Raw genomic sequence first — 122,274 nt, forward strand, 5'->3', positions numbered from 1 at the left:
TTTTTTCCCCTCAAACTGAAAACATAGTAGTGTAGATGTAGCCATAGTGACAGCCGATTCCGCTGTCAGCGCTCACACATGCAGCTCCTCAGGGTGACGCTCATGTGTGAAAGTATAAAAACAGACTTGTTGCCGTTCCTCCTGGTCGTTTACAGCGGCCTGAAAGCGCTGGTGTCAGCGGTGCTTGAAAGCATGTGTCTGAAAACACACGTGGCCCTCAGCGCCGCCCTGCTGTTCCCACCGGTGCCAAACCTGCTCCTGCGTGTCCTGAGGAGCAGGTCGCAGCACAGACTGGCACAGACACGGTCTGACATTTGTTTGAAGTCGACCAGTTTAGTGAGTAGATGAAGGAACTTGAATATTACAACAACACTGCGATATACATGCGTGTGTACTGTACACAGCGCGTAGTTAAATTGCTGTTTCACATACGCAGTGTATAATCTGCTCACACCTGGTATTACTGTCTGTCTGTCTCCACTGCAAAAGCATCAACCTCCAACTGTGTCACAAATATCAGAACATGACTCATTTTATTTTCATTTTGTGTTTAGTGAAGTATTTACGTCACATTTACTTTTTTTTTTATTACGTTGGATTTGGACTATTTTCTTTTTCCAATATCAGGTAAAGTGATTTTGTCCAGGATTATTGTTCTATCCCTAATAGACATTACAACAATTAAACACACAGTACAAATACAGAACAGCTTCAGTGTTTTAAGCTCAAATTGTTCAAAATGCTGTGATGATTCGTGGAATTGCTGCCGTTACACCAAAGTGCATTGAGAAAAGTGCTGCGTCCATCAGTAAGTCCAAATGTGTTGTTCTGTGACTTCAGTGTTTGAAATCCTTTTATTGATTTTACCTCAGTGACACAAACAAACACAACTTGGCAGCAGTAGACCAGCAGCTCCTGTGTCCCTCACACTAAAAAACACTGACTTTCTCTATATGGACTTTGGTGTGGGTGAGTGCGTGGTCGAGGTTTGCAAATATTGCTGTAAATCTGATTAAATGTGACTTAAATAGACTTAAACCACTGTATTTTGTTGCTGTTAATCAACACATTTCACCCTCAGTGGAAACAGTGGAAAGTCATTTTAAAGGAATGTGAAGCTGTGGATACTTGATTTACTGAACCATTTTTGGCAACCTTCCTCTGACACGATGGTGTCACTAAAATAAATGAGAGTGCACTATTTTTCACGCATTACTGACTTTGGTCTGAGCTGAGCTCTGTGCAAGCATCAAGCCCGTAACACTATAGCGTCTGAGAACAAACAAATTGCCTTCCCGCCAGGGAGGGAAATAAAAGAAAAATGTCCCCACTATCCTCCAGATAAACATGTCTCTGAACATCTTTCTGGGCTGAACGTGACGATCCACAGCCGAGCTCAACATAACACAATAATCACCGTGTGCTTTGTGTTGCAGGAATGTTGGAGGTTTTCACTGTTGTCACAACAAGGTCACGGAGGTGAGAGCCGGAGCCGATCAACGCGGTAACAACGTCCCACAAGACGGACGTAAATGTCTCATATACACACTGACCTCTTTATATAACTTAATATAACTACATTTGTATTTGAGCAGATTACTCGTGTGCTTTTGTAGCTGGTGTTTCCCACTCTATATGAGTAAGGGTGGGAATCCCACAACATCACCATTTTTACTTCTGTTTCAGCCAACTAACCATTTTCACGTCAGTCGTCAAGCCCACCCACAAAAGCTCAAGTGGTGTGTGACACAACGACTTTTCTCGGCCTCCCACCCAACGTGCCAGTATGAACCAAACTTAAGTCCTCAATCAGGTCTTCCCCGGTCTCAAACTTCATATTTTCAGGGAGAGCACATGAGCTCCTACGTGACTTGCTGCTGTGGGTTCCCTCTCCTCCACCTCCTTCATGTCTGTCCTCGTAAACTACATCAGTGCAAAGTGCACTGAATGTGCACATGTTGATTCAGGAAATAAACACATATCCCTCAGAACAGGAAACAGGTGACAACCAGACTGCTGAAGTAGACTCCGTGTAGATATACAGTAAACAACAAATAGCAGCTGGTGTGGCAATCACATTTAGACAAACAGTATCATTTAGTTTGATCAAGATGACTTCATTATGCTTTCTTTTAGATGTCATTTAGCATTTGTTTTCCATAATTTCTGAGTGTACTTAACCCTTTAATGTTAAAGTTGCACTAAAATAGTAAAAAGTACAATATTTGTGAGTGTATTTTACCCTTTAAATAGTAAGGTTACACTGAAAGATTCAAATTTACATTATTTTCGACTGTATTTTACCCTTTTAATGTTATAGTTACACTTAAAGGGTCACATTTACACTCTTTTTTTAAGTGTATTTAACTCTTTTAATGTTAAAGTTACACTAAAAGAGACAAATTTACACTATTTTTAAGTGTATTTAACTCTTTTAATGTTACATTTACATTAAAAAAGTAAGATTAAACACTTTACTAGAGTATTTTGGTCATAATGGGAGTTGGCATGAAATGTACTCTTTTAGTGTTACTTTATAAAAAAAAGATACCAATATTGATCTGTGAAGTGAATTTTTTATTTATTAATTTTTTTTAAATAAATGAAGTATTAAATAATAATGAATGAGATTAGTGGTGACAGTGCAGGGTTAACTTCTCCCTCTGAGTGACTCACTGCCGTCTGCTCCGTTGCTCTGCTGCATCTTTTCATTTTCAAAGATCCAGTGCAAACAACTCGAGGACAAAAACGTTGACTTGATGAGTTGACGACACGTGGAGCAGCACGTGGAACTCAGCTCTCCTGAAATGGCTTTACTGCACAGCTAATTTGAATTTTAATTAGATTTATTTTACTTTAGCTTCAAAATGGCTCACTGTTTTTTTTTTTGGTTTGTTTTTTATTACACTCTTGTTACTCTGTTTAATCAACTTTGAAACGTTCTTATTATGTGGTATAATCCAGAGTGAACCATAAAAAATAAACCTTTGTGTTGACACAGTGCTGACTCACCACTTTGACTACTAGGATATGCTGTTTGTACTTTGCTCCCGTGTTTGCTGATCGCTTTTTGTGGAGAAAACCAGCAGGAGAAAAAAACACCTCTGGCAAATAAGACAAATCAAAAAGAAACTGCAACGTGGTTCTCAAACCTTTGAGACCATGAACCCCCGAGGAAATACTGAGCTCTCCAAGTAACACAATGATCGCCAACGTTAAAAAACGGTTGCGTAAATAGGCCGAGCAAAGTCACAATATAGGGGAAAAACTCTCTAATTTGTGGCCACAAAAGATTCATTATATTATTAATATCATTTCTTTATCTGAACAGCCTGGCATTGCAAGGAAACCTTGTTACTGACGTTATAGTAAAGTGAGGAAAAGATATTCACAGATTCAAATTTCTGCGATCAATAACATTAAACAAAACATTGTCCATTACTTCACTATAATACAGTGGTAGTGCACGTGATGCTAGTTTTGTGAATATTTATTATTAAAAATTGACAATAACTTCCCTACAATACAGTGCAGTGTCATAATTGTTGTTGTCATCACTGTGATTCAAAATATGTCAATGTTATAAATCGCCGAATTTTGCTAACTTTACTTTAGTGTCACAGTTTCGGTGTCCATTTAATGTCCATTTGCTCACTCAGCTGTCCAAGGTGTTGATGGGTATGATACTTGGACCACAAATAAGTATTTTGTACCAAAGAATTAGCATTTTGTACCCACAAATTATGAACTCATAACCCCAATTTAGTATTTCGTACCCATGAATTTGCATTTCATACCCACAAATTAGTATTTCGTACCCAGTAATGAGAGTAATAAGAATATGTCATGTCTGGGGCTTAATAACTATGAACTTTTCACAGGAGGCAGATTTATTCCCAATAAGATAATTTGCTCTCTCATCATTCCCCTCTTCTTCACATGTACTTCACACACTGGTATAGTGAAATTAGATTAAGATGGAGTGAGAGATAAGGCATACAAAAAAATACATACATACAAAATGATTTCTTTAAATAAATATTTTATTTGAAAATAAATACATTTTCTTAAAATAGAATCAATAACATTACAAAAGCTTTGGGGGAAAATGGGAAAAATGGTGGTGGTGGTGGGGGGCGGGGTTTACCCAAATAAACAACGTGTCATTTTGGAACAGGGATTACAATCTCACAAGTTTATCTACCATTTTAAGACAAGTTCCCACAGAGTGTTTGTACTGTACATTCTCAGCTGCTCTGTGGGAAAGTGGTGTGGCGGCATCATCATCATCATCATCATCATCGTCCCTCACACTTGCGTTAACATGAAGTCTAACTTGGTCTTTGAGCTTCAGGCTCCTGCACCCACTGCAACACACTGGATCACTGGATCTACACACTTGTTAGTGAAAAGTGATTAGGATTATAATCTCTTGTCAATACATCAAAAACCAGCCACTGATTTACATGTATATCCGACACTCAGTACGTTAACATCTTAACAGTTTAGTTGTAAACAGTGAAGCATAGATTTGTTTGATTAAACGGTATCTGACTCCACTACACTAGAAGACAATGTTCCCCTTTTCAGCTAGTAAATCATTTGTTTTTTGTTTCTTAGCTCAAAACTTTAGCTAGCAGCTAGCATGTTGTTCCACCATATGTGACAGTTGAAAATGGTTGACAAATCTTGAAAATATTACTTAAATTACTAAAAATTACACTAAGATAAACTAAGTCATATGAAGACAACTTGCTTACTTTAGTTTAAATGAACTTGAATCATTTAGGTTTTAACAGCTGAAGCCATATTTTTTGAGTTTCTTTGTCAGTGTTTCTTTCCACGTCTAAGCTAGTTTGGTCCAGGCGAACATACATGCTACTCTAAGAGATTATCTGGGCGTGTTGGTCCAAAATAGTACAATTGACACAGTCAATAATCCAGCCAGACTGTTTCTGGTAAATTGTCAGCCAGCAATGCAGAGATGTTTTACAGTCGAGCGATGTTGAATCATTCAGGGCTAATGATAAAAACAACTACTAAAAGACGATGTAAACGTTTTCTATCTATTAATCGCTAACTGTACCTCAAGAAGTCCAAGTTTCCCCTTCACATCAACTATAGTCATAACATGTTAACGTACTGAGTGTTTCTTTTTTTATTTATTTTTTTATTTGAAAGTACCTTTAAAAGTATCTAGATCAACTTCACCTCTAGTCTACAGTACAAAGATACAACACACGAGAAGGCTGCGCTTCATGTTCTAGCAGAAATCAGAGGCCACTGTCTCGCTAAGGCCAAAAGTGTTTCCATTTCTTTCTTCTCTTCCCCCCCCCCCACAGTGTGGCTGCTGCAGTTCGCCAGGCAAAGAGCAAAATGGAACGCAAACTCGCCGGCACTTATCTGCCTCTGTCGCAGCTTTTCAGTCACAGATGTTTGACTCGAGAGCTGGCTGAGAATGGCACGCGTCCAGAGAGACGCGGGACTGCAGCAGGACAGATTAACACCCGTGCACCAGCACAGGCAGTTCTGACCCGTCAGGACTACGCCACAAATAGAACTCAGAGTGCACAAAGTTCTCCCTCCGCTGGTCTGCAGTGACACAAGCAGCAACCTTGACTTATATAAAAAAATCAAACAGTCTGTACCGATTGTGCTCAAAGAAACAGGGGGAAAAAAAATGTGTCCACTTTTGTAATTATTGACTTGTTGGTGAACGTGCAAGTTGACCTTCATTAAGACAAGCGTGTGAGAACGCGTCATTTCAATCTAATCAGTAGAAAAGCAGCAGAGTAAGCTAATCTATGACAAAAAAAAAACAACAACTTTGCACACACTGTGCTCCTGGCTAATGTAATCAATGCCACAGGTAGCGACAGCTTTAAATAATGATTAAACTAAGTGCTGCCGGGGAGCGCTGTGTCCACACACACACACACACACACACACACACCAAACAGCCAGTGGTACAGGCCAGTGTAGGGAGGAGGACGCCAGGGCTGCAACCCTTCATCGATTACAAAATTATTCGTCAACTAAGTTTAGAATCGATTGGTTTGAATGTTTTTTTTTTCCATTATTAAAACACGATTTCTGATTTTTCCACGGACGCCATACGGTGGGGTCTTAATGCCACACAAGGAGGCGCACAAAAACGACACAAATGCATAATCTGCAATCACACACCACTTTGTTTTTCTTTGTGTCTCCATCTTAAAAATAAAAGCCTCGTCAGACCTGTGACCAGCAGCCTCTCACAGCTACTGTGTTGTTTTTGTTTCGATTTTTTCACGATTGCTTACGACAAACCACTGGAATGTTGCTGATGATAACTGCCTACATTCCCAGCTCTTCTACTAATTACTAACCCAAGACTTTCTCGCAAGTGAGCACCGTAAATGTCAGAGCCATCTACTGCCAACACATTTAAGCAACAGGCTACTTTGCCAATGATTCAATCACAGTTAAATAACAGGGAACAGATGCGATACATTTAATGACAGCATTATAATTTGTTTTATATATATATATTTATATCTAAGTCAGGTAAAAGAAACAGAGAGCAGAAAATAATCCAAGTGGCACTTTTCAACCCAACTAATCCGAGGTTGCTCTCCTGCACCAAAGTATATGGAGAAAATCAGCATTTTTAGCACAAAGGGACACAGGAAGTGCTGGTCTACTGTCGCCTCATTTGCTAAGTTTGTGTCATTTAAATAAATCCCAAAAAAAGGTTTTAAAACACCAAAGTTACAAACTAACACATCTGAACATACTGTTGGAGGCAGCAGTGGATCAACAACTCCTGTGTGCAGTGACCCTAAAATCGCTATTTTTTCTATAGGATTTGGTGTAGGGAAATGAGTGGTTTACAAACTAAACCCCAGCATGTTGCTGCACAAACTCACTCTTCTGCTCTTCAAGGAAATGTGTAAGAAGTCAGTTTTGAAGAGCCAGCCTTCAATATGCAAAAAAAAAAAAAAATGGACAGAAAAACAACATTCTACACTCGAAATCCTGTCATCCTTGTACGGAGGACAAACTCAGAGGACAAACTCTTATAAATGTTTGTAAAACATCTGCTACTAGTTGAAGATGTCATGAGAAATAAAATGCATTTAGTGATGCCACAGAACCTAGCAGACCCAGATGGACAGTCTTCCCAGGTTGTCTTCGCCCCCTGGTGATAGTTAAGCTTTCAATTATCCCAAAGCCTTGGCACAGCAGGCACGAGTGCTGAGGGCCAGATGGGTCCAGAAAGAGCCCGCTGCATCAGGATGCGACAACACGGGCCAAACACAACAGATCTTACTGGCACCAGCTCAAAGAGGAGGAACCTCGTGCTTTTTCTCTGTGTTTTCTCTCATTACGACTCTTCATTAACTCGCAGGCAGGTCAGTGTGAAGACAGACACGGATTCACCCAAACAGAACCGAGAGATTGTCAACTCTCGCTGTGCTACTGCTCCCGCTCAGTCATTCTTTGGGTCTGAACAAACCGCGCAAACGTCGCTCAGCAGCTCACCGTGCTCGGCTGCTGTTTGCACACAAAGTCCGATATGAAGTCAAACTCGTTCTGTCCCAGGAAGAGCTCGGGAAGCTCCTGAATACGGTCTAAGCCCAGCTCCAGCACCAGAGAAGTCAGAACCTCCTCATCGATCAGATCCATGTCCATGCTGTTCTGGCCCAACGGGCCGCCGAGGTGCTGCATGCCTGACAGCTGGGCCGGGCCCATGCGGTACTGAGCACCGTTGGGCAGGTGGTGTCCGTTGGCCATGCTCAGTGGGTGTCCGTGATACTGAGTGTTGAGTTTCTGCAGGTGCATGCTGGCCATGAGCTGCTGAGAGGTGAGGTTACCAGGGTGATACTGCTGCGGGTGGCCACCCTGCTGCTGCTGCTGCTGTTGCTGCTGTTGCTGCTGCTGCTGCTGCTGCTGCTGCTGCTGCTGCTGCTGAGGGTGCATGTGGTGGTGGTGCTGCTGCTGCTGCTGGTGCTGAGGAGCTTGCCCATTGTACATCATGTTCCCAGACATCATCTGGTGGTGGTGGTGGTTGGCCATGGGAGAGCCGTTCATGGGACCACCCATCCCTCCGGGACCCACCATGCCCGACCTCTGTCTCATGGCAGCCTCCATGTTGTTTTGAGGGTTCCTGCCATAGTGCATGACCTGGCCGTTGGGCAGGGTGCGCAGGCCGGGCTGCCCGTTGTGCTGTGGAGGTCCATTCATACCCATCCTGAAGCTGTGGCTCATGGGCATCATCATGTGTTCAGCCATGTCTCTTCTGTCACTACAAAGAAGACATTTGTATGAATAACAGATGATTTTTAATACATCCAGTTACGCTTGGGTAACACTTAAATGCATTAATACAAATGAATGTCGGACTGTCTGCTTGATATATCAACCAAGTCTCTGAAAGCTGGCAATAGCAGGCTACACTTTGAAGGAACAACCTAAATATCCAAGCTACTCTTGACCGTCCTCTGGTCATAGCCACGTTCTCAGAACACATGGACTGGACATCTGCTAGAAGCCTCAGGTTTTCAGATAATCTCCATAGAGAAAAGCAGCCTTTTTAGCTCACAGGGACACAGGAGCTGCTGGTCTACTGCTGCTTCATTTGGTAAGTTTGTGTCACTTAATTAAATCCAAACGATGGATTTAAAAAGACCAACGTCACAAAATAACACATTTATACTTACCGATGAAAGCAGCTGTGGATCAACAACGTCTGTGTACAGTGACACTAAAAAATGTTTTTTCTATGAGATTTGGTGAGTGGTTTTCAGTGGGAAAACACTGTCTCATGGTGAGATTGCTCTACAAAAATATTCTTATGACAAAGCAGGTGAGTCTTTTGTTAAGCGGCTAAAATCTGACCTTTAGAAACAAATCATGACTCATTAGCACAAATGACTTTGTCTAACATTGTCTGCGTTTTGCTTGACAGAGGATTAACCCGATATTTGCAGACAGCTGCATAGTTAGCCAGCACTCCAATTATTATTATTATCATAAAATCATAGCCGATCACAAACATGGGCAGATCAGTGTATCACGTCAAGGATTGTGGTCATACTCGTGACAACATCAAGACCCCTTCACTGTTCACACCGACTGTTACAACACAACAGACACACAGTTGTTCCTAATACACGTCTGGAAGCACACACACAGTTGATGCCCTTGTGGCCATGTGGAGTATGGCAATCGGGTATGTATCGACCTTAAAATGTAAGAAAATGTCCTTTACGCTGGTGGACCAACTTATGGTATATGAACAACATGCAAACCAATGTTAGGGTTAGTGACAGTTGTATTTGTTTTCGTTGGATTTGAATAAAAATGTCCAAAATTTTAAGTATGCTCCTGGAAAATCTCCATGAACTATCACAACTGCACATTTTCTATATTTTCCTCTATTAGTTATACAGTTGTTGTTTTTTTGCTTATGTTTTTTTGCCCCAACGACCAAAACAACTTCCTTGCCCTGATTCTGAAAAACACAAAACAGAGAGGTCGGGGCTGAGGTGTGAAGGCGAAAAGGGTGAAATGAAACTGAACCTTAGACTTTCAATCCAAACAAACCCCAGAATCATAAATTCACATCTTGTTTCATACATTCACATCACAAAGACACATCATATAGAGCAGCTGATAGTGAAACATATGTCAAACAGACCCGAGAATACTCGAGGATGCAGAAACTATGTTTCAATTTCTATTCTTTTGACAATTTGAAAACGAATAAAAATAAAGATCAATAACTTGACATTGTTCCTACAAAGAACTGTTATCAGGATTCTTTTAGACCTTTGTTTTCAGGAGACTTTAAACAACAACTGCATTACAGGACATGTAGGATCTGGTGGGGATTTTTTTTTTTGAGTATAAATGTCATGTTATGTCATGCTCTGATTTGCACTGCTCTTTCTTTAATCTGTTTCTGGTGAGTCTGTCCCCTTTTATGTAAGGGTTTAACAACGTTTGCTCGCTTTAAAACAACAAAATTAAAGCACGGACTTCCAGCAGCGACAGGAAGAAACCTCCAAACAGACACCATCAGTGAATTACCACAGAATAACACGCTAACAAGGGAGGGCAGCAATACCCTTGCAGCCAAAAGGACACAGAGGAATGTCTCCTAAGACCACACACACACACACACACACTCATCAACCCACCACTGTCTTCACACAGTCATTACTAAAGAATCTTATTATGACGTTGTAAATATGCCATTTACATATATGTATGTATGTATTGGACATTCATAGACATAGGCTGCACTATACGCTGATGCTGTAATGTGCTGCAATGGTTATTGGCCTGTTAAAAACTGATGACAAGGTTTTAAACAAAGGCTGAATATTATTAAAAAATAATAATCATCAGTTTAAAAAAGGACAGAGAGATTCAGCTAATTCATCTGATACAGTTGTTGCAGACTATTGACACCACCTGGCTGCTTTCAGAGCAAAAGTGTCCTCATTAAACAGAAAAACACTTTAATTTTCCCCCCTTATTTAAATGACCTAAACATTCTGCTGTGTGTGTGTGTGTGTTCTTCACATGTACACCAGAATTATCATTCAGCCAAAATGCCACTGCTGTGTTCACAGATTTGAGGACATAGTATAATAATTAGTGCTCGCATTATAGCATGCCATACTGTGTATAACGATGTACATGTACGTGTGTGTGTGTGTGTGTGTTAAAGACTATAGAATAAAACTAAATCTAAATGATCATCGATGATAATAATAAAAAACAAATGTGGTGCTCCGGCTGTGCGCGTGTATGTGTGTGTCGGCAGTGGAGCAGGAGGAGACACGTACCCGATGCTTTGATGCAGAATCCGGATACGGTGAGAAGTTGGATCGGTGCTGGGGCTGCTTGTTCCTCCAGCTGATGCTCCGACTACATGCAGCGCTGCCGCGGATTGTAACTCTGCTGCGCCTCGGCCAGTGAGAGGAGTTTCTTTTCTGGGTCAAATGAGGGATTATATACATCTATAAAGCACACACCGAGTGAGAGAGTGAGGGAGGGAGGGAGGGAGAGAGAGGGAGAGGGAGGAGGAGAGAGAGAGAAGAGGGGGAGGAGCTACCGTGCTCTCCGTCTCCTTTGTTGCCATTGGTCCTTCCTTCTTAATCACCGTGTAAAGAAACGAACTACCTCCACTGATCCAGCGGAGCCGCGGCTCGAGCTGCTCAGCTGGGACGTGCGCGCGCGCATACGTGAGATTTCAGTGCCTTCATTAGCCTTGAACTGTTATGACTAATGATCCCCACTCTTTACAACTGAGAGGATCAATCAGTCATTCAGCAGATGGTTTAAAGTTAACCGGAAGTCTCTAGAATATAAAATATAACAAGACATTTTCACTTTATTGTGACGTACAACTTTACCACTCTTTAAAAAGAAACCTTAAATGATCACGTTGTTGCAAATGTCCTAACGATAAATGATCTCATTGTGACGTCAAATGTCTCACGTTATAACAAGAAAGTATAAAGTATCTAGCTGTAAATGTTTCATGTTACGGGTCAGACCAACCACTGGCAATGGATACGGTGATAATTGCCCCCCTTTTTTTCCAGTGGGTTCACCTTAGTTCAGAAATCCCAGGCTTTACTTTCCTGACTGTTTGTCTTGAGTTGACATCAGCAGCGTCAGTTCAGTGTTTACCTGTAATATAACTAATTCATCTATTTATTTTTCTTTAACCTCATTTGCATTGGTCAAATATGCCGACTTGTCTTCAGTTGGTATGATTCACTCCACTGGAGGGGTTTGTGAAAGTCATGATACTTTTTTTCCTTGCAGCACAAATGGAAATCTAACCACCTCCATCCAGATCCAGAGTGAACACACACACCAGCCCGTCCTTTTGTTTCGTCCCCCCTCCCTCCCTCCGTCCCTGCCTCTCTGTGTGGACAGAGTCAGGCCCCTCAGCAGGAGCTTGGTATGTATTCCTGTTGACATACACACACCCTCTACTGCAGAGGAATGTGTCCTATTTTTGGGCCCCTAAAGTCAGCCACACTTCCAGCCTCTCTCTTATGCTTGTTTCACTTGACCATTGTTGTTGTTGTTGTTGTTGTTGTTGTTTTCTCTCTCTCTGTCACTTGTGTTTGTAAGGAGCTGTTTTTCTCAGCTGTTGTTTTGAGTGACGCTGCTTTTTTCTGCCAAACGAACAACAGTAACACTTGAGAACCTGGTGATTTTTACTGGATTTAGGGCTTCAGTGGTGAAAGGGAACGTCAGCCTTCCAAAACAAGAGAGATAAATGAAGAATGGTTATTTATCGCAGATTCTACAAGGTTAATGTCATGATAAAGGTTTTATAATGTCGCTCAGTGTTCTAAAATAACTGCTCAATCATTCATTTTGCATCACAGCACACAGGAGTTGTCGATCCACCGCTGCCTCCATTAGCGAATTCAAATCGGTTATTTTGTCTGTTGAAATCCTTCGTGTGGATTATTTTCCTTTGGAGGAGTTTGAGTATCTCGGGGTCTTGTTCACGAGTGAGGGGAGAGTGGAGCAAAAGAGATTGACAGGTGGATCGGGAGCTGAGTCGACAGGCAAAGCTCTCAATTTACCGGTTCCAACCCTCACCATGGGTAATGACCGCAAGAACAAGATTGCAGATACAAGTGCTCTAGAGGAGCCAGTTGAGGTGGTTCAGGCATCTCGTCAGGATGTCTGCTGGACGCCTTCCTGGGGAGGTGTTTCAGGCAATGCCCAACCGGAAGGAGGCTCCGGGGTAGACCCAGGACACACTGCAGAGATTACTGCTGCCCCCGCGACCCAGACCCGGATAAGCGGTACAAGACGGCAACGACAGTGGCCTCATCCACACAACTTTCTCTTCAGGAAACAGTGCAGAAATGATGTTTTCTTTATCCACATAGAACAGGTGTTTGGGAGCTCTAAAACACTTTATTTTTAAAAAAATAAAAAATAAATACAGGCAGAGTAGTACGTATATCAGTACGTATAGAGTCGTTTTAGGGCGTTTAGTGTGTATGAAGACATTTCTTGAAAACAATGCCAAGTTTACGGAAAAACTTCTTAAAAATGAAAAGTATCAGGAAAGTTCTGTTTCCGTGTGGATAAAGCCTTAGTGGATGGATACAATGTGGCTCATTATCTAAATCTCTTTGCAGGAAATTAAAGTGGTTTGTCCGTACCACATGGTTGAGTCTATTCTCGCCTTAAGAAAGAAGATTGGTCTTAAACCCGGAGCATTAAAGGAAGAAAGTTACACTTCTAAACTGTTTTGACACTCAGTGCTAAACTAATTGACCTTTGCACATTGTTTTATTGTGTCATCGAGCGTTTATCCAAGTATTTAATGCCTTTTCCTCGACGTCATTGGACGACGCATCATTCACTGCTGCCCCACTTTGTTGAAAACCCCGGCTGCGTATTAGTTGCACAGCGACAGCCCGTCACACTCCGCTGTCCGTTTGACATCATCTGGCAGTCGGAGATTTACTTGCCGGTGAGAGTGAGACAGAAAATGTGATGTGACATTTAACCAATGAAACAGTTGCTCTTGGTTATCGATCACCGCTCTCGCGCCGGCTGCTCTCCATGTTGCTTATACCACGAGTCAGTGGTACAACTTATTAATCTTCCTTGGGCTTTAGTAAAAATTGTGAGTGCATATTATTGCACCTCAGACTGTGTAATAACCGCAGCCTTATATGCAAACGTGGGAGGACAGATTGGATGTAATTAGCTTACGAGCTGCAGCGATGACAAACACACCCATAGCTCTCGTTCTCCTTTTCTCTTCTGTTTGTTTGTGTCTTTACCAAGCACTGTATACATACAGGTTTCATATTACTCACTGCTTCTTGTTCCTGTTGCTCCCACCCCCGCAGCAGCAACCCTTCTTTTCCCCTTCCCCCACCCTTGTCCATTCACACAAACCCTCTCTCGCTCTCGCTCTCGTTTCTGTGCTTATTTCCAATAAAGGCTTTTATGTATTGTCACAACATGATGAATGCCGTTTATGCAGAAAGGTAATTATTGCCAGCAGAAGAGCAGAAACCACACATGAGGTAATCACAACAGACGATTGCTCTGCCACTTGCCCTCATCCAACCACAGAACACTGCGAAATAGATTTGGGAAAAGGTCATTGGAATAAATTGTCTCTTGGGTACAGCTAAGTGTGTTTCTGTGTCTCCACACTGTGGAGGATTATGGGTGTATTTCCCCTCTCTGTTTCAAGAGTAAAAACACTGAAGAAATATTTTATTTCATAGGCAACACACAGTGGAAGACATACACAAACGCCATAGCTTTAGTGCTGGGCTTCTTATCTCCTTGTGGCCTTTAAATGCTGCGTTTGCATCGGAAATTGAAAGCTGGAGCTGATAGTGACGTCACTGCGTACCATTTGAGAGGACTGAAACTAGCCATTGTTAGCAATACCAGTTTATAACAACACTGTCGTACTATAACACACGACAGAAAGGCTAATAATGGTCAAAGTAGCCGTGATTGAATGGTGGAAGCGATCTTGGAATCCCATGTAAGGGTTGGTGAGGTTGCTCTGATTAGGAAATTCTGAGTTCAGACCTCAGAAAGTCAGTTCTGACTATAAATGGAACGTAACTAAAACAACTTCTCAGCTCAGGCTCAGAGCAACATAGAAGTGTGGAATCTGTCATCAATCAGCAGTGGTTTGTGAAAACAGAACTTCCTCGATACCATCTTTTTCTTTTCATTGGTTTTTAAGTGTTCCCGTAAACACAGAATTGTCTTCATACACATGAAATGCCCCCCAAAAAACGCTGCAGTATACATGCCATGCCTGTATGTGACGCTGCAACACCGCTACAGAAATACACCAAAAATGTCAAAGAAGACGTAGAGCGTGTGCGTGACACTGTTTACAAACTCAAAACACTAGAGGAAGAAGATGACAACAACGAGGACTGGCGACAGCGAATGAAAGAGCAAGAGGTGGGGCTATGACATTGTGATTGACTCTTAAAAACCACAGACAAGATTGTTCATTATATAAAACTCAGGCTCTAATACAACAAACTGGTGCATGACAATTACGAGCCAAAGTCCAAACCCACTCCTGTAAAATAAAAAAACAAACAAAGATCACAGGTGCATGGTTTAAAAAAAGGGAACATACTTTGTCTCTTAATTAATCATTTGTGTTTAACATAAGAATGCAATTTCCATTTCTCTGAAAGTCAGATGAGCTTGCACCTTGGCAGATCGGCCAGGTGGTAAGAGAGAAAGCTTTGCACAAGGAAGTGTGTGTGTGTGTGTGTGTGTGTGTGTGTGTGTGTGTGTCCTTAAAATTCATGGTCAGGCACTGTATGTACAACCTTCATGGTTGAACACCCACTAACATAGTTCTGCTGCCACTAGTTTACTTTAGTTGAAACCAGTTTGACACATATTCTGTTTTATGCATGACAGTGTTGGCTCGAAGGGAGAACTTGACAACATACAAGAGGTTATTTTGACACTAACTTTAAAACATCTGCGATTAGTCACAATTAATGAAACAATAATCATTTGATAGCTCTCATTTATACATAGTAATACATATAACATGTTATAGAGTTCAGTATTTGTATTAAACTGAGAGAATATTGTTCTTTCTTGTTGTTTATATCACTGCAGTCCACACACACACACACACACCACCCCTCACCTGTTTGTCCCTCCCCTCCCACCTGTGTGCACCGTGTGCACTGCACTTGAACCAGATGGGCAAAACAAATTCAGGAAATGGTGGAGCTCTTGTCTCCTTTGGCCTTTATAATAATCAGTTTGTAATCAGTAACTATAGGTGTGTGTCTCTCCCATCTGCTCTCTCTCTCTCTCTCTCTCACACACACACAAAATAATAGCCACTGCATCCAAATCAGCAAGTCACATAACTCGCATACATTTACATGATGATTTTTGGGTAGGCTCAGTTGCAATGTCATTTTTGTCTATCTACAGTATCTATGAGAGATCACTGACGACATCCATCCAATTACACCATAAAAATACTATAAATAATCAGTATTTCAAAATACCATGTTAAGTTTCACATTCTAACAATTAAAACAATATAAGTTTGGTTGACAGACCTATTAAAAAATAAATAAATAAAAGACTTTAACAAGTTATTTTCATATATCCTGTTCCCAACTCTAGTAATTGTTCATGTTTGTCAACCATTTTAATTAGCTAAGTATGTAGCTAGCTTAGCTAGTAGGATAGTTACAATGACATTATTTGTCCCATTACATGTTGTATGTCACAATAAAGTCAAAATGTCTTGTTGTAATGTGAAACTTTACATGTTTTTTGTGGTACTGAATCGTTTTAGTATTTTTCCAGGATAGAATTTCCATAATAGACAGCTAAAAGTTAGCTAAAATGCAACATCTAACAAGATAGATTCGGATGGATGGATAGATGGTATGGTTGCATTACACATCTCGTAAAATAGTGGACTAAAATTAAAATATGAGTCCGTTGTGTGTGTCTAATGACGGTTTACACTCCCCTGTGTGTCCAACAAAGGCAGAGGTGTGCTCGCTCTCTTCTTCCTTCTCCCTCCTCCTGTTCAGCCCAGTAAGGAGGGAGCGTCCCACCTGCTGCTCCAGGTTGTAGAAACAGGAGCATATGTTGTTTTATGAGTCTGTGTTCATGTGAGTGAGCGTCCGTTGATGCATGCGTGCTCGACTTTCTGTTTCTACGCTAATATGTCAGTGTTTGCATGTGGGCTGGCGGTGGGGGGTCTCGAATTCCCGGGTCTCTTGGTGTGAGCTGTGTTGTGCTCCAGTGGTTCCATTTGGCCACTAACATCACTCCAACCCCCATTAGGCAACATTTACAAGTCCCGCCTGCTAAGATCCGATCCGAGCTTTCGCTTATTTTCCTCTCAATGCTGAAGCTGCAGTTTGTTGCTCATGCTCGTAATGGCTGAAACACAACTGATCATAAAGCTGCAACAGGAAACTTGTGTAACGGCGTTTACACCGTCAAATGACTTCCCTTTTCACAGCAAGTCACAGCAGTGGCAAATCTTCATTTTCAGTTATTTCATCAGATTCTGAGGACAACATTTCTTCATTCTCTGTTGAAATGTTCATAAACGTGGGTGTGTACGAGAATAGCACAAACAGACATGTTAAGAGCTGGTCGACATGCAAGAACTCTCAAGTCTCATGAGATTTCAGGGTGAGACTTGAGTGAGAGTTAGTTGCAGGTCACAACAATTATTTGAGCCATCGCTTTGTGAAAACAAGCACCTTTTAGCCATGTTTTCACCGAGTCGAACGGTTTTGTTCGCACAGCAGAAAAATCGGTACGTATTTGTTTGCGTTTCCATAAGGAATAGTACCAAAATAACCACCCCCAGCCATTCCATTCTTTGGCACCCTTCCCTTGGGGTACAAGAGTAAAACGGTATCATATGGTCAGGGTGGAGCTAGACCATATCAGAGCAGCCCATAACAGTCGGCTGATTGGGCCACAGAAAATCACTTTCTTGTTATTTCTATTTATGGAACCCAATTTAATAGAATTTACTGGTTGAATCTTAATTTTGATACATGTGTACATCTACTTACGTTTGTGGGAAACCTTCCAAAGCAAGTGGATTATCAAGATAAACTGGGACACTTACATTTACATGCTCTTACGCAAACAAGGTGCTAACTGTTGGATTTTTGCACAGCCTCAGGGCAGATTAACAAATGTAGTTTTCACAATTAAGGATCACCACAAACATTAATGCTTACACTGATGCTAACATAGCTGGCAAAAATAAAGCAGAGGAAGAAGCTGTTGTGTTACGCTGGAAACAAAACCTTTTCAAATGAATCACGTGCAAATGGTTTGTCAGCCATTTTCTTTTTACAGTACGTTTCCACTGATCCTGATCAAAGCTGAAGCCAATACAAATTGGTAGACTTTGGAAAGTTATTGGACCAGGGAGTGAATGCCAATTCAACACATTCCCACTAATGAAAACCCATTTAAACCCAAGATTAAACTGTTAGAAGTTTATGGGGGGACAGATTTGCTGCAGACGTGGGATAAAAAGGTTAGGTCTGGCACCAGGGACTCGGAGGACACTTAAGTGGAAAAAAAACGGACATTTTGCGTCTCCTCTGCGATGTGTAGTGCAAAGCAAGGAAAGCGACTGAAGAATTTTTTCACCAATCACTGCTGATTGAGGCAACGTAACACACACACAAGCCTCTGGTCTTGACAGATTCCACACTGAGGTGTTGCTCTGAGCTGAGAAGTTGCTTGAGTGTGTCACAGAAAGGGAAGGTCAAGGATGGGTTACTGAATGGGCCTACCGGGCCTACCAGGCCCAAGGGCTCAGGGGTCCTGAAGTCTAAGCCTCTGCACTACTGTACCAAGATTAATTACTTCATTATTAATCCTTATATTTTGGACCCTGAAGGCATATAACACTGGTTACCACTGGTGACCAGGTACCAAGGACTATGACTAATGGAAAAGCAAAAAAAAGTTGAGTTGAGTCGAGTCAAGTAGTGCTATAACTGTATAATGGAAAACGGGTCTTGCCCGTTAATTGGAGCTAGGCTAGACCAGTGTGTTAGCCTACTGAAGGAACAGTTGGTTTAATGAGTACAGATTTGTCAATAAAGGACTAGTTTGAAAACTCCTCACAAGAAATTGGACAGTTTTACGTTGCACCTTTAAGCAAGTCTAGTAATTGCAGCCGTTCCTTTGGAAAGAATAGAAATGTGCCTTTATTTAATGCTGGAACAACCAGCCTTGGCTTGAGATGTTTTTATGGAAATACGTCATGGCTGAGTGTAATGAGTAATAGCGACATAATGAGCCTGTTTGTACATAACTATCAAGACTGTCTGTGCATACAAGGTTGTGCTCATACCCTATGAGTCATCGCTGAATGTTCCCCTTTGTGGACATATTTGTGTCCATGAGAGACGCACAAATAATGAGGACGTAGCGCACACTTGTATGATGTTTTTGTAACGCGAGACGGGCACAACGTGTGACGCACGTCTCACAAACACTGGTGCGGCTCATGACCTGCCAATATGGCTGCTGCTGTCACAGGTTCAACGCCTGTTGTCGGCGTTCACAGCCACAAGTGCAGAGTCATTATGTTACTGCAAAGCCACATAATAACACCCCCGGTGTCTGGTGCATCAGCTGATGCTTGTTTAACTCTCCAAGCGGAAGCGACCCATCACAGGTGCGAGTCCATCATACCATTTTTATTCATTCTTCTTTGTCAGATGACCTGCCTCCCTCTTGTCCTTGTGTCCTCTTCTGTTGCACTAACTGTCCTCATGCCCTTCTTCACCACATCCATGAACCTTCTCTGTGGTCTTCCTCTTTTCCTCCTGCTACATCTTCAACATCCTTTGTCCAATGTAATAACTACACTGTATCTCCTCAGACATGCTCATTTCTAATCCTGTCCATCCTGCTCACTCACCCGTCACGGGGAGAACGTGCAAATGTGCATAAATAGTTTATCTATCTAACAATTCATTTTCAAAATGACTGCACCACTACTGCTACAAAAACCTTGTTATGTGTGGACGAATTGAAACAGCTCTGATCAGTAATGCGTTTTACTATTCAAATCTGGCTCCAGGCGTTATTTGTCTCTTTAAATGAACTCTCATATCAACCTGGCAACGTTTTGCCAGTGCACTCAGCGTCACACTGCCCGTTGCCTAAGACTAGAGATGAACTTAGTGCAGGGAGCACAGGGTCCACTTTGCTATTCTTAGCACTCTTGGAATGCTGTTTCTCCGCCCTGTTATTTTGTTTGCGCTCTCTTCACTTTCAGTCGTGTTAGGAAACTTGTGTTTGGCCTGGCTGCCCTTAGTCGGGATAACAACCAACCCCCGAGGCCTGTGACGTGCTGTGTAACTGCTGTGCGGAGGAAGAGTCATGATAGGGTGAATAACAAGCAGCCTAGTGCTGATTTTAAAGGAAATCCCTGGACCCTGTGAAGACTGTACATTGGATTGTGACATTATTCAAACATTGACACACAAATAAGTCCTGTTTGAAAGGTCCACAAATGATTACAAAAGGTAAAAACGCAGGTGCAGTTAAAAAGCTGCTGTGATGCTCAGAAATTAGGAGAAACAGTATGTGCGAGCAGGTCGTTACGTGTTCAAATATAGAGTTAGGAGAAAAAGGTGTGTGGGAAAGAGAATGAGTAACACACTTGACGTGGCCCGAAGCAAAACACTTTTAACCTCAGAGTTATTCAGTAGAAGAGAGTTTTTTAAGTCGGGAAGCTGTTAGGTGTGAATATTCGCAGCTGAATTAGAGTTCATTTTCCCTGGATAGATGAAGGTTGTGAGAAAAATAATAACGTGCTCTCCTTGTAGTTGTCACTTTTAATTAGAATTTGTGAACAGGTGAAGTGTTTAAATAGTTAGTTCTCGGAATAAAACTCAATTGGATTTTTTTCTAACAAATATTTTCGCTCTAGAAAGGCCTTCTTTAGGAAGTGTGCCACCATTTCAGGAGTTTCAATCATGCTACGGTTCGGTTTGGTACAGTACGGTACGGTTTGGAATGGTAAAGCCCTGGATCAGGCTTGCATTTCCACTGAGAACACTACCTTTACTTGGTAGGCGGACAACGACACAACAGAAAACAATGGAGGACATCCAGCAGCACTTTTTTTCCTGCTCGGTTTGTTTCAACAAGACATCGAGCTTTGTATGAGAAGAAGAAACACTGGTCGCAAGTGACGTTGTACCATACCATTAACTCTGGTAGCCCAAGGGAAGGGTGCTAAAGAACGGAATGGTTAAGGCTGTTTATTTTAGTACTATTCCTAATAGAAATGCAAAAACAAAATACATACTGTATTGTTACCTGAACTGAACCATTCCACTCCAGAATACACCGTTCAACTGCACTGTGCTTGTCCCTGTGTTTCCAGCACCAGTGGGGAATTGATTTACTGAATGAGGTGTGTCTAACTCGGCTACGCTACCTCCGTCTAGCCCCCATTCAGCTTGTTAGTATTAGGAACTCTCTGGTTTAGCTGGCAGCTAGTTGTGTGATCTATATCTATGTAATAAGTTCTAGTTTTAAATGCAAACTAAACTGTGTTAGGGCTAGGGTTACTTTCAAGGCCTTGGGAAATTAAGTGTCATACTTTATTCACTTTTTAAAACGTTATCAGTGTGTTTTAGTAGGAATCTACAAGTCGTCAGGTCGAACAGAATGTCCTGATAGTTGGTTGTGTCAGACTGTTTTCCTTGTTCCTTCTCGTCCTCCTCCTTCAAAAACATTGGCTGCCTAGAGTTCTTGGTATCCAGCAGAGTGATCACATGTCTCTCAGGCCTGAGTAAATCACACAGCTCAGAGCAAGATGGTCAGGACAAAGGGGAAACAGGCTGATAGTGGGAGAGAGGGAGGGAGAGACAGAGAGAGAGAGAGAGAGAGAGGGATAAAAAAGAGAGAGAGACGGTGGAGGGAGGGGGCAGGGTGGCAGAGAGCACGTGTTTGAAGTGGCCCTGCTCGTATCCATCCAGATGAGCGAGAGCACGTGGACAAGGGAGGAGGGAGTGAAGAGAAGCCTGGGTGGAGGGAGGGAGGGAGGGAGGCTGTTCAAGGGAAAAACAAGCACCTCAAACAGGAGGCAACAACGGGACATTTGGGGCACGTACACATGAGAATCAGTCCACAAAAACAGCCTTTTGGGAGCCCTTAAGCATTATTTTTGGAAAAACGCCACCGTTCCGTTTTTGCACATTTAACCAATACACAACTCTGGGAAAATGATCATGCATACCAGCGATGACATCTTTGGTATGAGTTCACCGTGTTCCCGTTGCAAATTTGGAAACGCAAACATATCTCAGGTAGGGGTGTGAATCACAGGGTTCCTCACGATACGATACGCGATACATGGTCCACAATACCAATAATAGCACCATACAACCATTCTGTGACAATCATATAGCAGTACATGACGATATCTGTCTCACTGAAGAAAATAAAAAACACCTGTGAAAAGTTAAAAGGGAGGAGACATGAAGTAGTGACGCTCAGTAAGTGAAACTTACTTGAGAGCGTCTTAATTTGTTCATTATAATATCGATATTTGCCCTGGTGTACGATTATTGTATTGCACAGGGATAGTATGACGATATGTCACAGAATCAATATTTTGACTCACTCCTTATCTCTGGGGTGGGTACTACGTGTATGACTGTGAAACACAAATGACAGACGTGCTATTAACTGCAAATGTAGCAGTGTTTGGTATGGTGGCAGCCAACTTGGAATCCATTGTTGGAGTTGGTGAGGTTGTGCCAAGTTTCTAGGTTGGAAATCCTAACACAGGAACACCCCATGACCATGAAATTCCAATTTCCGACTACAAAAGGAAAGAACCAGTAGTTCTTAAGAATGTTGTTGCAAAGAGTTCCTCTGCACACTCCCAAAACATTTTTCATTTCAGTGAAGGTTGACCAGTTAAAACATGGTTAGAAACTCTGGCCATGAGAAAAGAGCAAAAGAGGAAAAGCAACATTACGGATGCCAACTGCTGGAAATGCAATGTCATCTGGATTAGAATATTCACTTTTTGGCAATAAACTACATTTAGGACAGTTTGTTGTGTAACATTTAGGACGGCTTATTGGCAGGAAGTGTGTACGTGTTTAGCTGATTTGTAGCCTACGGTGTTTACCAAACGTTCCATCTGGGGAACCACTTTTTAAAGATGGCAGACAATTGCGAGTTGTCAAAAAGTCATTTCCAGCCATATCTGTAAAAACTAATATTTTTAATTAGTCGATGAATCCTTTCCAAGAGATGTTTGGTAAATGAGTTATTACAACTTATACACATACACATTTTAACTAAAAGGTTGGAAAAGCTCTGCAAACTTGTTTGGGAGCCCAAAATAAACCTCCCATGATCCAGTCACTGCTTTAATGCATCTGTTATTCATAGAATATTCTTGTATTTCCCCAAACATTCAATAAAAGGAACTTTATAGAATAGAGGGAATTGGAGAACACTGAACTGAAGCAAACATATTAAGAGCATGATGACCTCATTAATCATTACTCAAAAAAACAGCTACTGCAAGTCCAGTTGACCGTTTCTGTAAATACCATCATCTAGACTGAGAAACCTCAACAAATCTGGCCCAGTTTTGTACCTGAGAAATACTGGAGACATGTGGGAGAATGAGACTTTAACAACCTTTAGTTGATGGACAGTTTTGAACTGTGCGAGGGAGCTTTGAGTAACGATGAAGGCGGACAAGAGGATGGGACTGAGGAGATGAAAGGAGGAGAGGAACTGTTTTAAAGAACTTCAAGCAGTGATTAAAGAACTCTGGTTCAGGGCTTGTTGGAGATTCCTGCATGATGAAGAAGAAGTAAAGACAAAACAGTGGAGGGCCAGAGTTTATAAGATGCTACATGGGTGGTAGGTGTTTGAGATTATTTTTGCCCAGGTCTTTGCCTCCAGTCTTCTACTTCTTACTGTTCTCCTGCAAGACCTTCGTCAAATCCATGTTCCTCAGTTTCTCTTCCAAGTACAACGCGTTGGTGTCTCTTATTTGGTCAGCCAGTTTCTCGTTGTGCTGCTTGTACTTCTCAGCGGTTTCTTGGTACATGACAATAAACGCTTTCAAAGACTTCATTTCTTCTCCTTGCTCTCTGACGGTCCACATGACCTCAGAGTTCTGCGACAAACGCTGCTTCATCTCCTTGCACTGCTTCTCCTTGTCGCGTATTATGGGATCCTTCTTCTCCAGTTGCCTGGCAGTGCAGGTCAACTGCTTGTCCGTTGTGTTCCTCAACTCCACCGTCTTCATCATTGCCAAGTTGTCTTTCTGTTTCTTTTTCTCTTTCTTCGCCATTTGTCTCTTCTGAAACTTCTCTATCCTGTCCTCGATGAAAAGGGTTTTATCGTACATGAATTTAATCAGCCACCTCAGATTTGTCTCCAGGTCCCCACTCTTCCGTCTCAACTCGGAGTATTTATGATTATAGTTTGGCATATTCTTCGTCAGTGGGTCTTGCTTTATATACAACTGCCGCAGCTGCTCCTCAAACTGGTTGAGGAAATCCTGCGTTTGTTTCCAGCCGTTAGCGGTGTCGTGCGTTTTCTGTCGCATTCTCCTCAGCTCAAGCAGTTCTTTCCTGAGATAAATGATTTCTTCCTCGTCGGCATCGAACGATTTAACTTTATAAGAATCGTTTTGCACTTCTATATTTTGCAAGACACCGGAAAGCCCGTTATGCAAATGTGCTAGCTGTTCATATTCGGTCAGGGCCAAAAATTTAGCTAAATTCACCTCATTGACCTTTGAGGAACTTGTGCTTTCTGTTTTATTATCCGTCATAATGTTATTAATGAATTGCTCCTTTAAACTAGGGTGTTACAGGATGCTATTGTCATCGACGTAACCTGGCATGAAAATGTGATGATTTGCCTCCATCATCATTTCATTTCCTTTGATGCATCACAATAATGTAGCTTTGATTTTACAGCAGTTAGCACGAGGTTACTTCCTCATTCTTGTTCCTTATTATGTCGGGATCTTTCCCAATGGTCATCATGTCAGACTATTGATCGCAGTGGCGCGAATTCTTGCCGTGTGTCACATAGAAACACTTCCAAAATCTTGGGGAAAGAAGCTGTTGTAGCTGCAAAAGGGACCGACTCCATATTAAAGTACTGTATATGAATGTGAATATGCCATTATACCTCTGTCCATATAGTGTATATACTGTACTGATGCGTGCGTGTCAGAGAACATGGCTCGTTCTGCACACGTGTGTTCTCGCACCTTGCTCTTAAACACGACAACAGTGCTGAGAAAATTCCCCTTGTTCTCTTTGTTCACTGGCTTTGTTCCCCAATTAGTGTGTGAGTGAATCATCCTGAAGGACTTATTTTTATGACGCTGTTGCTGCTCTTGTTTTCGCTGTGGTGATAATCATGAGGAACAGGAGTTATTAATACACACATTTCCTTTGGGGGGGGGGACTCAGTCTCACACTGTTGAAACGGAACTTGACAGAGCTGTTGGATTTTTTTGTTTTTTTTTGTTTTTTCAACACAAGCTGCCCACGACTGCTTTGACGTTGCTCACTCACTGTTGAGGATAAATGTTTGTAACCTTATTTAGAGTGTTGTTTAAAACATCATTTAAACCATGAATGATTTGTACTTCATACTTGGTAAACATCTGTTCCCCCCCACACACATTAAGAGTTTAGAAGCATTTGTTAAATTATCCTGGCAGGGTTTCATTCTTCGGCTCCACAGAAGCCACTGAAGAAAAGCTATTTATATGTTTCATGTTGTCCTCGTTACTGTGACTGATAAGGAAACATCCCAAAGTAAACACATGTCCATTTGGCTGAAGGATCCCTGCTGTTCTCCCAAACAACCCCCTCCCCCTTTTCTATTTCCCATTGCATTGTGGGAGGACAAACAAACAAGCTGAGGCAGAGGAGGAGTCCGGTCGTCAGCCGCTTCACCACCAAACTGTGGCCGAGTGTTTCTCACAGTGGAGCTGAGTCACTCGAGACTGTGAATCAGCCGCTGCACTTAAGGAGACTACATGTTACTCTGAACACATCATTGTGTCCAGACAGTGTGCGTCAAAGGCACACGTCCACGCTTACACTTAAAAGACAATCTGAATGTGTTAGATCTAGTCTGAGGGAAGCAGGTATATCGGGGGGGAAATCATGATGTTAGAGAATTGAAATGAATTGAGTGTTTAAAGTGTACTAACACAGTTTCTTCTATTTGTATAGGTGAACCTTTATCTAACCAGGAAAGCCTCTTTGAGATTAAAATTTTTTTTTATAAGATAGATAACGAAACTGAAACTAGTGATTGAGACCAATAACTCTTCAGGAAAATGTTTAGACTAGAGTCCTTATTGTTTTATTTTTTATTGTGTTTTTCCTGTTTACCTGTTTTTACCCTGTCAGTAATTTTATGTATTTTACTTGTTTTGCCCTGTGAAGCAGGTGCTATACAAATAACATTTTCCTACTTACTTATAAATCAAGTAAAAAAGTAAAAGTACATTGTACCATTGACTTCCAAGTTATTTTTGCAACCAGTAAAGGCCATATTAGGATAGTCTTACTTTCTAATTGGCCTTGCTGAGCAAACCGAAAGATGTGTACTATTTTTATAAACGTTTTATGAAGGATTATTGGCTAAATTTTTATAAATGATGCCTCAGGTCAGTTTTACACCATTTAAAGGGGTGGATTGAGGGTTGTTGTTTTTTTGCCATGTACCAGCCTTGTTCTAGCTTTATCCAGGTGCCTCTTTGTGCCAAAACCTTATTATTAAGTTATAGGTTATTACAAGACACAAGGTAGGTCCCTCACATATCGTGCTTGGAGATTCTCAAACTGTGGTACATGTACCACCAGTGCTACGCAAGCTTCTTTTGGTGGTACCTGGAGGACAATCAAAAATACTGTTCTACTTTATTTCACTAATAAATTGTCTGTAAACAAGCATTTGGACCCTTTTAGATACACATTGATACTTCTATGACAAAAGCTAGAACACTATCACATTACAATATGTTGTTGTTTTGGTTCAGAAATATGAGCTCACGCGTACTTTTGTTTTTGCAAAAATGTACAAAAGTAACAAATGATCTTGGACAGTCTTTCATCACGCACTTAAGTGGAACAAACCTCCGCCAGGGTTAAACAGCAGATTATTAAGAATGAGAAGCTTGCTGTTATAATTGATTAGAGCAGCGTCGGGCTGTCTTCATTATCCACAGGCAAAGTCTCTGCTCACCGTTTGTGTTATGACCCACTTCTACCTACAATTTCAAAGCACTTAGGGAATGTAGGGCAACAGATCTGCTGCTCCAAACCACTCAGCCAGCCAAACAATGACACGCGGTTACATTATGTAGTCGGGCACTGCTCTATCAAAGCAGGATCATTTGTTCCAGCAGGTACTGAGCCTGCGGGGACTGAAACAGATGGAGATCAGTTGGTGTGGAAGTAGCAGAACGGTGTTTGTCGGTGTGGAGGTGAGAAAGATCGCGAGCCGGAATGAAAAAAAGAACATTTTTCAGTTTGATTAACGGTTTAGTCGAAGAGCATTTGTTGTTGTTGCCTTTATTTTTATTTTATTTTTTAAAGTCTAAATTCAGTACCATGATGGAGTGACTGTCTGTGCCTTAAAGGGAGAGTTCTGTTTTTTTAGTGTAGTGACTTTGTGGCACCAGACACCAGCCTGAGACACAAAAGCTCAAAATTAACAGATTAACAATATAAACAAGGAAAACCTGTTTTTAGCTACTTAACAAACGTCTTAGCTAATAAAAAATCAGCTTAAGTCTACAATATCTTAAGAACATATTTATGTCTTTATTTTACAGATTAGACAGCCTTTTTGCAACTGGAAATTGACGCTCACTCCCCACACCAAATTCCACAGAGAAAATGAGTCATTTTACATCATAGCACATACGAGGTGTTGGTCCACTGTTGCCTCCATCAGTTTTTTTCAATTCAGTGTTTGAAAACTTCTATTTGGATTAACAAGAGTGACAGAAAATGGCAGAAACCAAACGGTGTCCCCCGCAAGCTAAAAATGCTGTTTTTCTCTATGGGCTTTGGTGCAGGGGTGTGAACGGTTTGCAAACTTAAGTTTCCAGTCAGAAAAGCAGGTACAACCTGTGTGTGTTTGTGTGTGTGTGTGTGTGTGTGTGTGTGTGTGCGCGCGGGTGTGTGTGTGGAAGAGGGGTCAACCCTTTGTCTTTTAAATTGGAAGTAGCTGAGGAATGTGTGCTGTGAAGAGCCGTTGAACAGAACAGTTGGATTCACGGGGATTACACACAAACACTGAATAGTTTTAACTCATTCATTCATTCACTGGCGCTCATGTTTTATTCACCCCACCACCACCCCCCTTAATTAGGCAGTTAACTGAAATCAAGATGTCTTGTTTTTTTTGAAGGAGGGTTCCGAGCATTTGGGTGTTATTTTGGCAATGAAGTCGAAATGGCTCGACAGTTGAAAGATAACGTTGGATCTTCGTCGACATTACTGAGGCATCTATGTTGTTGTGCTCTGGTGAGAAATGACATAAACACTATGGATACGTGGTCACACAAGGATTGACATATGCCAGAGTGTCAGAGTAAGTGAGGCAGCTCTGCTGGGTTTGTTCAAGGCCTTAATCAATGGGAGGATTAGCTGGTGACACAAATGATCATGGCGGCAGCAGAAGCAGCAGCAGCAGAAGCTACAGACTGTAGCAAATCCCAGCTCATCTCATTACCACAGATGCATGAGAGGAGCCATATTACCATTTCTGCCAGATCTGTCACCGTGAATATTCAGACGAACGAAAGGCGGTGGGAGGGAAGATAACATTTAAAAAATAAATTAAGCTGTATACATGTAAACATCTGCCTGCGTGTGACTGTACAGGAGCTAATCAAGTGCAGTGTGTGTGCAGGTTGTGTCTGACATATGTTGTCACCCTCAGTCGTGCTCAACCCACACACACACAGTGCAGGTGTGACAGTGTGTCTGTAGCATCTTAACACTGACAATATTATCACCATGTTAATTCTAAAGCATTTGTAGAATTACCATAAACAGCTGTGGTTGAATACTATTTTACGCACTGTCGTGTTTATGCTTCATTATACGGAGAAGTGTAGTTTGTTTACTGGGACGCTGCCGCAACTGTGATAACACTGAAAGTAGTAGGCGGCATGAATCACAGGGTACCGCACGATACGCGATACATGGTCCACGACACCAATAATATCACGATACGACGATTCTGTGATAATCGGTATATTGCGAGACAATCGTACAGCGATGCGTCATGATATCTGTGTAACCGAAGAAAACTAAATGTTAATGTTTCCCACATTCATTTCAGCAACGAGACATGAAGTAGTGACGCTCAGCAAGTGAAACTGGCAGGGACTGTTTACTTTAGAACGTCTGAATTTGTTAATTAAGATATCAATACTTGCCCTGGCATATTGATTACTATATTGTGCGAGGAAGGACGACGATATATCACCAAATGGATATTTTGACCCACCACTAGTAAATAGCGAATTTTCAGTTTATGACACACAATAGATATTTATCATACATGAAATTATGCCTGCAACTAATTGCAACTTTCATGATTGATTGAAAACGTTCTGTTCTTTTTTTTCTCAATTTATCGATTAAACTTCCAATCCTTTTCTCTCAAACTGATTTGATGAATGAATTTGTTGCAGCTTTAAATGACCTTATTTACTTTGTAATAGTTATTATGCACTTTGCTTCGTTTGATCACTTTCTGAAGACTGAAGACTTTCTGACTAAACTATTTTGTGCTATATTCTTTAGGTTATTGTAATTACGACGTTCCAACCTCTGAATAACACTGAAAATAGTCTGAGAGCTACAATTAGCATCTTAAAACACACCTATTTGTAAAACAGTGTGGGATGTTATACGGTGTATTGTTTTATATATTATAGTTTTAAATGTTACTTCTGAAAGGTTCCACATTAAAATGAAACTAAATTTTAAAAAACTTGGTCAAAACAAACATGGTCAAACGTGCTACTCTGGCAGAATGCTAATGTTGCCACATGTCAGTTAGATGTATGAGTCTGTCGTACGTACATTCATCACACGTGACACGGCTCGTCAGGCGGTCGACACACTGATTTGAATTCCCAGTGTCTGCTTCAGTTCTACAGACGGCTGTTGTAATATTAGAATAGATGTAAAAATATTAGAAGGATGAAAAATGTGTGTAAATGTTGATGTTAGCAGGACAACATAGCACAAAGAAGGATGGAACCACGTGTAAATAGAAAACTATGTAAATTAAGTTGTATTGGAATGGATTTAAAAGTATTTACACCCAATCTTATGATTATTCTATAAAATTAAAATTATTAAAATAAAAACATTTAGAGCAAATGTATCCATAATGTAATTTACATTCACATCTCTTAATACACTTAATATCACTACTAATAATAAATCTTTGTTTTCCATGTTATTTTAACACAATAAATATACATCTTAACAAAAATTTGGTTGCAAATTTGTTCGTGGACCCCAAACTGACCCAGTCTTTGGGAATCCCTGCTATAGATCATCTTCATGTTTTCAGGCCGTGCAGCTGCTGCTTGTAGTTTTCATTTATTAACTTGCTTCAAAGATAAAGCTCTTTTTTTATTCGGCCGTGTAAAAACAGAAGGTTTGTCACATTGGAGCCAGTTCTGTCTTGTCGCTCTGAATCAAACTGATATATTTAGACCTGCTGGTTTGTACCGTTCAAACCGAGCGGTATTCCCCTCTCCCTGATCTGTACGGCTGTGTTCCGCCGCCACCACACCACAGCCAGGGGTCTTCCACACTGTCAAAGGCTTTGTTGAAAGAATAGCCTCACTGAATCAATCCCTTATGTAGTGGACACAGGAGTCGATTCACAGCGGAAAAGGTTCCTCATAAGTGGTCAATGTTTTTTTGTACAAAGCCGGCCGTTGTGTAGACAGGAGTCAAGCTGTCTTCCCATGACCAGCAAGACTGGACATGTCTGAGGCAGTTTCACAGATAACAGGATGCATGAGTGTCCAAAAGGATGAGGGAGAGCACGGGGATTTCTGTATATTGCGGATTCACGAGGAAGAATCCAACTCAGATTTCACAAGGAAAATGAAAGTCATTCAAAACATGGTACCTGTACCAGCTGGTCCATCCCAGTCACACAGCAAGTGTGAGCAGAGAAAGAAAATGTGTCATGCCCCTTCAATGTGTCTATGAAGACACCAAGACACTATTAGGAAACTGTCATTTGTAAACCGCTCACTCCCCCGAACCAAACTCCATAGAGAAAATCAGCATTTTTATCTCATGGGGACAAAGAAGACATTGAGCAGAAACTGACAGACTGAATATCCAAGCCTTGTAATAACCTCAGGGTGATTTTGACGAGTATAGAAACAGCCGGCGTGGACATTATCTGCAGTATCAGGTAAACTTGCCATCAACGTACAAAGATATTGCAATAAACTAAGAGTGTTGATCACTACACAAGTGGAATCTGTTGCCTGTGGATTCCCGGCGCAACCCAACCTATGCTCAGTCTGAGCATGTATCTCAGGATCTGGTGATCCGGTACCCAACCAAAAGAGACAGGTTGCTTTGCTACTTTCTTTCAGGATTTAGGCACTTGTTCCTAAGCTCCTCCCACCAGACGAGCAGGGACAGATGACCCAAGGTGTCATCTCTTAAACACATAGCATATTTTGCTAAATGCAGGGGATTCGTAAAGCAGCCAATAGAAGCACCCTCACTCTTTCAACAGCCATGTGATTGGTTGTTTTCCATGAAGGAGAAGAGAAGTCTCATCATGATTATTATGGAATTACTGGAGCTTTTGTTAGCTTTAAGTTAAGCATTCACTGCTAAAAACCTGGAATGATGTAATTTGCATGTTTATTCTTTAGCATGTATCTCAAAACCCTTCCAGGTAAAAGCCTGGAGAACAGATAGTCTTAGCCAAATTGGGTCCAGTTAAATGTATATATGCTAAAGTAACTTCTGAATCACAATATCTGGGTGCATATTTCTGATTTTGAGAAATTAGATCTAGTGAATTTTCAGCTTTTTATGTCACGTTCCATTTGCAGCGAAACCCGGAAGTCAGAGATTTGGAGTGTCGTCACGTCCGAGTTTAAGAAGTCCGAAAAAAACACGGACACAAACGTGTCCCTTGCTAGCCACTGTAAGAAAAACCAGGCACTAACTATAACTCCTTGGAAATTCCGAGTTCCGACTACAAATGGAACACACCATTAGCACGCGCACACGCATGCACACACACAAACAGAGACAGAGGGTCTCTTCAACACACACAGTTCACACTTCAAGTCTTTACAGAACACAAAGAGGGATTGAGATGATGGGTGCGGCTGAGAGGAGGAGGACAGAGGCAGAAGTGTAACAGAGGGGACAAAGACAACACCACGGGACTGCAGATGATTGTTTCAGTCATTAGCATGGGTTTAGTGGCTCCACAGATGTCTCAGCAGGGCTTTTCTCTGCTGACACAGGCAAAGCTTTGATTGACCGAAGGATGATGTTGAAGAGGAGCTAATATGACACACTTCCTCTCCTGCTTGTTGTCAAGATGACCTCTTACACAAGATTCTGACTATGATTTGAGAATATGGACCTGTAGGTCTGTAGTTTGACAGCAGTAAAGTGGCACAAGACCGGTTTCCACCGGTGTAATAAAACCCTTTGTAAACATGTCACACTAACAAAAGTCCATACAAACACTGTCAGGGATGATTGTTGGCTGCTGTCAGGAGCTCACAGTGACCTTTGACACACGGAATATTCTGGAGTGAAGAGATAAAACTTGTTCCTTGACCACATGGTTTTACCAGGAGTCAGTCTGACAAACTTGTATTTTATCAGATTAATGCTATATGCAAGTTTTTAACTGGAACAAAATCCAAGTGTCATTACCCGATGTGTTCTGCACACACTACTTCCTGTCGCCGCTAATGTATCACGACATTTGTAGAATGACATCAAACACAAATTTGATTTCATATAATTAAGTAATACAATGACAGATTCTATAAAAACATGTTTATTTAATGAGAATCTACTAAGAACTAAAAAAAAAAGGTTTCAGATTTTTCAGCTTCTTAAGTGTGAATATTTCCTGGTTTCTTTGCTCTATATAACAAAGAAATCAGTAAAACTTTAATCTGTTTGGTTGGTGGACAAAACAAGACGTTTGAGAACGTCATCATTTGCAGGTTTGACAAACACTGATCAACGTTTTTCATCATTTTCTGACATTTCATGGACCAAACGATTACTTGATTAATCCCACAACCCTCATGTGGAGAATAATATGGCAGAAGATGAATGGATGGATTATTATTAGAGATGTTTTCAGGAAACGGCACTAGGACTAGAGAATGTATGGAATCCAACAGTCACTCACTAATGCTGCTTTTCTGAAACTGCCTGACAAAAGGCCACATGGTGAAGTAGTGGTAAGCACTGTTGCCTTGCAGCAAAAAGACCTGGGTTCGTGACCTGGTCTGACCGTGGGGCCTTTCTGCATGGGGTTTGCATGTTCTCCGATTACCTCCCATAGTCCATAAACATACAGAGGTAAATGGGGAAACTCTAAACTGACAGTGGAGATGAGAATGAATAGTTGTTGTCTATGTGAGATGGGATTGGCTCCAGCGACCCTGCATTGTCTGACAGTAATAAAAATAATTAAAATACCCATTTATAACACATTGTCAACACTTTTAGTAATTTGAGGTGAAGCTATGAGTTGCTGGAATATATAGAGGCAGTTTACTTATCTTTACTGAGCTCCTGGATAAACTTCAGTCTGGGATTACAATTTGCATCAGAGTTTGCATGCTGGGACTTATGTCTGTGTAAGGTTTCACTTTGCATTGTTTTTTAAGTGGCTGCAGGAGCAGGAAACAGGCTCGGAGCAAATATGCAGGTCATGATTTTAAAAACAAGGAACTGGTAGCGGCTTGAATAAATGCAACACTCCTGTTGTTGCTTTCCTGTTGACAGCACATTTTAACCTGGCTGTCAACACTCTGTATCATTGTCTAATCCATATCTTTGTTGGGAGGTGTCTCTTATCAAAGAGAGCATTGTGAAATTGTCACAATGGGAGGCAGGTTCTTAAGAGAAACAATAACCTGCAACAGCAGTGTTTGGTACACAAGATGTAACATGAGCTGTCACCATGTAGCGGGCTGAATCTTTCCTGAAATACTAGTTCCCTAAGCAGCTCATTGGTATGACACAGGCTGTCTTTGCCTCATGCCCTCTGCTGTGCTCTTCCCAGGCAGTCTGATTATGTAAGCTGTTATCCAATCGAAGCCTGTCTGGATCGCACAGTCCTCTGTGTGCCTGTTTGTTTGCATAGTGTATAGCTGAGAGCAGTACAAAGAAACCTCGATATTTGAAAGAGCTTTATGTAACTAAAAGCCACACAGTGTGTCGTCACAATACCTTCACACACACCGAGCGCTGCTGCAAAGTGAGAGACACCTCAGCCACAGATGTGACAGTTTAGAAATACAAATGATCCACGTGGGTGTTACTGACTGAGCTTTATTGAGAAAACCGCCCGCTGCTGTTCTTCATGAACGCCTGAGTGTCCTGTACTTGTGGAGATGATCGAACTGGGATGAAAGCCAGGGAGTAGGTAGAGAATGAGTGGCAGGTTCCCACTCAGGGAAAATAATGTCCACCCACCTTCAGAGACGCATCAGAGAGTAGATACGAACCATGACGACTGGCAAACATGTAAATACTCAAGGAAAGACATATGGCGCTTTTTCATTACACAGTCCTAGCACGACTCGGCTCAACTCTACTTGGTTTGTTTGCTATTCCATTAGGGAACCTGGTACCTGGTGCTTTTTTTGGTACCTATGATGATGAGGTTCCAAACAAGCTGAGCCAATACTAAAAATGTGACATCAACAGACTGCCGGCCACTAATTGGTCATTACTGGAAGAGTCACACCCACAAGAGAACAAGTTCAGGAGATGATTTTTATCCAAGTTTGGGAGCCCTGATAATAAAGGGAGCCCAGATAATAAAAAAAACGCCACATCATAGTCCCACCAATTCTTAGGCATTCATTCACTCTCTTGCCACCAAAAAGCAGCGGTACCTAAGCAGAAGATTGGCATGTTGTTCAGTTGTTATGGTTCAAGCACATTTGTTCAACTACTCAAAAGTCAACAAAGTCCAAGGCTAGAAAAAGAGTTTCATTTATAAAATGCATTTCAGGCAGCTGCCAGCTAGTTCATCTTTTTGGATAATGTCCAGCAAGTAACTGGCGGCCCATGGACCAAAACTGGACTGCCGGCATTAATGTCCGGCCCAGTCGATTAATTCAAAAATCTAACTTTTTTATTATTTTTTTTTTATATATATTATTAATTGCTCATCTTTACTGACGTATATTCTGACAAAAGGTGAACAGAGTCAAAGAGCAGTTTTAAGACACGAGTAACAGCCTGTGGCAAATTCAACTCTTTTTTTTTTAAACCACACATCTCTTAAATTCCAATTTTGTACAAGATTGAATAGTTTAGATTAGAAGAAAATATGTTATAAGATGTGATGTTTTTGTCCACTTCTCAATTGCTTAGAAAATAAAATTGGCCCCAAACCACATTTACTTGCCGACCCCTGCCCTAAATGTTCCACATGTTGTCAACACATCTGACCCAGACAATCTCCTGCTGCATACTATATATGTGAACGCCAAACAAAGACATAATATATCTTGAAGTTAATAATAGCCGATAACTATTATTAAAAAAATGGCAAATATCGGCTTGATTATTTGGTCGACTGATTGATACAATTGAAGAAGGGTAACAGGAAATTAAGTAAAACTGAAACCAGGTACACACACTGGAAAGATCAACAGAATAAAACCATAAAACAACAAAGTCCAAACTCAATAAATGTCAAATGAACAAAAAGCTCCAGGAGTGACCCAGGGTTCATGACGAGAGAATGTTCTGACCAGTTAGAATTGCAGCGTCTGTATTACTTTAACCACGAGGTGTGAAAAGGAACAGCTGATTCTGTTATCACAGTCACAGACTGACGGATCAATATTATGTGTTAGCTGCTCTGCTAACTCCAACATCTTTTGCTGAGGCCACGCTTCATAATCAAGTGCTCAAATCCAAAGATGTTGGTTTTCTTTCTGCCCCGTCCTCCTCTACGACCAGCAATCATTTTTAAAGTCACAGTTTCCTGTGTGAAATGGACACAAAGTGAAGACGAGCAGCTGCAGCTGCATCAAAAGGTATCAGTCAAATGGAGCAGAGGGGAAAATAAAAGGACGGTGGCTCTTTGCTGCCTTTCTCTCTGGTCTCTGTCACTTCAGTCAGCTGTGATTTCCATATCAATATTTGAGTGACACTGAATAATTTAGAAGCGTGCAGTGACACAACGGGATGCAAGGCTGAGTGGCGCCCCGCCACCGCTCTTATTGTGTGTGTGCGTGTGTTGTGCTGCTTGCAGTCAGAATATATATTTGGAAGTGAGGTGACAGTCAATCATGTCTGTGTGTGCCAGTATTGGTAGAATAGGATTTGAAATGGCCTTTCAAAGAGCCATTTGGTTCAATGAGAGCAGCTCTGACTCCGGCACGTTCAGGTTGAGGAACACGGGTAATATTTATAAACCAAACAAACATTCATGGGATGACTGATGGCATCTGAGCACAATTCATTTTCCATCGCTCCGCATTGAATATTTATAGAGACGGAAAACAAGACAAGGAAAACACGGCAGAGAAGAACCGGTCTGACGATACGTGACGGGCGTGTGTGATGTGGTCGGCTTGTGGAGGAAGATCTACAAAGGTGGATCGTCTTTCAACTGGAAGGTTGAGGGTTCAATTCCCAGCTACGCTAGCCGACATGCTGATGTAGGCAACACACTTAACCCCACATTGTGTAAATTGGTATGAAAGACACACTATATGGACAAAAGTGTTTGAATTCAGGTGTTTCTATCAGGCTTTGGTCTAGGCCCCTTATCGCCAACGAAGGACCATCTTAACACATTAACAGAAGGACATTTTGGACAATGCTATGCTTCCAACTTTGTGGCAACAGTTTGTGCCAACATGACTGTGTCCCAGTGCACAAAGCAAGGACTATAAAGAAATGGTTTGACTTTGAGTTTGGTGTTGAAGTCTGACGTCATCAATGCTCTACAGAATGCTGCAAAAGGGACCAACTCCATATTAAAGTACTGTATATGTATTTGAGAATATCTCAAATACGTATTTACAAATACAAATTTTATCCATATAGTGTATGTGGTAGGAAAAATGCTGCACATTGTCGTGCTGTGTGAATGGGTGAATGAAAAAACTGCAGTGTAAAGCAGCTTTGAGTGTTTGTCAAGACTAGAAAAGCTCTATGTCAGGAGTTTCTCGTTTAAAAACATAAAGTCACATTTTTTGGGTGGAAAAAGCAACAGGTAGGTTTGTTTTGAAATGGTTTGATATATAGTTTGTGATGCAAAACTAATCTGTACATTAAAAAACAAAAACAGTATGGGGGGCACATGTGGCCTGTGTGCCGCAAGATTGACACCTCTGCACTGTAGAACAGCATATAAAAAGTAGAGTCCAGCTCCCAAACAAGCCCAAGAGAACATGGAACAAACCCTGACACGAACCAGACATGTGTTAAGATGACTCGTACTCTGACAACAAACGACAAAAGCTAGCATAATTACATCCAGCCGGATGCTAGCAGCTACTAGCTCCATGAACACACACCTTACGAGTTATCACAAGCACTTCGGAGTACAATAAAATGTCAGACTCACCGTTAACGACCATCAGTTCTTCTTAGTTAACTCTTGTTGAACTGTAACCACTGGTAACATAATCCAAACATGGTGGTTTATTCAGCTTCATTAGCCTGTGTGTTGCGTTCACTGTCCTGTTGTAAATAGTGAACTTCATTGTCAAACTCCCATCACTTTCTACTTATTATCACTTATTTTCACACTTTATATGTCTATTTGCTTAATGTTTACTCCTGAAGTTTGAGTCCTTCTTCCTGGTTTGGCCAAAAGATTTGGCTATGGGCGGAGCCTAGCTAAATACAGAGGCCCAGTCATTGGACCGAACCAAAAGCTGAATTAGCATGGGGGGATTTGTGTTGTCTTTGAATTGGGTTGTAGTTATTGTGTGCTTAGTTACCCCTCTCATTTAAAAATGGTCTGATCAGCCAGTTTATATGTTTGTCTCATTTGTTAGGTCAGTTAATTGAGTTTGTGTCATTTCTTTGTAAAGCAGTACTTTTGGGTGAAGTTCTCTTTTATTAGGAATAGAAATCTATTTAAGTTGAACATTTTTCACTGTTTTGTAATTTTGACATTATCACATTATCCCGTGCTGTGGTCCATGACACACTCCTCTCTGCCAATAACCTTGTAAAACCTCTCTCACACTAAAATTAACAGAAATACACACTTAAAAAAGGAGGTGATAAACATCACTTCCATTGCCAGCGATGGTTTCTTTTTCACTCATGTGTGAATTGTGACGTCATGAAAATGAAAATGCCTATTCTGAACTCTTCTGGTCATAGCAGTTTTGTCATTATGAACCCGCAGATGCTACTTTCACTGCATTCATTGCATTAAGTTAAAATTTGCAAGCATGAGAGCACAAATAATATGTGCTGCACTGAAACACAGTGTAGGCTAAGTAAATGTATTCTCGCCAGGTGTTGACAAAAGCAGCCGGTACTAACTTTAACTAAATCGGCAACAACAGCAACACAGAAGAGCCTTAAGATCTTGTATCCAGCATCCAGGAAGTTATAATTTTGAGCTCATGCCCAGTGGAAATTATGTACCGAGACCAAACAGCAGGTAGCACAGGTGTCCATGTTTATTTATACCACACTGCCTTATGCCATTGTATACCTTAAAGTAGCACAGCACAGTACATGTTGTGTTGTTGATTGCCATACTGCTGTTGCAAGCAACGATACACTATAGTGTAGACTCTTATTAATGTAATATGTCATATCACTATCATGTCTGTATGTGTCATATTAGGTCGAGTCTAAGAGTGATGTTTAACCTTCATGTCGCATTTCACAGTGTAGCGTCTTGTTGGACATTATAGTGCAGTCTTGACTCTACAGTAGCATACTGCACTTTGACTTAGTGTAGGACACAGTTGTCCACAGAGACACAATCAGGACATACCGATTTTATGGTGGGACACCAAGTATAGTATAGCATAGTATAGTATAGTATAGTATACATACATACTATACTATGGTATAGTGTTATATATTATATAGTATATAGTATAGTGATGTAGTAGCTGGTGTGTGTGTGTGTCTGTGTGTGTCCAGAGCAGATAGAGTGTTCTGTGGTGAATAGTTGGTTTAAAAACAGTGAGTGTCTTCTCTTTGCTCTTTGTATTCCACTCAGCCACTGTTGACCCACAGACTTTGCCCCTGTCTCAGTGACTGATCAGCCATTTATCAGCTGTGGATCTTGTGACTGGAGGCCGCTGTCACTGGCTTCCTCCCTCTGAGTTGCCTGGAGACTCTTGCTCCTCGATCTACTTAAGGAACAAGGACAAACAGGATGAGGCACTAATCCGCTCTGGAATACTGTGTCACAGTAAAGGCTTTTGCTCTCCAGACACACGCCGTTTGTTTTTTCTTCACTTGCACATTAATGATTTACATCAGCAGCAGAATTTTGCTCAGCAATATTTCACCTTTTTATTGTTGTTTTTTTTTCAGTTCACTTCCGATTGGTGAGATACACACAGTGTGTTTTAGCAACATGAAAGAAGTAAATAAATAACCAAATTAATTAATAAACCACATTCTAACTGTGTGATACATGTATAATATTTTCAGTATAATGAAATGCTATTGTGCAGCAGTGTTCTTTGGCACTATATTAAACACATCACCAACAAATTATTAGCATTATTTTGTGCCATTTATGTGACATGCAAAAGCCTTAAAGGATTTTGGTTAAGTCAAAATTGGCTGAATTGAAAGGGAACACACCTGTGTTTCTAACACAGTAGTGTAGATGAGACTAACAGTGAAAACAAGGCAGGATTGAAAATTAGCTGGGTCTCGGTGGGGAAATGTGAAAATTGCCTTTGAAATTCACATGCCCATATAAAATACAGTTAACAATTTGCAAAGCCTGAGTCAAAAATGGCCAGCTGGGCATCCGTAGCACACACATATAATCCAACAGCTTCCTCCAACGTGCGTCCACAGCTTTGTTTGTCAGCAATCTGATAACTATGGCTAATCTGTTCACAGAACATGAAGCCGTGAAGTAGAAAAGGGACTTTTACCAACAGTGCGGGGAAATGATCCTCCATTCTATTCTTTAAAGTGATATTGATGATATTAAAAAGGACTTAAAACGTCTAAAATTAGATTTGGATAAGCCTGGCAGTATCCTGACAGAAGGCATTTCCCAACATTCGACAAAATTCACTTGGAACTTATTCCAAAATGCAATTTCCTACTGCAGTGGAACATGTCATTTTTCTGTCAATCAAAACAGCAAGTATGAGCTAGAAAGCCGTCTTTTTTCAGCTTTAATCATGTGTGTGTTGTTGAGTATTGCATCACTGCAGATGATGCGGTCATGAAGGCATCAACACACACGGCTGAGTGTGAGGCACCGATGATGAGGATCAGCACGTCTAAATCCATGGTTCTCAGTAGGAAACCGATGGATTGCTTACTCCAGGTGGGGAATGGGTCTTTGCCTCAAGTGAAGGAGTTTAAGTATCTCGGGGTGTTGTTCACGACTGAGGGAACAATGGAGCGGTATTGCGTTCGCTCTGCTGCACTGTTGTGATGAAAAGGCAGCTGAGCCAAAAGGCAAAAGGCAAAGCTCTCAGAAGGGTGGCTGGCAAAAAGGCAAAGCTCTCAGAAGGGTGGCTGGGGAGACCCCAGCCACCCTTCTGAGAAAACCCAGAAATAGGGTGAGAAGCTCAGTCATCCGGGAAAAGACTCAGAGTAGCTTGTGTGGAATGGAGCCAGTTGAGGTGGTTCAGGTATCTGGTAAGGATGTCACCAGAGCGCCTCCTTAAGGCCCTTGTATACTTCCGCGCATGGTGTGCATTGGCTACGCAAATTGCATCATCAACGCGTAGGCTGTGCACGCAGTCCAGATTTTGGAACTGCACAAGAGCGTGTTGGGTGCGCATGGACAGAACATACGCGAACCGAAAGTCGCGCGGTAGGTGGAGTATAAGTCTCACCAAGCAGGAAAAACATTTCGACAACAGAAGAAGTAGTCGCCAAGGATAGTCATCCGAGCCTCGACCTGGCTTCGGCGTGCAAGTATGCCAGGGCCTTTAGGGAGGTGTTCCCTGGCACATGGGCTCTGGGATCCCCAGGGAAGTCCGAGAACTGTCTGCTAGAGCTTCTACCCCCACGACCCAATCTCGGATAAGCGGTTGACGATGGATGGATGTTGTTGAAAAACAACTGTCTATAATCTCATGTACAAGAGTGTTGGCATTAATTTAACTGTCACTGCAAACAAAACGATTTTGTTTGCACAGATTAGTCTGAGCACATTGAATCCTTTCCATTCAACAGATGCTCCAGCGCGGATTTAAAACCCAAACCACCTAATCAACACTTAACTGCACATAATGATCACTAAACATCAACAACTGGCTATTTGGTGTGCAGACGATCAATGTGGCTGCCGACAGTGTTGTTCTTTTTTAATCAAGATGCTGGATGGTGATTTGAGTCCTTTATTAAGTTGTGCTGATGCACAGACGAGTGATTCAGGTTCATCCACTCCTTTCTTTATGCACATGTTAATTTGTTTAATATTTGGTGAGGCTTGTGAATGGAGCACTATTGGACAGCTCATCAGTCCCAAATGGGGACAACAATAAAGAGACATCCCAACACTCCACGTGCAGACAAACATAAACCACCGTCTCTGGGCACCAACCACTAAAACAGGCTTAGGGGACTTAATTCTGGCTCCACAAACATGATGGAGACAGATACGGCTGCTGTTATTTCCCTTTGATTTCTCCCCTTATTTCTATTCCGATTTGTCTGCCCTGTCAATTTCAGCCTCCCCAGGCAGCTGCATGGAAGCATGAAGCCAGCCAGCCTCATTGTTTCGTTTGCACCGACTGTTTCCTTCTTCCACTTTATTGCCTCTGGATACATGAACCGGGCTCCATTTGGCAGCTACACACACATATTTATGGATAGCCACGGGAAAACAAACAGAATGGAAAATGGGTAGAGACAGGAGGGGAAGAGGTAAGACAGACATATGAGTTAAGGCCATGGTGCCAATCTAATCCTCTGGTTGTCTTACAGGGTCTCCACTCTTAAAGGGCTTGACATCAAATTCAATAAGGCGATCTCAGGCTGGTGTATCGCAGAGCTCATTGGTTTTCAGTTCCTGTTCTCCTCCCGTCTCTTTCTCTGGTTCCTCTCGTCTCCCTGTGCTCACTCCTACCGCTCAATACTGTAGGGTCACAGTGGAGGTCACGGTGATGAAGGCCCTGCTCTGATCTGACTTGAAGATTTGAAAACTTAAGCATGAGAATCATCATCTACCACATCTACGCAGCTTCGGAGCGTGAGTTTATAGTCATGTTTTATTTCAAGGCAAATCAATTGAGTCCAATGCTGTGTTTCCATCACGGTGTACATCGTGAAATAACATTTTAATCAGAGCGAGAAGACTCTCACACACTGTCTAAACTTGCAAGAATACTTTTCTTGCTGTGACATTTTGGTGCTAGACCTTCATCTGGCAAATGTTGCAGCAATGCAAGTATTCCTGCACGTTCTGACAGTTTGTGGGCGTCTTCTTTGCTTTCAGTTTTTCTCCGTTTTGTGAAGTTTTTTTTCTGTTATATCTAATGGTTCGCTCTTCTTTCTTTCTGTCTTGCTCTCAGTCAAACTTTCGTCCAAGACCTTCAAACGTTGGACTGAAACGTTGCAGCAAGAAAAAATATTCTTGCAAGTTCAGACCGAGTGCTTGAGTGTCCTTGCTAACCATTACAAAAAAGAAAGTGTATGGTGATACATGGTGAATAAATAGTGTCAGTGGCTACAAATAAATCAATGTCTGGGCACTGATTGGTGTATACTAAAAAAAGCGGATCAGAGGACGTCAACTGAGGACACAGTCTCTAATGCGTCCGTAGTATGGATTGCGTTCAAGCAAGCACAGAAGAGTTACCACGTGTCATCAAACCACCTCCGTGTGTGTTTTTAGTGTTTCTGAGGACACATTTAGGAACTTAGCGTGATTTTCTCGTGACTGGATTATTCATCGTGGATGTTAATACCAGCTCTGAACTCGTGGAGAAACTTTTTGCTGATGTGCACAGTCCTTGAGTGTGGTCACCTTCACCGTGGCCACGTGTAATAAAAATATAGCCTGGAATAAAAGTAAGAGAGGGAGAAGGTGGAGGAAGAGGAGTAGAGGACAAAGGGAGACACAGAGGAATGGTGAGGGGAGGGATAGCAAAGGTGGAGGTTGCCGTGTTACTCATTATGAGAGAAGCAAGGTGATAAACATCTCTGCGTGTCTAAACACAGAGCTTTTGGGAAATGAACTGCACCTCAGCAGATGTCGTGTGCTGTCTGTCAGGTGCGGCTGGGAACAGCTGCTTTATTTTACATATTTCAGTGCTAATTATGATCTATTCTCTACTTTTATTTTCACACAGTTTTAGATTGACACGATAGATGGACAACACAAGTCTCTTTACTGGACCTAAACAAAGGTCGGTACACAGAAAATTCGTCTGTAGAATGAGAGCAAAAGTACAAAAAAATCTGAATCAGGACAAAGGGAAATTCACAAGAAAACACACGAGGAACATAGTTGTTTACGCTAAAAACTGATTCGACAAACTGACGAGGGAACCTGTGAAACAAGAAAACAGAATGAATACCAAAATAAAACAGGAAACCACTGAATGAATAAAAATGCAAAATCATCACATTTGCAGATTAATTAATGATCACAAACACATGAATTGCAACAGATTATTAATGTGTTTTTTTAAAAAAAAAAAACATTGCACTTATTTATTACAGCTCAAAATTATGTTTTAGTCCTGTGTTATAGATTTTTTATTTATTTTCTGTTAGAGTGAAGTAATTTATGACAGTATATTTTGTTGTTGCAGTACAATTTTGTTCTAATGTATTCTATTGTCTTCTATTTCTATTCTATTGTGTTCTATTGTATTCTCTGTCCTTTAACTGCTGCAACATGTGAATTTCCCAGTGTGGGATCAATAAAGTCTAATCTAATCTAAACTAAACCAACATGAATGTCTCTTCAACAAAGTTTCATAGAAAACGACAGTCCCACACTAGAACTAGGTCATTAGCATTAGCGCTGTCCCAAGTTAGCGGGTAGGTGATTAGCTTTAGCATTGTCCTATAGTCAGCTGCTAGCACTTTCTGCAACAGCAGTTTGCAGTATAAGTAATTTAGAATAGTAGTAGAAATGAGGAGTTTTTTTTACGCACGTTCCCCCTACTGGATACCCAAGGTATGACTGACTGACGGCAGAATAATCAACTGACACAGCATACAAAGCTCTGGATCTTCAAGGCATCACCAGCAAACCAGAGAGCAATCAACCCACACACAGAACAATCCACAGAACAGAACATAAACTCAGCTCCACATCATGCACTTGTCACATGTGCAGTCTGTTTAATGTTGGTAGAGGATATTTCTGTCGTAAAACTGCAGAACAAATCTATCTACTGGTACAAGTAAAGAGACGTGACTTGATGTGACCTTTCTTAGCAGCAAAGTAACAAAACCAATGAGCGTGCAGTCCTGTTTCCACACCATAAACACACACACACACGCGTGTGTGTGTGTTTATCTCCTAACGTTGTCAGGCAGACTAGACTCACATGTTCAACCCAAAAATCCCTCTGTCCCTGTGCGCTCACTCCCACTACAAGGGGGCATGGCCATTAACAAGGTTTTATAAATGCTGAGGTTAAAAAACGGAGCTCGGTAGAGACGTTCAAGGACATGCACACACACACAAACACACAAGGGGAAACAATCATATATCATGATCTTTGGATGGAAAAATGGGATCATAATAAACTTACATCACCAGCCAAAATGCAGCAGAATCAGGTTATGTGGTGCAATTTAATTACAGTCCCCACGGAGCATTTAAAAATGTGCTCTGATTTCGCCACGCCATAAAAAGTGTTTTCAGCTCAATTTGAATGATTACAAAATCGCTGGGTACATATGATGAGGTGTGAAGATCGTGATAAAATGAAAAATGGGAAGACACACATGCATCGTGGACAGCCTGTGGACATGTGGAAGGGAGTATTAGGCTCATTATCAGAGGGTTCAAATCCTGGGACAGGTTAAGGGCTCGAGTGCCACAGAGCAAGGCACCCAACTCCCCTTTCAGATGAGTGCTGCCCAGTTTGTGTTCACTCTCATGCATGTAGCGTTAAATAAGAATAATAAGAACAAACGCTACCACATTAGCACGTGAAGACACTCTGCGAAAAGTAACTTCAACTCATGGTATGTTCCAGTTGCAGTTGGAATTCTGATTTCCAACTCAGAAAGTCAGAGCAAACTCACTAAATCCTATATAAATACTTTTATTAAGATTTGTCTCCATGCCCATAATTTACTGATTAAGTTCTCAGTCTTGGAGCTGTGTTGTGTTCACGGTGCTTTCGATTTATATTGGCGGTCAGGGAGTGGCACCTCCGAGCTAACTGTGTTCCTTGAAAAGTTGGAAGAAACCACGGAAACATTGTTAGCATCACCAGTCGATAATAGCGCTCTATGCAGGAATTTGCTAACACAGACAGTGTACCGACATGTGCACGGATAAAAATCGAACAATACTACGAGTGATTTACTGTCAAACAAAGAAGACAGAAGTGGAAGTATCTCCATCTTAGAATCCCATGTCAGGGTTCTAAGTTGGGAATCTGAGTTGAGGGGACATTCCTTCAACAGGATCATCACAGGCCATTAGGTAAAGCCAGGGTCTCAAACTCAGATGACCGGGGGGCGCTAAACGTCTAATCTGATCAGGAAGGGGCTGGTCATGTGAAAAAAATGTCCAACTTTTTTGGGGAAAAAGTAGTCAGGGTGGGGGATTCCATCATAATATCGCAATAATAATAGTTGTGACAATATTTCACAGAATGGAACGATATATTTATCTATGTAATCCGAATTGAGGGGGCACTCCTGTTGAGGACTTCCGACTACAACTGGAATGCACCATATGTGTAGAGAGGGGGATGAACAGGAAGTGGGAGTGGGTCAATGGGATGTGGTCACACAGGCTAGGGCCTGCGGTCAAGCAGTTTCGCACTGCCCCTGTATAATAAAAAAGTGTGTGTATTTGTATTTATATCTTTGTGAGGTCCAGAAAACCTGTCTTTGTGAGGACATTATGACCTTGTGGGGACATTTTGTCTGGGCTCCACAACTTTAAAGGGCATGTTCAGGATTAACACCTGGTTTAGGTTAGGGTTAGGCACCTAGCAAATGCATTATATCTATGAGGTGTCCTCACTAAGCTGTAAAAACAAGTTTGTGTGTGTGTGTGTGTGTGTGAAAGAAATCAATGTGGAGGGATTCTTGCCTACTTGTTCGAACATTCTTTTTCCTGCTCGAGGTTCATGGCCTTATTACACCTGACACAGCTGCCAGCAAAGACAGTAATTGCCTCAGAAAGGGTACAATGGATTGTAGCAGCTCCAACAATAATATAGATCTTGAAAAGTGAAATGTTACATAAGCACATCACACCGTGTACTCGCCCTAATTGAAGTGTTATTAGACGGTTGTGTCAGATGTAGCATATCCACACTCCACCATTAGGAAGGTGGTATCAGATATTGCTTGATGATCCGACAAGCACTCCGTTTGAAGCATAATGAGCATTTTACTGCACAGTGAAAACACTGTCGCTGTGGACGTCGTCCTCAGGCTCAGTCGTATGGACACACATCCTCCACATCCCATTCACTCGCTCCAGCGGATGACTGTTTTGGTCACGGGTCTGCTTTTTATGGCCGTGCACGCTCGGGCCCATTGTGACTCCCCATTAATTCCTCAGTAGCTCAATCTTGTAATCATGTCATAGTCTATTAAGTGAATGTACTCACACAGAGTCGCCACCCTTTGAAACCGTTTATTAGCAAAATCATAAAGCAAAGGCCTGTTTTCCTGTGAGGGTCTCTTGAGTATGACGGCCCATTGAGTCAAACTGGACACAGACAGCAGTGACAGAGCAGATGCTGCTCAATGAAAGCCCTGTCAAGACCAGCGGTCTCAGACAGTCCCTCCTTTCTTTCTTCTGGAGCCATTCTGTGCTTTCTGAGAGCCCTCGAGCAACGAAGCCTCTGCCTCATCATCTGTCGGTGGCAGACGTCAGGTCAGCTCAAAGAGGCAGCAGGTGGTCGGTCTGTTCTTCTCCACCTCTGATGGGTTCAAACTCTGAATCTGTCTGACTGTGGAGAGCCTGTACCTGTGTGGATAATGCACGTCAAAGGCGGCTGATCAAATGTGACAGTAGAAAGTAGAATGTTCTCTTTCTTCTGTTGATGTTACTTATACACAGCCACTGGGGTTCTTTTTCTTTTATTTCCTGCAGTTCAATTACACATTAAAGCAAAAACAAAACTCCCTTTGAGTCATTCTGTGAAAGAGAAGAAAACAAACAACTACTGCTCAAGAGGTTCAGGCAGAATCTGTTATGTAAGAGACACTTATGATGATGGCATAACAGCAATCAACTGTTTCAAAGATGGAGAAGGAAAAAAAGTCCCTCCAGTATTTTGTTTATAATGATGACTCAAAAGTTATATTATACGGCAGTGTCATCTCAGCATGGTGTAAGTATCAGTGTATTTATATAATGTTAGTTGGACTAAAAACCTGACCTTTAAAATACACATAAACATGTTGGAAAATGGTACTTAATGGAATGTCTATTTGTCTACCTATCTAGATTACAGCAAAAAAGAGATGAGATTAACATACAGCCAAAATATAGTTTAAACTTACCCAAATGTCAGCTAAAATGTATTTAAAATTAGATTAGCATATACAATCTAGCTAAAGGATAGCTTTAAGTTAGCCAAACATTAGCTAAAAGATGAGATTAACATATCCATCTATCTATATAGAGCTAAAGGACAGTTTTAAGTTAGCAAAACATAAGCTAAAAGACAAGTTTAACATCTATCTATCTATATATCTATATAAATCTATAGATATATAAATATATATATCTAGAATACAGCTAAAAGATAGCTTTAAGTTAGCAAAACATTAGCTAAAAGTTGAGTTTATCTATCTATCTATCTATCTATCTATCTATCTATCTATCTATCTATCTCATCTCAAATCATATCAAATCTAGTCTCATTTCATACAGGACTAGATTTTAACCTTTGAGTTTGTTGTGATCATCTTGTTCACTGTTCCAGGTCACATTTACCCCCTTCAGACATTAGAATACAATAATTGTGCACAATTGTTGCCCAAAGGGTCTGGTGAAAAATCATACGATGGAACAGGCTGGCGTGAAAGACAAAGAATACTTGAGGGAACTTTATTTTTGTTCTACCTCGCAGCTTTGTACGAAACTAAAGCCAGGGTGTGGCAAACACTGCACCATCCCAGACTGCCATAAACCACAGATGTTTTCTCATTGTAATATGAATCCTGTTCCAGAGCTGCTCCCTGCTCCAAACACAACAACACGACGTCTGACATGACCTGGTACAGGATTTGCTCCTGTTCCCTTTCACTGTTGATAGTTAACCTGGGTCAGACCTGGGTGAAAACACAATAAAATGAAGACTTGAGACTTGGATGTGTTTTATAGTGGATTTACTGCAGACAAGCCTGCGTTTAAACCTGACCCGAGAGTAAAGAAGACAGGTGCTCCTCACACAGCGGCCGAACGGGAGGAGCTTGTGGTGTTTTTCCTGTTCGTCACGTTTTCAGGAATGTTTCTTCAGCACTTGCCTCTCTGCAGCTCACTGACTCATTACAGCACGTCATTGACAATATGTGCAGCTCTGTGCAAAAACACAACAGAGTGGCGTACAAACAATTTACGAAATGAAACATCTATTACTCACAGTCAAGTGCACCTGGCAGCAGTGGTTCAGCAGCTGTACACCTCACTTTTATGTTTAATAATATCCTCCTACAACCTGCACCCACAGCATACACAGTGTACGTCACTATCCACCCAGCTGTGCTTAACATGATAGTTCAGGTGTTTTTAAGTGTGAGTATATGAGCCCATTGTAAGCCCTATATATATATATGTATATATATATATATATATATATATATATGTATATGCTCATCATCTTCTTCTCCATCTTTTGTGTATTTCTGTAGCAGCCTCACAGCGCCACATACAGGCCTGGCATATGTACTACAGTGTTTAGAGTTATTTTGGAGGTTTGAAAACATTTCTTGAAATGTAAAACTGTTTTTGTTTTTGTTTTTTTTAAAAAGACAAAAGAAAAATATGACAGAGGGAAATTTCTGTTTCTGTGTGGATAAGACCTAAGGAAACCTTATCTTGTTTTTGGTTTTTTTCATGGTCCCGGTGTCACGTTTACAGCAATAACAGTTATACTATGTGTAATGCGATAAGTGTGTGTGTATGCAGGCTATTTTTCCCTTGTGTTGTTTGTGTGCATGCTTTGTTTCTGTTGCCATGAATGTGGAACAAAGTGCACCTTTGGAGACGACAAATTAGAAGAGAAGTGCTGTGATCATAAAACGTTATCTTATCGTATTTTGCGTCACGACTCCATTTAGCATGCATCGTCTCATCTCGCTGTGTGAATGTGCGAGGGGTCAACGGTGTGACAGGGAGAGTGATGTGCACTAACATGAACACGTGTTTGTCACGCTGCGAAAACAAAGACAGGCGACGACACACACACACAGGAAGTGTGACTCTATTCTCTGCTCGTGATGCCTTTACTCCACTTACATTGTTTTTTACAAAGACTATTTGTTTAAAAACATGCATTTATACATATACTGTATACATATGTGTACATATATGTACGTATATGTATATATATATATATATACATATGCATGTTTATATATATATGTATATATGAAAAATAGAACTGATCTGACATGAACTGGTTAGTGTGAGATGACGGTCTTTCACCTCTTATATACACACAAAAAAACCACTATTTCGTTCAGGTTGAGAGTGAATTCTTTGAATTTCCTTCGCACTGAGTCGTCTGCTCACAAATGCATGGAATGGGAGTAATGTCAGCCGCCCATGGATGAGGAGAGTGTGTGTGTGCGCGTGTGTGTGTGTGTCGTTTGCTCTCAGGGATGAGTGAAAGTGTTGAGAGACTCGAATGTGACCTCTTTTCTTGGCTTTACTGTTGTTTTTTAATGCACATGAGAGACTCCGCTTTATGTTATGCTGCTTTTAGATTGAGACAGCAGAGACACTCATGCATGGAAACCAAAACCTGGTCCTAATGAAGCAGAACCTCATTTCCGAGGAAGATTTGAATTGGTTAAGGGTAGGGATAAACGCTTAGTTTTGTTCGTCAAATTAATGGAAGTCAATGCGGTGTCCTTAGAAGAATAGCAGTGCAAACGCATGTGTGTGTGTGAGAGGGAGAGAGCGAGAGACAGGACCAGTAGTCCTCATCAAGACCAAAACCTGGTCCTGGACCTTTTTTCTGAGGAACTGAAGGAGGTTTAGGGACCACACAGCGGGATAGTGGCTAGCACTGTTGTCCCACAGCAAGAAGGGGACCCGGTCTGACCGAGGACCTGTCTATGTGGAGTTTGCATGTTCTTCAGTTCTTCCGTTTCCTCTCACAGTCCAAACACTTACAGAATAAATGGATAAATGGTTGATTATCTCCGCCTGTTGGCCCTGTGATGGTCTAACAACCTGTCAAGGGTTAGCCTATATGAGCTGGGATTGGTGGGTCCAGTCCCCCATGACCCTCAGGATGAGTTAGAGTTAGAGGTAATGGTTAGGGAGGACACTTTGTTTAGGTTGTCCAAATGAATGGAAATCAACAAAGTGTCCTCAGAGGAATAGCTGCACAAACGTGTGTGTGTGTGTGTGTGTGCTGCAAACCCATGTTTAATCACCTCCCTTCATTGTCTGTCGACTGCAGGAAGGAGTGGATGGAGAACGATTGCGTCTCCATTCAACAAACTGTCACCTTGTGGGTTTCTGTTGAGCAGAAGTGCTTTCAGTGTGTTATAATAGGCAGCTGCTCCACTCTCTTTTCCTTTTTTTCCCCTCTTCTCTTTTCCCCGAATGAATGGCTGTGGTTGTGGTGGTAGTTGGAGGGATGGACGAGTGTAACCTGAGAAGAGGTGCATCCCTGGGGTGTTAAGTTTAGGGAGGCGGAGCATGAAGGGAGAGAGGGTGAGATGCGGGCTGAGATAGAGCAGCAGAGGAAGGGTGAGGGTGGTGGGTGGTGGGGGTTGGGGGGGGAACGGTTGTTGTATTATCTGATTGTGTTTTAATGACGACGAGAAACAAGACAGAAAATAAAGAGCTGCTCGACAAAAGCTGAGGCTGAAGTCAATGATTACTGCTTTGACTTTTAAAGATAAAGATAAACACGTCCTTTATTCTCTCTCCTACACGCACACACACACACGCACACACACACACACGCACGCACACACACACAGAGACAGACAGATGGTCTTCTTAGGACTCTGCATTGACAGCCATTTATTTGGACAGTCCCAAAAAAGCCTTATCCCTAACCTTAAAGGTAGGATGGGAGATCATTTTCTGGAGCATGTTTTATTGTATTGCTTAGTATCCTCTTCACAACCCGATTATAACTTATTAATTAATGCATTGTCACAAAAATGAGTCAGTCAGCTGTCTTTGTGATGTTTTGAGAGTATTTGTTGTTTTTCGGCATCACGTATGAAATTAGCAAAAAAAATAACCAAAAAAAAAAGTACAAAAGGTTACCGATGCTGCACAGCGCTCGTGAATCTGTGCTCGTTGCACGTTCCTTTCCTCTGGAGGCGGAGCTTTGGAGCGAAGAAAGGGGGCTTGGACTTTTGAATTCAAAATGTAGCCCACTCGAAAAAAAAGATTTCCAACTCAACCTTTAACTATGAACAGTTAAAGAACATTATAACATTATAATGATTTTTTTTTACATTTGTTTTTTTAATTAATGCATTAATTTTGCATCATAAATATGTTTAAATTGTTCCATATCAAAACAATATATGTGAAATATGATTATAAATATTAGAATTTAGACGTTGTTTCACTTGACCGGCTCCATTCTGACTAAAAGTAGACATTCAGTGGCTCATAGGTCATCTGAGTTTGTGACGCCTTACTTAAGAGTACATGACTTCTTTTTAAGGCTATGTTGAAATCCGCTGCTGTTTCATTGGGATTCTTTTATTAAGGGAAAAGTTGACATAAATACTTTAAGGAGCGAGAGAGAGTTAATAAAACTATCTTCTGCTGTCAGTCTTTCACACAGACTCTTATCGCTGGAGCTCTAAACAAAACACAGCGTGTCACCCTGCTCTCGCTGCAAGTCCACAGAGTCGAGCTACAATAGCACGTGTTCACCCCGTCCATGAATCATTAACCATCTGCTGGCTGGGTGGAATGAATGAGTGAGGGAGGGAGGAGAGACACAGAGAGAGCGAGAGAGAGAGAGAGCTTTGAACAAAGTCTGCTTCTTTTTTTTTTTACGGCATCTCTAAGACCCAAAACAAAGGATGTGTTTAGTTGCCTGCAGCATGATGAGAAGATAGGACAAGTGAGGGGAGTGATGCTTAGAACAGGAAGAACCGAGAAGCCCAGGAATCAGTTATGGTGGAAAGGCCAGGCTGTTTGTGGAACATGATACGGATGTTTTATGGTAGAAGTCGCTACATGTGAGACTGCAGCTGCTTTTAAAACCTGCACTCAGATGTGGACACGCTGTGAAGTACAGTGCTGTGCAAACGTCTCCTCTTAAGCCACGATTAAATCTGTTGTTTTAGCAGTTTTAGCAGTTCTATAATGGCCAGATGGGGTAATTGTTTCGCAATCGCTTTATTGGAACACGTCCAGAAAATACGGGAAACATGCGAACTGTAAAGACAGCCTGACTAGAAATAAGCCAAAATGTCTAAAGGTCTAAATTTCACTGATACTAAATCTTTCTGATTGTAATGTAGTTTAAAAGTAGACAAAACGGGTCAAAATCTAAGAAGGTTGTACAAATCACAAGCAAATACTACAACTACTAAACTTTATTAAGACAAACTTTGGTATTTCTTCTAAAAATGGGACTTTTTGTGTATACAATAAAAAAATGGAGCAATTTCCCAGACATTAGGCAGATTTTACTGTTTTGAAAATCAACATTTGCAGTGTGTTCAGTATTCAGGAGATTGCACTGCTCCAGCTCTATCGTTAAATCTCAAGTCTCTAAATTTAAGTCCTGAAAACACCAAGAGCGATGCATTCAGTATGTATTTAAATATTTGATTTAAAATAGGCATCAGAAAGAAAGAAAAGAAAGAGAATTCTGCTTACAACACAGAAAGGTGAAGCCCGGTCACGGCTCAGTGCACATTTGCTCTGAAACATTCTCGTCCACCATTTATACAATACCAAATATTTGCATAAAATAGACTGTGGATTTCTGTAATGATGCAACTCTTAACTGTCACTGTTACTGCGGTCCTTCAGAGGAAGTGATACGTGTTTCCTGACTTTTCTTTCTTTTTTTTTTGCTTGTTTTATTCTCTTACACTTGGCTTCACGACGAGTAAAAGCTTCTAATTAAAATCGGTGGAGTTTCCCTTTAAGCATTTTCAGCCTTGGCAGTGGCAGTTCTGATGGCACGTTCTCATCCAAGGTCCAGTCACTGCTCACTCACATTTTCCACACTAACATTAGCAGAAAATCAAGCAAAGCAAGAGACATGTTGACCATTGAAACGTGTCTTGTTTTAAACTGATTTGACCTCTGATTTGTGCTTGAAACACAAGGAAATGGTCTTAACCACTTATCAACAGGCTCAGCTGATAAAGATCTAAACCTGTTTAAAGTGTAATTAAACCCCTAAACCACTTTTTTTAACAGATGTAGCAGTGTATTTGTTGATTCCGGTTAAAATTTTCACAGTTTAGTATTGAAATTAGACAAAAGTCAGTGTTTTTTGGTAAAACACCAGCTACTACATTCACATTTTGCCATTTGCTTCCTTAGTCCCCTCTTGTGACGCTGGTAAACTCTTTTGAATTCAATTGCTATTCATCACAAAGTTCCACAGGAAAAGGTGCAGACTTTACAAAACTGATGGATTTATTATCCATTTACTGTTACAAATGATCTGAAGTGATCAAGGTGTCGTGTTTACGAGCCACAGGCAATAAAATCCCACACCATTTGACCTGATCTGGAATGCGGATTTTATTTATTCCCATTGCTGTCAATAACCAGCTAAGTAGGTTTTTTTTTACCGAGTGGAAAAAAGGGACTAGCATCCCAAAAGGTATCCCATTATTCCACATTTTCTCCAGAAAGGGAGGGTTTTAGGAGCAACAATTGAGATTGGAGTCCACATACAGAAGCTCACAGAATCGACAAAAATCAACACCAGCCTAAGTCTGTCATATCACAGTCATAATGTTTCCCACTTTATCTTCATGTTAAACAATATTTTCCAACTGAAAAGACAAGTTTGTTCAAACACCAACTCTCCTGAACTAAAGCCCATAAAGAAAATCAGTGTTTTTAGCCCAGGAAGATACAGACGGCGCCGGTTTACTGCTGCGTCGTTCAGTAAGTGTGTATCACGCAGGTAAATCTAATTTAGGATTTCACACAGTAAAGTTACAAAATATTACACATGAATGTACTGATGGAAGCAGCAGTGGAGCAACAATTCCCGTGTAAAACCATGTCAAATTGTTGATTTTCTCTATGGAATTTGGTGCAGGGAGTAACCAGAGAGGCTGCACGACTGCATCATTGAGACTTGAGTTTTTACCCAGAAATAACAGTGTACTCACAGTACAGTACGTCGCGTCTGAGCTGCTGTCAGTCACTGTCGGATTTAGTCAGTGATGATGATATTCAATACACCCAGGGCCGAGGATTCATACGCGCACCAACACAAAACCTGTAATTGCAAGGTGAAAGGGTGAGATTACGAGGTCAGAACATCTCTGCAGTCTCACAGTGAAAAGAGCATAATAGAAGCCAGTGACGGGGATCACGTTCCTCTTTGTGGCTGCATTTATTCCCCCTAAAGCTTATTAGCCACATAATGTGGAGCAGTAAAAATGTCTTAATGACTTTTCACGAAAAAGCAGGAGTCGCACCCCATCAGTCACCTCTGGCTCGTGTTTAAACACCTGTCAACTCACCAGGAACAAGTCAATCATTTCTCTCCCTATTCAATTGGAATTATAATAACACTTACAGTAATAGTTAAGGGTTCTTTTAAGCATTTTTTTTTTCACATGCTGTTGCTCCTCTGCACTTAGATCAACCATAATGGCATTCCATTTGTAGTCGGAACTCGGAATTTCCGAGGTTACGGGGTGTTGTTTGCACAGAAATGCCCCCAGAACTCGGATTTCCAACCTCACCAACCCCGTTAATCGCACTTCTGTCATATTTGTTTCACAGTAAATCAGCCGTACACAAACTACTGTCTGTCATGCCGGAGACATGTTGTTTGTGTGCACAAAATACCACATACAGTGTTGTTATTGACAGGTATTGCTAACAATTATGAGCCCAAAATACGTTTCCGTAAGTTCACACTGTGGATTGCAGTTCCAATGTAAATGGAAAGTTGGCCAAATCTACATCTGCTTAAACTTATGACATCTGCAGAATATGTTCACTATTTTATCTTTGTTAACTTGCCACCAGGGGGCGATTTGAATATTTTGGTTTTATGTATGAATTACGATCATTTTTACATAACTATTTTGATTATTTTCAAATCTATTTCATTTCGTCCTCACTCCGTTGTTTATATTTAGTGCTGTCAGGCAGGTTTTGAAGACGTTTTCTTGTCATTATTTAAATAATTCTAAGAAGTAACCACATCACAACAGCTTTGAAACTGCCAAACAATTTTCAAAAGAGCAATAATGACTGAAAGGAACCTTTGTGGGTGGGCCGTTTGTGTGTGTAACAATGCGTCATTATTCATGTGTGTGTGTGTGTGTGTGTGTGTGTGTGGCAGCAAACAGCAGTGCTGCAGTAATGGTAGGGGGGGCGAAGGATCGAGCATTGCTGCAAGATTTCACACCCATGACTTATAGAGCCAGTGCATTAACCCCGAATACACACACTCTCACACACACACACACACACACACACACCGGCTATTACAGCCAGTCTGGAGGAAATGAAGCATCATCGTCGCAGGCGCACACAAACACTCCAAAGTGTCCCCTTTTGTTGAGGAGGGCAACAAAAGACAGTGAGGCAACAAGTGGAGGAGACGGCGTCCTCAGAGACAGACATGAATGAAAGAAAATGGGAGGAGTAATGGTGCGTTCACACTGGAAGCCAAGTGTGTTTCATTACTCGCACAACGGTGGTCGCCGGATTAAGTCCCATCCACATGGAAACAGAACCTCCCTATGTGATCTTTTTCTATTTTTGTTCTTGAAAAAGTTTTCCCGTAAACACGGCCTTGTTCTTTAAACACACAAAACAACTCTAAATGCTGTAGTATGTATGCCAGGCCTATATGTTGGCGCTATAGAAATACACCAAATACAGAGAAGAAGATGTGGCACATGCACATACAGCGAGCGTCATTGTTTTCCCAAAGTTTTATACACAAAAATTCAATGGGCTTAAATCCTAAATTCATGTTTTAGGGCTCCCAAACTGCTCGTCCAATGTGGATTAAAAGCTGACGTACGCAAATTCCCCTTAACTTGGCCGTTACATGGTTTATGCGTGCAAGTACCAAGAGTAAACATAAATCTCAACTGCTCACCTGGTGCTAATGCTAAGTGCTAACCAATCCTTTTCTTCACACGGTCACTCTGGGTGAGCACGTACAGCGACAGTTTTCAATTTCTGACAAAACATCTAGGATCATGTTGGAAGTGCTTTCCATGTTCGATGTCTGCCTACGGTCTGTACTGCTACAGACTCTAACTGTTGCCGTGTCTTCTCTGGATCCATGTGAAGCACAGAGTAAATGGGCGGATGACCAAATTTATGTCACACAGACAACAGAGGACACATGTGAACAGGGAAAGTATGACTCGGATCAAGATTTCACATGGTTTGCGTGGCCTGGTATGATCAAAAACATTCACGTGTCCAGTTGACATGGACTCACATTGTTAGCCAGAGATTAGCAAATGCAGATTTGTGTGGCCTTTAAGTGCTGGACCCATGCTCGTGTTTATAGTGTAGGTGGTGGCACAGGGACTATTAGTGTGCAGCACCATAGCAGAATACGCTTTAGGTGACTTGCATGAAAGCAGCAGTAACCTTGTGTGTGTGTTTTGGTTTTTTTTTATCTTGGAATGTCAGTTTTGCATAAACAGCGTTTGTACAAAGCCAGGGACACGATCAGTGCCAGGATCTACACGGTTTCTCGGGTTCGTTGCAGCACAAGGTCATTAACGTGTCCTCGCGCTGACCAAACCCCGCAAACTGCCTCTCACTTTTTAAATCCCGGGCCTCTCGGCTCGGATCGCATCAACATTCACATCACAAATACACCTTCTAACCACCGATGTGCATGTCCATATACAGGCATGCATCCAAGATACAGCTACCCACCCACACTCCCACCACACCACAGCAGAGCCGAGTGGAGTGGAGAGGGGCTGTGGACGCCTGATACCTCACCGTGCTTTGACAGATACCCAGTGGCAGGAAAGTGGCCGAATGTCTGTGCATGGTTGGGGGTGGGATTAGAGCTATTTAAAGCTGTATGCGTCTGTCTCTCAAGGTTCAAGCACCAGATACATCCTCCCCCCGCCTCTTTTTCTCTTTTACCACAGAAAGCAGCGTGAAAGCTTGATAAAGCAGGCATGCAGACCTCTGCTCCTGGGCTCAATCGACTTATATAACAATGTCATTGGTGGAGACGCAGAACCATCTGTGCCTAAGGCTACTGTACGCATTGTTCTCAGTGTGTGTGTGTGTGTGTGTGTGTGTGCATGTGAGCTGGTACTTGTGCAGTGAAGACTGACAGAGTATTACTCTTTATTGTCGGTTGTCTCCGTCAAAACATGGTAATCTATTGGCATAAAAATGAGCTGTGATGTTCAGTATAATTTGAGTTTGCTGTAACACGATTCCAAGGTTGTTTCTGCAAAAACTGGAGAGGATGAACGTCATAGAATTGATTTCTCCATCTACCCTCTCGTCTGCCTTTGGGTGTCTCATTTCTTTTCCCAATATACTAATTTTAATGATGTTGCTGTTGCTACTGGGAGAAATTAGGTCATCTGGGGGAGATGAGCAATCGGGAGAGGGAGGCCTCAGGACACTATCCTCGGCCCGTGTTTATTATGGATTATGTGTTTTATTTTGTAGTCATGTGTTCCTTCGACTGGGTTTTTGTAAATGTATTTATTGCATTATTCATTTTTCAGTGCAGGCTGTAGGCTTCCGTCCAGGAGAGTTTAAAAGACAACTAATGACATCAGCATTATCAAAATGCCAAACAGCAGCGGAGAGGTTTCAAGTGCTAAATGTCACTGAAACTGATGCAAAGGTCATTCCACGTCAAATCTGATACAGTTTGTTGCTCCACCTGCACCCAGGGAACCAATCAGCGATGGACACCGAGCATCGCCAAAAAGCTGCCCGTGGGGGACACAAAGAAAGACTGACCTTATAAAAAAGTACACTTACTGATGTCTGCGATATCTTAAGAACATGTTTGCCACTTCATCTCAGCGTTAGACAGCGTTTACTGACTGGAAAAACTGCTCGTGCTCTCCTGCACCAAACCCCATGGAGAAAATCTGTGATTTTTACTTCACAGCACACAGAGGTTGTTGATCCACGACAGCCTCCATAAGTCAGTTCAAATGTGTTATATTAGGACTTTGGCATCTCAAATTCTTTGCTCACATTTACCCAAGTGACACAAAGGCAGCAGTAGACCAGCAGCTCCTCTGTCTCCACAAGATTAAAACGTTAATTTTCTCAATGGGCTTTGGTGCAGGAGAGTAAGTGGTCCACAAACTTCAGTTTTCTTAAAAAAAAACAGACAATATAAAGAGAAAAAATAATAATTGGGTTAGGTTTGAGTGACTCTCCGAAGTCATGACTAATGCTGCCTCAGACAGTAGCCCCACAGCTTTGTTGACCGATATTTTTATGACCACAGTAAATGCCTCCTGAACCAGATTATGACTAAAAACACACACTCTAGCAAAGAGAGTGAGATGCAGGCAAACAGTGCCCACAGCGTGTGTTTGTGTGTGTATGAATGTATGTATTAATCATGTCACGACACAGCAGCGCTCTGGACTCAACCGCACCTTAATCCATGTCAGCATTCTAAATAATCTGGCTGCTCGCCACGCAGCAGACTCAAGCCGCTGACCTTCTTTGGATCAAAACAATCATGTGTGATCACCAACACAAATGGAGACAGAGAGGACGGAGGCAGAGATAGTGACTGCAGAGGGGAGACAAGAGCATGTTACAGGATTATGTTAGATTAGGGCAGTAAGCGGCGATGTAGCATTTAATTAAAGGTGCGTAAACCATGACCTCTAGCCAGTTATTATATTGCCTTAGTGGCATTTATTGACTCCCCACTCTTCTTTTCCCACAGGTATGTCATAACGTCTTTTTTTTCTTCTCTTTTTATTTACAGAAAATAGGTCAGACCACATGAGAAAACAAGAACACTCAGAGAGTGCAGACGTCCAACTGGATTAAAGACTTTGTCACCTGTGCTTTTCAAAACCGGCACCTGATTTTTTTTACATTCTTATCCACTGGCTCCAGAAGACCTTCTCACTTTTATCGTCAAGACTTCGCTGATATATACACATCTGAATTTTAAATTGCCACCAAATCCATAATCTGAAACAGATCTAGTCTGATCCTGCAAATACAAAAAAATTCTGTTCAAATCCATTGAGTTTTGACAGGGAACTGGGTTGTGTTTTGTTTTTTTACAGTTTTGCTCATTAAGAGATGGGGATTTCTTGGAAATTTGATGTCATCGTGTGGGTACATTCAGATTCAGATTGATCCGCCAATAATTGTGGACAGGAAGTTGCCAACAGAGGGAAAACATAACCTCCTTGGTGGAGGTTTTTAATGTCGTCACACCTTACAGGAAACAAATCGACATAATGCCATTTGAGACTTTATCTGCAGAGGAAGAATGAATTCAGTTTGGATTAAAACAAGAGAGACAAAGACCACTGCCGAACAACCAACATCATCCATCCATCCATCCATCCTTCATCTACACGGAATTCATCCTACAGTGAGTGAAGTTCTCGTCACGTTATATATACATTAAAAAAAAAAAAAGAATAATAATAATAGTTGAAATAACCTTTAAGGAAATCCATGGCCTGGCTCCAGACGACATCAGAGAACTTTGGACCTCGGTCTCTTCAGCCCGGCGTGTGAGATCAGTTCTTCCATGGACCAGACTGAAAACCAAAAGTGACAATTAGATTATTATCAGTTCAGCCTGCACAAACATGATTTAATAACAATCATATTATGGTATTTTGTCTTATTACTTCTTATTGTGTCTAATACTAATGTTATGGTAATTATTAAAGCATATTATAATGTTTTTTTTAATCAAAATTTTCATTTCAAACAAATGATTTATTTTTAACGTTAAAAGCTAATTTTGAGGACATTTTTGTCACTTCTGTGCACGTGTACTTGTATTTGTTGCCTCTTTAGGACGTTATTCTGTCATAAACACTGGTCCTAACCCTTAGGACCAGTAGTCCTCATGGAGAGACCAAAAACCAGGAACTGGTGAAGTTTAAGGCTAAGATTTGAACTGTGGTTAGGTTAAGGTTGGGGATAATACTTTAGTCTGTCCAAATGAATGGAAGTCAATGAGGTGTCAATGAGGACATTTTGACAGGTCCCCACAACATTAAAATGTGTTTTTCAGGGTTAAGACCTGGCTTTAAGCTTAGTGTTAGAATTGGGTTTATGTTAGGGTTAAGATAAGGGTAATGGTTAAGGTTAGGCACTTAATTGTGATGGTTAAGGTTAGGGTAAGAGGCTAGGGAATAAATAAGTCCCCTACTACATTTTAAGATGGAGACATGAATGGTTAAGTTAAGGTTTGGCCAGTACTCGTTCTGGTGAGAGTAAGTCTCCAGGGAATGAATGCAAGTCAATGTCATGTCCTCTGCAGTCATGGAAACCAGAGTGTGTGTGTGTGTGTGTGCATGTGTTAATATTTATCCATAAAGCAAACACGTAAAAACATGATAAAAGACTAAAATATGACGGTGTCCTCATGCAGAAGCACGTGCATGTGTTTTGGCACCGCAGGGTTCACACTGTGTACTTTCCATTTGTTGTGGTGTTCTGATGACACACTATATTTGCAGTATAATGTGTGTGTTGGCGCTGCAGCAGTAATAGACCGCAGTAATGAGTGTTTTTTTACACACAGAACCTCAGCCTTATCAGCAAACTGTGTGTGTGTGTGTGTGTGTGTGTGTGTGTGTGTGTGCGTGTGTGTGTGTGTGTGTGTGTGTGTATATGTGTGTGTGTGTGCTCCCAGTTAGTGCAAGACACCGTGTTCCCCAGTGTCGTGCCGGGGAAAAACAACTTCTCACACTTCTCGTACACAAACTGGACGGATTCAGAGCATGAAGAGGTTTAAAGAGTCTTCCCGTCAATACGCCTGCAGCAGATTGGTGTTGTTTTTTTAAAAATAAAATCCCACATTTTAACCCTAGAGCCAGTGATTGTTATGCTATTTTGGAGCTGCAGAATTTTGGATTATCTGGGGTGTGGTTGTATATAACATACCCAGATTTTATCCACCTTAACAAAAGACTTACTCAATAATATCATTTATATCTTAAAATGTGTTTATCTCATCGTTAGGCAGCCGTTCCTATCAAGGATGAGAGAGAGAGTTGCTTTAAAGCAGCATCAATGGTGGAGCTTTGACATCATCGTCTCTCCAAAGTTGCGTTGTTCCCTCTGTGGCGTCTTTTACACCTGGCATCAAGATGTGTTTTCTGTGATCAGATTACAATGAGACAGTGCCTGACCACTTATAAGTACAGGTGTAAATACACCCGAGACACATTGACCGTGATCAGATAGTAATCAGATTTTGGAAACACATTCTAATGCCAGGTGTATATATATAATAGCGTATTATGGCGCTTTTCCATTCTACAGTTCTAGCACTACTCGACTCTAACCATTTTTTTTCTGTCTACTGGATCCTTAAAGAGCGACTCTGACAGTTTGTCGAAAGCCGCGGGAATGAACGGCGCCGTTGTCGAGGCTTGTTCCCAGCTCTGTGCTCACTGGACTATATACTGTATGCTTATGTAAAACAGAAACACTGCCTCGCTCAGATGTCTTTCGGCTCTCTTGCCTCAGAGCGCTGTGTGCTTACTTCACAGGTCTGTACATGCAAAATGTATGAAACTAAATAAAACGCTGTAGCCCGCCCGTCTCCTGCTCGACATGAGGACTCTGCTGTGTCTGTCCTTGGCTCTGTGCTACTGCGAGAACACAGGACACATATTATAACGACATACTAGTAAAACAGCACCGATACTGATTCCCTTGCATTTCTATTACAAACATCACTGCACATACTGGTTTTGAACGGTTTGAGACAGCACTATACGTTGTTTTGTTTTTTTTATAATCAGCCCTTGGCACCCTTCCCTTGGGGTACCAGAGTAAAAACGGTACGGTCAGGGTGGAGCTAGACCGAAGACAAATCAGCAGATTGAGCGACAGAATTCTGGATTTGGAAAATCCAACACAGGAGAATTTTGGAAGTTTTTTTTGTTCCACAGTGAATCTTGGGAGACATTATTTGAAGGTTGAATTGTGCTGCTTTAACAGTTCCCTCACACCTTGTCTTCCTCAAGCAGCCGTTTGTCTCCGTCTCTGTCTCCGTCAGTGCTGCCGTGGAGATGAATCACTCTCTACTTTCATGAGGTCACAGCCTTCTCCCCTGTGCTCATTCACAGCATCTCATAGCAGCAGCAGCTTCATCATCATCATCATCATCATCATCGTCGTCACTCCCTCAAGTAGAACAATGAGTCCACACATCGGACAGAGCTGAGCTGCATTAACACTTCCACGCCAGCCTTTAACTGCGCATCGAGATGTGTTTGAAGCAATCAACAGATTTCAGTCGGTCGACACGTTGCCTTCATTCATTAGTCTGCGCCTCTCGACTGAGCCGAATTGTTTGATAGAAACCCACGGGTGATTCTGATTACACTGTCGAGACCACTTAACTGATTTTCCCCTATGGCCTGCAATCAGTGTAGGATCAGAATGAAACCGCGGGCAGTTCTCCCACTGAAAACGCCCACGTCCTCACATCACTCGTGTGCTGGTTTGTGAAACTGTCGCCGTGCCAAAGCCCTGTCCAGAGAGGTTGGTGGTGCGAGACCCACCGAGGAATGGTCATAGCTATGGCTTTGTTTTAACCCTTAAAGGAATATGTCACCGATTTGCATTTAGCTTTGTTTTACTAGAATAGGGGCAGTATTTTTGAACAATCGCGCTTCCCAACCTCAGTTGAGAAATGTCTTCATTCTTTTCATTATGTGCCCACCTATGACACTTGGTCCTGTTAGCGTAACATAGACACTGTCTATATTCTGGGAATGAGGTCCTGTCCCCCCACGAGTGGTTCTAATGTGTGCAGAATTAGCGTTGCAGTTTCAATCCTCGACCACATAACAAAAAAAAGAATGAATTTACTCAGGGGAAACAATGCTTCAAAAATACTACCCCTATTCTAGTTATACAAAGCTAAATGCAAATCGGTGAAGTACTCCTTTAACTCCTTATATGGACATCCTGGGCATGTGTGTTCAAAACAGTTTTTCTTTTATTTTTGCTCACAAGAACGAGACAAGCAAACTTTGAGCTGTAACTATGACATATTTCCAAATTTGACAAATTCAATCCAATTTAAAAAAATTGTGAATTGCGTTGCAATTTTTTTAATAAAAAGTAATAATTTCATTGGACGCAGAGGTTGTGCTGGGAAAAAAGGGATATAATCATACATATTGCACATCATTATAGCCTCTGTAAATACGTTTTTACATATTAAAATAGTGGGAAAAAAACAGTCTAAATGTCGTTCTAATGTTTAAAAAGCAAGCTTGCATCCAACATTGTGCACTAAGGCTAATAACTAAATAATCATCAACTGTTTTGATAATTGATTAAAAGGTTTGACAAATTTGTGAACGTCATCATTTTGAAGGAGGCAGCTGTGGATCAACATCATCTTCTGTGTTGTGACGTGGTCTTTGGTGTGGGACAGTGACACATTCACACTGCGCACCAGAGCATTTTCAGTCAGAAACGGCCGCCTGATGAAGAAGATGACACGTTCTTATGATAACATCGACTCAGGCTGATGAAGACTGAATGAGGTGGGCCTTTTTTTGTTTTTCCTCTTTGATGAGCACATCTTGAGGAAATCTACAAATATCCCTTGCGTTTATTTTTAAACTGTAACGTCACCGGTGACATCAGAGGTCGCGCTCCTTGCTCGACGGCTGCTGCACCGGTAATTACAGATTACTTACCATTCAGGAAACTCATCTCCAGCAGCTCCTCCAGTTAGATGCATGAACCCTAAGCAGCGCTGCAGAGAGAGCGCTCAGCCTCCGAAAGCACAAAATGTCATCCAAAGGGCTTTCATCATACGTCATTGTAGTCCTCAACTGTAAAAACACAGAATAATCAAAGGTTAGGAGCACTTCCTGGACTCATATTAGGCCTGTAAGAGGTTCTCGTTGGAGTTCTGGATGGGACTGAAAATATGAAACACGACTCACAGTCAAGTCGAGTGGAGAGACTTAACCAGGATTGTGTGAATTCGTTTGTCAATGGTTTGAATTTTAGTGACCTTTGTTTATAATTAAAAGTCACGCACTAGAGTTTCAAGAACTTACGTTTTCATGTGTTTAATTAACAATTATTGGATTGTAAAAAAAAAAAAAACACACTCTTGAAAGCTGTTGATTGTTAAAGCAGAACGAGGCAGGATTTTGACAGCTAATTTAACAGCTTCAGAGTCCAAGGAGAATGAGGGGGGGTGTATCCGCCGCCCCCTACTGTATGTCAGCGGAAAACCAGGCTTGCAGGAAATATTCGCGGGAAACACAAATTCATGGCACTACACACACACACATACACAAACACACCTCCAACCAGGTACCGGCTATAGCGATAGTGTTATTTTAGATGTTTGAAGAAAAGAGGAAGAGGAAACGACTGTGTGACGCGAGGAAACACCGGAGCGGCTAATTGTGAACGGCAAGAACAGGCAGAATCATGCAAAACGGATGCCAAACTGCCGTTTTTGCTCTTGTAATTGTACAAATATCTTTGGGATAAACTCTGTGTTCTCTATGTATTTATGTGTATTTGCACTTCCTCCATGTTTGCTGTTGTTGTTGTCTGTTGCTGGTTTGTTCTCGACTTGGTGGTTGCCCGTTTCTCCAAGGCTTGGGTTCACCGGCTTTTTACGACAGTGGGGAAAAGTTCTGCTTTAAGTCTCGACTCTGTACTACTGCTCTCTGAAATACTGATGTTTTTATTTCGTTTTTTTTCACTTTTAGTTGGAACTTTTGAGACAGTCTAGTGTCCTTTGTTAGCAAACCAAGTCAAATGTGAGATATGATTGTTTCGGTTGCTCTGCAGTTGTTGCCGTTGCCAGTTAAGTAACCTCTTTACTGACGTGTACATGTAGTAACTTAGCAGGAATGGCCAGTAGGAGGCGCCCTCTCTCTGTGAACTGCCCTGTGATTGGTTAGAGTGACACACCAGGTTTCTCTCAGGCTGCAAACAGTCTCTCAGATTACTTGATTTACGTTAAACTGAAGGGTTATTCAGGAATTATTGATCTTTGACAGTCAGCACACACAGAGGACGTTGACGCAGTGATTACTCAAAGACAAACTGATACAAACAGAAAAGTCCAGTGTCTCTAACAAAGGATGGAAACTTTTTTTTTGCTAGTTTGAAGAGTTGAAGAGGAGTTCTTTTTCTTCCTTCAGCAGGGCCTCTTAGAATTCAGGCCGCATGCCAGTCAACTAAGATGAGATGACTCATGCCTGTTACACCATGCCTATGCATCCATCCCTCAGCTGCTCGTCAGTCTCATCTGTTTCTGCTCTTCTTTGTCTACCTTCACTGCCATTGTCTCTCCCCGTCTCTCTCACCACAGCTGAGAAGAAACTCATTGACTTCATTCGTAACAAAGACCTGAGGAAAAAAGCCACCAAACAAAAAGCTCTCCTAATAAAATCTACAACAGCTTAAGTCAACAAGAACACACTCCCTGCTTCATCTCCCCGTTTTACGGCCTTTTTCGACTGGAAACTTTTTTTGTGTGTGTGTTGCTCAATTATCTTCAAACTCTCTCCCTCCAAAGTCTAGAGAGAAAATCGGAGATTTTACATCCAAATTCACAGGCTTAAGTGTGTTGTTATCATGACTTCAGTGATATAAACCCTTTATTCAGATTGACCTCAGGGACTCAAACTTACTCTGCAAGGCAGCAGTAGAACAGCAGCTCCTGTGTTCCCGGGAGATAAAATCACTTTTTTTTCTCTGTGGAGTTTGATGCAGGTAGATTACAAACAAGTATGTCCTTTTTAATCATTGAAACACAGGCACACATGACTTCCATTTGGACAGCTTAACAAAGCCTAACCCCTCACCACAACCTAACCACAATTTAAACTTTAGCCCTAAACTTCAGAAATGGGGTTCTGCTTCACTAGAACCAGGTTCAGGTCTCCATGAGGAGCTGACACGGTCTGCTTTTATGTCAGAACATCCCTCATTTTGCGAGGCAAAAAAGCTTAAACACCGTCCTCTTCTCTGCCGCCAATCTGTGCCCTCATTCTAAACATATCTCCTGCCTAATTCTCCCGGTTACGTAACGCACAATTATACAACCAGTTCACTGTGCTTCTCAAAGACTAGTCTCACAAGGGCACCCGCTGCAGTAGCTGCAGTAGTGAACACTGTAGTGGTGATCAGGAGGAGATGTGCATGTCATTTTAATAAAGAGCTGGAATAGAGTTAAGTGTCCTCATGGACGGGTGATTAGGAATAACGGGCGAATGAACAGGCTCGAGTGAAAATTGACAATTAGGATTTTCTTCCTGTGGTGACTTAGAGCAGAACTATGCAGGATTTTTGAGCTAATTTAACAGCGTCGCAGTCATTGAAGAGAAATGTTAAAGTTCTTGATCTGTGTCAGAATTTGAATCACCGCTGTTAAATTTATTCATTTATTTTTCTTTTTTTGCTTGGGTAGTGGCCCTGGTCTTCTTGATGCCCAGATTCTAATGTTGGACTTTTTTTTAATTATTATTATTATTGTTGTACCAGAAGCCCGAATCGTTGGTGTTACGAGCATAATCGTCATTGTAGATCGGTTTGGAGTGAATATTTTTCATATGGAAAAATGATAAATTAAGTTGAAAAAAAAAAAAAGTCCATGTTTCTGTTTAGCAGCAATTGACCAAAAAGCCGTTCATTGTCGTCGTAGTGCAATTCTTCTTGTGGATGGTGTTTATACCCAGTGCATTACAGCTCCACCTACAGGCCTGGCATATATACAACAGCTTTAAAGGTCATTTTGGTTGGTTTGTTAAGACATTTCCTAGAGTGAGTCAATTTTAAGAATGAAACATTAGAAGACCGGGGGTTCCCACACCTTGGTTGATATCAGATTCAAGGATTTTTCAAGGGACTTTCCATGACCAGTTCCCTCAAATTCAAGGATTGAATGTGCTGACACAGCTTAATAAGATGGGAGGGCAACCATGGCGTCCACTTTGGGATTCAAGTGATTGCCCTTGGGATCTTGGTCAAAGTCAGTCTTTGTCATTTTCTTTGGTGAGGCAGAGATCTTGGAATTTTCATTTCCCAAACATCACTCACGTCCATGGCGGAAACAGTAGGTGGCGCCGTAACAAACAAGGGAGACATTTACCTAAATATTAACTTCTTTCTTGCCCAAAATTCAATCACTTTCAATGAACCGTGTCCATTTTCAAAAACGGACCTGTGGGAACCCGTGGATCACAGAGGGAAAATTCAGTTTCTCACCTGAACAGTGTCTGTTTTTATAAATGAAACAGCACTCGTGTGGTCGTAGCCTATAAGCTCCCCTCCTCTTTTCCTTGCTGTTGGCCACAAGCTTCCCACTGTTCATCCACAACAAAGCCTTACATTCCTGTGATCATGTGACCTCCTCGAGCCCCTCACCCTCTAAAGCTACAACAACCACCACTGCTGTGAACGTGAGAAACTAGACTAACTCAGGGGTTGACGAGGGCTTGATTTAGTCCACTTTTGTCACCGTTTGCTGAAGCTAAAAATCAAGCGCGGTAACACAGCCTGAGGCCGAACGTCCAGATGTTTACCAGTCCACAGGTTGGGATCAAGATTAAACATCTGTGGTTCACTACATTCCAGTCAGATGCAAGACACAATATCAGAGAAGGTCAGCGGACCAGCTGTTAACATGGAGCACCTGCCTCACATGTACCAGCCACTTGTGAAACAGATAAAAAAAAAAAGAGCATCTAGTTAATTTTCTGCAGCTGTAAAAATAAGCCAAGGTCATTTGTTTTTTCTCATATTTGGGGGAAGAGGAGGTACTTTCAACACTATTTATAACAGCGCCACATTTTCTTCCAGGCTTAATTAGTGTATTTGGAGACTGTCCCTCAGCAGCTGCATTATGAGGCTATGACCAGCTCAGATGGCCACGGTCAGGACAGATCAAATGAGGGGGAAAAAACATCTGTCACGCAGAAGAAAAACCAAACACATTCTCGTCTGATGATAAGATTTGTAGGAAAAAGGGGGACATCGAGGGAAGAAATGTCCTTGCAGTGTGAAAAACGAGGACAAGCGGAAGGTTTGGCTTTTACTTCTCTTTTTTTATGTCTCACTCGACGGCAGCAGGAGGCGTTTTGATTTAAAGTGACAGTCAGGGTTTTTTTTGTTTTCTTTTGAAGTGTGAGAAAGTGACACATAGTCAGAGCTGACTGTGCTGTCTGCATGTGCCAAGAACCAGACACAGACACTCACTGACAACATGAAGCATGAGTAAAACACTGCTTTTTAGTCTAAGGCTGCCTCACTTAAAATTCAAGTACAAAAGCAACCTTAATTTAAATAACACCAGTCAGGGTTGAGTCTAAAATCAATACACACATGAGACCAATCAATACAAGACTCAAGTCAGTTGCAAAAACACCCAGTCGAGCCATTGAGGGTTAGTTTTAGTTTGTTTGTGTTGAGGTATGACATGACTGCAGGTGATTTTAGCCACAAAAAGCTCTAATACAAATATCTTAAGGATATGCCCCACAATTTATCTCACAGTAAAAACAGCCTTTTCCAAATGGAAACTGCACTCTTCCACACCAAAGTCCATAGAGAAAATTGGTGTTTTTAGCTCACAGATACACAGGAGCGACTGGTCCACTGCTGCCTCATTTGGAAAGTTTGTGTCACTTAGATCATTTAGAATTACGGATTTAATGATGCCGACTAAACAAAAGAACACATTTGAACTTACTGATGGAGGCGACAGTGGATTAACAACACTCCTGTGTGCTGTGATGTAAAAATACTGATTTTCTCTATGGACTTTGGTGCAGGGACTGAGGGTTTACAAACGTCCCAATTTAGTTAAAAAAAACAACTTTTAAAAGGCCAGATTAAGCACAATTTGAAAAATCTGGACCACAATTTGAAAAATCTGGACTTTTACTTCACATTGTGAAGCTCAAGTGATCCTACAGATTAAGATGCATGAGACATTTTTTAATTACTTAAATTAAAGTAACTCGATGAGTGAAATGAGTCAAATCACCACAAACCAGGATCTTTAAGGTCCATCAGAAGAGTCCTGGACTATGTGCATTACTTTCCAGACCCAAATAGTCTGTGCATTATTATCCTTATATATCCTAACGTACAGATGTATGTTGACCGTGGATAAGGCTGAGGGTCACCTGCCTCCCTGTCTGCTGCTTCTGTTACAACTCTAATAGGAGGAAATGGCTTGTGGTAAGGACAGGATCCAGCTCTTCTGTGGGAGTTTAATTCAATCACAGCTCCGGTCAAAAATGAATTAAAACTCTCATTAAACCCCCCCTCCCCCCACCCATGTGTTCCAGAAACCAAGTCGGCTGCTGCAGGCTCACATGAAGAGATTTGGGTGTTACATAGACGCACCAATCAGCTCTGCAGTTATCTGTCTGTGAGTCAGCCATCGGCCTCTAATTCCCTCATTTTTCTTTTTTCATTTTTAATTTTCATTTGCAGCGCTTGCTTGTGCTCACCCACACAGTGAACTCGGTGAAACCAGTTGAAGATGGTCCACATAACAGCAGGCCGTGTGGAAAACTGTGCCGTTTACGCTGACCGAGCCACAGCGCCTCCCTGCCTCCACTCATATCTCACTGAGCACAAGGAGGATTATACACCGCAGTCCACATCACAGGAACCACTGACCTTTCCACAGTACACTGTAACTAACCACTTTGGACTGTGGCCATTTATTATATATGGAGCACAGCGGCAGAATGTGTTGTGCCAGAGACAGAAAGAGGAACTTGTGTGAAGGTGCTGGACCAGCAAAGTCTTTTTGTTTCTGTGGCAAACTGTGGTACGTGTACCACCAGTGGTACGCGAGCTTCCTCTGGTGGTACTTTGAGGAAAATCAGAAATACTGTTCTACTGTACCAGCCGTATGTGATCGGAGTGGAGCTTATATTGGTATAAAACGTTTGAGAACCACTACTCCAACTCATATGAAAGTGAAAAGTAAAGGTTTTATGGAATGTGGTTGTGTTCACTTTCAATGAAAAGTCCCAAAATGGGAGAGACATCGTCTCCGAGTTTCTCGGACTCGCCATTGTTAGCAGTCGTTAACAACGCTCTACGTAGTATTTTACTCACACAAATAGCGTAGCAACACGTCAAATGGATATAAACTGAACAGTACGACTGATTTATTGTAAAACAAATACGACATAAGTGCAATTAACTGTTTAATAAGCAGAGTGTTTTTACTATTGATGAGAGTGTCTGGGTTTATGAGGTTGCTTTGACTTTCCGAATTAGAAATGCCTTGAGGGGGTGTTTTCGAAATAAAGGAACGCAACCTTAACTCGGAAATTCCAACTTTTGATTACAACTGGAACGCAACAATAGTGGCATTTCATTCCATTGACAGAAGTCGGAAACTCAAATGTATCTCAGACTAGTAATTTTAAACCAAAACAACACAAAAGGTGTAGCAATATGTCTGCAGTTAAAAAGTAAACAGTACTATGTGTACGATTGATTTAATGTGAAACAAATATGACATAAGTGTAATTAACACTTATTGACACAACATTAACCACAGAATGTGGTAAACTGACACGAGTGGCGGCCATATTGGAATTCTACGTCTGGGTTGATGAGGCTGGTATGACTTTCCAAATTGAAATTCCTTTAGTTAAAGTGTCCTGGACTAGCCACTGTTAGCAATACCAGAAGATAACGCCACGCTACATGGTATTGTATTGTACATGGTAACACATTTTGCGTAGCAACACGCCTACGGATAAAAACTGAACAGCACAATGTGTACGATTTATTGGGAAACAAATACGACAGAAGTGCAATTAACAGCAAAAGTAGCAGAGTGTTCTAACAACTGACGCGAGTGGCAGCCATTATGGAAACTTATGCCAGGGCTTGACTTTCCGAGTTTGAGGGGGTGTTTTGGTTGAAATACTGCCCCCTTAAAGTGCTAATTTCGGACTACAACATTCCATTGACAGAAGTCGGAAACTCAAACATCTCAGACTAGCCACTGTTCACTACTGTTAGCAATACCAGTTTGTTTTTATCTCACAGTTTGACAGTTTTTTTCTGGCTGGAGACTGAAGTTTATTAAATGCTCATTTCGCTGGACCAAAGCCCATAGAAACATTTTTTTTTGGTTCTCAGGAACATATTGTTGCTTCTGTTAGTATATTCCAGTCACTGTGGTAATTCTGAATAAAGGATTAATAATGCCGTCACAACAGCAGAATCAGCATTGACTGTGAACTAATTTAATTAATTCACAAAACAAGAATTATCCTTTTTGTGTATTCTGGGTTTGTTTTTATTGTGTATTATTCTTCCTCACAGATAAATTGTACATTTTAATTCTCTGCCAGTTGACAGTCAGAGATGAACAACAAACTCAGGGTTAAATAAAAATAACCTGCTGCTGAAATAAAAAAACCTTGAACAAACTGCAAAACTAAACTAACATGGGTTTGTCCTTTCTTTATCAGCTGCCTAAAGGTTTGTCTTCATAAGGAAAAGATGTGCCTTTTTTTTCTGTCTCCGTGAACTTTCAAACGTAAAACACGAGCGTCCCCTGCTGTTTCATGTGTGTGTGTGTGTGTGTGTGTATGTGTGTAAACTGTGTTGCCTTCAGGAGCTCTTTATAATAAACTACTACTACTACCAAGGAACGGCACATGTGAGGAATTGTAAGGAAGATAGGCAAGGATAAATAATAATGTAAGATAGATGATTATTATTTATATCCTTATTTGTACTAATCCCCGTTAATAATCTATTGTGTTTCATCAAAATTTCTACAGCGTTATAACTAAATTGTGCTGAATTTTATTTGTGTTATCTTTAACAATACTTGCGAACTGTCCATTATTTTATTGCTTAAAAAATTAAAACTTTGTCCAAATTATCCATATTGGTTTGTATGAAAGCTGTTTCCACCACATGAAAAAAGTCATAATTTTAAGAGAATATCCCATAATTATGAGATGCTATGTCATAGTAATAAGATACTATTTTGAAATGATGTCTTATAGTATCTCATAATTATGACATAGCAATTGCAACCTAGTATCTCATAATTACATATGTGTCTCAAAATTACGACTTAGTATCTCATAGTTACGACTTAGTGTATCATAATTATAATTATGAGATGTTAAGTAATATTATATATTTCAATATATTAGTAAGTCATAATTATGAATTACTGATAAATATATTTGAAGTGGCTTCTATAGTATGGTTTTGAGTGGTAAAGTGTGACATTTAATGCTGTAATTATGCATCATATATACTACATATACTGTACAGTTTATACATATGCTGATGTAATGTGATTTTTAACAAGTTGGTGAATGGGTTTCACCTTAAAGTATCAATTTAAAATCAGACAAGTGGTAGAGTGATAGAGATAACTAAAACTCTGAATGAGATAGTGTATCATTGTTCTTCTCACAAGAATATACCTAACGTGATTAGCGATAATAAAAGCCAAGTGTCCGAGGCGTCCCTAAAGGCAGCACAGTGTTGAGTGGATGGACGATATCGTGGTTCTTACACGTGTGGAGCTAACGCGTGGATCCATGTGTTTTAAGGGGAAACACAGTAGACCGGCGTCGCTGTTTAAAAAACAATAACAACCTTGTGGGTCGTTTCCGTCGTGCGTGGTTTGTTCTGAAGCTACAGCTCTGGTCGAATAATATTTTTGCTGGTGAGTTTGAAATGTGATACTTTAGCTAGTTAGCGAACACTGAAGTTACGACCTAAAAGATGCTGCGAGTAAATTAAACTTCCGGTTACGAATCGAACCTGAACACACCACGCGCTACTACAATGTAATAATTGTTTGTTATAATTCAGACTATTTTTTGCTGTTAACACATCGGTTTCTAAAATACAGTGCAATGATTTTTCACAATAAACCTAGTAGCCAGCTACGCTTATGTTTTATTTTGAAAACAATGTAGACACATGCTGGTCTGCTAGCTTGAGTCGGTGATGGCAAGTGGGGCGTCAAAGCTCCACATGGTCGTTCATAGTGTGTATGTTACGTTTATCCGGCTATATTTAAAGACTCAAGGGGCAACAATGGCTAGTAGTGGCCGAAAACGATGACACGGCTAGTAGTTAGCTGAATGCTACATGCGCTCGCGGTTTTTACCTCTTGGTGTCGTTCACTTTGCTGACGGTGGCAACACTGGTGGGTGGTGCTTTCCTCTTCGTCTCCCCCGAGATTAGCGGTGGATGGCGAATTACGCTTTTATACCCCGCTCTTTATTTATGTTTGATTAACACTCTTAAATAAAACATGGCTTTGTCTTTCTGGCAGATTCATGAGCGAAATCTGGAATTGCCCGCCCGCGCTGCGGGCCGCAACGTCGTGTTTATCGAACACCGTGAATGTGCCGTGCTCTGTGTTGTGGGGGAAATTTAATGTGTTGTGCTTTCATCTTTGAATACGTATTAGATTTAATAACGGTCAATGTTGTTTATTAGGCCGCCGTCTTTATTAATAAACACGTTGTTTGTTTGACTGTGTTACCTTGGCAACACGTGTTAACGTCCATATTTTAGGACTGAGACATGTAAGTGGAGCCATTGTTTTTCGGGAAATTACAGCAAAAATGTGCAATTTACTGTACATTTTCCCCAACTTGAACATAAGCTGAGGTGATACGAATAATTACACAATTATAATACACAATAGTAAAATGTCATCAATTACAAAATATAAAATTCTTAAATGTGCCACAAAGGGGTTATAATTATACATTATATACGTCTAACTTGTTTTAACTTTAAAATGTTTACTTAACATATTGTCTTATAGCAAACAATAGTTTAAAGTGAGGTCCTTTTTTTGCAGTTTTTACGATAATATTGTCAATAGCAATTATTTAGGATAATCTTTCTCCTTCTTACCTATTGGTTTTGCAGTTTTTAAACTTGATTTCTATGACTATCTGTGTATTATGCTGTTTTTATTTAAATGTAAACATGAACACAGCTTGAGGGCAAAGTTATCAGAGCGGGATGATGTTGGCTGTTCTTTGTTGTTCTCCCCTTAACTTTCCTCTTACTTAGTGTCCTCTGTTTGATTGAAGACATTGATCTTCCAGATACCAGAGTACAATGATGAAGTACATCCTTGTAACTGGAGGCGTCATCTCAGGCATCGGTAAAGGAATCATCGCAAGCAGCGTGGGCACAATCCTCAAGTCATGTGGCTTACACGTGACCGCTATCAAGATCGACCCTTATATCAACATTGACGCGGGGACATTTTCACCGTACGAGCACGGTACGTCATCAGAAAGGATAGTATTTATCAAACACAGTTCTAATATATGTTAAAGCGACAGTCAGGGGTGTCTGAAGTGTGCTGACACATTGTCAGCTGCAAGTGGGGACACAAGGAAAACGGGTTTCTTAAAAGTTTTAAAAATGTATTAAATACTGTATCTCAGAAAAGGCTCACAGGTAGATAGTTCAACTTTCAGGTGAAGCTAAAAGCAGTTTTTGTTTTTCACGCTGTTGATGATAAAACCACATTTAAAACCTCAACATTCACTTAAATGTACACATGTATGTGATGCACACCTGTCTAGGTGAAGTGTTTGTGCTGGACGATGGGGGTGAGGTCGACTTGGATCTGGGGAACTACGAACGCTTCCTTGACATCCGGCTGACAAAAGACAACAACCTGACCACCGGCAAGATCTATCAGTCTGTTATCAACAAAGAGAGACGAGGAGACTACCTGGGCAAAACAGTGCAAGGTAAACACCTGCTGCTCATGCCTGAAAGAAGGAATCAACAAGTGGACAACAGAATAATATGGTGGGGGTTTTTTTGTGTTTGTTATTCCAGTGGTGCCACACATCACAGATGCCATCCAGGAGTGGGTGGTGAAACAGGCCACGGTACCAGTGGACGACGACGGTTTGGAGCCACAAGTTTGTGTAATAGAGGTAATAATGTCCAGCCGACATATCAGATTTTCTGTCCTGCGTGAAAAGATGATAAAAAGATGATAAAAAGACGAAACAGAGGCTGCCAACAGTGTCACTGATGATGTGGGTGTCTGTGTGCGTTTGCAGTTGGGAGGCACAGTGGGAGACATAGAGAGTATGCCTTTCATCGAGGCCTTCAGGCAGTTCCAGTTCAAAGTGAAGAGGGAGAACTTCTGTAACATTCACGTCAGTCTGGTACCACAGGTAAGAGAGTGACAATTTCACACACCACGGGTTTTAATCTGAGGGTAAATGCGCTCACAACCTCACAGGCTGACGCTACGTCCATACTACTCTGTTTGACGTTGCCTTAAAAATCATATGTTAGTTACACTTGTTTTTGAGTTACTCTTTTAGTATTGTGTGTCTATAGTCTCTAGGTTGTTTTCAGCCAGTTTAACGTGTACATTAACGGTCTGTTGTTGTGTCCAGCCGAGCGCGACAGGAGAGCAAAAGACCAAACCGACTCAGAACAGCGTCAGAGAGTTGAGAGGACTGGGCTTGTCACCTGATCTGGTGAGTCGGTGGCTGTTAGTTACGTTTTGTACATCGTGAATATCAAAGTAACCTTCTTGGTACCCTGAGACACGTTTTCTACTAAGGGGGTGGACTAAATTGCCCATCACAAAGTGGCATTATTTGAAGCTGCTTCTCTAAGATCAACACGCTGCAGATCCCACAACATCGTACATAACTCTTTTCTTCTTTGCCAACAGATCATGTGTCGCTGTTCCACCGCTCTGGAGAACTCCGTCAAAGAAAAGATCTCAATGTTCTGCCACGTAGAACCACAACAGGTATATAAATATATACTTTAATAATATATATATATATACATATATATATACACATACACACACACCGACTCTCTTACTCACTGTGCTGTCATGTCGCAGGTAATCTGTGTGCAGGACGTGTCATCCATCTACAGAGTGCCGTTACTGCTGGAGGAGCAGGGGGTGGTGACTTATCTGAGCAGGAGGCTGAACATGCCCATAGAGTCCAGGCCAAGGAAGATGCTGACCAAATGGAAGGAGATGTCCGACAGGTGGGCCAGCAGGACATGTCGGCAATGATTAAAGAGGCTTTTCTCAAGTGCAGTTTTGACTCCAGGTGTTTACTCTGCCATGTTGGCAGGAAAAGCTTCTGCCAACAGTACACAGTTGTTATCGTCCAGCAACTTGAGTACGGCGTGTTCCATGTCTTCTGATTGGATAATATCAATGTCAGCCAGTCAGTAATTGGCTGGAACTTTGGCACGGTTGTTTTTCTTCTTCATCTAAAGGGATTTAATGCATCCATGATGTTGCATTACTGCCATCTTCTGAAATTAGAAAACTCCTGCACTATCCAGTCTTTATTTTCTCTTGAGTCTTATCCTTTTCTCATCCTCTCAACTCCTCAGTCTCATCCTCACGTACAAAACAAAGTGTGTATGTCTTAAACATGCTGCTGTGGCACACAAATACCACTATGATAAAGTTCAGTTCAAGCCTCAAAGTGGAACAAACTGAACTAAATGTGGCTGAAAACATCTGCTCTGCTGCTGTTTTCCCCACAGTTTTACATCAGGGAGGCAAGTGTGTAATAATGTGCCGTCTGTGTCGTCCTCACAGGTCAGACAGGCTGCTGGAGCAGTGCTCCATAGCTCTGGTGGGGAAGTACACCAAGTTCTCAGACTCTTACGCGTCAGTTATCAAAGCACTGGAACACTCTGCCTTGGGCATCAGTCACAAATTGGAGGTTAAGGTACGCACACATTGTTGAGTTGTATTAATGGTTGAGCACTTTCCAATTTAAATCTCTTCTAAAAACGTGGCCTGGTTAAAGCTGTGATGTCTCCTCTCCTCAGTATATAGACTCGGCGTATTTGGAGCCCAGTACTCTTCAGGATGAACCAGTGAAATACCACGAGGCCTGGCAGAAGCTCTGCAGTGCTGAGTGAGTCCTGAGCTTTCATCGATACAGTTAACAAACACAGCTTGACCATGACAGTTGTAGTTTCATCCACTGTTTGGTTTTTTTCTGCTTCTCTCCTCAGTGGAATCCTGGTTCCTGGAGGATTTGGCGTCAGAGGAACTGAAGGAAAGATTCACGCCATCAACTGGGCGAGAAAACAAAAGAAACCTTTTCTAGGTAGCTGCCACTGTAACTCCTGTGATACAGTGTGTGCGTATTTGCTGTGTTGACACGGGGTGAAGTCAAAAACCTTAAACACTGTTTCTGCAGGCGTGTGTCTCGGGATGCAGTTGGCCGTATGTGAATTTGCCAGAAACGAGCTCGGCTGGGAAGGTAAAACTCCTGTTTTACAACGCAGGGGTGCAGTCTTGTGTTTTTCACATCCCTGTAAAGTAAAAAAAAAACACGTTTTGAGATGATTAGAAGTTGATAGGTTCATTAAATTAAGTGGAAAAAAGCTTTACTTTATGTGCTTTTCATTTACATTTAATTAACTGAACTACAAACCAATAAATCAAACATGTTTTGCTAATGTTAATGTTAAGGTCTCCGTTTACAATGCAGCTAATGACATCCTTGCTTTTTTTGCACTTAGACGCCAACTCAACAGAGTTTGACCCAGAATCAACGCATCCTGTGGTGAGTTTTTCAAAAGAAATACGCAATCAAATTCAGTGTCATTTCACCTGAGGAGAGAACTCAAGTCCAGACACGACCTTCTGCAGGTGATCGATATGCCAGAACACAACCCCGGTCAAATGGGCGGCACAATGAGACTCGGCAAGAGGCGAACCATGTTCAAGAACAACACCAGTACACTGCGTAAGACACTTCAAATTTACTCTCTACAAATAATTCATGTGCCTGGGTTAGACCTGGGCAATATATCAATATTATATTTATTTAACGTGATATAAGACAAGAAATGGTCTTAGGTAATTATTTTTATATGCTGTGGAACAAAGAACGTAGAACATTTTCATATTTAAGGAGATAAAAAGAATTTGTTTTAAGCATTAATAAACAAATATACTCAAACTGAATACATGGCAATTAATCTCACATTTGTTCTTTGTTGCAGGCAAACTTTATGGAGATGTAGAATATGTGGATGAAAGACACAGGCATCGCTTTGAGGTACGTTCTTAACTGGTTACTGAAGTCAAGCTATTTTATTATTTGTTTTCGGTTAATCGTTTGGTCCATAAAATGTTGATCCTTTTGAAACCTTTCAACAAAAATAGTTAACGTTCTTATTGTCATCAAACTTTCAATTATTCAGTTTTAATGATTTGGAGCAAAGAAACCAGAAAATGTTCACACTTTAGAAGCTGAATAATCTAAGAACTTGTTTTAATCATTAACAATAACACTCAAACTAAAGAATTGAATATCAGAATAGTCAAAGATTTATTAATCGTCTTAGTAATCGACCATCAGCTGCCCTGATTTCTAAAAAACAGTCATAGAAAGATGTCTATTTGTCTGCATTTTTGAAACGGAGTGTCCTTGTGCAGGTCAATCCTGAGCTGAGGTCTCACTTTGAAGGCAAGGGCTTCCACTTTGTAGGTCAAGATGTGGAAGGAGAACGAATGGAGGTCATAGAATTAGATGGTATTGACATTTTTAATTTTTTTATCGTCTTAACTTGCAGAATTTCACTTCTATCATTGATACGGTTTGTTTTGTTACTTTAACCGTCATCCTGTCTTTTTCAGATCATCCATATTTCATAGGAGTGCAGTATCATCCCGAGTTCACCTCCCGCCCCATTAAACCGTCACCACCGTACCTCGGTTTGCTGCTGGCTGCCGCCGGGAAGCTTCAGGGCTACTTACAGAAGGGTTGTCGTCTGTCTCCACGGTAACCTCAACACCATTCCCTCACGTAAAAACCATAAACATTAAAAACAACAAAAACAAAAAACTCTCGTCTCCCACAGGGACACGTACAGTGATCGGAGTGGCAGCAGCACCCCAGACTCTGAGATTTCAGAGCTGAAGTTACCCTCCATCTCCAACGAATGATCTCAACTCACTCCTTTCTGTTCACTTGTAAGAGTCACTGGAAAGAACTGACACTCGCTGAGAACATGACTCCTCACTGCAACAAATGGATCTTAGCTACTAAAGTAATTCGGCTGACACATCTACTAGTCACTATTTTTCCAAGTGGAAGCTTAAGTTGGAACTACACACCCCCCTGCACTAAAGCCCATAGAGGAAAAGCTGAATGTTAGCTCATGATGCAAAACATTTAGTAAAGCGGTTTCCAAACCCTGAAATGGTCTCATGTGTTTTGTTTTAACTTGTACAGAATAAAAATGGAATTACTCACGTTAAAATCAAGTTGCAGCTTGTGATGAAGTTCTTTGGCTTTAGTTGGCACACTGAAGGCTAAAAGGTCTTCATTAGATAACTATACTTCTACACCTCAACCCTGCACTACTACATTAGTTTTAGACCGACATCATTAACATGTGAACACAGCATGTCATTTGCCCCTGTGGCCTTATGTTTAGGTTCCGCTTCATGATAGACAACCTTTCAAGGCTCCAATGTAAAGACTAAAGAAATGTATTCATGTTTTTAAACTTTTATTTCTCTTTAAACAGTTCCATCTTTGCACAAATCATTTACATGACAGTCTACACGTTTCTTCTTCCAGGGCCTGCAGCAGGTCCAGACTTCCTCTGGTCCAACACATCCTCACACCTGAAGTGAAAACAAAAGGTTACTATGCAGTTAAATCTCCTGCAACATTCTAGAGAATCTTTGCCTGATCTCAGTCCCATATCCGCAAGAGTCATCCAACAGTCCTCATATTATTAATTAGTGATCATCATAGATCAGTTTACAGCTATTTGATAAACAAACTTTTCACATACCTTTGAAACTAGGAAGGCATCCATGGAGCCCAGACAGCCTGAAGAACTTCACCTCATGAGCCTGAGTGATGTCTGGAAATCAGTAAAACCCATTAGAATCATAACCCTGACAGGATGTGCATGTAGGACAGCTGAGTGACTGTAGATGACACAAAGAGCCACAACAGCCAAAGACCATCCTGTGTTTTCTTGCATGCACTTGGAGAACCCTTGAACTACGGAACAAGCCCAGGTCCTTAGGATAGCATGCTGGAATTTATAACTCCAGTTAATACGATCCAAGTCAAAAACTCAATCTTACCTTCACACCAGTGAAGGTCATCTGGCCACTTGTTTTTCAGTCATGGTCACCTAAAGAGAGCACCAGCTGGTTATTTTACAGTTTTAAACCCCATTGCTACTCAATTAAAATGTTTTTTTGTGGCTCAGTTCCATTAAGTGTCTCAATCAGACCTATTTCAGTGAGGGCAAGTTTGTCATCACAGCCAGAATTATACAATTAAAATAGGACTCAAGAACTTACATTTAAGTGATGTTGTTCCTCTGCTTTGGGTTCTGTGTCATCCAAAAATGAAAACCTGCAGAGAGACAGCCAATTTATTTATAAGGGGTAAAATGAAAAAAAAAAGATTTTAGTCCACTACATCTACTGCACATGTAGTAGACTAAAACACTGGTATTGACCACACATTAGAGCAGATGTCCTTTCCCAAAATGTTGCTGAAACAGTTACTTTTAAACTGAACAGCGACCGTCGGTGAAAGTCTTCATCTTGGCTTCGTTTTGACCATTCAGTGCTACATGAGAGCATGAGCGGCTTCGATCGGAGCCTGTTGCTATACAGCATGAACCATAATCGAGTCATCTTACCGGTTTTGGATGCAGTCGTCCACACTGGGAGTGGTTTGATTGAGCCATAACTGGTTTAACCTGGAGAGAATACAACACCATTTAACTGAAATACATTCAAGATTTTATAAAAATAAAAAAATAAAAAAGTACACATTAGAAACAAAGTTGAAGTCATGTTACGTTCCAGTATTCACTATACCGAAAGTAAAAAGACATGACCATAACAACGATAATCCAATAACCTAGGTCATATACACCCTCCATACTTGGAATTACCTAAAATGTTAAAAAATGACAACTATTGTTTAAACAGGAAAGAAAAAAAACCTGAAACTGCAAAACCAAAACTTAATGCAAGACGGTTCCCCAAAACGCGAGTCCATGGTGATGCTATAAATTTTTATTGTATACTTTCTAGATAACAGTAATAAAAAAAATAAAAAGGTAGTCGTTTACTGGTCTTTCGTACTTTGCAAAAAAGGCATTCAATCTAACAGGTGTACGAAAAATGTTTCAATGTGGTTTGTGCAGAAAAAAAAAACTACCACGTGGTCAACCCGCGTCTAGCAGTATAAAGTTAACTACTGCTAACCAGTTTCTAAAAGCCAGGGCCGGTGTTAGCTGCCTTTAGCTAACGCATATGTAAATGTAAAAAATGTTCACGTTATTTAATAAGTGTAATATAACGTTGTTAAAATGACTACGGTAAAGCAGTGACCGGGCCCTTCTGACCACACCAGGCTGCTTTTGCTAGTTACGCTAGCACACTTAGTATTCACATAGCTAGCAAACATAAAGCATCAATTCCATGTAGTTTCATGAGGCATTAAAAACGTGTGCAGAGTAAATATTAGTGTGTAAATAAAACAGATGATTCTCTTAAGTCTTACCATTGTAAAATTTCAGGTTGGTTTCCACCTCATGGAGAACATGAAGAAGAAGAGAACGGAAGGCGGTTCCCATCCCGTTTTATACAGGCTAGCCCCGAGCAGCTGCGCTCTGATTGGCCCGGAAAGGTCACGCGCGCACCACTTGCATGATGGGAGATGTAGTGTTATAACTTTATTTTTTTACATATCCGTTGTATTTTGGGCCTTTTTTTTACATTTGAATGCAACACTTTTTAAATAGAAGTACATATTGACGGAAAATACATAATTATATGTGTATAGTGACACAATAATGACATTATGGAGCGAGAGCAAAGCCGGAAGTGGGGTGTCCGTTGTCCCACTTCAGAACCACGGACAGCAGCCTCTGTGTGTGTGCGTCTGATTTAGCAAACAGTTGCTAAATATCGCAGTTTCACGTTAGTGCTTATATTAAAAATGACCAAATCAGACTGAGCCTCGCGACAGAGACAAAAGACTGACTGTGCACAACATCAACAGCAATTAGAACAGTAACAATAAACCCTCAGCTGTGTTTCCGTGTGACTTTAAATCCAGATTATCCCGCAAACATTTCATTACACACAATCGACTCATTCAGCGGGTTTTATAGGAGTGGAGCTAAAGGTGAGGGAGTCACATGACCAGTGCTGCGGTCGCTCCGTGAGCAGCAGTAGAAGAAGAACACTGAGCTCCATGTAAACACAGCTCCACACAGGGCTTTGTTACACACACACACACACACACACACACACAGACGGGAGACAGAGACGGAGACAGTTCTTTGACACCCTGTCCTCTCGTCATGCCATGGATATTTTGTGGCAATACCAGTTCAGGATCATCCTGCTCGGGGACTCCACGGTGGGGAAGTCGTCGCTGCTGAAGCGCTTCACGGACGGGATCTACAGTGATGTGGCTGATCCCACGGTCGGCGTGGATTTCTACGCCCGCTCCCTCGACATCGAACCCGGGGTGAAGATAAAGCTGCAGCTCTGGGACACGGCAGGCCAGGAGCGTTTCAGGTAAGAACCTTTAAAAAAAATCTGAACGATCAGAGAGAGATGTTTAATGAAATAATAACGAAGCGCGGATTGATTCTTTTGTGTCTTCCATTGTGGTGTAACGGAGTGGAAACATTGAGAATAAAATGGTTAAACACAGATTCTGGTCTGAGTGACTGTGAATCACTGCATCCATTCACAGATGATGAGCAGCCTCCTCATATTTAGGCCCCTTTTTTTTATTCCCTCACACAGCAGCCTACAGTCCACAGTCTCCACGGCAACACATACAGAGAGATGTGGTGTCTATATCTAAATCTGGGTTTTAAAAAAATATCTTCTTGTTAGAGCCATTTCCTGCTGGAAAGTAACATTTTGCACAATTCACCTCTATTATATTTGTATAACGCCAAACAAGACACTGTATATAGTGAGGCAGAAACCTGTTCAATATTATAGAGAGAAGAGAAACACAACAGTTCACACAATGAGCAAACACAAGGCATCAGTAGAAGAATTCTCTGACAGAACCACACACAAAGATTTGCAGCCATCTGCCTCGACGGGTTGGGGTGAAAGGAAATTTGCGGGACAGGGGAGAGGTGGGGGAGAGAAAGGACAAGAGGGAGGTAACAGCTGTATTAAGTTATCAGTGATGACATGTTTATAGAACTACAATGTCATTTATACAGGCATCAGTGGAGATTGTTAATTACAATGCTCACTCTCCTGCACCAAAGTCCAGTGTTTTTATCTCATAAGCTGCTTCTTTTTTACGTTTTAGAAAGATTTCAAGCAAAAAAAATCAAAAAACACATTTTTAAGTTACTGATGGAGGCAGCACGAGTGTGGACAGATTTAACATAGTTTTAAAGGCACAGTGTGTACAATTTCATGTTGCAGCTGAATATTCCTCACCTCTTCACTTTTGTAGCCTTCAGTCAGCATCAGAACATGTTGACTTTGTCCATTGTGGGCAACTGCAAAAAAAAAACAAAAAAAACATGGTGGTCCAAAATGGTCGCCTCCAGATATAGATAATATAAATATAAAAAGGTCAATGTGAGGTGAAGATGAAAAACAAAAACACTTAATATGATTTAACTCACATGGTTGGTGTGAGTGAAGACGGGGTGACTCGTTGTGTCCGTTCACGGATGATGGGAAGATTCATATCTGGGACACATGGATGGTTGAGTCCCTGGTACAGCAGCTCGTCACTGTCTCCAGGGCAACACACGCACACGCACACGCACACACACACACGATATGGTCTCCATGATTTACATTCATTTCCTGGAGACTTTAACCATAACTACTACTACAACATGTTTCTACTTTAAAATGTAATCATTTACATTATGGAGACATGATTTTTGTCCCCATAAGGAAGACAAGTCCCCATTATGTGAAAACTGTGACAACATGAGTAATACCTGCAACAAAACATACACACACACACACACACACACTTGAATAGCAAACTAAATGCATAATATTTAACCAAAACCTAATTTCAAACCCTAAAACCGAGCCTCAAAAGAATCAGGGGGACCAGCTAAACTGTCCTCATTCCCTGTTATATTCACCTGAACAGTAAAAACAAAGCCTTATCCTTAAACTTAACCTTAACCATAAATGTAGTTCCTCAGAAATGAGGTTCTGCCTAATTAGAACCAAGTTTTGGTCTCCATGAGGACTACTGGTCCAGAAAAGGTCCTAAAGAGGTAACAAATACAAGAACACACACAGACAGACAGACAGACAGACAGACAGAGATGTGTGTTTCTCTTCTTCTTTCATCTGTTGCTTCTTCTCTTTCATGGATCGTCTCTCAGATCTCCTCCAGCGTCTGATGGTGTTTTCCTTCACTTCCCTCGTTCACCTTGTGTTTGTGGAATAAAGCAGTCATTTTGTTCTTGCTGTCATCATTACAGACACATAGAGCCAGCGTGTGTGTGTTAAAAAGTCTACTGTTCTAAAAGGGAAACTGTCCCATAGTCCAGGACTCTTCTGATGGGACCTGAAGATCCTGGTCTGGGGCAATTTAACTAATTCCGCTGATTGATTTACTTTCATTGAGGCAAATATTAAAGGATTTCTTAATTGTTGAGTCAGATATCAAACTATTTTTGGTCAAATCAGACTCTGTCATGGTATTCATGATGTGGTCTCTGGGTCAAACCAAATGAAACTGCTCTTAACTTTAAAGCAGAGGTGTCAAACCTGTGGCCTCCCACTTAATATCAAGCTATAATCAGTTATATCTGTATGTTTTTTATTATTTATAGATTCATCTTGCATCCCAAATTCCGACTATATTGTTTCATATCAAATCCAACACTTTTATTGTGAAATTGTTGTAAAAATATTGTTCCAAATACCATGATTGTAATTATATATATATATATATCGTAAAGCGATCACTCCGTGCACCAAAGTCCATAGAGAAAAAGAGCGTTTTTACACCACAGCAGACAGGAGTGTTGATGATCCACTGCTGCCTCCATCATTACGTTCAAATAAGTTATTCAGTTATTTCTGCATTTTAAGTCCTTTGTTCTATATTAATTAACTGGCATAAAAGTTCCAAATGAGCCTGCAGTAGACCAGGAACTTATGTGTCTCTATGAGCTCAAAACGCCCATTTTCTCTATGGACTTTGGTGCAGGGAGAGAAGAATCTTGTTTCCTCCTGGAAAAGGCTGTTTAGTGAGGGACATATTCGTAAGATATTTTTATTATCTTAAAAACATGTGTGGCTAAAATCACCTGTAGTCATGTGGAGACACTGTGTCTCATACAATCACATGTCAAAACACACTTGACTTGGATTGGTTTTATACATGAGGTTTGACTTTGACCTGTCTTAAATGATTTAGGACTTGATTTTGGACTAACTTGAGACAGGTTTGAGGATTAACTTGGTCCAGATGAGTTGAGACTTGTGCCAAAATCTAAAAAAAAAAACAACCCTTACACTGCAAAAACTGATTGTTTCTGGGAAAATGTTCTTGTTTTTTTCCGTGAAAAGAAAGGTTTTGCATTACAGCTTACTTTGAACTTTAATACAGACTTAAAGTTCACTTCATGGTTTGGTCTGTGTTCAAATATAAGGAAATCTGAAGGTATAAATTCTTTAAGACCCATTTTTAGCCAGTTGTGTCTAGTTTTTGGCTGTTTTTTCTTGTTTTAAGGCACATTACAGTTAGTCAGTGTTGTTATTTATTCACGTATCCAACATTGGTAGATTATCTTCATTAATGTTGTCTCTCTTCCTTCCAGGTCCATCACGACCTCGTACTACCGTAACTCTGTTGGCGGGCTGCTCGTCTTTGACCTCACCAACCGCAAAACCTTTGAGCACGTGAGGGAGTGGCACAAGGAGGTGAGCGAGCACATCCTGCCCCACCACATGGTCTACATCCTCATCGGCCACAAGAGCGACCTGAACAAGGACCGCAAGGTGACGCGGGACGAGGCGGAGCAGCTGGCGGCCGAGCTGGGCATCCGCTACGTGGAGACGTCGGCCAAGTGCAACAGCAATGTGGACCGCGCTTTTGAGCTGCTGACCAGAGACATCTACGAGCTGATGAAGATGGGGGAGATTGTCACGCGCGACGGGTGGGACGGCGTGAAGAGTGGCCTCACCGCCAAGGTCCTCTACCCGGCTGACGAAGAGGAGGAGCTGGCGACTGCGTCGGCCGAAAAGGGCTGCCACTGCTGACTGAGAACTCTCTCTGTGCCATCACACCGACGGCTGCCCTTCATCTCACCGTCGTCGTCCATCAAAACTAAGTCGGCACACAGTGATGTCATCATCCGTCACTTCCTCACCTTTGTGCTTCGTGTCCTCTGAGATTCTGTTAAACGTAGGGGTTCGTGAACGTCGTGGCGTGTATCGTTGAAACCAAGTTGTGTCCACATGAATGCGGTCGTTTCTGGACTCGTGGACACAGAAACCACGTGGAGGCTGAGCGTGCTTGTGGTCAGAACTCTTGAGGACACTGTGGTCTGGCCTCGCTCCGGTCCGTGTGGTTTCTTCCTGTCCACGTTTGCTTTGCCTGCCACCCCATAATGACTGTACTACTGTAAATAATAGTGAACACTGTAGAGACAAAAGCATAGAAGGTCACTCAATGCAAATCCATCATATAATAGTGTGAACAGACACAGTGCACTCTGTAATAAGCGTCACCGTATGAAATCAATGTGCTCCCCCTGCTACTGTAATCTGTACATGCACTTACGCCAAAACTGACTCTAACCTCTGTTAATACATGAGTAAGATTATGTATAAAAAATTATAATAGAGATTATTTCTAGTTAAAGTGATAGTTCAGGTTTGATGAGGTCCTGACACACTCAGGGCTGACTTTGCTGGAAAAACAGATTTTATCCACCTAATAAGATCTACACCTGCAGTATCTCAACAATGTGTTTGCAGCTTTATCTCGCTGCTACACCGCCTTTTCTGGCTGGCAATTGAAGTTTGTAAGACACTCAGCCTCCTGCACCAAACCCCATAGAGGAAATCAGTCATTTTAGCTCACAGGGACACAGGAGCTGCTGGTCTATTGCTGCCATGTTTGGTGAGTTTGTGTCTCAGAGGTAAATCTGAAGCAAATTATTCAAACACCGAATTGACAAAATAACACATGTGAGATTACTGATAAGAGCAGCAGTGGATCGACAACACCTGTGTGCTGTGATGTCAACTTGTGCAATTTCACAATGGAATTTGGTGTGGGGGAATGAGTGGTTTACAAAATGACACAAACGTCCATTTTCTGTCAGGAAAGGGCTGTTTAACGTCAAGCAAAAGTGTCAGACACATTCTGAAGATGCCCCAGAATCACCCAAACAATGATTCTATGACTATAAGACTTTTGTGAGTCGCACACGGCGACGTCAGCGCCAACTGTTTCAGCACCTCACACCAAAAACCCTGAATTATTCAGTTGTAATGAGAATATTTAGGTATCTGTAATATATAGCATTAACAGAAATAAGACATCAGATATGTCAGAGGTTAATCTGTCAGTTTTAATAATCTCATCAGTATTAGTAAAAATGTGCAAGAAAAGGTAGTGTCACTTTCATTTTGTGATTTATTTTGACTCAAAAGCTCAATCGTGCTTTCAGCTAACAAACGTGCAGCGACTCATTATAAACTCATGATCATAGAAGGACACATGTTTTATTCAAAGGTGCCATGTGTAGAATTAAAAAAAATAAATAAATCAAATGCAATACTAAAAATTATGTTTATTATCGCCTGAAAATGAAGAATTGACGTGTTTCCGTAACCGTAGGTTGAGCCTCGTTTTGTGACGCGATGGTCTCACACGTGACAACAGCTGTTTAACTACCTTCAGCGCAGAGAACCAACCGTGTTTGTTTTCAAATCTCCAGTCTTTCTTTTGGCTCTTTTGGCTGTTAATCCACTGATCCTGAGCTCTGACCTCTCACACACTCACTGCAACCAGCAAGAGATTCTCTTTTATGTGATGAAGCTTACTTTCTTTTCTTCTTTTCTTCTTTTCTTTGAGTTATAGGTCCAGTGTGTAAAATTCAGCTGCAATGATTTCTTATTTAGGAAGACATTTAAGATGTTTTACAGGACAACACTGAACTGAAAGTTGTATAGGAACACACAACCACACACACAACTCATTTTACACACTACCTTTAATTTTCTTACATAACGTTCTCACTCGCAGCTTATATTTGGCAAGGAATGTATTGTAAAACATTTGCAACAACCCTTTATCTGTATATTTTACTTCCTGCTACAATATTCTTCCACCTCATGTTGTATAGTCAGATTTAGATATAGTTTACTGTATAACAGAGGTATAACAAATGGTTCTCAAGACCAGTCTGGCGAGCAAGGCTACATCCACTCTACAGGGTTTTCATTTAAAATTGAGTTTTTAGGTTAAAAAGAGAAAGTACTGCATCCAGATTAGTGCTTTAACCAAACTAATGCGCTTAAAATGTATATCATGGTGTCATTAAGGGCGTGAACAGGAAGCTAATTCTCTTCGGCGGGTGTTTCCATAGTTACAGAGAGTTTTACTGACGAGAAATAACAAAGGATTGAACAGCTGATAGTCAAATCATGGCAGACAAGAACCAAACAGGAAGTGACTGCGGGGGAAACTTTCAAATGAAAATGAAACAGAGCCATTGGCATGTTTTAAACGTCATCATTTTGGAGCTCTTAAATGCCGAGGTAGTGTGGATGGCGAGCGTTTTGACACCCATTTTTAAACAAAAACGCAGTAAGATGAACGTAGACCAAGACCGTTCTCAACTACCACGACAGTAAACCCATGGTCCTGACTTTGAGAACCACTGCAATTTGTACAATATGTTGTTGTTTTTTTTGTCTTAATTTTTTTGGATAGTTTGACAATCAGATGTTAACATTCGGTGTTTGTAGTGAAGATGGGGATCGCCACCTGCTGGTCTGACTGTGTTTAACACGTCTTGCGTGTCTCATGTAAACAGGGTTACACTGCATGATATCTGTCACTGCAATTTGTACGTTGAGACACTGTTTTTAGCAAACTGTACGCCGATAAATACGATTGTCCATTTGCTGAACGCTGCACAGACAAGACGATTGACTGACAGCCTAAAGGACTAATCCGCTTTTTGAAGGACTCGATATTATTCTTATTTCTATATCTAAAATTTAGACTCCACTTGTAATCTTAGAGTTAGAAGAGCCAATCTTCTTTGTTAGTAAAACCTAGAAATTTATCATTTATATACATATATGTATAATATAATATATATGTACATATGTATATATATAAAATATAATATATATGTATATGTACATATATTTATGTATACATATACTTATTTGCTCTGCTCACTCTCAGAAAGACAGCGAATGAGCACGTTGCGTAAAATGTCGAACTGTGACTTTGAAGACTTTACTTCATCCCACTGGAAAGATCAGATCAACCCACTGACACCAGTGATCATCCTGGAACCTTCCAGCCCCACACACACACACGCTCACATTTCACAGCTTTATTAAAATAAATGTTATTTATTTTCTATATTATGTATAAGGGAGTCCTTTATCTGATGTGATTTTACTGATTGGTTAAAAAAAAAAATTGAATAAATAGATGCCCAGTGAATAATGTTTGTCCTGGCTGTGTCATTTTTAACAAGGTTTGGCGCCCTCTTGTGACATGTTGAAGGAGGATCATCATGACCTAGTTTGGAGTTTTTTATTTATCTATTTATTTATGGCTGTCAATAAAAATGGTCACATTTTACACATATGTACTGCCACATCAATCACAAACCTGTTATTTGTTTTTAATTATTATTATTTTTAAATAAAAAAAAATTAAATTCACACAATTAGAGGAAGTCTTCCAATTATATAATATAGTAAATATTTTAATGTTGTTTTGTTTTATTTTATTCATTGATATATGTTGGTTTTTTGGAGTTGGCGATACTAAAAAGTCCCTGCATTACATGAACGCAGCACCGTGTGGTAAGAAGCCCCGCCCCTTTCTACCCATAATACCTTTCGGATATTAAATCTACAATGAAATCCGCTCTCAGACCAGGATAAAATCAATGATACGTATATATTTCAATACAAAAACGTCTTTAATACATCGTAAATGTACAAAATATCGTGAATAATGTTGTGGTTAATGTTGTCGGTTTTTCAACCTCTGACTGAGCAACGTGTTGTGCTTCGATATACAGTGACGCATTCAAGGACTCAGGTTAAAAAGGGCTTCTGCTGTGATTGGCACTGGAGTTGCGGCGTAAGCGGCATATCCAGCGGAATCGCCATCAAAAGATTTCGGAAGCAAAATTTTTGACAAACCGGGCTGCCAGTGATCTACTGTCCTGGCGCCCCCATCTAGTGTGCAATAAAAATCTGTATTCAATCTAAAGATTTAACGTTATGGAAATAATGCAGAAACTCTAAATGATTTGGTAAAGTAGATTTACCTGAAAGAAATTAGTATTGTATTTCAGTTCCACTAATTACCTGTTCGAGGTTATTTTAAAGGTACAGTATGTACAATTTTGTTATATCTAATGGTTTCTGTAGACTGATGTGCTGTTATTGCACTGTGTTGTTGTCGTAGTGATGATACTCTGTTCAACATGTGATGCTAGTTAGCTGCTTTTTATGCACAAGTAATATCCCAGAATGTAGCTTGGAGGTTCTTCTGAATAAATACCATCCTAGAGTTCACTTACCTCTCATCATTTCACCTCTCAACAGTTTAGGGAAGCTACGGTGGCCTACAGATGCCAGAAAGGTTGTTGTTCGCCTTCATTTATGCAGTAAAGCTCCAACTCAAAGCATGAAATGCTGGTTTGTCTGTTCATTCTGCAAAAGAAACATGACAGTTAGCGCATAATGCCAGCACAGTCTAATACTGCATTTCATTTGTAGTTGGAATTTCCAACACGAATTTCCAGCGCTACCTCACAAACTGTCATTTCTCCTTTTCTATTTGTGTTGTATTTCTGTGGCAGTGTTACAACACCATATACAGGCCGGGCATAAATACTCCACCATTTTGAGTCTTTTTGAAGATTTTCTACTGATGAGATGCTTTTTTGAAACAATGCTGTGTTTTTATGTAAACTTCTTGAAAACAAAAAAGATAAGGACCATATTATAGGTATATTGTTCTGGCACAACTCTACTCCGGGTTTTTTTCTTTTCCATTAGTGATAGTTCCTGGTACCTGCTCTGACCAATATAACGTGTCTGATAACAAACCAAGTAGAGTGGAGTGGAGCCGAGTAGTGCTAGAACTGTATAATGGAAAAGCACCTTTAAGCATTCATGATACTTTACCATCTGCCTCATGAAACGTGAATTAATTCATGAACCATGAAATACCTTCTGAAACACTAATAACATTGGGGCTTATCCCTTATAGGATCTTTATTCTTGTTTGTTTTTAACAGGTTTTCTGCAAACATGGCATTGTCTTCATGGCCACTGGAACAGTCATGTACTGACACAAAACACATCAAACTAGATATAGATCACTAGAGCAGTCAAAATCCTGGAAATGTGCATTAATCTCCTACATTTAGCGAGACAATGTGTAAAGTCTCCATATTTGAATAAGGAAAAAGCGCCAGAAAAGTGTATGACTACATCACAGTGCTTCATCTCCAGTGTACTACTATTGTTTCACAAATTAAACAAACACCAATATTATCTCATGAAACTCGTTAAAACGCTGTGTATTGTATTAAAATATGTGTATAATAGTAAACACACTCTTGTTTCGCAGACAGTGAGAACCAGAGTCAGTTGAAATGCAGTTGAATTTGGGAAAAAAAAGTGGTTCTGGTTCACAAGAGCGGGCACAGATCAGCAGGAAGTCAAGCTACATGAGCGGAAGTGCGCATGCGCCGCAGCTCCCCACAATCTAAGGGATGCGTTTCACCTCTTAAAACGGTAAGGATACGCTCATTTCCTCCATGTACCGATTCAAATGTGGTTCACGGTTAATTTTAGCCGGTCGTACGCGGCGGGCGGTTGTTTAATCCGCGGGTATCGGATGAAAAAGCGGAGTCGGGGCAGCGCGAGACAGGCTCGCGCGGAATGGAGGAGCAGCAGCGGCGCCGCCGCCGTGCCGTTGTTTGCTGTACGTGCCGCCGCACAGGGAGACGTCATTTTGAGGGGGAGCGGAGAGTTAAAATGCACAGTTACGAAAGGACGTACGGTTCATAGTCGAGCGGCACGTAACCGCCACATTCTAAGTGCCGAGCCAAACCTGCGTGGGCCACTATAGTTCACGTTGTCACCCATATTCACGCTACTCTCGAGTTACGCCCTTGTGCGTGAGCCACAATGGCTGCTTGTATCGCCGCTGCTGAGCCTAGTGAGCTCCGCTGCCCACGGACGCCTTGAGAAAACCCCACTCAACTTTACTAAAATACACGCATTCATGGTGAATTCAACTATAGCGTTTGAACGTGAATGTGAGCGGGCTCTTTTTATCCCGCGTCACTCAGCGGTGGCTCGATAAACCACGTAATTGCGGCTCTCATTTCCCGAAATTGTCGCACTTACGTTGTCACTTTTGCGCTAAAGTTGACACTTGAAAAAGAAAAAAGAAAAAAAGCGGGTGGATTAATTTAAACGAGATAAGACGAGTGTGGTCTGGTGATAAACGAGCTCATCACAGGAGCCTTAATTTCAAATTATTTGAAATAAACAAGTCTCTTTTAAGAGTTAAAAATATATATCATTTAATATATTTTAATGTTTCTGTTTAGGCTACATGTTTATTTTGCATTTATCTCATAGTTTATATTTAGAAACCAAAAAATATTCACATTTAAGAAACTGAAAAGTCAGAGAAAACTCGTTTTAATGATGCAAAAAGCAAACAGACTAATCGATTATCAAAATAGTTCTAAATATAAATTTATACTATAGTTTCGGCCCTATAAGTAGATATAAATAATAGAAGATGTGAGATAAATGCAAAATAAACATGTAAACAGAAAAGTATGAAATATCAATACTGAATTTATCGTGTTTTTTTAAACAACAAAAATACTTGAACAATCAACAACAGTTGATAATATAATAATCATATTTTATATTTAAACAATTTTGTTTACATGTCTATTTTGCATTTGTCTCATCTTCTATTACTTATAGTTAATTAATGGTCAACGATTCTAATAATCGGTTTGAGTTTGTTTTCAGCTTTTCAGATTTTTCAGTTTCTTAAGGTGAATATTTCCTGGTTTCTTAATGGAAAGCATGAATTAAATACAAAATAAACATATAAACAGAAAAATGTTAATCTGGAATATGTTATATAAGTAAAAGGCAGAGTTTGTCTATCAAGTTATCTTGTCAGCTGGTGCAGTGATCTTCCAAAGGCTGGGTTGGGACCCATAGATGCGTCATGGGAGACTGTTAGGGGTCCCTAAACTAATTTTCATTTAAGATTTATGTGAAAATGAAATACATAAAGTTAAGTGTTATTTAATTTACCCAACATCTTTTGGAAATGATTCATTAACCAAATAAAAAAATGAAATTAGGTGTTACATGCTGTAAATGAATCTCTACATTTTGCACAAATTTGTTCTTGTCACGATTTATATCCTGATTTGGATCACGATAGTTTGCCGTTACACTACATTGACATCGCTAAACTCATTAATTGTAAGTTTGTAGTTGTAGTTTTAGTCAAAGGGATCATCCTGGTTATTTGAAATGAATTTGCATGAATTACTGACTAGGGGTGTATTTAATATGCAAAAATGAGTGTCTGATTAGATTCTTATTCATAACAGTAGACCAGCACCTCCTGTGTTTTCACGAGCTAAAAACATCAATTATCTCTATGGACTCTGAGGGCGGAGAGTGAGTGGTTGACAAATGTCTCTGTATTTTAATAAAAGGTTTCACGCTGGCAGGTTTTTATCTTAGATGTTCACCTTCCATTATTTGTCCTCTTTATGTCTTTCAGATGAACACACTCCTGGACAGCTGTCCCGTGAAAGCAGCCTCTCTGTCGAGCCTACTCTGAGCGTGATGGCGACCACAGACGAGGTCACGGTGTCCATGGGGGAGGTGGTGATGGTGAAAGCTGACGGGGAGAATGACCCCAATAAGACTCAGGTCATCCTCCAACTCCAGCCAATCACGACTGGGTATGTTGTCAAATGGGAATTCTGGTATTTTTCGATCTGGGTCTTATGTCTATTAATATGAATAGTTATATCTATAAACAGCGCTTGTTTTTGTCAATAAATGGCTCGGATTGTTATTGTAAGAGCCAGTAGTGTCACTCAAAGTATGTTCTTCTTCGTGAGACTGCGCTCACATTTTAAACATAGGGCCCAGGTTGAAAGCTGAGTGAGGGGTAACCTAATAAAGCAGTAAAGACGAGGGATGCACAATAGTGGACCTTTTGCCAGATGTATCGGGAGTGTTTGGACCAATAAGCGATGTTTTTCATTAAATCTCTTCTATTGTTATCACAATATTTTTAATGTGTGTGTCGCAGCAGATTTAGAAATACGTTTTCTTTATTGTGCGAAATAAGTAAACATAAAAAAATAATAGCTGGAGAAGGCGCATAGAAGCCAAGGAGGTAGCAGATTATTCTGCCTACTGTTTTAGTCTAGGGCTGCAGTGATTATTCAGATAGTTAATCGTCAACTATTCTGATAATCGATTGATTTGAGTGGTTAAGCTTTATGATTTTTCAGCTTCTTAAACGTGAATATTTTCTGTTTTCTTTGCTTCATATGACAAAGAAATCATTAAAACTGAATGATTTTGGTTTTTGGACAAAACAAGACATTTGAAAACGTCATCATTTCCAGGTTTGCTAACCATTTTTCAACATTTTATGAAATGTTATGATAGTACGCAATTAATCGAGAAAAGAATCAGCGGATTAATTGATTATGAAAATATTTTAGTTATCAGTTATATCCGGGGATCTTGCTGTGTTTGAACACCTGAACTATCCCTTTATTCTTTTTGTTTTTTTTGTCTTTTCTCAGAGATGAATCTGCTGAAACAGATGCAGCTGTCATAGCAGTCGAAGCTCATGCAGGTAAGAGGTTGTTTGTTGTTGGGACAGCATTTTTAATGCTACAGTACAGTCTCTTCATGTTTCATTTGTGTATGTTTTCTTTTCCTTTTTTTTCTCCAGACAAAGCAGAGGGAGACGAAGTAGAACTTGGTTGTCCCATAACGTGTGGCGACTGTAAAGCTGTGCTGCTTGTGAAGAAATTTGTGTGTCCAGGAATCAACGTAAAATGTGTGAAGGTAGGTTGATTAATTATTGTTTTTAAAGAAGACGCTGAAGCTAAAAAACAAAAAGGAACTAGATTAGGGCAACACCACTCCCATCACCAGTGGTTTTTTGTTCTCCAATAATTGATGAGTTGTTTGGTCCATAAAACATCTGAAAATTTTCGCCGGATTTTTTACAAACGTTTAGTTAATATTTATGTGTATATGTTTTAAAAACATGCATAAAATGGAAGTAGGAGTCCTGGAAATGATGTAAATTAGACACTGTGGACACATTTGTACTTGCCATCTTTAGAAGGGGAAAAACTGATGTTACTGACCTCGGTCACAGTCACTGAACCCACACTCTCTGCTCCAGTATGAAGACCAGCTCATCAGCCCCAAGCAGTTTGTGCACATCTCTGGAAAGGCCACTCTGAAAGACTGGAAGAGAGCCATCAGGATGGGCGGAGTCATGCTCAGGTCAGGGGACTTCAGTCTTCTCACCTATTAGTCATCTTCATCACAGGTTACATGTAGGCCGTCACACACAGACATTGTGAATGTTAAATCTGAAACGACAAAACATTCTGTGAAGCTTTATATCAACGCACTAACAACATGCTGCTCTGTAACATCTGTGCTGTAATTGAGATGATAATTATGATTCCAGGCCTCATGTTGTGTGTGTGTGTGTGTGTGTGTGTTAAATTTACCACTGTATGATTTCTCCTCTCCAGAAAAATGATGGATTCAGGTCAGCTGGACTTTTACCAGCACAGCACTCTGTGCACCAACACGTGCCGCAGCACCAAGTTTGATTTGCTCATCAATAACACGCGGTTTCCCCCAGACGGCAGCGGACTGACCACGCCCACATCGTCTCAAGGTGAGAGCACACCAGTTACATCAACCAACAGGACTGATATGATGGCTGTCATGTCGGTGGTCGACATGTTAGCCTGTACGGCGAACAATATCTGTTAGAATGCTCACACCGCACGCGGGAAACGTGTCTGTTTTTCAGTTCTCGGCTACTTATTATTGTAGTTCCCAGCAAAAAAAGTGTGGCCTGCAACTGATAATGAATTATAGTTTGTTGTTATCACGTATGAAAATGTTCTCTTTCCTTCATGAACTGCAGCTCAGGTGGTTCTGGGTGATGGTGTGACAGTGGGTGAGGACAGAGCAGAGGCTGTGACTGTGAAAACAGACTGGAGCTCAGTGTCACAGGAGTCTATTGACAAGAAGGAATCTAACGAGATCTCAGGTCAGACACACACACGCCAGCACAGACCTGCTGTGGAAGATCGTACGTAAAAACACACTGACATGTGCCACATTTCTGTCCGTCTGTCACAGAGGACACATTGAACTTCTGGAAGGGAATCGCTGACGTGGGTTTGCTGGGTGAAGTGGTGACCAACATCAGCACCGAGCTGCTGGAGCTGCTGAACGGTGTCCAGCAGCTCAGGAATCTGGCTGCTTTACAGGACACAGGTACACAACGATGCCAACACACACACACACACAAACTGTTCTGCTGGGAATGTCATTATCATTACAGAGCATGTGTGTGTGAGACTCACCATGACATCACAGCAGCAAAAAAAAAAGTTGTGAATAAATCTTCATTGACACCTTTTCCTTCTTTTTAAATAATAATTAACAACACACATAGTGAATTATAGAGTTTAGTGGAGTTTGTGCTCAGAGGGATTTAGCAGTGTTCTATTTGTGTCTCCTCACGACGCTTACATTTAAATTGCTTTTTCTATTTAGGCCATGTTGAATCCCTCTGGGTTAACCACGAAAACAACGACTAAAAGACATTGTAAACACTTTCCATTGTCCACTTTGTGTATTTATAGTCAATTGTAGATTTTGTAGCACTAATGATCTGCATGATTCTTAACTTTATGTGCATTTTCTCACTTACAGCATGTGAGTTTTAAAGCTGTAGTTTGTAGACTTACAGCATATATATAGAAACATGTCTGTTGGATCCAAATCATTGTTACATATGTTCCCACAGTGCTGATTAGAACTCTCTCTCCATTTGTGTCAGTATAAGCAGTATTGAGATGCCTGGCAACATTCCTGCACACAGGAAGTTGTTTGTTTCATGTCAAGACAGACAGAGGCAACTTAATATTGAGCTATAAAAGCAAGCAAGACACATAAAAGTGTCCACAGAAAAGATTCAGAAGTGAATTCTACTGCTTGTTCAACAGTTTGACAAGATAAACACTTCTAGTCTCCGCCCACCCCTGCTCTGCTGCTGTATACCCACAAACTCTCTCTCAGTCAGAGCTGATAGTTTTGCTTCACATAGCCTGTTTTCAGACAAAGGAGTCGACAAAGGAATGATGTTACGTTATCGTTTCTGTTCACAAAGACCAAACCTTTTGAATGAGAATATAAACAAGAACCCACAACTCTAACTTCATTAATATAGAAATATGTCCTACATCCTCTAAACACAATAAATAATAAATAATAAATTCCCTGTTCTGTAGCTACAGTGCGCGGCCATAACAGCCAATCACAGACGTAGTCAATGTAGAAAGTGTTGTCAGTGTTAGGGCTGGCTCTGTCACGTGTGTAATCAAGGAAAATGAGCAGTGAACTTGTGAGGTAAGCAAATAAAAATGAGTTGTACATTTGCACGAATAAAGGGAGAGGAAGAACAAATTCAACAGCCGGTTTTAAGCTGATGGATGGAAAAAAACAAAACAATCAACAGCGGGACAATTTAAAATGTCCACCGCTGCTGCTGGTTTCTATGAGAGTCGTCACTGAATAAAATGTACAACGGCTGAATTTGTTCCTTTCCTTTCTGACTGATCACATGACCCTTTAATTGATTGCCGCACTGATCCCAGATTCCTGTCTGGTAGAGGTGGCGGTGCTCAGTAACCTGGCTCAAGTGTTCGGCCTGCTGGACTTGGTGAAGAAGGTGCTGGAGAGGAGGAGGCAGCAGACAGATCCCAGCCAGCAGCAGATCCTCAGCACACTCAGCAGTGAGTACACAGCAAACACGGCCTTCTGGAAGGTTCTTCTTGCTCTCGTTATGCCTGAACGGAGCTTGTTCAACCATAAATATTCACTGTTTTCTTCAAGAAAAAACAACCATATAACCTGAGACTCGAGCTGGCAGATATTCTATTTGGCGAGTCTTGTCAACAGTAGACAAACTAAACACCACCTTCGATGCTAACTGAAGGCTACACTGTTTCTCCAACACACTTGGAAGAGAAGAGTGAAGTGCAGGATATTCAGCTGCAACATGAAACTTGACCACTACATTTTACACACTGTACCTTTAAGCTGGTTTTTAATGTAGTGGGTCAGCAGGGGGCACTCACAGCTCTGGCAGAACTGACTGGGTGTTGACTGTGTTCTGTGTGCAGGTCTGGAAGTGCAGCTGGAACAGCAGAGGAAGCAGCAGCATGTTCGAGCTCTTCTCTCCTGCCCACAACCGGCCAAAAGCAAAACCCCCAAACGTCAAACCAAGCGGCCTCGCCTCCACAGACCCGCCTCCACCACCACACTCCTGACCTCCCCCGTCAACCAGCAGACCACCCTGCACCCGCAGCAGTTCACCGTCCTGTCCCCCATCTCACTGTCCTCCGTCGGTCAGCCCTTCACTGTGGCGGGTTTGCCCATTGCCTCCCTCGCCCAGTCTTCAAACACCGTCACGCTGCTTCCCGCCGGGTCACAGCTCTTCACTCGCTACATGGTGGCCGGAGACGGAAAGTCAGACACCATCACCTTACACCCGTCCTCGGGGCTCACACTGGTGGGCACCACCGCTGCCATGCAGGACTCCAGCCAGCTGGGGACAATGGTGAGCCCTGTAGAGCTGGTGCACCTGAGCCAGCAGGGCAGCAGCACAGAGGTGGTTCCCATAGAGGGTCAGGTGATGGACGGCACCATGCTGGTCCAGAGCGAGGTGGACTCTGGTCAGGAACATACGGTCATTGAGATCAACCCGACGCCGGTGGAGCAGACGGTGGGAGTTATGGAGCTGCAGCTAAGCGGAGACTCGGGCACAGAAGCAGCCTCCATGGTCGTTCAGAGCACCATGGAGGTGAAAATGGCTCCCGAGGGGGAGGAGCCTCAGTGCCAAATGCAGGAGGAGCAGACTGAAGGGGTTCAGGGGCTGGAGCTGGACGCCAGCGGACAGTTGTCTGGCATCCAGATAGTAGTGATAGAGGACAGCATGCGGGAGGAAAACAAAGTGAAATGAGACTCGTGTGAAGTTAAACCATCTGGTATTAAATGAACGTCTGTCCTGAGAGATCTGACCCCAGGTGGACAGCGCCACGTTAGTGTGGCATTAAAATGCTTCCTGGATCAGAACCCACTTCACCACCGCTCTTTGCTAATTCACATGGACGTCAATTACAGCACTGTGCTGAAAGTCTGAGGTTGTCTGAGGTCACTCGCAGCTTTGTTGTTTTTATGTCTGACATCATAGACGTTTGGGTTGGAATAATGTGACTGAACGTTGGTCAAAGAGTTAAACTCACACAACACGGGTATGTCATGAATAAACCTGGTGTAATTCACGGCAGATATTTGTCAACATGTAGAGATGCACTGATGCCACAAGTACGATTACTTAAATTAGTATTTAATAATGCAATTACAGCAACAAATAATGTTAAACTAATTTTATTTACTTCATTTTGACTGAACAAAATCAGGGCTGAAATGATTATTCAATTAATCGTCAACTATTTCGATCAATGATTATTCTGTTTTAGTGGGTTCAAAAATGATTACTGAAAAATGTGGGTTTGTGGACAAAGCGAGACATCTGAGAACGTCATTTCCATTGTTCAACATTTTATGGACCAAACAAATACTCAATTAATTAGGAAAATAGTTGAAAACATTAGATACCATTACCGCTTAAACATTTACAATCCCCTTTCAAAAAGAATTTGATTTAAATTAATAAAGCTTTATATTTAGTGGCAAATCCTTTCCTGTGATGTCATGTTCCTGTGTTTTCGTGTCTTTACAGTCTCTACAAAGTCTCTACAGTCTTTACAAACTGCTGAGTTATTGCGACACATCTGCTTACTGCTGCTCAGCTCACTGTCGGTATCGGTGCATCCCAATGGATTTAGGTTCCTCTCCAGGTTTAAGAGAGTCGGGGTCGTGCTGCTGCTGTTGGGAGTGTAAGAGTAGGTGAGACTAAATATGCTTTATTATGAAACGGCACTCATGTTTTCCATATTTACTCTGTAATAATGGACTAAAACAATGTAAGAAATGACATCTGTTTCATCCAGATTATGGTTGGACATGGTTCAGTCCCATTTAGGTTTAGATGTTTAAGTTCAGATGTTAATCTCAGCGACATCTTAACACATCACCACGTCTTGTTTATGTGAGGTGGTCGTAGTTATGAGCAGGGAAAGTTCTGGATCCACTGGATCAAAAATGCAAACATTTCAGGTTCCCGTAGGCGGTGTTAAAGTGTTCAAATGATGTCACTGTGTGGTCATTCTATTATTTTTGATAAAAACAACAAATCTAACGGTGGCCTGAGACTTTTGCACACAGTGGTGTGTGTTTTTAAAGGCTCTGAATGTACAGATGTGTGTCACGGCGGCGCCAGAGACACAGTTTGGACAGAGAACATTTTAAAATGATTTCAACAAATAAAACTCAATCGAGAGACGCTGAGTGAACCATAATATTTCACGCGCTGCCGTAAGGTTTCAACCATTAGAGAAAGACGAGACTTATGTGTTGATCAGTGTTGATATTGTGGTGATGTTCACAAATAAATCAGCGTGTGAAGAGCTGACAAAGTGTAAACTGCTTTGAGTTCACAGCATCAACTCTCTGACCTGTGACTGCTCCCTGCTTCAACAAGAAACATGTTCCTTTTTTAAATAACAACAATGATAACAATAATAATAATGATGGAATATTAATAAACAATTTATATGGAAACGTTTTGAATAGTGTTACAAAGTGCGTTATCATCATAATCAGGTAAGAGAACTATTCAAAATGAAGCAAGCAGTTGATTAAAAGTACGACATTAAAATGAGTGAAAGTAACAGATGAAAACGCATAAGAAACAAAATCGAATCTTAATCTGTGCATTCACAAAGTTTTTGATGAGAAGCAAACAAGAATTTAAGATGTGATTTGTCTAAAATAAATCGGAAGAGAGGGTCATCTGGTGGAGCAGGGGCTAGCGTTGTTGCCTCATAGCAAGAAGGTCACAGGTTCGGATACCAATTCGACTGAGGGTGTGTGTGTGTGTGTGTGTGTGGGGAAATATATAATATTCAGATTGGGAATAAGTTAACTGGACCCTAATGGATGTACACCTAATACACAACTTTCGGAAAACAATAATGTCATATCCTAACCTCTCTTATGGGTTATAACTTCTAACTTTCACTTACCGTCTTCTTTTGTTTGGAGTTTGAACACAGCAAACACTTCATGCACATCCTCCTATAGAAGCTCGTTTCTGCCATCTGTGGAAAAAAAGAATAAGAGATAATTAAGAGATAATATGTCATAATTAAGAGATAATATGTCATAATTATGAAATTGAACGTGGCCTGTCCAGGATGTGACCCTGCCATTCACCCTCATGTGGAGGATAAAGCAGTAGACGATGAATGAATGAATGAATGAACACCAAGAAGTGAGTTCCAGAGAATTTTAAGGTCAATAAACACTGAAGTCTCATTTTGTCACATATTAAGATTTTGGAAGAACCAGTTACAGTAATGTACCAACTTAAAAGTGTATTAGGTATTATTATTGTTATTATTATTATTATTATTATTATTATCATTATAATCATTAATATAATATTTATTGATTCATTTTCAGTGTCGAGCACAAAATCAACTCCCAAACAACACAATTCACAGACACATTGACAAACTAAACCGAGCCTTTTCACTAACCTTAATCATGACCAGTTCATCCTTAACAATAACCATAAGTCAAATCTTGGCTCTTAACTTAAAGGAGGTTCGTTTTAGTTTGTGAGGATGAGTGACCAAATCCTTTCAGATAATAATTAAGAGAGCTTTAAAAAAAAAAACCTCCTTGTCCACTAGAGAGCAGTGTTGCCCCATGTTTGCCGTCTTTTGGCTTTTGTCATTCAAAAAGCAAATCCTGAAAACAGAACATGTCATTCATAAAAACACAGACTTTCATACTTTGTCGTCTGGGTTTTTTCTACGTGAGTGAATATAAATGAAGTGAATCCTCAGACTGTGGCTCAGAATTATAATTACATACTGAGACACAAAGTCATAATTATGAGACACAAACCATGAAGGTTCAGTGATGTGATTGTCTGAGACCATTCAAGCGTAAATATATCTTTTTAAGGAAAAGCTTAAAAACTTTTAACTGTGCCCTGATGTGATGTTTAATAAATGCCTTAAACTGGCCTGAAATGTCCCATAATCCCTCAGTGTCCCCAGTGTGTTGTGTGTTCTTAAAGAGGGAAGATTAGAGTGTCTGGTTGAGTCAGACAGAGACAGATGTGTCGTCAGGTGAACCACAGCTCAGCTCTCTGTCCTCGTTCTGCAGCTGCAGCTGCAGCTGAAGCGGCCGTCTCTCACCAATCCTCTTCTCCTTTTTCACCTCATTCTCATCTCTCCATCTCTCTCTCTCTCTCTCTGTCCTCTTCTACCACTCCGTTACTGCCCTCATTTCTCTCATTTCTGCTCTAATTTTGAGGCTGGATTTAAAGCTCCAGTGTGTAACTTGTGTTGTCTGTACCAGCCACAGACGTCAGGTGAGTCTGCAGAATATTCTGGGAGGACGACGTTAGGTCCAAACATTAACTGTAATGTCACTGACATAAGAAACGACTGGGGATCATTTTTTCAAAGAAAATGTAAAAATGACACAAAACGCTGTGGATGTACAACGATGACGTCATAGCAGCCTAACCTCTCTTATCATCTTTGTCTTCTTTTGTTTGGAGTTTGAACTCAGCAAACACACTTCATGCACAGCCTCCTATGCAAGCTCGTTTCTGCCGTCTGTGGAAAAAAAGACAATTAGGACACAGTTCTAGAGAAATGTGGTGCAGTAGCGGTTGTTTCCGTGGTGTCATGTGTTTCCTGACGGACGTAATCCTCGTCCTTCTTATCTCATGGTTTTGTTTGTTTACCTCTAACTCTCTTTAGGGAATTCCCCACAAACAACATTATCTTCTTGTTTTCCTGGAGACGTCTTTAAGGTTTTCCTTTGACGTCGTCAACATTCCAGGGAAGACGCCGCAGCTTTTGACCTGGAAGAAACGACGTGGTGTAAATGAATATCACAAAATATCCACAACTTTCTCATAATTGTAATACATTCATCATTAGTCATTGTTTGATTGTATAATAAATCATTTACTATGCCTTTATTGTTGGAATACAAGCTATTAATGCAATGACTTTAAATACTGTAGTACACATGCCAGACCTGTATGTGTCCACACACAGAAATACACTAAAAACAGGAAAACAAGCTTATTATGGCTCCAAAATATTGGTTCAAAAGGTACAAAAATTAAAAATTATATTATAATCTTGTTCTCGATAAAAGGTAGGACACTGAGAGACATAATCTAGAATAAAATCGGAGAAAATAGGCAGATTAATAAATAAAAGTCAAGAATAAATGTTATATATATGTTTATATATATTTATATACGAGCTGTTCTGAGACTCGTAAAAAACGACATTGAGGAAATTAATATGTAACATTTGTGCATTAATGTTCCTGTATAATTTCACCTGTCTGCACTCGGCTTCTCAGGGACTTTTATTCTTTCAAGTCATTATGTCTTTATTGGTCCTTTCTGCAACATTAGCACGTTATTTTATTATCACAATATTCTTCTGCTGTTTTGTTTCTGTTTTTGGAGGTGGAGTGAGTGCAGAGACGTTCACTGGAGACGCAGGTGTCTTTTAAAGCTACACTGTGTTATTACTGCCACTAAAACAGTTAGTGTCGCTGCAATCTGCACTTTCACCACTAGATGTTGCCAATGTGTGCACACTGGACCTTTAAGTCTCAGTAATTTCATGGTAAGGCTCAATTCTCTCTGTGTGTGTTTATGTGTGTTTGTTATCTCTTTCGGACCATTTTCTGTTATAAACATTGACCTTGTCAGGACCAGTTGTCCTCATGGAGACCAAAAACCTGGTCCTAATGAGGAAGAACCTCATTTCTGAGGAACTGGTTAGGTTGAGGCTAAGATTAGGTTAGGGTTAGGCATTAACTGGTTATTGTTAAGTATAAACCACAGAGAGTGAGAACATTTTGTCTGGTCTTCACAACTTTAAAAGCTTTTCCAGGGTTAAAAATTGTTTTAGGGTTAGTAATGGATTTAGGTTAAGGATTTATTTACTTAAATGATAGTCTTGCGTGGCCAGGGAAAGTGTTGCGTAAATATCTTTAAATTAATTGACGTCAAATCAAATCTAAAACTGAATCAAATCGGGACCTTGTGAATCTAAATCTGGTTCAGGACATCAGCAGCAATAAATACTGTATGTGTGTGTTCTTGTGTTTATATATTTGTGAGGTCCAAAAAAAACCCCATAAAAACCTATCTTTGTAAGGACATTTTGTCTGGTCCTCACATCTTTAAAGTGCTTTTTCAGGGGTTAGGACCTGGTTTTAGGGTTAGGTTAAGGGTAAGGGGACTAGGGAATACATTATGTCTATGAAGTGTCCTCACAACGGTATAAAATCAAGTGTGTGCGTGTTAGGAGGAGTCTTTGTCAGTGGGAGGTGAAGTGAGGAGTCTCTCTCTCTCTCTCTCAGTATTTTAGCAGCGGGAGAGAGAGAGAGAGAGAGGGGGAGGGCACAGGCTCAGTGGGTCCGGGCTGCAGACGCTGATCGTCGGTCAATGAGCTTCAGCAGCTCTCGCTGTGCGCAGGTTCGCGGTGCGCGCTGAGACTTTTACGCACGGATCATCTGCTCCGGTGAAGTCATGGATTTGACTGAAAATACTCTGTGAAAAAGTTGCGTTTGTTGTTTGTGACCTCAGACATGGAGAGACTATTAAACACAATGAAGCCTCTCACCGTCATCATCATCTTCACCGCTGTGGTGAGGGTGTGAGGAGCAGCAGAGGATGACACCTGCACGCTCCGAGTCTCCACACTGACCATCACTGACCATCACTCTGCTCCGCGTGTCCACTCACACGCTGCAGCTGCACAAACGGCGCATTTGTTGCGCTTATTTTGCATCAAGGACTGCGGTTAAAATAAAAAAGGGGCGAGAGCATCGACACAGGTGAGTTTTTATTTCCAATAATAAAGCATCTGTATGTAATTAATTCACTGAAATGCAAATTAAATGTAAACAGAGATGAAGGAAACTGGCTACACTGAAACACTAATAATCTCTCATAATTAGGTTATATTTTCTAGATTAACTGAGTAATTGTTTGGTCCGTAAAATGTCAGAAAATGAATAAGTTTGATCAATTTCTTGAAAAAGAAAACAGGAAATATTCTCATTAAAGAAGCTGAAAAATCAGAGAAACTTTACTAATAAGTGTTGAATTATTATTGAATTGTTGCAGTCCTACTGATAATTGTTCAGTTTATTTACAATTTCTAATTGAAATTACAGCCTTCACATGGTGTTTGTTTATGTTTATGTTGTGGTAAAAGAGTTCAGCTCACAATGGATCTGAAATTTGGTTTGTAAATCAGACTGTGTGTGAGAGGGAGCATCTGTTTTAAACTCTCGCTGCTTATTTTTGCATATATACTCTTTAATGTTTAAAAATATTTGTGCATCAGGAGAAACATGGAACAGTTTAGAATTCAGAATTAAGGATCTTAATTGGTCAAAATGTATTATTTTTATTTAACCAAAAAGTTCCATTGAGATTAAATGGTAAATGGTTTGTATTAACGTAGCTCTTTTCTAGTCTTGGTCATCAATCAAAGCACGTTAACACGACACTCACGCCATCTCTCAGCAGCCAGGAGCGATTCAAACACATTAGCATGTAGACCAGCACAGTCGGGGATCAAACCCTGACTTCCCAGTTAGTAGCTGCCCACTGAACCACAGCAGCACGTGAAAATGCAATGAAAAACCGTAACCGTAAATGCTTCCTTCGCAAATTTCTGAATTAAACCTTTAAATGAAAATAATCGTATTTAAAGTGATGCATTTTTGCTTATGCGGTTTGTAAAATGTAACATGTGCCGTGAAATGTGACGTAACTGATGTACAAAATATAATATACATAATTTAAATATACTTGAGTATTGATATTGAATTGAGTAGAAAACTGTATATTTGTGACAATAACCTCTCTCTGTGTGTTTGATTGTTGTAGGAAATTAAAGCGGTGTAGATGCTGCCATTCTCCTCATCCTGACATGTCTGCACCACTCGCCTCGTCCCGTCTCCTGCAAACACAGATATAAAAGAGAGGAGAGAAAAAAAACAGGGGTTATTTTTCTGCTCAGTACTCAGTACGACTGTCTCACATCTGGAGTTGTGACTCACCATGGGCACCGTACTGTCTCTGTCACCTGACTCTCGCAAATCAGGCTACTATGACAACCGTCCTGGCTCGCTCAGCCACTACCCGAGCATCAGCAGCCGCTCTCTCAACAGCCAGAAAGACCGCGGGCTAAAGAGGGGCCAGTCCATCTTCCTCCCGGCGCTGACATGGAAGCGACTGGTGGCCTCGACGAAGAAGAAAGGCAACACCAAGAAAGGCTGCGGCGTTCCGACGGGCCTCGGGGAGCCGCTCAACAACAACAACAACATCAACATCTACCAGAAGGACTCTGTGCTGCACCTCAACCGTGAGAATGTGAAGAAGTCGCTGTCGTGTGCCAACCTCTCCAGCTACGAGGGCCCAGCAGGACTGGGTCTGGGGCTTGGGTATGGGCTGGGGATGGGTCAGGGGCACGGATACGCCTACAGCAAACCCCAGCAGCTCTCGTCTGTGAAAAAAGCTCCTCAGAACGTGTTGACGTCGTCTCCGAAGCGCGTCATCGTCCAGGCTTCCACCAGCGAGCTCCTGCGCTGCCTGGGAGAGTTCCTGTGCTGTCGCTGCTACCGCCTGAAACATCTGTCCCCGGCCGACCCGGTGCTGTGGCTGCGGGCCGTGGACCGCTCGCTGCTGCTGCAGGGCTGGCAGGACCAGGCCTTCGTCACGCCTGCCAATGTGGTCTTCGTCTACATGCTGTGTCGGGACGTCGTGGACGGCGACCTGGTGGCTTCGGAGCACGAGCTGCAGGCCATCTTGCTCACCTGCCTCTACCTGTCCTACTCCTACATGGGCAACGAGATCTCGTACCCACTCAAGCCCTTCCTGGTGGAGGCGGGTAAGGAGGCCTTCTGGGACCGATGCCTCGCCATCATCGACGCCACCAGCGCGAAGATGCTGCGAATCAACGCCGACCCGCACTTTTTCACGCAAGTATTTGCCGAACTGAAGAGTGAAGGCGGCTGTGGCCCTCAGGATTATAGTCGGGTTCTGGATCGGTGAGACGAGCCATCTCCGCTGACCTCATGCCTTTTTGTGTCTCACACACAGAAATACTTGCACACACTTTTGTCCAAGTACACATCTCCGTTCCTTTTCTCTGCTGATGCAGAAGCAAAGGAATCTTGACAGCAGACGTTATTTATTCATTCCATCCCCAGATAAAAACTTTCCCACTGAAGATTATTTGATTACCATCTCATAAACACAAGCTTTACTCCTGGAATATCCACTTGCGTTTGCACAACACGAGGAGCCATTTGGTCCACCTGTCCCACCATCTGACCCCATGTGGCTGCTCCCAGTGATCCCAGCTGCCTCTGTGAATCCACACTCCCAGAACCTGAATCTTCTCCGTCATCACCACCATTAAGGATCTTTCTCTAAAACATCCACGTGGATTCAGACTGGTCCTCACAGGCCGCAGTTATTTTCCTGGACGATACATGGACACACGTTGGCATCCACTGCGAGTTTCGTCCCTGCGGTGAAGAGTGACTCAGACTGACGGGAACAGCTGAGAAGTCCACACTTGGTCCCACTGGTCCTGCTGTGCAATGTGTAATCAGCAATGCAAAGAGAACAGGGTTTTTTGTTTTGTGGAGCCTTTTGGGGGTCAAGGGGACAGTTGCTGGTTTTTATCTTTACTCATTCAAACCTGCCACCAAACCTTTCTGTGTTTACGTCGTATCTAATCTGAGGAGAGTTTCTTGGGGGATACAGAATTACAGAATTCTTGACGAGTTTGTGTGTAGTGTGGTGGACGGCAGCCGGGGTCATCAGCTGTTTACCCCGTCCTTTGTATCCCTGCGTTTTGTTGACAGAGCGCCCACATCCGTGGTATTAATGAGATTAACAGATTACCCTCCCCTCTCCGCCCCCGCTCTCACCCTCTGCCCCCCTCCTCTCGTCCACTCAGCAGCTTCACCGCACTCTTATCCAGAGACACAAACACACGTGTGCACTTGAAACACATTTATATACACAGTATGTAATTTTTGCCTCAAGGGGTCTCACTCACAATCAAAAAAAGACCTAGTTTGATGATGTTGGGAAGCAGAGTGGGATCATGGGAAGTGTTTGTGCTTTAAGGGGAAAGATTTGGTGATTGATCGCAATGAGTAGTCGTGATCCATTATTGGCTAGCTAGTACTGTTTGATGTTTGTCCGAGAAGTTGTAGCAGAGACACTAATATTTTCATTAAATACGTATTTCTATGGATTAAACAAGTGATGGCAACCATTTGTCTTGAACATCAAGACACTTACAGGGACAGGAAGTTGTTTTCCCATTTGCCCCTCCCTCAAATCTTCATATTTTGCTTAATTAGTCCCTGCTTCTGTAGATTTAATCACCATTTCCTATGTTTTTTTTATTCATGTCAGAGGTCGAACCCAATATTACATTGAAAAAGGCAAAGTGTACTTTTAAAAGCAGGTCATATTAGATTTGTTTTCATAGCTTTCTGCTCTGGAAGTACATCCAGTTGCAGAACGTAGATAAAAATAGCAGAAGAAAACAAATCAGCTGCATCATAGAGGCTCTTGGTGCATAAAAGGATGAATAAACAAAGCAAGTACATATTTATTGCTGCAGATTACATGGCTGAGTTGAGATTTTTAGTGGATTTTTGCATTTTCTTCCTATTTTTGAAACAGTCCCAGAACCTTTGTTACTTCAGATTTAACCACACATTTCAAACAAGTAGCACATTCCTTTGGGAATTTGACAAAAAATTCCTTGCAACTTAATCTAGGACACTAACACCCATGATGGGAACCACAGATTATGAATGCAGTGGCCGACTTCCACCACCATGTGATGATGCCCACACCAGCATGTGGCAAAGCTTTAATCTCATTGTCTTTTGGCATCTGGAGGTTTTTTTTCCCCTCCTTCACGTGGCAGGCGCTCGGCTCTGTGTCACAACAGTGTTCAGTATATTTACCCACAAGGTCGTAGCTTATATTAAACAAAAATCCTATAAGAAGTGACATTTACGCACACATGCATACAAATACTTTCTGCTTGGGGAAATCTAGTCCTAATCCCACCACCCAATCAAACAGAAAGAGGGAGCGGAGAATGGGAATAAGGTTCAAAAGCTGAGGAGATTCAATGGTGTCGCACTTCTTGTTACAGTTGTGGCTCAGCTCTGACAAAGCAGAGGCCTGTTAGAGCTGATCCAGGCCTGTTAGAGTCAAACCTGCCTTTGTGCTCACTCAGAGAATCTCCACCAGTCGACGAGCGAAAAGCAGAGGCAGTGATTCAGGCTCAGAATGAAGTGAAACATTGCTGCTGTCTCTGTGTCTTGAGTTTCAACTGGCAGCCATTTTGTGCTTCTTCTTCTTCTTGTGGCTTATATGTTAAACAGTTCAAGCTCCAGCTCTCTTTACTTAATAGTACCTCCTCAATGTGTAGAGCCGAGTCAAGTCGTGCTAGAACTGTATAAGGGAAAGCACTATATCAGGCTCAGTTCTATTCCAGCCCTTGCTGCTACCACTTAGCCCGACTCCTCAATCTTTGTGTGTTAACATGTCAAAGTAAAATGTCCCACTTCTTGTTGAAATGGTGCTAATTAGTATTCTAAACTAGAGAGGGCAATGCGATAGATCCCAGATTAACCAAATCCAAGGAAGCTAATGTTACTGCCGTGAAGCCGGTTAGCTAATATTGATTAGCTAGCATCATGAGGCTGACATTGTTTAGCATGTTTTATAGCTAAGCTAATGTTACCGTCATAATTAAAGCTAACACTGATTAGCTAATGTAATTAAGCTGACACTGGTTAGTTGTGGTCAGTCAGTTTTCCCAGGCTTGGAGGACATTTTCGGACATCTTTGCAAACCAACTCATTTTCTTGGGGTAAAAATCAGAAATGGGACTGGACCTCTCTCTCTCTTTTTCGCTGTCTCTCCTGACTCTGGCTTTAAAAAGGACACTTGTCTCTTGACTCAACTCCAACTCTTCCCTCCCTCTCTCTCTTACACACACACACACACACTCAGCTGTTGTTCCCTGACTATTTGATTTGACGCCCCACACCCGCCAGCTATTGTCAGGACGAGGAAGGGCAGAATGGGGCTGTTTGTTGGCATCGCTGTTGGTCGTGAATGTGGGTCAAAGTTAAGGGCAACATCTGCTTCCACCAGTCCGTCCACCGCGGCCCAGCACCCTAATCAAATCAGACGTTACAGTGCGGCGTGTTCATGTCACTCTGATGTGAAATCAGAAATAATCGGCTGCAGGTTCTCCTGCAGCGAGGAGCTGCGGTCATTTAAGTCCAATCAAGCTTTTACACAATTTGTCAAATATGCGTTGATGAAAAAACAGCAACTGTCCTCCTCTGTAGCTTCTGTTTGATCTGTCATTGAGCTGCTGCTCCTCCAATCGTTTTACAGAACAGAGCGCCTTCAAAGCCAATTAACTCGCGTCTCAGCTGGAGCTCTAATTCCGTTCATCCAATCAAAAGCCCTCGGCTTCATCCCCGAGGTCTTATACGTGAGTGATGGCAGACGGACATATCTGTGGCCATTTTTGAGACTTGGGAGATTGAAATGTGACTTTGAGTGCAAACTGGACTTCATCATTCTGTGGATGAGATTTCAGATGGGCCTTCGACTGGTTATGTCTTAGAGACGTTTTTGAGTTTGTGTGAAAAATGTGACTTGGATTTAAGGGTTGGGTGTTTTTTTGTGCTTTTCTTACCGTCAACAAATCATTTTAGCAGAACTACACTATTTCATACTCAAAATCGCATGGTTCTCAAACTGTGGTGCCCGTACCAGTGACGACATTTTATGCAACAAACAACTAATAAAATAATCATTGCAGCCTTAAATGCAAACATGAACGATCTCAGTGACTGGAAATGATTTCTTTGTTAAATGAAGCAAAGAAACCAGACAATATTCACATTCAAGAAGCTGAAAAAAGGTCAGAGACTTGTTTAAAAAACTAAAAAAAAATTCATTGATGATCAAAATGGGTGACGATTCATTTAGAAATGGATTAATAATCGATGATTAACAAAAAATATTGCCAACGTGCATCATAATGAACCAAAATCCAAGCTTAATGATGCAATTGAATACAGTTTCTCATACAGTTATTGATAATAGATAGATGTTTTTTGTTTTTATGGGCTTTGTTTGACGGTAAGAGAAACATAAAGACGCCTCCTGCTTCTCGTTAAAGTCACCACAGCTCTGTGAGTTGTGTTATTTCACTTTGCTGCTGCTGTCGGTCAGTGTGAAGCCGACGATGATGATGATGATGATGTACAGAAAATATGTGAGTGTGCAACAAAAAAGAGCCATTGAGAATTAAAAAATAAATAAATAAATAAAAATAAAAACAGTCTTGCTGTGCAGTAGCATGCCTGCCAGCAGCGTAGTTTAGATACCTTTTTTGTATGTTTTTGTTTGTTTGTGTATGTTTTTTTTTTTACACCGAGTCGTGTTTTGATTTTTATGACGTTGTAAATGAAAACTAACTTAAAACCTGGTCTCATTGGAGTGTTTCTCTGTTGGAAAACATGGTGACGTTGTCAACAGTATTTAATCATGGTGGTTCTGTCCATATGTAGAACAAATATCAACTCTCATGTTCCTCAGGTTTGCTCCTGAGACACTGTAGCAGAGCATGTGCATTTATTATGATGACGTCACATCCTTTGTGGTAAACTCACTGTGCTCAGTTACACATGGTCGCTTTGATGTTTCAGTCCAGTCGTCTTTTGGAGCTAAATGTGTAAAGAAAATGTCTCTTTTTTTTGCATCTGCTCCCTCAGATTCACACAGTTCATGTACAGAAATGATCGAGTTAGACTCGGATCAGTAGCTGTTTTCATGAGCGCGGCAGCTGGCGACACAAAGGTGGCCATTGTGCGTGCGGCGTTTGTCGCAGGCTGCTCCGACTCCGGCTGCGTCCGCACTCGCTGTAGCAGTTTCATCTGAGAGAGACTTTCAAAAAAATCCAATGACTTCACATTCTAGTGATGTCACCACACTTTTTTTTTTTCCTTGTCTTGTGTGACATCACAAGGCAGGCGTTAACACTGAGATTAAACAGTCTAGCTTCCGTGGTTACGGCACATGACCTCGGGTGACTTTTGTAAAGCCACTTTAATGTGCGTCGCTCTAAAAGTACAATTTACTGTTGATTGGGGGGAAAAAACTTGAAGAAAAATAAATGTGATTGTTTCATTTTTTTCTTTCTTTTTCATGATGATGATGTTTACTATGTGGATTATTTAATAAAGTATTGAGCTGAAATCCAAATTTCAGTCTTTTTTCTGCAGAGCTGCTCACACACTTTAACCACCGTCGCCTTTATTCTCCCTCACATTACACGTAATATATGCTCCCGCCCACAGTGCCGGCTAACTTAAGGCTGGCTGTAAATTTATGTTGCACATAAAAAAGGCTTAATGCACAGTGACACAATGGCCCTGTGCTGCAGATGGCCTTTTGGCTTCCTGGCAGCAGGAGCTGTTCCCCATCTGAGTTTGTCACTGAGTGCAGTCAGTCAGCGCGCTCTCTGCTGCCGCCACAGGTGCAAAAACTGTCAGGAAATTAACTGTATAACGGACTGAAGCACGATTCAGACAGGATTAGTTTGACATGGGTCGGTGGAGTAATGTCATTTTACCACAGGACATCTGGAATATTCATAGTTATTTTGCAGGGGACAAGAAATCTCGGTAAAAGTGGGAGGGGCCAATGCTTCTCTAAGTTACTCCATGCTTGAAATTCAGCGTAAAACGACTTGTAAACAGGATATGATGGAACCTGGGTTAATTTTTCCGTACCTTTTTAACTGAGGTAAAAGTCACCATAATCTCTGGTAACAGCTCTGATAATAACTACTTTACCTTCCCCTCTAAATGTCAAACTAATCCTGACTGAGCACAAGCGCATTTCATGGTTAATATTCATAGACTGTGCATAAAAATGGACCAAGTCTTCTGGTTTGAAAAGTGAGGCCAAGGACGTGTGGCGGAAGTAGCTGTTAGCCACCAGGGGCAAAAAGAAAACTTACAGTACAGAAGTCGAGTAGAGTTTCTACTTTTTACTCAATTTCTAACATCAGTAAACATTTTTCTGACGGATTAAAAGGTCTCAATCTCCAGTTTCAGGTCTTCTTCAATACAACATGACCACCGTTTTTTAAATTGTGTTTTCATTTAGAGCTGGAGTCTAGAACTCCAGTGACCTGAGGGTCACATGAGCTTCATGTCAGGTCGGGAGTCAAGTTAAGAATTGCCCAAGAACTACTAAAAGACAACTTATTACACAGAGTTCCTATAGCTCAACGCAAGTTAAATTCAAGACTTTTTAAGGATCCACGGGAACCCTGTCACTAATGTCCAAGTTTCCCCTTAACGACCAGAAGTCAAGGAGCTGGATTATATTCCATCAGAACTTGTAAGTGACATTCCGTGTATATAGTCCATGGGAGTGGCCAATATGAGCTTAAATCTTTAAAACATAGCAGTAACGATGCTCACGATGATAATTCCCATCAAAATTTCAAAATAAAAGTGCTTGTTCTGATACAGAAGAATAGTATATATAGTTCACAATAATAACAATAATAAAAACAATACACATTTCTGATGTGGATTGTAGAAACTTTCCTCACAACAAATCTTCCATCTCACACTGAGTAGCACTACTACCAACATCTCCACCTCCATGTGAGAATTACGCTTCAAATACAATTTGCACAACGTGTCACACACTTGTCTCTGTCACCAACATGGACAGAAGAGACGTACAGATGTCCACGCTTTGTAGAAAAGTATAATAGCGATGTTTTTCTGGGAGAGCAGGTTTGAGTGAAGCTACATCAGTGATCACAGAATTTAAGGAAACTCCCATAAAACTTGACAAATGTAATCAGTCATGGTCTGAGGCCCAATGTCCCCTCAGGGCCCCCAACAATTGTGCTTTTTACTGTTCAACACTGACGTAGATCATTGAGCCCACACTTAAACACACTCACACGTTGCATATCATGACAGGTTTATAGATTCAGATTTTGTGCTTAACTGATATTCTGTCCTTTTTGGCGAAGCTAGTTTCTTTAAAGTGATACTGAAAGTGTGAAAAACAACAGTAAATGTAGCAGAAACACAACACTTCGACTTCAGCTTTCATCCTGGGACAGATGTTTGGCCGTTAAAAAAAACTACTAAGACTCAAAAATGGCTTTGCAGTGAAAGCAGCTTACTGGTGGAGTCTCGCTGCGTTCGTCTGCTCTCTGTGTCTCTGCGAATGTTACTGGATAATGATTATTTAAATGCCATTTATAATCTGTTCACAGGGTTGGATCCAGAGTGCAGCGGGGGGGTCAGTGGACAGAGAGAGGACAGAGGTGAGGCCAGGATACTTAGATTTTTAAAAAGAAGAGGACAGAAGAGGTGAGATGGAGAAGAATCAGTGCAGATGTCTGCCACAGAAGACACAAATCACCCAGCTCTCTGCCTCCTCGTGTCACACTTCTATAGCAACGCTGCGTTTTCCCACTGGCCCTGAAAGCATCGGCTGCTCTTCACTGGCTTTTGTGGTTCCTCTGGGATCAACACGCCCCCCACCCCCACCCCCACACACACACTCTGTCACAATCCTGTGTATTAGTTCAACAAACTACTGCGTATGTCAACAAAAATGCTTCAAAATAATGAACAGTGATTATTTAGATACTAAACATCATTGAACACAGATTTCAAAGCAGTTTCTGGAGAGCAAACGTGTTTAAAAGTAACTTAAATTGATTGTGTATCGAATATCGATATCGCTCAAAAGCAAACGTGGAATCGAGGATTTAACTGTGCGACGTCCTGCAGATGTGCCAGTAAATGTCACCTCCTCTGGCTCCTCTCGCTAACTTGAACCTGCTGCCAACTTATAGTAACCATGGCAACTGCTGATCTGGGCAACACATCAAACGAACTCGAACCCCCTCCCGATCTCTGAAATATTTTGCCAATTACCTTGTAATGTCACAATAGGGACAATAAAACAATAAAATACAGTATATAGATGTGTGTTTGTCATTTTCTTTCTGACTAACTTGACTAATTTGAGTTACCGTGGTAAGGTTTGTTGACATTTTGACCAGTCTTACTTGAACTTATGCTGGATTTAAGAAAACATGGAAGCTACAGCGGCTAACCAGGAACAAAATAACAATAACGTGTCTCAAACTTTGTAAAAAACTATCTCTCTGCCGCAAAACGAGAGCAGTGCCGTTACTTTAGTCCTAAATAGATCAAGTGGAGAAGAAACTGCTTTATCTCCAGTATTTATTTTCATGTCGTCAGCATTTCTGGATGAAAAACAAGGAGCTGAAAAAAACAAACACACGCTGCTTTAAAATGACAACGAAAAGCCACTAAATCTGAATCTGTGTGAACAGTCACTTCATAAAACACAATGACCGGCTTTGTGACCTACATCTGCATGTGTGTGTGAAACATAAACTCTGCTTCTGCCGTCAGAATAAAAATATCTCTCTTTTTTTCATTTTTTACCCTGGTGACAAAAAGAAAGACTTTAAACTGCAGCTGAGCTTCAAAAAGAATAATATCAGTTTATTTCCCACAGATCTGTGTGGAGTTTGGGAAGCAGAGAGTCACTGGCAAATCGTGACTGAGTGAACAGATGGTTCACTCAGTCATGCACCCAGAAGAAGTGTGGCTGAAGGGCAACGCCAGAGGGAACTCCACAAATACTGCGGGGACGTTAGAGTCAGAGAAGAGCAACCAGACGTCCCATCAAAGCTTTTCATAACAACAGAGAGGTCAAATTAGTCACAGCTAATACAGAAGGAAAGTTAGGGAACAAACCATATTTTTCTTTATGTAGACAAAATCCTCAACGCTGTAGTACATATGCCAGACCTGTATGTGGTGCTGTAGCTACGCCAAAATCGCCTTTTTTTACATTACAGTGTAAAAAATCACAGAAAGAGAGACAGAATAAAGAAAATAAAAGTTATCATAAAGGAAAAAGAGACAAACACAAGAAGAAGACAACGACGACAACAAGTGCAAACAAGACGTGTGATTATGACGTCATCGTTTTCCAAAAAGTTGTGTCACAAAGGTGTTGCTTTAAGATTTTTTAGCTTTTCAGTTCCAGATCCCAAAATAAGGCACTTTCTGTACGACTGAAACTCCAATACGATTTGACTGGTTTTTGTGTGGACATCACCGAAGGGTTTGTCCACACTAGTGTGAGTTTAGGAGAATCTGCAAAAGATTTTCATGGTATTTCTCCACATGGAAGAGGTTATTTTTGCGTATTTTTGGAAAATAGGTGCCAGAGTAGAAACAATCTCTGGTGTTTTCATATTTATGAACAAATTGCGACTTTGGGAAAACAACAATGTCGTAGCAACACTGACGACAACAACAACAAAGACGACAACAGCATTCGCTCTTGTCGTCTTTGTTGTTGTCGCCGTCGTCTTTCTTTCTCGTGTCTTTCGAGTTTTATGTTCATGCTCCACGTCTTGTTCTACATTTTTTTTGTTGTATTTCTGTGGCAGTGTTACAGCGCCACACACAGGCCTGGCATATAAGCTACAGTGTTTAGAGTTGTTTTGAGTATATATTTAGTTATTTCTAATGAAAAAGAAACGGAAAAGTTCTGTTTCCGTGTTGATAAAGCCTTATAGTTTACACTGTTCTCTTCAACTTCAATAACATTTTAAAGACCGATAAAAAAATGAGATAAATTATATAAAATATCAGGTTTTGGTGTATATTTGAGTGTAAAAGTGGGGAGAATTAACTGTTGCCTGACCAGCTGTGACATTAAAGCCCAAGATTTTAGCTTCTTAACAAGTGAATAAAATCTTTATTCGTGTTTCTTTACAATCAATACGAGTGCCAGCCATCCTGGAAATTCAGATTTTTTAAAAGAGAAAGATGACACTACTCTCATGTCCTTATGTTAAACATGATACTGGATTACGGAGGAATTAGCTCACAGACGGAGTTTTTCATGTCGTAAAAACAGAAGATATGAGCTGTTAAATCACTTCATAAGGCATTACTGGAATCCCAGTGGAAATTCGCCGGCTCATGACCAGTGATGTGAAAACATTCATTTGTATAAAGTTTAAAATTTTAATTTTAATCCTAATGAGAATTAAATTAACCTCCAGGCAAATGTTACAAATTTGAAAAAGTAACAAGTGATATATTTGGCGACAAAACACCTGAAAATCAATTGCTTTTCTGCTAAAATCGTTGCATAAATCGTGACACAATGTTTTTTTAAATTTGGTTTCCTGTGGAGCCAATTCAGTTGTTATAGCTGCTTCCCTCTGTGTTTGCTATGCTGCGTTAATCTAAGCTGTCTGCAGGCTGCAGCTTTATATTCAGAGGACACAGAAGTGTCTCAGTGTATTTTCCTGTAACAGTTTTTTCAGAGCTAACGTGTGCGAGGGCTAGGTTCACATGGTGACGTGGATGAAAATTAAACCCCCTGATTAGTCGACGTTCAGACTGATGGCATGTTGATTCAGAGCAAAAACCAATCTGCCCCCTCATGTTACTGTAATCTGCAGCATGTGACCTCTGCTCGGCCCGTGATGACGGAGCCACGCTGGAGAACCTGCAGGATCACCAAACCTGTGGCCGCTCGGCCTCTGAGAGGATTTAAAATGGGGAAAAAAACACAGCAGCTCTGGGACACATATTATATTCCCACTGGTAAATCCTCTCCAACTCATTACCAAATCCTCGCTGCCTGGCTGCTAATCTCTAAAGAGAGACGGACCAGGTGCCAGGCTTCTTTTTTTTCTTTTTTTTTTCTAATGGAATTGCTCGGCGGTTTTAAGTGATTGCATCAACAATTGCCAGTCGTGATAAATTAGATTAAGAAGACGCAGAGTCCTGTTTGTTCAGAGCTGCAGCGAGAAACAACGACAACAATCTGAGACAGACATACAATAAAAGAAAAGTCATCAAAGGGATTTTGTACTTGCGTTCAGTCGCGTGTGTGTTTTTGTTCACACTGATGACGATGTTTGAGAGGAGCTGTCAGAGAAGAGGAGGGAAATTTATGTGGAGGAAAAACTGGCAGCAGCAGCAGCTTCTGTGACTGATGAGGAAACAAACACGTAGACAGAGAAGCTTCAAATTAAAATCATACCTCTGTCTGTAGAGGGAACAATGATGATGATGATGATGATGTTGTCCAACCCACTCGCCGGATCATTTCTGCAGAACACAGATGGGTGTGAGTTAATGTCTCTAAGCAAAAATGATGATGTTCAGATACAGAGTGAAGCATGATTTAAGATACAGGAAGAAGGAAACAATTAAACACAATTGTTAAACTAACATAATGTGGTGTATTTGCTCTCTGGCTCCCCCAACAGCTGGTAAACAGTATTGTTTGTTACCGTCGTAACACGTGCAATTGACGAGGAGCCAAAAACGAACAAATGTCATCTGAATGCATGAGCCATTTTTTTCCAAAGTGGATTCAGACCACCTATGGAAGTGGTTTTGAATGCAATTCTGATCTGATTTTTAGTGGTTGTGACCCGCAGTGCGACTCGAACAACAACAACGATGTAGATCCGGAGACACTATGAGTTAAACGATGGACGCAGTGGGGGACACTAGTTTAAAACTTCAAAAACAGCTGCTCATAAACATGTGGGACAGAAACAGACACAGATTTCTCTGTCATCCATTTTGTTTATTTTGTTTACATGACTTTTTTAGCCTGTTACTGTAGCAATCTGTGTGGAAGTCTAGACTAGATCTGGAAGTTCAGATTCTGATCGTATATGCTTCTAAATGTGATTGGTGGTAATACAGTAGATGACAAACTGACAAATGACAAACGGTTCACACTTACGAGTCCAACTGTAACAGCTTCGGACGTCTGCCATAAAGTAGAACGTTGTTCTTTTTGTGGCATGGACCTGAAAAGCAGAGGTTTGACCACGTCACTGCTGGTGACATTGACCCAGGAAACATTTTCTGTATCACTTTAAATTAGTTTCAGTTTTGTTTTTCAAATTTGTTTTCTAAAAATGAAAATGTGTTGAGCTGAAACTAGTGGAAAAAAACAAAACAAATCTGGAATATAAAGTGTGCAGTAGTAGCTACACATTTATTATTAATTCACTTAGTAAGAAAAATATGTTTGTTTTCATAAACAGTCTGTGATACAAATGTATAATTTGGCAGAAAAGTAAAAGAGCACAGTTTCTGTTTGGGAGACCAGTGTTTGATGCCTGTGACAGAGACTCTGCAAACTGTCCTCGTTCTGATGTGATGATTAATCATTCATCTGCTTTTGAGACACACACACACACAAACAGTGGTGTAGCACTGCGGAGGAAATGTTTACATTTGCATTTCCAAAAGCTGCTCTCACACTTCATTTACAAATCACAGCTTTTACGTCAATGATTAAAGGAATTGGCGAAAACAAAGATGTCATATTTTCTTTTTTTGCTGTCATCTTTGTTTGTGTTTGAATATGACGGATAGGACAAGCGAGTCCTGTGTTTGGTGCAGCTCTAACTGTGGCATTTCAGGCGAAAACAAACCAACATCATTCGCACATGTTTTGGCCGCAGGTGTGAGGAATATTTTAATTTAGGTCACAGATGTGACATACTCAGACTTTAAATTACATACACACTGAACTTTATTTTGTCCACAAACAGTTTGTTGTTCAACGGCAGAAGAGTAAAGATTTAGCAAGGATTTTTGTTTGTTTGTGTCTGATGTTTACTCAGTTTACAGAATAATGACTTCTCAATGAACCTGAACAAACTAAACCATTCTAATGTTTTATTTCTTATTGTCTCTATAATTGCAGTTCTACAAAGAATTCTACACTTAACTGGAATATATTACAGTGTATTCCTTCTTTATATAACTGGTTATATCTTCATTAATTCTTTTATTCTTCTATCAAGGTGTATATTTTGTGTCTGTACGTACCTCAACCCTTGACCTGACTCAGGATTTGAACTGGCAACCTGCCCTCTTGTATTGTAGGAGTTGCTAATTACCTGAAACAAACAGGCAATCTAACTAGCTTAGCTAGCCTAGCTGAGGTAGTTAGGTTATTCACAACAAAAACAGAAAATATCTATACAAAAATAAATTAATAAATCTAAGCTAGCCTAGCTCATTCATCTCCTGCACCAAAAACATTATAACCTCGCTAGCTTGTTATTCATTCATTCATACATTCATCTTCTACACCAAAAAAATGAAAATGTATATACCAAGCTAGCCAAGTTAGCTACCTTGTTATCTATGCCAAAAACAGGAAATACATATTTATCTAAGCTAGTTAGCTTGCTATCTACACCAAAAACCGAAAATAGATATCTAAGCTAGCCTAGCTCGTTACTCACTCATTCATATTCCACCTCTTCTACACCAAAAACAGAAATATGTATCATAGGGCTGTGGGAATTCAGGGCTTGAGCAGAAGT

At 41.1% G+C, this 122,274-nt stretch overlaps 5 protein-coding genes, 6 long non-coding RNA genes and 4 other non-coding genes across 18 annotated transcripts; 6 read left to right on the forward strand and 9 right to left on the reverse strand.

Annotated features, from left to right (window-relative positions):
- Window positions 1–4,025: 4,025 nt before the first annotated feature.
- LOC122786232 (cbp/p300-interacting transactivator 3-like) lies at window positions 4,026–11,027 on the reverse strand. The gene is given in 3 exon segments (XM_044052381.1): window positions 4,026–8,287; window positions 10,839–10,969; window positions 10,971–11,027. Coding segments are annotated over 3 exon segments (948 nt in total). The 5' UTR covers window positions 11,013–11,027; the 3' UTR covers window positions 4,026–7,512.
- A 35,841-nt stretch (window positions 11,028–46,868) lies between these two features.
- Window positions 46,869–76,817, reverse strand: LOC122786259. Its single transcript, XR_006362424.1, has 5 exons — window positions 76,733–76,817; window positions 64,539–64,676; window positions 60,296–60,395; window positions 54,783–54,892; window positions 46,869–47,220 (listed from the first exon to the last, which is right to left on the reverse strand). It is a non-coding gene; the product is annotated as an uncharacterized LOC122786259 (long non-coding RNA).
- On the forward strand, window positions 59,360–60,364 carry LOC122786258. Its single transcript, XR_006362423.1, has 3 exons — window positions 59,360–59,477; window positions 59,600–60,223; window positions 60,303–60,364. It is a non-coding gene; the product is annotated as an uncharacterized LOC122786258 (long non-coding RNA).
- LOC122786211 (CTP synthase 1) lies at window positions 73,366–80,097 on the forward strand. Of its 2 annotated transcripts, none has more exons than XM_044052352.1 (18): window positions 73,366–73,552; window positions 74,946–75,142; window positions 75,450–75,620; window positions 75,712–75,812; window positions 75,942–76,058; window positions 76,287–76,370; window positions 76,571–76,651; window positions 76,751–76,902; window positions 77,471–77,603; window positions 77,707–77,795; window positions 77,896–77,990; window positions 78,084–78,146; window positions 78,409–78,452; window positions 78,539–78,635; window positions 78,895–78,950; window positions 79,331–79,427; window positions 79,532–79,676; window positions 79,756–80,097. In XM_044052352.1, the coding sequence occupies exons 2-18, from the start codon at window positions 74,974–74,976 to the stop codon at window positions 79,838–79,840; spliced, it is 1,779 nt and encodes a 592-aa protein (XP_043908287.1). In that variant the 5' UTR covers window positions 73,366–73,552; window positions 74,946–74,973; the 3' UTR covers window positions 79,841–80,097. The 2 variants fall into 2 exon arrangements, with proteins under 2 accessions (XP_043908287.1, XP_043908288.1); XM_044052353.1 differs by having other exon boundaries at window positions 74,961–75,142.
- A 295-nt stretch (window positions 80,098–80,392) lies between these two features.
- LOC122786253 lies at window positions 80,393–82,524 on the reverse strand. The gene is made up of 6 exons (XR_006362417.1): window positions 82,443–82,524; window positions 81,571–81,630; window positions 81,224–81,278; window positions 81,002–81,051; window positions 80,701–80,772; window positions 80,393–80,527 (listed from the first exon to the last, which is right to left on the reverse strand). It is a non-coding gene; the product is annotated as an uncharacterized LOC122786253 (long non-coding RNA).
- LOC122786985 lies at window positions 80,590–80,666 on the reverse strand. The gene has a single exon (XR_006362532.1). It is a non-coding gene; the product is annotated as a small nucleolar RNA SNORD99 (small nucleolar RNA).
- LOC122786977 lies at window positions 80,819–80,952 on the reverse strand. Its single transcript, XR_006362525.1, has one exon. It is a non-coding gene; the product is annotated as a small nucleolar RNA SNORA44 (small nucleolar RNA).
- Window positions 81,398–81,534, reverse strand: LOC122786968. Its single transcript, XR_006362517.1, has one exon. It is a non-coding gene; the product is annotated as a small nucleolar RNA SNORA16B/SNORA16A family (small nucleolar RNA).
- A 644-nt stretch (window positions 82,525–83,168) lies between the features above and the next one.
- rab42a (RAB42, member RAS oncogene family a) lies at window positions 83,169–90,608 on the forward strand. The gene is made up of 2 exons (XM_044052412.1): window positions 83,169–83,467; window positions 86,731–90,608. Exons 1-2 carry the CDS (start codon window positions 83,253–83,255, stop codon window positions 87,170–87,172), a joined length of 657 nt encoding a protein of 218 aa, XP_043908347.1. The 5' UTR covers window positions 83,169–83,252; the 3' UTR covers window positions 87,173–90,608.
- Window positions 83,431–84,728, reverse strand: LOC122786257. Its single transcript, XR_006362422.1, has 3 exons — window positions 84,556–84,728; window positions 84,365–84,426; window positions 83,431–83,488 (listed from the first exon to the last, which is right to left on the reverse strand). It is a non-coding gene; the product is annotated as an uncharacterized LOC122786257 (long non-coding RNA).
- Window positions 87,491–104,544, reverse strand: LOC122786255. Its single transcript, XR_006362419.1, has 6 exons — window positions 104,430–104,544; window positions 104,207–104,298; window positions 102,688–102,762; window positions 96,589–96,819; window positions 91,705–91,837; window positions 87,491–87,553 (listed from the first exon to the last, which is right to left on the reverse strand). It is a non-coding gene; the product is annotated as an uncharacterized LOC122786255 (long non-coding RNA).
- On the forward strand, window positions 91,221–91,355 carry LOC122786983. Its single transcript, XR_006362530.1, has one exon. It is a non-coding gene; the product is annotated as a U11 spliceosomal RNA (small nuclear RNA).
- On the forward strand, window positions 92,850–101,237 carry LOC122786210 (glucocorticoid modulatory element-binding protein 1-like). 3 transcript variants are annotated; one of them, XM_044052349.1, is made up of 10 exons: window positions 92,850–92,929; window positions 94,968–95,151; window positions 96,013–96,065; window positions 96,165–96,280; window positions 96,627–96,730; window positions 96,988–97,136; window positions 97,392–97,517; window positions 97,610–97,747; window positions 99,133–99,270; window positions 99,661–101,237. In XM_044052349.1, exons 2-10 carry the CDS (start codon window positions 95,033–95,035, stop codon window positions 100,497–100,499), a joined length of 1,782 nt encoding a protein of 593 aa, XP_043908284.1. In that variant the 5' UTR covers window positions 92,850–92,929; window positions 94,968–95,032; the 3' UTR covers window positions 100,500–101,237. The 3 variants fall into 3 exon arrangements, with proteins under 3 accessions (XP_043908284.1, XP_043908286.1, XP_043908285.1); XM_044052351.1 differs by having other exon boundaries at window positions 99,148–99,270; XM_044052350.1 differs by lacking the exon at window positions 92,850–92,929 and adding an exon at window positions 94,239–94,861.
- A 1,915-nt stretch (window positions 104,545–106,459) lies between the features above and the next one.
- On the reverse strand, window positions 106,460–120,734 carry LOC122786260. Its single transcript, XR_006362425.1, has 5 exons — window positions 120,672–120,734; window positions 119,955–120,022; window positions 119,784–119,839; window positions 107,592–107,691; window positions 106,460–106,515 (listed from the first exon to the last, which is right to left on the reverse strand). It is a non-coding gene; the product is annotated as an uncharacterized LOC122786260 (long non-coding RNA).
- On the forward strand, window positions 107,686–114,059 carry si:dkeyp-92c9.2 (uncharacterized protein LOC571482 homolog). Its single transcript, XM_044052377.1, has one exon. The coding sequence runs from the start codon at window positions 107,793–107,795 to the stop codon at window positions 108,783–108,785; it is 993 nt and encodes a 330-aa protein (XP_043908312.1). The 5' UTR covers window positions 107,686–107,792; the 3' UTR covers window positions 108,786–114,059.
- Window positions 120,735–122,274: the final 1,540 nt, after the last annotated feature.

Source organism: Solea senegalensis, linkage group LG20, assembly GCF_019176455.1.
Source record: "Solea senegalensis isolate Sse05_10M linkage group LG20, IFAPA_SoseM_1, whole genome shotgun sequence".
Lineage (NCBI taxonomy): Eukaryota > Metazoa > Chordata > Actinopteri > Pleuronectiformes > Soleidae > Solea > Solea senegalensis.

Bases quoted from the DNA above. Each gene is read 5' to 3' on its own strand.
- LOC122786211 (XM_044052352.1), top strand. From the start codon at position 74,974: ATGATGAAGTACATCCTTGTAACTGGAGGCGTCATCTCAGGCATCGGT. The intron at 76,059-76,286 runs GTAAGAGAGTGA...TGTTGTGTCCAG, and splicing joins ACGTCAGTCTGGTACCACAG to CCGAGCGCGACAGGAGAGCA. The intron at 76,652-76,750 runs GTATATAAATAT...GTCATGTCGCAG, and splicing joins GCCACGTAGAACCACAACAG to GTAATCTGTGTGCAGGACGT.
- rab42a (XM_044052412.1), top strand. From the start codon at position 83,253: ATGGATATTTTGTGGCAATACCAGTTCAGGATCATCCTGCTCGGGGAC. The intron at 83,468-86,730 runs GTAAGAACCTTT...TCTTCCTTCCAG, and splicing joins GCAGGCCAGGAGCGTTTCAG to GTCCATCACGACCTCGTACT.
- LOC122786210 (XM_044052349.1), top strand. From the start codon at position 95,033: ATGGCGACCACAGACGAGGTCACGGTGTCCATGGGGGAGGTGGTGATG. The intron at 96,281-96,626 runs GTAGGTTGATTA...TCTCTGCTCCAG, and splicing joins TCAACGTAAAATGTGTGAAG to TATGAAGACCAGCTCATCAG. The intron at 97,137-97,391 runs GTGAGAGCACAC...CATGAACTGCAG, and splicing joins CACGCCCACATCGTCTCAAG to CTCAGGTGGTTCTGGGTGAT.
- si:dkeyp-92c9.2 (XM_044052377.1), top strand. From the start codon at position 107,793: ATGGGCACCGTACTGTCTCTGTCACCTGACTCTCGCAAATCAGGCTAC.